This window comes from Coregonus clupeaformis, chromosome 24, assembly GCF_020615455.1.
Source record: "Coregonus clupeaformis isolate EN_2021a chromosome 24, ASM2061545v1, whole genome shotgun sequence".
Classification (NCBI taxonomy): domain Eukaryota; kingdom Metazoa; phylum Chordata; class Actinopteri; order Salmoniformes; family Salmonidae; genus Coregonus; species Coregonus clupeaformis.
This window is the reverse complement of record NC_059215.1, coordinates 24,250,928-24,372,823: the sequence shown is the minus strand read 5'-3', so window position 1 is coordinate 24,372,823 and position 121,896 is coordinate 24,250,928. Positions and strand designations below refer to the sequence as shown.

At 43.1% G+C, this 121,896-nt stretch overlaps 4 protein-coding genes across 14 annotated transcripts; 1 reads left to right on the top strand and 3 right to left on the bottom strand.

Annotated features, from left to right (window-relative positions):
- Positions 1-1,216: 1,216 nt before the first annotated feature.
- On the bottom strand, positions 1,217-25,997 carry LOC121538411 (DENN domain-containing protein 2C). 2 transcript variants are annotated; one of them, XM_041846376.2, is made up of 19 exons: positions 25,531-25,997; positions 20,558-21,929; positions 18,951-19,075; positions 18,522-18,643; positions 18,255-18,404; positions 16,209-16,293; positions 15,943-15,987; positions 15,517-15,704; positions 15,160-15,269; positions 14,753-14,822; positions 14,318-14,395; positions 13,806-13,946; positions 13,258-13,406; positions 12,797-12,974; positions 12,377-12,418; positions 3,147-3,249; positions 2,752-2,988; positions 2,533-2,619; positions 1,217-2,445 (listed from the first exon to the last, which is right to left on the bottom strand). In XM_041846376.2, exons 2-19 carry the CDS (start codon positions 21,673-21,675, stop codon positions 2,420-2,422), a joined length of 3,054 nt encoding a protein of 1,017 aa, XP_041702310.1. In that variant the 5' UTR covers positions 21,676-21,929; positions 25,531-25,997; the 3' UTR covers positions 1,217-2,419. The 2 variants fall into 2 exon arrangements, with proteins under 2 accessions (XP_041702310.1, XP_041702311.1); XM_041846377.2 differs by lacking the exons at positions 20,558-21,929; positions 25,531-25,997 and having other exon boundaries at positions 18,522-18,573; positions 18,951-19,015.
- Positions 25,998-26,176: 179 nt separating this feature from the next.
- LOC121538412 (AMP deaminase 1) lies at positions 26,177-54,028 on the bottom strand. The gene is made up of 16 exons (XM_041846379.2): positions 53,897-54,028; positions 51,065-51,070; positions 48,511-48,676; positions 48,225-48,390; positions 47,353-47,518; positions 46,936-47,158; positions 45,765-45,894; positions 29,815-30,009; positions 29,437-29,568; positions 29,187-29,350; positions 28,791-28,917; positions 28,027-28,190; positions 27,722-27,842; positions 27,423-27,596; positions 27,087-27,197; positions 26,177-26,789 (listed from the first exon to the last, which is right to left on the bottom strand). The coding sequence occupies exons 1-16, from the start codon at positions 53,916-53,918 to the stop codon at positions 26,634-26,636; spliced, it is 2,223 nt and encodes a 740-aa protein (XP_041702313.1). The 5' UTR covers positions 53,919-54,028; the 3' UTR covers positions 26,177-26,633.
- A 4,137-nt stretch (positions 54,029-58,165) lies between these two features.
- On the top strand, positions 58,166-62,556 carry LOC121538415 (ras association domain-containing protein 8-like). Its single transcript, XM_041846390.2, has 2 exons — positions 58,166-60,331; positions 60,445-62,556. The coding sequence occupies exons 1-2, from the start codon at positions 60,229-60,231 to the stop codon at positions 61,830-61,832; spliced, it is 1,491 nt and encodes a 496-aa protein (XP_041702324.1). The 5' UTR covers positions 58,166-60,228; the 3' UTR covers positions 61,833-62,556.
- On the bottom strand, positions 62,202-81,453 carry LOC121538413 (cold shock domain-containing protein E1). Of its 10 annotated transcripts, none has more exons than XM_041846381.2 (23): positions 81,369-81,453; positions 76,919-77,568; positions 75,675-75,940; positions 72,678-72,876; positions 72,140-72,306; positions 71,248-71,334; positions 71,060-71,178; positions 70,861-70,942; positions 70,635-70,763; positions 69,894-70,019; positions 69,555-69,770; positions 68,827-68,991; positions 68,346-68,516; positions 68,025-68,036; positions 67,667-67,684; positions 65,736-65,843; positions 65,429-65,604; positions 65,215-65,327; positions 64,979-65,098; positions 64,671-64,849; positions 64,274-64,437; positions 63,754-63,886; positions 62,202-63,634 (listed from the first exon to the last, which is right to left on the bottom strand). In XM_041846381.2, the coding sequence occupies exons 3-23, from the start codon at positions 75,798-75,800 to the stop codon at positions 63,587-63,589; spliced, it is 2,658 nt and encodes an 885-aa protein (XP_041702315.2). In that variant the 5' UTR covers positions 75,801-75,940; positions 76,919-77,568; positions 81,369-81,453; the 3' UTR covers positions 62,202-63,586. The 10 variants fall into 10 exon arrangements, with proteins under 10 accessions (XP_041702315.2, XP_041702314.2, XP_041702318.2 ...); XM_041846380.2 differs by lacking the exon at positions 75,675-75,940 and adding an exon at positions 73,969-74,127; XM_041846384.2 differs by lacking the exon at positions 75,675-75,940 and adding an exon at positions 73,969-74,127 and having other exon boundaries at positions 68,851-68,991.
- Positions 81,454-121,896: the final 40,443 nt, after the last annotated feature.

Sequence of the window (121,896 nt, the reverse complement as noted above, 5' to 3'; positions counted from 1 at the left end):
TTCACAGAGTTCAAGTAACAGACATCTCAACATCAACTGTTCAGAGGGGACTGTGTGAATCAGGCCTTCATGGTCAAATTGCTGCAAAGAAACCACTACTAAAGGACACCAATAAGAAGAAGAGACCTGCTTGGGTCAAGAAACACAAGCAATGGACATTAGACCGGTGGAAATGTGTCCTTTGGTCTGGAGTCCAAATTGAAGATTTTTGGTTCCAACAGCCGTATCTTTGTGAGACGCGGTGTGGGTGAATGGATGATCTCCACATGTGTAGTTCCCATCGTAACGCATGGAGGAGGAGGTGTTATGGTGTGGGGGTGCTTTGCTGGTGACACGGTCTGTGATTTGTTTAGAATTCAAGGAACACTTAACCAGCATGGCTACCACAGCATTCTGCAGCGATACGCCATCCCATCTGGTTTGGGGTTAGTGGGACTATTATTTGTTTTTCAACAGGACAATGACCCAACACACCTCCAGGCTGTGTAAGGGCTATTTTACCAAGAAGGAGAATGATGGAGTGCTGCATCAGATGACCTGGCCTCCACAATCACCCTATCCTCAACCCAATTGAGATGGTTTGGGATAAGTCGGACGGCAGAGTGAAGGAAAAGCAGCCAACAAGTGCTCAGTTTATGTGGGAACTCCTTCAAGACTGTTGGAAAAGCATTCCAGGTGAAGCTGGTTGAGAGAATGCCAATAGTGTGCAAAGCTGTCATCAAGGCAAAGGGTGGCTATTTGAAGAATCTCAAATATAAAATATATTTTGATTTGTTTAACACTTTTCTGGTTACTACATGATTCCATATGTGTTATTTCATAGTTTTGATGTCTTCACTATTATTCTACAATGTAGAAAATAGTCAAAATAAAGAAAAACCCTTGAATGAGTAGGTGTGTCCAAACTTTTGCCTGGTACTGAATATAGTACACATTTTTTTTTGCAAATATTTTGTTACTTAAAATAAATAAAAAACTCTGCATTGTTGGTTATGGGCTTGTAAGTAAGCATTTCACGGTAAGGTTTACACCTGTTGTATTCAGCGCGCATGACAAATACCATTTTATGTGAACTTAATAGGCCTGCCATAACAAAGGGGTTGAATACTTATTGAAATTTCCAGCTTTTCATCAAGTTGTAAAAAAATTCAAAAAACATATTTCCACATTATGGGGTATTGTGTGTAGGCCATTGACAAAATAACCCTTTGTTTAATCCATTTTAAATTCAGGCTGTAACACAACAAAATGTGGAAAATGTCAAGGGGTGTGAATACTTCCTGAAGGCACTAAGTATGCAACTCCAGTCAATATTTTATATGGTAGCAACACCACAATAGGAAGGCGGTGTGACAAGTTAATTTCTGGTCTCTAGTTATGACTTTCTAAACCCACATGGGAACATCAAAAACGTTTTTATCAAACGTTGTGCATTGGAATGTTGGATACATGAGATTAAGACCCAGTTCTGATCATTTAAAATCACATCCTTAGTCAAGGTGGTCTAGTTCAATATGTGCTTTCACCCATCCTATCAAATGACTGAGGGAAGGGTATCCAAACAGACTCATACAATCTCAATTTAAGTTCACAATGCAAAACAATGCATAAAAGTAGCTAAAACATTGTAAACAAAATATTTAGTTACAGAATGCCCTATACAACATTCAAAATGTGAATTGTAATGCATTATCCTAATGATCCAAACATTACTTGGATGTTTTGTCAAGGCCAACAAAATGTCAGGGACAACATACATTAACCTCAATTTAAAAACAAACTTAAAATATTTAAAGTAACAATCATGCACATAATAAAAATAATTATTCTTACATTGTTCTGTAGCAGAGTGCTGAAGGGTATCAAGAGTAGCCTTCCTTATTCATTTCCAACTAGACACAAGTTCAAAACTAAACTTAAAAATAACATCTATATCCATAATATGGAGACCAAACACTCAAAAGACTTGGCTAAAACAAACATTAAAAAATGACTAGCAAAAACACAAAAACGCGTGGGTTAGTTTATGATGGCACGACATCTGCTTAAGTTAATACCGAGTTTTGTAGCTGAAATGGTTTGTGTAGATTTCACAAGTACATAGTGTTTGCTCCTGCCTTTCCTCTGACATCTTAAAAGTTGTTTGCGCATAAATGCACATTTCCAGTTTTCCTCCAATTACAATTGCACTTCACTCCGGCTTGGAGTGCATTCAGGGCAATACGAAGAGACTGGTCCTGTCTCAAACAGAGAGCCCTCTATCTAGGACTGTGGATCTCTGTGCCCAACACCATTATGTCCTGGTCGAGTCATGTACATATCTATATAGCTGTAACGTCATAGCACATGTCTCGGCCAATCCGGCGGATGATTCTCATCCTCTCTTACAGAAGCATTTTCAACCAGACTGCTGACATTGTCACTTCTTCTGTAGGAATTTCATCCCTGAAAATAAAATTGACACAATTAATTAACTCTGACAGTAAAGGTCATATTTGTTTAATTGAAAGTTATGAATGGAGCACTACTAACCAATTCCCTTGAGTCCCTTGAGGAATCCGCTAGATTCAGACTCAGGGTTTGAGGCCAAATATTCTGCAGCTCTAACTTCAAAAAGCCCTGTGGGAGAAAAGAGCTTAGTACAAGGTCCACAAGGAAATACATTTAGGTAAAAGGTGATTACTTAGAGGAAAGAAGAATGCATTCTCAAAGTATTCCAACAACAGGGCCACTGATAGGCCACTCCCTGACCTTTGCCCCCTCCTTTGCGCAACTCCTTGTCGTGGATGAAGCCGGAGAACATCTGTGTGTCCATGAAGAGCTGCAGGAACTGGCGGGCCCCACGGGAGGGGTGGGACTTACAGAAGCTCTCCCTCTGCAGCACCCGGGCCCCGCTGGCACCCATGTGGAGGGAGTAATGGCCCACCAGCTCCACGAAGAAATGCACAAAGGCCTCCGACACCAGGGAGCTCAGCTCACACTGCTGGCCTGCAGGGACAGATGGTAGGGAGGGGGATAGTCAGTTAGAAAAGTAGATGGTGTCAAAATGGAGAGGTGAGTGAAGAATGCTTTAAGAAATTATCCAACATGGACAGGGAGACAAGGCCATTTAAGGCAGATATATAGTAATAGCTGGCTGTGCAAACCTGTGCAGTCTCCGTCTTGCCGCAGTATCTGCCCTCTCTCCTCCAGGATCTGCTGCAGTGCAGCCTGAAGCTTACTGGGCAAGATACAGTCCTCATCACCAAGCTGAGAAAAAAGGAGTAGTTAACAGGAGAGGTCAGGGCAACTCACATCATGCAAGAGAACCTCCCACTGGACACAAACTGGTTGAATCAATGTTTCAACATAATTTGTCAATGTGGATGTGGAATCTACATTGGATTTGAAAAAAAGTTATCAACGTAAACTGTTTTGAGGGTGAAATTTCAACCACAGGATTGTGTCATCATGGTAACCAAATTTCAACATAGACAAATCTTGTATAAAATAGGTTGAATTTGTATCTTTAAAACAAAGTCAGCTCTTTAACATTATATCCACTATCAGAAACAAAATACAATATGCTGGACAGCACCTCCTACTGGAGAACTGATCTATCTACAGCTACCCTTTGGTCTCCCATCCAGGGTTTTAATCTTTCCCAGCTTAGCTGTGTCACTAATGATTACCAATGTGCTATCGTGAGAATGATTGTCGAAAGATCTCCACTTAACTAAATATACTGACGAAAAATGTAAAATGCAACAATTTCAAAGATTTTACAGAGTTACAGTTCAAATAAGGAAATAAAATCAATAGAAACAAATTCATTAGGCCCTAATCTATGGATTTCACATGACTGGGAATACAGGTATGCATATGTTGGTCACAGGTAGGGGCATGGATCAGAAAACTAGTCCGAATCTGGTGTGACCATTTGCCTCATGCAGCGCGACATCTCCTTCGCATAGAGTTGATAAGGCTGTTGATTGTGGCCTGTGGAATGCTGTCCCACTCTTCTTCAATGGCTGTGCGAAGTTGCTGGATATTGGCGGGAACTGGAACACGCTGCCGTGCACGTCGATCCAGAGCATCCCAAACATGCTCAATGAGTGATGTCTAGTGAGTATGCAGGCCATGGAAGAACTGGGACATTTTCAGCTTCCATGAATTGTGTACAGATCCTTGCAACATGGGGCCGTGTATTATCATGCTGAAACATGAGGTGATGGCTGCGGATGAATGGCACGACAATGGGCCTCAGGATCTCATCACAATAAAATGCAATTGTGTTAGTTGTCCGTAGCTTATGCCTGCCCTTACCATAACCCCACCATGGGGCAACTCTGTTCACAATGTTGACATCAGCAAACCGCTCACCCACACAACGCCATACAATCGTCTACAATCTGACTGTTATAGTTGAAACCGGGATTCATCCATGACGAGCACACTTCTCCAGTGTGCCAGTGGCCATCGAAGGTGAGCATTTGCCCACTAAAGTCGGTTACGATGCCGAACTGCAGTCAGGTCAAGACTCTGGTGAGGACGATGAGCACGCAGATGAGCTTCCCTGAGACGGTTTCAGACAGTTTGTGCAGAAATTCTTTGATTGTGCAAACCCAGTTTCATCAGCTGTCCGGGTGGCTGGTCTCAGACGATCCCGCAGGTGAAGAAGCCGGATGTGGAGGTCCTGGGCTGGCGTGGTTACACGTGGTGTGTGGTTGTGAGGCCAGTTGGATGTGCTGTCAAATTCTCTAAAACAACGTTGGAGGCGTTGGTGGACATTCCTGCAGTCAGCATGCCAATTGCACACCCCCTCAAAACTTGAGACATCTGTGGAATTGTGTTGTGTGACAAAACTACATTTTAGAGTGGCCTTTTACGGTCTCCAGCACAAGGTGCACCTGTGTAATGATCATGCTGTTTAATCAGCTTCTTGATATGCCACACCTGTCAGGTGGATGGATTATCTTGGCAATGGAGAAATGCTCACTAACAGGGAAGTAAATACATTTGAGCAAAATAAGCTTTTTGTGCATATGGAACATTTCTGGGATCTTTTATTCCATCTCATGAAACCAAGACTTTACATGTTGCATTTATATTTTTGTTCAGTGTACTGTAGATTCACTGTTGATATCGAAGTCATTCCAAAGGGTAGGTTTATCAGAGCAAATTAAATGTGACCATACTTTATCACTCATATATCATCAATGATGCCATTTAGGCCTTTATAGCATTTGCAAAGTCATCAACAGCCATTGTTTCAATTCACCTCAGAATTCAACTAAAAATAGACAATAGAATAGGCCTAGGGTTTCAAGCTCTGGTTGATTTAAAAATGTAATGATATTTAGTGATATTGAATTGTGTTTGGTTGTCAACGCAACTAAATATCAACATTTCAAGGAGATATATCTTCTGTTTGGACAGTTACATCGGTGCCACTGACTTAGTGGCTTTAATTCCTGTTTGTCTACAAATTAATAATTTATACGTTGATTCACGTCTCCATCTCAACCAAAAATCTAAGTGAAAGAATAGGACTAAATCAAATCAAACTTTATTTAAAGTTTGATTTGATTTAGTCTTACTCTTTTAACTTTTACATTCATTAACTTGTAGACAAACTGGAGTTAAAACTAATCAGTGGCACAGATGGAACTATCCAAGCAGAGGATACATCTCCTTCAAATGTTGATATTTGGTTGCGTTGACAACCAAACAATTCAAAATCACATTTAAAATAAAAAGCCTATAAACTTGTCAACAAGTCAAAAAAAAGAAATTGTCGGATTCACATCTCCAAGTTAAAGAATGGGATTAAGCCAGTGGCTCAAATGGAACTATCCAAGCCAGTAGATACATCTCCTTTAAATGTTGATACAGTATTTGGTTGGGTTGTCAACCAAACACAATTCAATCTTACAAACTAATGTAACATTCAACCTTAAAATGAGTAACACATCCATAGCCACATTGAGGTTACTGTAACTATAAAATTATTTTCATGTAATCATGGAAGTATTCCGACCCCTTCACCTTTTCCACATTTTGTTGAAGCACCTTTGGCAGCGACTACAGCCTTGAGTCTTCTTGGGTACGACGCTACAAGCTTGGCATACCTGTATTTTGGGGGTTTCTCCCATTCTTTTCTGCAGATCCTCTCAAGCTCTGTCAGGTTGGATGGGGAGCGTAGCTGCACAGCTATTTTCAGGTCTCTCCAGAGATGTTCGATCAGGTTCAAGTCCGGGTTCTGGCTGGGCCACTAAAGGACATTCAGAGACTTGTCCCGAAGCCAATCCTGCGTTGTCTTGGCTGTGTGCTTAGGGTCGTTGTCCTGTTGGAAGGTGAACCTTCACCCCAGTCTGAGGTCCTGAGCGCTCTGGAGCAGGTTTTCATCAAGGATCTCTCTGTACTTTGCTCCATTTATCTTTCCCTCGATCCTGACTAGTCTCCCAGTCCCTGCCGCTTAAAAACATCCCCACAGCATGATGCTGCCACCACCATGCTTCACCGTAGGGATGGTGCCAGGTTTCCTCCAGATGTGACGCTTGGCATTCAGGCCAAAGAGTTCAATCTTGGTTTCATCAGACCAGAGAATCTTGTTTCTCATGGTCTGAGAGTCCTTTTGGCAAACTCCAAGCGGGCTGTCATGTGCCTTTTACTGAGGAGTGGCTTCCATCTGGCCACTCTACCATAAAGGCCTGATTGGTGGAGTGCTGCAGAGATGGTTGTCCTTCTGGAAGGTTCTCTCATCTCCACAGAGGTTACTTCCCTTACCAAGGCCCTTCTCCCCCGATTACTCAGTTTGGCCGGGCGGCCAGCTCTAGGAAGAGTCTTGGTGGTTCCAAACTTCTTCCATTTAAGAAGACCTTCAATGCTGCAGAAATGTTTTGGTACCCTTCCCCATATCTGTTCCTCGACATAATCCTGTCTCAGAGCTCTACGGACAATTCCTTCGACCTCATGGCTTGATTTTTGCTCTGACATGCACTGTCAACTGTGGGACCTTATATAGACAGGTGTGTGCCTTTCCAAATCATGTCCAATCAATTGAATTTACCACAGGTGGATTCCAATCAAGTTGTAGAAACATCTCAAGGATGAGCAATAGAAACAGGATGCACCTGAGCTCAATTTCGAGTCCCATAGCAAAGGGTCTGAATACTTATGTAAATAAGGTATTTCGGTTTTATATTTTTTATAGATTTGCAAAAAATTATAAAAACACGTTTTTGCTTTGTCATTATGGGGTAATGTGTGTAGATTGATGAAAAAAAAAGTAATTTAATCAATTTTAGAATAAGGCTGTAATGTAACAAAATGTGAAAGATAAGGTCTGAATACTTTCCGAATGCACTGTAAAGGGATAATCCACCCCAAACCATTAATTCCTATGATTAACAGTGTTAAATAACACTAATATGTGAAAACAATATTTTTTGTCGTTATAACAAGGGGTGCATTCGTACATTCACTCTGGAGTGCCAGAGTGCTCAGAGTGCATTCTGGGTGTTCGTAAATTTAGAGCGTTGTCAGATTGTCCGTTCGTAAATTCAGAGCGTTTCGCTCTCTGAGTATTGACCTCACAATCCGAGCGTTGACCTCACAACAGCAGTCAAGCACCCAAGCTAACTGGCTAACGTTGGCTAGCTTGCTAGCTACTTCCAGATACAAACACCTCACTCTGACCATTTTACTCACCCTAGCAGAGCTGGTTAAGGCTGTTTTCATGTTATCCAGAGCGTTGGTGACTAACTGTGCTGCTAGCAATAATTTAATTACGCTTTTTTGCCGGCGTTTACTGACACCGGCCATATTCAACAGGTGTTGAGCGTTCGTAAATTAATCAGTTATTCTGTGCTCTGGCACACTCAGACGAGAGTGCTCTGAAATCGGAGTAGATAGCCAGAGTGAATTTACGAACGCACCCAAGGTTGGTAGCAATATGTGAAAATCGTTTTGGAAATGTGTTGCAGCTCAAGTCAACTACAAAATCCACAACGCAATGCTCTCTCTGGGCTGACTGGCTAGCTACGTATCTACACACAGTAATACCAAGGTCAATATCAGCATGTGAAAGAACTAGCTAGCTGTAAAAATCGCCTAAACAAACTGCACTATCAATTTAGGAGTCTCTCACGAGTTCAAATTGCAGTTAATCTATGCCCAGAGCAAATGCCGAGTATGTTGCTATGGCAACAACAGCCCTTTTCCACGTTTCCTACAGACAATGTTTAGATTGAGAACCTCTAACCGGAATATATACAGTGGGGAGAACAAGTATTTGATACACTGCCGATTTTGCAGGTTCTCCTACTTACAAAGCATGTAGAGGTCTGTAATTTTTATCATAGGTACACTTCAACTGTGAGAGATGGAATCTAAAAATCCAGAAAATCACACTGTATGATTTTTAAGTAATTAATTTGCATTTTATTGCATGACATAAGTATTTGATCACCTACCAACCAGTAAGAATTCCATCTCTCACAGACCTGTTAGTTTTTATTTAAGAAGCCCTCCTGTTCTCCACTCATCACCTGTATTAACTGCACCTGTTTGAACTCGTTACCTGTATAAAAGACACCTGTCCACACACTCAATCAAACAGACTCCAACCTCTCCACAATGGCCAAGACCAGAGAGCTGTGTAAGGACATCAGGGATAAAATTGTAGACATACACAAGGCTGGGATGGGCTACAGGACAATAGGCAAGCAGCTTGGTGAGAAGGCAACAACTGTTGGCGCAATTATTAGAAAATTGAAGAAGTTCAAGATGACGGTCAATCACCCTCGGTCTGGGGCTCCATGCAAGATCTCACCTGGTGGGGCATCAATGATCATGAGGAAGGTGAGGGATCAGCCTAGAACTACACGGCAGGACCTGGTCAATGACCTGAAAAGAGCTGGGACCACAGTCTCAAAGAAAACCATTAGTAACACACTACGCCGTCATGGATTAAAATCCTGCAGCGCACGCAAGGTCCCCCTGCTCAAGCCAGCGCATGTCCAGGCCCGTCTGAAGTTTGCCAATGATCATCTGGATGATTCAGAGGAGGAATGGGAGAAGGTAATGTGGTCTGATGAGACAAAAATAGAGCTTTTTGGTCTAAACTCCACTCGCCGAGTTTGGAGGAAGAAGAAGGATGAGTACAACCCCAAGAACACCATACCAACCGTGAAGCATTCTTTGGGGATGCTTTTCTGCAAAGGGGACAGGACGACTGCACCGTATTTAGGGGAGGATGGATGGGGCCATGTATCGCGAGATCTTGGCCAACAACCTCCTTCCCTCAGTAAGAGCATTGAAGATGGGTCGTGGCTGGGTCTTCCAGCATGACAATGACCCGAAACACACAGCCAGGGCAACTAAGGAGTGGCTCCGTAAGAAGCATCTCAAGGTCCTGGAGTGGCCTAGCCAGTCTCCAGACCTGAACCCAATAGAAAATCTTTGGAGGGAGCTGAAAGTCTGTATTGCCCAGCGACAGCCCCGAAACCTGAAGGATCTGGAGAAGGTCTGTATGGAGGAGTGGGCCAAAATCCCTGCTACAGTGTGTGCAAACCTGGTCAAGACCTACAGGAAACGTCTGATCTCTGTAATTGCAAACAAAGGTTTCTGTACCAAATATTAAGTTCTGCTTTTCTGATGTATCAAATACTTATGTCATGCAATAAAATGCAAATTAATTACTTAAAAATCATACAATATGATTTTATGGATTTTTGTTTTAGATTCCGTCTCTCACAGTTGAAGTGTACCTATGATAAAAATTACAGACCTCTACATGCTTTGTAAGTAGGAAAACCTGCAAAATCGGCAGTGTATCAAATACTTGTTCTCCCCACTCTATACTAAATAAAAATATAAATGCAACATGTAAAGTGTTGGTCCCATGTTTCATGAGCTAGAATAAAAGATCACAGAAATGTTCCACATGCACAAAAAACGTATTTCTCTCAAATTGTGTGCACAAATTTGTTTACATCCCTGTGAGCATTTCTCCTTTGCCAAGATAATCCATCCACCTGACAGGTGTGCCATATCAAAAAGCATGATCATTACACAGGCACTCTACAATGTGCAGTTTTGTCAACACAATGCCACAGATGTCTCAAGTTTTGAGGGAGCGTGCAATTGGCATGCTGACTGCAGGAATGTCCGCCAGAGCTGTTGCCAGAAAATTGAATGTTAATTTCTCTACCATAAGTCGCTTCTAACGTCGTTTTAGAGAATTTGGAAGTACATCCAGCCGGCCTCACAACCGCAGACCACGTGTAACCACGCCAGCCCAGGACCTCCACATCCAGCTTCTTCACCTGCGGGATCATCTGAGACCAGCCACCCGGACAGCTGATGAAACTGGGCTGAAACTTTCTGTAATATAGCCCTTTTGTGGGGAAATACTGATTCTGATTGGTTGGGCCTGGCTCCGCAGTGGGTGGGGCTGGCTGCCAAATGGGTGGGCCTACCCATGGCTGCACCCCTGCCCAGTCATGTGAAATCCATAGATTAGGGCCTAATTTATTTCAATTGACTGATTTCCTTATATGAACTGTAACTCTGTAAAATTGTTGAAATTGTTGGATGTTGAGTTTTTATTTCTGTTCAGTATACTTTGTCATGACGATATGAAAGGATAGATGTGTTCTAGACAAGCATGCCCATACCATCTATTGGCTGATTTTGTGATCTGGAGTGCAGGTAATAGTTTTAAAAGCGTTATGAAATGTGATAGTGTGTTATCCCCTATCTGCAGTGAGGAGAACCATGTTCTGTAGCTACAGTGCATTCGGAAAGTATTCAGACCCCTTCCCTTTTTCCACATTTTGTTACGTTACAGTCTTCTAAAATTGATTAAATAAATAAAAATCCTCAATCTACACACATTACCCCATAATGACAAAGCAAAAAAAAAGGTTTTAGGACATTTTAGCGCATTTATTAAAAATTAAAAACGAAAATACCTTATTTACATAAGTATTCAGACCCTTTGCTATGAGACTAGAATTGAGCTCAGGTTTATCCTGTTTCCATTGATCATCCTTGAAATTTCTACAACTTGATTGGAGTCCACCTATGGTAAATTCAATTGATTGGACATGATTTGGAAAGGCACATACCTGTCTATATAAGGTCCCACAGTTGACAGTGCATGTCAGAGCAAAAACCAAGCCATGAGGTCGAAGTAATTGTCCGTAGAGCTCCAAGACAGGATTGTGTCGAGGCACAGATCTGGGGAATGGTACCAAAAAAATGTCTGATGGAAGCCACTCCTCAGTAAAAGGCACATGACAGCCCGCTTGGAGTTTGCCAAAAGGCACCTAAAGGACTCTCAGACCATGAGAAACAAGATTCTCTGGTCTGATGAAACCAAGATTGAACTCTTTGACCTGAATGCCAAGCATCACGTCTGGAGGAAACCTGGCACCATCCCTACGGTGAAGCATGGTGGTGGCAGCATCATGCTGTGGGGATGTTTTTCAGCGGCAGGGACTGGGAGACAAGTTAGGATCGAGGGAAAGATGAACGGAGCAAAGTACAGAGAAACCCTTAATGAAAACCTGCTCCAGAGCACTCAGGACCTCAAACTGGGGTGAAGGTTTACCTTCCAACAGGACAACGACCCTAAGCACACAGCCAAGACAACGCAGGAGTGGCATCGGGACACGTCTCTGAATGCTTGTAGCATCATACCCAAGAAAGCTTGTAGTGTCATACCCAGGAAGACTTGAGGCTGTAATCGCTGCCAAAGGTGCTTCAACAAAGTACTAAGTAAAGGGTCTGAATACTTATGTAAATCAGTATTTTAATTTTTTTATACATTTGCAAACATTTCTACAAACCTGTTTTTGCTTTGTCATTATGGGATATTGTGTATAGATTGATGAGGGGAAAAAACTATCTAATCCATTTTAGAATAAGGCTGTAACCTAACAAAATGTGGAAAAAGTCAAGGGGTCTGAATCCTTTCCGAATGCACTGTATGGTATGCATTTTCCGGATTTCACAGACAGACCACTTGTTATTGTTATTTTACCCACTGATAGAATGTAGGCTTTCACCAAATTGACAGGAGATCCATGATTTTTATTTCTGGGGGTGGATTATCCCTTTAATATTCTCACTATATGAATTTGGACTACATCCAAGAGAAATTCAAGCTCTGGCATAGTGTAGTATGAAATCATCAACTTACATTGATATTAAACAATGTCACTTCAAAAGACAATGCAATTAAATACAATTCAGTTGGTAGAGCATAGCGCTTGCAACGCCAGAGTTGTGGCTTCGATTCCCACGGGGGACCAGTACAGGAAAGAATACTGTAAGTCGCTCTGGATAAGAGCGTCTGCTAAATGACTAAAATGTAAAATGTACACACCTGTTTGACAAACTTGTCTGCGCATAAATCTACAATAAGCACCTAGAATGCAAACAGAGACAGAACACAGAACATATCAATGACAAAAGGAAAGCAGGTCCAAGTATTGGGCTTCAAAATTAGACATCAGGGACTGTCTACCATTAACTGTTAGTAACTATTTGAAGTTTGATACTCCAGTTTTTTGTTAGTTCTACTGTAATGACATTTATAAAACTACCACTAGGTGGCACTACAATACTTTATTAAGTCTGATAAATCACTGTGTGCGACAGAACGCTAAATAACCCTAAACCTTTTCAAGGAACTAATCACTTGTACTTCCTCATCAATTCTGATTAAATCGACAATGTTGTCCTTTGTAGCATGGCCATCTAGTGACTAGCCACTGGGAATCAGATGGTGAGCTTTGTCACTGACCTCCTCTATGGGCAGCTCCAGCAGCTCGGGCAAGCAGGGCACCAGCGCCCCCATGAGAAAGGGAGTGGGAGAGCAGCTGATGTCCAGCATGCTGGCAGGTAGCACAGGCACAAAGGTATGCTGCCAGGTGAATGGGTAGAGCAGCGCCAGCGCGGCATGGCCACAACGAGACAGCACACTGAAGAGAGGAGAAAGGGATGGAGATGTTAAATTCCAGAGAAGAGGCCCCCACTTTACAGACAAGGCATGTCAAAGATATGGAGTTCATCCAGTCTATTTAATACAATTAACTAGGACTACTTATGAAAACGTACACACTTTTTCACACCGACCAACAGAAGAGCAAAGCGCACAATACATTCCATCCTGGACCAGTACTCTGCTGTACCTGCCCTCCCACTGTCTCCCAAGTCGAGCTGGAGATGCCAGTGAACCTGTGTGTACTAGAGGAAACTCATCACCTGAGTTTCTCAGCGATAAAGATGACCCTCCTCTCCAGTAGCAGAGAGGCAAACACCTGCAGGAGTCTCCCAACGCTCAGGCACTGCAGCAGGCTCTCAAAGTCCACATGCTCCAGCCTCGAGTCCACCGGCCGGCACAGAGTCAGCACCTGACCACACACACACACACACGCAGAGACACACACACACACACAGAGACACACGCACAGAGACACACACACACACACAGAGACACACACAGAGACACACACAGAGACACACACAGAGACACACACACACACACAGAGACACACACACACACACAGAGACACACACACACAGAGAGACACACACACACAGAGACACACGGTTGGCTATTGCTCTTACAACAGTTGGTTGCTGGGCAGAGACATTGCACATGATTGCAGTTGTTATTGACATTGTCTGTAATAAAGAGGTAGGTAGGAACTTAACTAGTGTGACTTCCTCTTGTTACTTCTTCTAACTTCCTGTAGTGACTCTTTACCTATAGTCCTAGGGTGACTTCCTCTTAGTTGTGATTGTGTTACCTCATTTCCTGAGCCTGGGAGGAAGCTCTTGACTGTGATGGTGCGTCCAGGGGCGGGGAAAGGAGCCTCCATGACGCTACGCATGAAGGGGGACACCAGGGCAGGACAGATCTCCCTACGCCTCTCTACCTCCTCCAAGATCTGAAAACGCACCCACCCACACGCACACAAAGACACACCCAGTATATAAATCCATAACTACACCCCTAAACACAAAGACTATCCTGATGACAAGTCTCAACAAGGGAATTCACCAGGACTCCATTAAATACTGGCTGCTTTCTTCACCTTTTATTTACACTGCATGCACACCTGTCCCCTCTCACCTGCACCAACTCAAACATTGGCTGGTACATAATAACACATCGTGAAATATATAAATGATCCTTCTCAAAACACACCCTTCTGATTAGCTTGGACATTTTCACAGGATTTAGTTTCAACCCTTTTCAATGTGTACAAGCAGGCTAAAATGCATTTTATATGAAGAGTTTAATCAGACTGCAGGTTACCTTAGCAAACAGGTTGAAGCAGCCCAGTCTGCTTACAATACAGTGAACTTCAGGCAGTCTCTTCCCCTTTCCACAGGGCTAAATGGCACAAATCAACACAGAGATGAGCGTGAAAACCAACCCTGGCATTCAGTATCAACAATGTTATTGAAAGGCTATATCAACGCTGGCTTTCTGGGGGATAACAGAAACAATGCATTGAGCAATGCATTCAAAACATACAAATCTAACATTCATGTACAGTCATAGATTTAACATGCAGACAAATGTGAAATTATTTTTAGTTTGGCTAATTGATTCAGACGTTTTATGGCCTATGATTCAGATGGAGTATATCCCTTAGAGATGTTGAGTAAGCACTTTACTGCCAAGTCCTCACAAACAAATGCACAGGCAGACACACACACACACACACACACACACACACACACTCACCAGGATCTTACGACAGTAACAAAACCAACGGCTGCCATCCTCTCCCGTCAAGACAAAAGAGAACGTTTCACTATAGAGACAGAAGCATAGACAATATGACAGGGATACACATTGTAGTAGAGTTTAGCAGTGTTCTAGGGCAGACTCCCTGGGGAAAAAAACTAAGCATAGCATATGAACTGCAATCATGTTTTTCTTTGTCTGAATCACTAGATGTTCAACCTTTCATTTGACATATCTTGCACTTAATCATATTTAATTCTAGCACAGTGATTACAAAAAAGCAACTACTTTTTAAGTTTTGACCTGTTTCAATGCTTATATTAAGTGGTTGTTTCAGCCCCCTTATATGAATATCCACCACTGCTACATACTGTGACCATAATGTGAACGTGACAGCAGCTTACCTGGGCAGGTCTCCAGATGGCCGCCAGTCCTGAGAGTCTGGGAAGCAGAACTTGGGGATGGCCTTCAGCCGGTCTTCAGCTTCACGGGAGTGACGAGAAGACTTCGCAAACTACACCCATAAAGAAAGGAGAGACTCATTTTATAGACTCATTTTATTCCCTGGCCAGTAAAACAGAAAAAAGTTAAGAGAAATACAATGGTAACAAAAAACGATGGCAACTCAAAACATTCTGGGGTTCCTTTGAGTCCATCCATGGTTTCCCCTATAAAAATTGGATAAGTGGGTCCTGCCGCCTAGCTCTGTTGCCCACCCACCTGAAAGAGGTTGGCTTCAATTGATTTCAATTGACAATAACCTTGTTGGGAAACTGTTGCGTGATCTCAGGGGAGTAGGTGTTTCCCGGGGAACTCTTTCGGAGTGACACAACCACGAAGAGCTGGAAGAGCTGCTGTTGCTGGAGCTGGATCAGGTCCCTCTCCAGGGTGCGGTAGCCTGGCCTCCGCTTCAGCGTGGACTGGACATAGACCGAGCGCCTGGACCCTCCTGGTGGAGACAGTTTTAAAAATAAAAAACCTGACAAGGTGAATCTAGTTGAACAGGATATTTTATCTGATTAAATGTTGGGATTGAGGCTGGAACTACACAACTGTAGTAGAAGGCGTGGGACATTGACTGATCTCAACATTCTAAAAACATCTGCCAAACATTGATTTTGGAATGGACTTTTACTTTAAATGTGAATGACAATTAGACAAGCAGAAGGTCAGTCCTATAGTAGTACCTTTAGTGTTGTCCTCTGGGTCACTCTCAGTTCCACTGGTCTCCTCTGTTCAGAGCATGAGAGAGAGAGAGCACGCAAGAGAAAATGAGAGAGAGGCAGAGAGCGAGTAATAAAGGATGAAAGAAAGAGACATTATAGAAGACAGTGTCTTTGTATTGTATTTGTACCAGTGACGGGATGTATCGTATCTCATGAAACGCTGGGTATTTACAGAGAGCAGTACATCTTCATCTTGTAGACAAGTTCGAGGGTAAAAACAGTCATACCTCGAGCTGAACCGCCCTGTGCCTGGCTCTTCACTCTCTTTCTCCCTCGCTTGGCGTCAAAGATCACATGAATCTTGTTCACATACTGCGTCAGAGAAACCACACACAAACAAACACATACACAAAGATATACACTGAACAAAAATATAAAAAACGCAACATGTAAAGTGTTGGTCCCATGTTTTATGAGCTAAAAATTAAAAAATCACACACAAAAAGCTTATTTCTCAAAAATGTTGTGCACAAATTTGTTTACATCCCTGTTAGTGAGTATTTCTCCTTTGCCAAGATAATCAATCCACCTGACAGGTGTGGCATATCAAGAAGCTGATTAAACAGCACGATCATTACACAGGTGCACCTTGTGCTGGGGACAATAAAAGGCCACACAAAATGTGCAGTTTTGTCACACAACACAATGCCACAGATGTTTCAAGTTTTGAGGGAGCGTGCAATTGGCATGCTGACTGCAGGAATGTCCACCAAGCTATTGCCAGAGAGTTGAATGTCTACCATAAGCTGCCTCCAACGTTGTTTTAGAGAATTTGGCAGTAAGTCCACCCGGCCTCAAAACCGCAGACCAAGTGTAACGAGGCCAGCCCAGGACCCCCACATCCGGCTTCTTCACCTGCAGGATCGTCTGAGAGGGGGTGGGGGGGCTGAGGAGTATTTCTGTCTGAAATAAAGCCCTTTGAGGGGAAAAACTGATTCTGATTGGCTGGGCCTGGCTCCGCAGTGGGTGGGGCTGGCTGCCAAATGGGTGGGCCTACCCATGGCTGCACCCCTGCCCAGTCATGTGAAATACATAGATTAGGGCCTAATTTATTTATTTCAATTGACTGATTTCCTTATATGAACTGTAACTCAGTAAAATCTTTTAAATTGTTGCATTCATATTTTTGTTCAGTATATTTATCTGATACAAATAAATCACATCCATGTGACATATCATCACAATGTTGTTGACATACATGTGATCTGGCCACAAACCTTTTAGAAAAGTTAGCGAATCAATAAATGTAATTCAAGCACAACTTCCTTTTTGCACTGAAAAAGGTTTCCTTTGCTGCAATAGTCTATGTGCCGGGGGGCTAGGGTCAGACTGTTATATCTGGTGTTATTCTCCTGTCTTATCCGGTGTCCTGTGTGAATTTATGTACGCTCCCTCTAATTATCTCACTCTCCCTCTCTCCCTCCCCTCCCGGAGGACCTGAGCTTTAGGACCATGCCTCAGGACTACTTGGCCTGATGACTCCTTGCTGACCCCAGTCCACCTGGTCGTGCTGCTGCTCCAGTTTCAACTCTTCTGCCTGCGGCTATGGAACCCTGACCTGTTCACCGAACGTGCTACATTGTCCCAGACCTGCTGTTTTCAACTCTCTCTCTCTACCGCACCTGCTATTTCAACCTCTAAATGCCAGGCTATGAAAAGCCAAGTGACATTTACTCCTGATGTACTGACCTGTTGCAACCACTGTGATTATTATTTGACCCTGCTGGTCATCTATGAACGTTTGAATATCTTGGGAGAAAAATCTGGCCTTAATGGCCATGTACTGTTATAATCTCCACCCGGCACAGCCAGAAGGGGACTGGCCACCCCTCAGAGCCTGGTTCCTCTCTAGGTTTCTTCCTAGGTTTCTGCCTTTCTAGGGAGTTTTTCCTAGCCACCATGATTCTACATCGGCATTGCTTGCTGTTTGGGGTTTTAGGCTGGGTTTCTGTATAGCACTTTGTGACATCTGCTGATGTAAAAATGGCTTTATAAATAAATGTGATTGATTGATTGATCCTAATGGGTACCAGTTTGGACTGGATAGGGCCATCTGTCAAGTTTCAACTTGAGCAGCGGAATGAGTGACCTGGATCCAGAGCCAAGCATACAGGAAGCTCAGATTGATCTCTATGTGTAGTCATGCAAACAAACCAATCCACCTAACATAATAGGCTGCTATTCCCGCTCAGCGCCAAATTACAAAATAAAATAGCTAATAGTTTGTGGTAAATACACTTTCCACTGTGTATAAAATGATTGTGTGTGTTTACCTGAGGCAGTCTGTATGTTTTGTGGGTGGTTGTGGGTCGCTTGGGTAAGGCAGGTCTGGGGGGGGCTTCAGTAGTGGAGGTAGGGGTGGATCGTGTCGCTGCCAGGGTCTCCTTCCTCTCCACCCGCAATGTGAGAGGCTTGGGAGGGAGCTGCGAAACAGGATACAAGGGGACCGTGTTAATTAAAGATTAAAGCATGTTTTTTTTTCCATATCATACTGGGCTCAATTGAAATCTAATATCCTGTTAATCAGTTGCCATTACTACCTTTGGGGTGTGAGGGCTCTCTCTCTGTGCCATGGTCCAGGGTTGGGGACGCCTGATGGGGAGACACATAGTAGGAGACAGCTTGACATCCTCATATGGGTTGTCTCTGGTCAGGGGTCCAGCTGGCCAGGGTCAAAGGTGAGGGAGACAGATGATACACAGTATAATACGCTAATAGTCCATGACTAAGTCCTAATGGTCTTAAATGGCTGCCTTTATCTCCTTTCATGTCCACCACTGATCTAAAAAGGACTTGATATGTGACAATATGGAGAAAAATGTATATTCCAGCCTTTCTTTATCAGTGGTTACGACAATGGGAAGTAAGACTAGGAAATAATTGGTTCCTAAATGTTCCTGAGATTGTAAGATGACTCAGGCTGCCTTAGTGAAGTGTCTTTTTTCACTTTGTGTCAGGGGTGAACTCACAGATAATGTCCTCATAAATGTTGTCGTCAGAGAAGGCGTGGAACAGGCCGGAGCGCCTGGCCCCACTTCCCAGTGTGCCCTGCTGCGCTGTCAACCGCACCACATCCTCAAACTCAAAGGACTTCCTGTAAAAATGGAGGGAGAGAGGGGGATGTGAGACAGGGGCCACTGTCACTCTAAACACAGTCAGCATGGTGTTGTTCAATGTATTGTCCTCTTATGTTCAGCCAAAGGGCCTCGGCATTGGACGGGTTTTCGCAAGTTGATAAAATCTAATTTTATTGGTCACATACACATATTTAGCAGATGTTATTGCGGGTGTAGCGAAATGCTTGTGTTCCTAGCTCCAACAGTGAAGTAGTATCTAACAATTCACAACAATACACACAAATCAAAAAGTAAAAGAATGGAATTAAGAAATATATCAATATTAGGATGAGCAATGTCGGAGTGGCATTGACTAAAATACAGTAGAATACAGTATATACATATTAAATGAGTAAAACAGCATGTAAAACATTATTAAAGTGCCTAGTGTTCCATTATTAAAGTGACCAGTGATTCCATGTCTATGTACATAGGGCTGCAGCCTCTAAGGTGCAGGGTTGAGTAACCGGGTGGTAGCCGGCTAGTGATGGCGATAAAGATCATAGGAGGGAGAGTCAGGGAGAAAAAAAAGAAAATTGTAAAATAGAAGCACGGAGAGCTTAGAGAAAAATACATTGAACATGTGGCTAAGAGTTAAGGTCAATACGGAGAGTGTGAGCAAGAGAGAGAGCAGGAAAGAGTGTTACAAGAGTAAACCTAATAGAAAGCAATTTGGATGGTTATGCTAAAGACGCATGGGGAATCCCATACGAGATTGACCCAAAGATATGATTTTTGGATCTTCCTGAAATTAAAACCATAGAAAAGGTCCTTAGGGGGTAGGATTTTTGGCATACCTTTGAAGTCTATCTAAAATGATTATTGAGAAATAATGTGTGACATTTACCCAGGCCTTCAGTAGATGCTACAAAGCCAGTATTGGTGTCATTTGAAACCTTACTGTGTGTTCATATGGAATTGCCCTCATAGAGAATACAATCTGATAGAAAAATTAGGAGACTACATTAGTGGAATTCAATGTCAGAGCTGGTGTGTGTGTTCGCGTGTTTATGCGTGTCAAAACAAACAAATGTGACCCCTGGACCATTGGCTGTTGTGGAAGTAGGCCATATCCAGACAATAGTCTGCAATGCTGCCAAAGATTGTGACATCACACCTGGAGGCCGCCCAAATGCTAGACTGACCCTTCTCTCACTCAAACTTTGCCTCTAAAACACTCTCATTCTCCAACTTAACATAAAACAATTTACAACTAAGGACACTGTTTGAGAGCACAATAGCTCAGGACAGAGAAAGACTTTCACCAAGTAATGAATATGTTTTTGTATTTCGAACAACCAGGTTTTCCCTTGACTAAAGCCATTACAAAAGGAAAATGCCCAAAATGTTCTGTTTTAAAATGGTAAACTAGACTTTCTCTATACTACCGGTACTCTGGCATGACGCACGCCCACTGGTCTTGTAGATTTAGCCTAGAGGTGTCAGTATCATTAACTCACCTGTTCTTTCTGTGTCTGGAAAACCCATTGCCATGGCTGACAGGACACAGGGGTGGTGGGAAGCTAGGTGGGTGGGTTATGCCACTGCACTTGGTGTTGGATTGGTTGGCAGATGGAGTCCTGCTATCCCATTGGACCCAGTGTGCTGGGGTGCTGTCCGCTCCCTGATACTGAAACGTCCGTTGTGGTTTTGGTGGAGGGCGAGTCACTGGACCCACAGCACTCTGAGGCTCTGCGGAGGTATTTCTTCCCTTCTCCCAGAACAACACATCTCCCTCCAGCCTCCGCCAGAAGCCCCTTGAGGTGTAGAAATTCCCTGGGGGCAGGCTTTCTCCATGGTCATCCACTGACAGACATTGGGGTTTGGTCCACTTAACTTTCAACACATTACCCACCTTCAGTTCACCATTGGTGGGGATGATCCTTTCTACTTGGAAGATGTTTGTAGTGTCTGTTGTAAGAGTTTGCGAAGGCACTGTGAATGGCTTGGACACTGGTATTGTGGTTGAAGTCTTACTGAAACAGGAGTGATTCTGAGGGGGATCCGACTTTCTGCCAATGACCTTGTGTCCGCCCCGTGCTTGTAGGTTTTCCCTGAAATCCAAACCCAGGCTTTTGGCTTTAGAGAGGTTGGCTTTGCCGAGAGGTCCGCCTCTCCGACTGTCGCTACATACTCCGTTACCCTGGACATCCCCTGAAAGAGATCGGGATACAACTGGTGCATGCGCTTTGACCCTATTGGCTTGCCCACTAATGTCTGGTTGACAGAGCCCTTCCCACTGGGAGATCTTCTGCATGATGTTGAGGCCTGGTTTGTGGATTGAAGGCCTCCCTAGGTCCTGGGTTAGAGGCTTCCCTGAGGAGGGGGCCTGCCAGGCCACAGTAGGCCTCCCTGGGTCCTGGGTTAGAGGCTTCCCTGAGGAGGGGGCCTGCCAGGCCACAGTAGGCCTCCCTGGGTCCTGGGTTAGAGGCTTCCCTGAGGAGGGGGCCTGCCAGGCCACAGTAGGCCTCCCTGGGTCCTGGGTTAGAGGCTTCCCTGAGGAGGGGGCCTGCCAGGCCACAGTAGCCCGACCCCGTCCCCCTCCACCTCTCCCCTGCTCTATGCCCAGTGCCAGCATGGTGAGAGGGGGCACACTGCCAGCTCACCCTCACTGCATAGTTGGTGGAGGCATGAGGACCCTCCCGGTGTATAGACAGAGACACTGTTAAAAACAGTGAGTCTGTCCTACGACTGGTATAACCACAGTAGCCTATGGAAGGCAAGGAGATCCACAGGGGTCTTTCTTCTATCGTTTCCTTTTTACTTTTAAACCTCTTCCGTTAAACAGGGTCAGGGACTGCTCTTTTCCCTCTTCTCCTCATAAAGAAGGACCTGCAAAGCAATGGACACAAAAGTTATTACTCACCCATCAGCACTTCAAAACAAGTTAAGACAACACTCTGACGAGAAAGCAGTATCTAGTGAGGAAGATGACGACACTATTACAGTGCCTTCAGAAAGTATTCATACCCCTTGACTTATTCCACATTTTGTGTTACAGACAGAATTCATAATGGATTTTTTAAATAAAAAAAATCTCACACATCTACACACAATACCCCATAATGACAAAGTGAAAACATGCTTTTAGAAATGTGTGCGAATGTATTGAAAATGAAATACAGAAAAGCTCATTTACATAAGTATCCACACCCGAGTCAATAGTTTGTAGAAGTACCTGTGGCGGCGATTACAGCTTTGAGTCGTCTTGGGTATGTCTGTATTAGCTTTGCACATCTGGATTTGGGGATTTTCTCCCATTCTTCCTTGCAGATTTTCTCAAGCTCTGTTAAGTTAGATGGGGAGCGGCGGTGAACAGTAATCTTCAAGTCTGTCCACAGATTTTCAATGGGATTCAAGTCTGGGCTTTGGCTGGGCCACTCAATGACTTTCACATTCTTGTTCTGAAGCCATTCCAGTGTTGCTTTGGCTGTATGGACAATCTTCGCCCCCAGTCTAAGGTCGTTTGCACTCTGAAACAGGTTGTCATCAAGGATTTGCCTGTATTTGGCTCCATTCATTGTTCCCTCTATCCTTACCAGTCTCCCAGTCCCTGCCGTTGAAAAGCATCCCCATAGCATGATGCTGCCGCCACATGCTTCATGGTAAGGATGGCGTTAGACGGGTGAGGAGCTGTGCCTGGTTTTCATCAAATATAGAGCTTTGCATTTGGGCCAAAGATTTTGATTTGTCTCATCAGACCACATACTTTTTTGCCTTATGATCTCAGTCTTTCATGTGCCTTTTTTTCAGGAGTGGCTTCTGTCTGGCCACTCTCTCCCATAAAGCCCTGATTGGTGAAGTGCTGTATAGAGCAGGGTTCTTCAATTCCGGTCCTGGAGGGCCGAAACACTTCTGTTTTTTTATTTCTACCTGGTAGTTAATTGCACTCACCTGGTGTCCCAGGTCTGAATTAGCCCCTGATTAGAAGGAGAGGATGAAAAACAGAGGTGTTTCGGCCCTCCAGGACCGGAATTGAAGAACCCTGGTATAGACTGTTTTCCTTCTGGCAGGTCCTCCATCTCAGCCAAGGAACTCTGTAGTCCTGTCAGAGTAGTCATTGGGTTCTTGGTCACCTCCCTGACCAAGGTCGTTCTTGCCCAGTTGCTCAGTTTGGTCGGACGGCCAGGTCTAGGCCGAGTCTAGGTAGTTCCCTATTTTTTCGATTTCCCAATGATGAAGACCACTGTGCTCTTGGAAACGTTCAACACTCTAGAAATTGTTTTATACCCTTCCCCAAGACATATGCCTCATCACAATTCTATCTCTGTGATCTATAGACAGTTCATTGGACTTCATGGTTTAGTTTCTGCTCCAACATGCACTGTGAACTGTATAGACAGGTGTGTTTCTTTCTAAACCATGTCCAAAAAATTGAATTGGCCACAGGTGGACTCCAATTAAGTTGTAGCGACGTCTCAAGGATGATCAAATAAAATTGGATGCACTAGAGCTCAATTTGGAGTGTAATAGCAAAAGGCTGTGAATACCTGTGTAAATGAGATTTCTGTATTTCATTTTCAATAAATTTGCAACAATTTTTAAAAACATGTTTTCACTTTGTCATTATGGGGTAGTGTGTGTAGATGGTTGAGAGAAAAAAATTATATTTAATCAATTTTGAATTCAGGCTGTAACACAACAAAATGTGGAATAGGTCAAGTGGTATGAATACTTTCTGAAGGCACTGTATCTTTCAACAGCACACTCCTGAGGCAGTGGAAGGCGTACGGGATGTGTTTGGCCGGAGGAAACTGGAGAGGATAGGCTCATGTCAAGGTCAGTAGCCAAAAATAAAACCCGGAGGAGAAAAGAAGAGAACGGCAGGAGCTTTGTGCAGCCAGAGTGATATCATGGGAGTTGGCTGTCCCCCTGTCCCATCCTTAACCACAGCTGTCCCATTACAGAACACCATGACAGATTAAAACATTACATCTAATTTACTCTCATCTCAAAAGGTCTCTTTCAGTGGATCAGGAAAGATGCCAGGATGGGTATTCCAAGTATTTTTATCTTGACTTCAGAATGTCTAGGCCTAAGCGCCATAAAAACATTAACCGAAGATAGGAGCACATGCATTCGCATGCACAAACAATTAAGATAAATTATGAAGGATTCCAGTAAATCCCCATCACAACCACAGTGATGTCTTATTACTGTAAAATATATTCTATATGGCCGTAAACTCTTAGCTAATTTAATTAATTTAGGCCTAGTAGACTATTTGATAGGAACAGACTATTGAAACATTGACATTTTGAGTCCCTCACAGTGAATTACTCCATAATGCATTTAGCTTGTGCTAAAACTACAACTGAACAGTTTGGCATGCAATACTCATATGTATGATCTTGCACAGCCCCCTCATTGTATGCACCATCCAAACTGTATGGAGAGGCCCAAGTCCTTATGTGAAATCTTGCCTAAATAGATTCAAACTCCTGTTCCAGCTTCCTTTCTAATTTGGTTACTGTACTCTGTTTGCTGGAAGCAAAGCACTTAGACACATTGCACATTACGTTGAAAGCTGAAAGCATTTAGAGAAGGGAGACATGGTGAAATTCCAGTGATGCTCATGATAATAATGATTATATGTGCTGCATTCCAGCTAGGAGGGGGCAGGGGGAATAAATTTGACCAGAGACAGTAGGTCAGTCAGGCTCCGCAAATGACGCTTTTGTTTGGTTTGACCTAAATCCAATGTATGTAGTGGAATCTCATAGCCAGGACCCATCCTACACTGAAAACTGTCACTTATCACTCTTACCCACTTGCTTTATTTGTGTGTGTAGGATGGTCATTTTATCATTCCACTTTAAACTTGTAGTGGAACTCACGAACACCAATGTTACTCCAGTAGAATCCAAACAGGGATCATCAAGACCCAAATACTCTGTCATCACCTACCAACATAAATTAAACCTAATTGCACGTTCAAAACAACCATAAACCGCCCTCTGCAAGAATTGCTGCATGACAAAACTTGCCCTAGGTGGGATACAAAAGAAGGGGTAAGGAGTGTTGTTTCAGTAAACAGTCAATGCAGTTTATATTAGGTCATGTGGAATGTATTTTCATTCTTACACTGGTGCTGATCTCACCCTTGCCATAATGTATCTGTAAATATACTTAGAGATTAGCTGTCCTGTTTACATCTGATTAAGATTATCCTAATCAACAGATGTAATTAATTTGCAAGTAGTAGGCTAGATTAACTAAACAAATTAATAAATACTGCCATGCATGACGAGGTTGCGAGGTGACAAATGTGCAATCAATGCAACACGTTATAACAAGTTACTGATAACTTGTAGCTAAATCAGTAAATGGGATGTGAGACCAGGCAACGGGGGACACCAAGCAAAATGCCTAATCTCAGACAGCAAATTATTTGCTTTTAATCCACTGAATCATAGCAATATGTATTACCCACCTCCAATTGGTTTCTCTCGAGGTCGCTTGCAGCAATCCCAACTTCTTTAATAGCAAAAAGTATCGTAAACAGCAAATTAGACCTGTTCCCTGTGTGTAGTGGTTGGTTTTAGACAACAATATTAGCTATAATCTTCGTCCTAGTTGACTCATTACAAGTGTTTCTCGCAGTAGGAAATCACGACGAATTCCAAATCGGGCGTTCCATCGCACTAGTTAGTTAGCCACACATTCCCCGTTAGCTGATTAGCCGCTAAAGCTAACTGTAGCTAGCTATCACCAAAATGTATTATTTTAGAGCAAAAACGTCTATTTACTTCCAACTACCGTTCACCAGTCTTGGACAGTAAGGAATAACGTTAAGCAGGCACCGAAATATTTGCTAGTGGTACAACTGGAAGCAAGTGAGAAAGTTTTCAGGGGGCTCCATATTGATCCTGTGAGCTAAAAGGCGTCGCCACCTCCTGCTGTCTCATCCAACGACTGGATGTCTTGATTTGTAGGAGAAGGTTGATTGACACAATCACAGGAAGATGTCATTTCTATCCACTCAGAAATCAGTAACTGACAGGGAAAGGGCATACATTTCAGCAAATCAATTCTGTCGTGGTTTGGTTAGACAAAAATATGAATACAGAAATCAAATTATATTTATTTTAACATTTCATTTATTTGTTTCAAATCATTCTTGTAATATTATGGCACATCTAGAAAGATGAATTGTTTTCACACATTCATAAACAAGTACAAGGACAGTGAAACCAATCAAATGAAAATATGGAATACAACAGACACAAACAGGATGATCACTATAGGTCAGTGCTATCCGGTATCTTTGTGATGTCCCTACCACATTGAAGTTGAAATTGTTAAGGGTATGGACGTCCCAAGGATTCCGGATAGCACTGACCCCATCACAATATGCAAACTGTGTTAAATTCAAATTAGTTGCACACAACCACCAGATGACACTAGCAACACCCATTCAAATAAATAGACCATGTGGTTTGCCATGGAGGGAACACCAGTACACAAGAAGGTTGTCTTAAATAATCGTTACATTTAGCAGGGGCCATCACCATAAAACATAACATCTCAGATTGTTCAGTCAGTCTTCAGACCCTCCTTGATAAGGTTGAGCTCATAGCACAGTGTCTCGTAGCGATAAGCCATACGGATCTGGGCGACATTGGTCTTGCGTATGTCATTGCCCTCAGGGCCCTCCTTCAGATAGTCGGGACCCAGGAAGTGAGTCTTCTCCTGTAGAAAGAAACCAAGGCAACACGTTTTGGTGCTGATGATATTATGATGGCAATTAGCCATGGAAGTCTATTACAGTGCTGTCATCCAACTAGTCTATACTATGATTGAACTCATACTTTCATGTAGATTGTAATGTATCAAAATGTTAGAAAAGCAAGAGTTTAGCCATGAATCATAATCTGTCCTGTCTTTGTGTAAAATATTAATGCTTCAGGCCTTACACAGTGTGGCTAAATTGTGGGTCTATGAGGTAGTATATTGTCTATCCTGTTTGTCGTCTGTTGGGTTTGTTACCTCAGCAGACAGGCTGCTCTGCAGCACACTGTTCCTGGAGATCTCACACATGTCACAGGTGCTGAGCTTGAACACCTGGGCTGCAATGGCGTACTCCTCCATCAGGGGCTCCTGAGGACACACAGCCAGAGCAGAGTAAGCTTGGCGTCTTGCTTACTCTCTATAACTGATTTAGGATCAGCTTAACATTAGCCGTTACCATTTTGAACTGAATGGAACCTTGGGCCAGTTGATTGCCGCATAATGCACCAACATTAACCAAGAGAGCACCAAAACAGGTAAATATCTTTCTAGACAACACACACACTACCAGACGGGCTCCCAGTCTGGCCTCACCCTGGTGTAGTGGAACTGCATGGGGTCATCAGTGGACAGGGAGACGATCAGGCCCTTCTTGAGGAACTCCAGAAGAGGATTCTTGGCATACTCCAGGAAGAGACTGTTGTTGCTGAGTGGAGACATGGCAATGGGAATCTGGGCCAGGAAGTAAAGGTACTGCAGCACAGGGCTCTGTTGAGTGGGAGGGTTAGATACAAACGTCAACATTAGGACCACAGGAGTTAGTTGTGTAATGTGTTTAGGTTTTGATAGTGCCAAAGAAACAGAGGATGCCATTGTTTGGAGAGGCTACGGACCTTCTTGAGATTGAGGCCGTGAGAGATGTTGTCAGCGGTCATGAAGGAGGCCAGCAGATGGGTGACGGCTCCAGCCTCTCCACAGTGGGGCCTGAACTGGAAGGTGTTCATTCCCCTAGCCCTAGAAAGCAAACACAAAACAAACAATTTTAGGAGTGTATCATGTTTGAATTTTACTTTTCATGCAACAATTTCTTGAAGGACATGTGGATTCCCACTGGGCACAGACATCAATTCAACGTCTATTCCACGTTGGTTCAACCAGTGTGTGCCCAGTGGGTTGTGATTTGACATGCGATACTCACTTGCGGAGATGGTTGATCATAGTGATGTTGGCATACATGTAGTAGATGTAGTAAGTGTAGGAGGGGTTCTTGACAATGTCCCACTCCTCTGGTTTGGGGCTCTTGGTGCAGAACATGTGACCACTGTGCTTGGACTCGTCATCCACACTGTCGAAACCTGTCACCTACAGAGCGGAGGAAGATGGAGAACGAAGAGATTGCCTTGATATTCAATGCATTTTCTTCATATATCATACCAAACTATTCTTTTTTTAAAAGTGATTGAAAATGTAAAAAACATTCTGATAACATTTCCATCAAGGCTGGAGAACAATCATGAATTATGACATTTGAGTGAACTACCCCTTGAAAGTATCAATTTAAAGATGCACTATGCAGAAATCACTCTGCCTTTCCTGGTTGCTAGTTCGCCTAATTTCAGTTGATGTGACAAAACAAGCAAGTACAGTGTAGAAAATCATTGTAACATCTAAAACGCTGTGAAATATATTTTCCATAACCAGAAATATTGTACTTTCAGCTGTTTGAAGCTGATGTACAAAACCGAAAGTAAAAGACGCAAAAACAAAACTTGAGAACAGGAAGCACAGAAATAGCTCACATAGAACAGATCTACTACTTCTTAGACTTGCTTTAAATGAGAATGACAGATCTATAACACACATTTCTATGTGAATTTGGTCGGGTCGCACAAAAGGTTGCATATTGCAACTTTAAAAAGTAAACCTCCTTCATCCATGGTCCCTCATTCCAGTCTCACTCACATGCTTGAGGAAGATGCTGAGCTCAGGGTTAGCGTGGGGTTCGATGGTGGCCTGGAAAACAGGCAGGAATATGTTCTCCAGCATCTTTCCAAAGTGGGGCACAAAGTTCCTGCCTCTGAAGACGTCACTGAGGTGGCAGTACAGAGAATGAGCGGTTAGTAGTTTACAAACATGACATGCCATTGTAATAAATGTGTTCTTCAGACATTATTCTAAATGTACGAATATCATTATTTAGAGAGCCATTTAAAAAGAGATTCTGTTTGTTTGTTTTTACTTGGAGGGCCAACATGACGCCCATAAAATAGTATAATTTTATACTGAGTTTGCCAAACTTGCCAAAGGGTGCAAAAAGGGTAGGGCACATTCACTGAAGAACAGAGAGATAGAACTTACTAGATCCTGGGCACTTGAATCATCCACTTGAGTTGAGGGGAGAAGACTCTGTGCTTGTTGAACCAGCCGGAGAGCTTGGTCCACTCGTTAGGGTTGCAGCCATAGATGGACAGACGGGGCTCTGCATATTGGTACCTGGCATCCTCCAGATCAGAGGCCACTTCCTGGGTGCGAAAAATATAGAATTAGCTGGTTGTAATCAAGCGGTATTTACAAAAGTGACACTAGCTAAGCAATCGCTGAGTCTAACCTTAATGATCCTGGCGAAGTACTCTCCATCGATGTGGTTCTCTGTCTTCATGTAGAGGTCACGCAGCTCGCTGGCTCCCACAGGGTTGTACTTGGCATTGAACTTGTCAAAACGCTGAAAGGTTTGTCTGCCCTTAAGAGAAAAGAAAGAGAGAGAAGCATGTAAGACCAAGGAATGTACACTTTGGCAATGGAAAAAGTAACAAAATAACAAAGCTGCATATAGTTTCACCATATGCAGTTTACTATGTAAGCATTCTACGGCTTCTGCCAAGAGGTCTGGACCTTTATGACACAGGAAATAGTAGCGCACTTGCCCTGTGGCCACAGGACTGCTTTCCCCCCTTTGATTGCTAAACTAGCTAGCGGTGTGACTCACAGCATGCACATCCAGGGAATCGACAGTGAGGTCATAGGGGTGCAGGTTGAGGTTGGCGAACAGCTCCTTCATGGTCACATCTTTGCCCTTGACGTTTTGCACTACACGGTCAGCGTCCACCTGGTAAGACTTCTTGATGAAACGCAGGAGGTGCTTCTGGTTCATGCAGGCAGCTGCATGGATGTGGGTGTCTACCTACAACAGCACACACAGGAGTTGAGAGAAAAAATTGTTATGAGTTACTACCCACTAAGCATTTACCGTCAGCGACGTCTTTTTTTGGTCCTGTCTGGACCCGCTGTCTTTTTTTGGTGCAGTCCGGACCGGCCTTGATTTCAACATCCTAGGACAGTTATTTTTGGTCCAGAACGGACAAAATCTGAACCAATCATAGACATCTATATTTGGTTCAGTTTTGGTCCGGACCGGACGTAATATATATTTTTTTTTTGTTTTGTCATTTAGCAGACGCTCTTATCCAGAGCGACTTACAGGAGCAATTAGGGTTAAGTGCCTTGCTCAAGGGCACATCGACAGATTTTTCACCTAGTTGGCTTGGGGATTAGAACCAGCGACCTTTCGGTTACTGGCAAAACGCTCTTAACCACTAAGCTACCTGCCGCCCCGGCAATACTTGGCCCAAACATAGACATCTATGTTTGGTTCAGATTTTGTCTGGTCTGGACCGACCCCGATTTCAACGTCCACACGCGTCCGGTCCTGACCGGCCTATATTTGTCCCAAAAATATATATAATTAGGTGTGCTTGCTGAAGCCAAGCACAACTCTAGATTTCTTACATAGTCTTATTATTATTATTTGATTTCTTTGGGTCACCCTAGCGCTTAAACGTTGTACACTATTAACACAAAACCAACTTCCAAATGTGCAGACTGTCCCAATTTAGATTGCTTGAGAAAATATTTTTGAGAGCATTTATACTTTTTTTACTACAATAATATTTAAATGAGCTCCCAATGCAATTCAATGGCAGAAAAGGGCCATAAACTTCAATGGTAAAATAATCTAACATTCTACACCTATCTCCTCTTTCACCATTTAAGTTATCAACACCAAACCAACGTTGAGATGTTCAGACTGACCCTACTTAGATTGCTTATATACAGATTTTTGATACTATTTATACTTTTTGAATTATAACGATTTAAAATGTGCAATATTTACATTAGTCAATGGCGACCATGAGAGATAAATACAGTGCCTTCAGAAAGTATTCATACTCCTTGACTTATTCAACATTTTGTGTTACAGCCTGAATTCAAAATTGATTAAACAGATTTTTTTTCTGACCCAGCTACACACAATACCCCACATTTTTGCAAATTTTTTGGAATTGAAATCACATTTACGTAAGTATTCACACCCCTTTGTATATGACACTCCAATTTTCGTTGGTCATCCTTAAGATGCCACTACAACTTGATTGGAGTCCACCTGTGGCCAATTCAATTGTTTGGATATGATTTAGAAAGAAACACACCTGTCTATATAAGGCCCCACAGTTGACAGTACATGTTAGAGCAGAAACTATACCATGAAGTCCACGGAACTGTCCGTAGATCTCCAAGATATAATTGTAATGAGGCATATATCTGGGGAAGGGTATAAAACAATTTCTAGAGTGTTGAAAGTTTCCAAGAACACAGTGGTCTTCATAATTGGGAAATTGAAAAAATATGGAACTACCTAGACTCGGCCTAGAGCTGGCCGTCCGACCAAACTGAGCAACTGGGCAAGAACGACCTTGGTCAGGGAGTAGGGCTGTGGCGGTCATTAAATGTTGCATCTCCTGGCTTCCATGCATAGCCTACAAGCCACTAATGCAGACCTTTGGAACATCTACAAGTCTAATAAATCCATGTAATATAGCCTACACCTTCACAATAAATCCATTAAATAAATCCAGGCTCTGCTGTAGCCGGCTGCAACCGGGAGACCAATGGGGCGGCGCACAATTGGCCCAGCGTTGTCCAGGGTAGGGGAGGGAATGGCAGGCAGGGAGGTAGCTCAGTTGATAGAGCATGGCGTTTGCAATGCCAGGGTTGTGGGTTCGTTTCCCACGGGGGGCCAGTATGAAAATAATAATGTATGCACTAACTGCAAGTCGCTCTGGATAAGAGCGTCAGCTAAATGACGTAAATGTAAATGTGAATTTTAGACAGGTCCAAAGAAACAAGAGAAAACGCAACTCCTCGACGGATACAAATGATTTATGCTTTTCACCACTGGGACTGGTAAGTGTGGAAAGTGATCTGTTGAAGTCGATAAATGGCATACTAGAGTTGGTCAGTAAGGATTTAAAAGAGTTGAAGGCGAGTCTTGAAATGAGTGACGAAAAAGCTGCGATAATGGAGAAAGATACAAAAACGCTAAAAGGGACAGTCACTAAGATAGAAACGGATGTTAAGGAACTTAAAAGGGAGAACAACTTTCTGAGAGAAGCCTTACTAGACATACAGACTAGATATATGAGAGGAAATCTAGTACCTACGGTATCCAAGAAAAAGAAGGAGAGGTTACCGAAAAAATTGTGAAGGACTTTTGTCTTACAGCGCTTCAAATCCCACTCGATGCTGTCGATAAAATCCAACTCCAACATGTACACCGTTTCAGACAAAGAGGACAGAGATATGAGCGTCCAATCATTGCCAAATTTGCTTTCTTTAAGGATAAAGTAATGGTTAAAAGCCTAGCTAAAATACTTGCTGGCACGAAAATAGGCATGAATGATCAGTTCCCGAGGGAGATTGCAGAACGGCACAAAGTTCTGTACCCAATCTTCAAGGAATATAAATTAAAAGGGAAGCGTGTTGCTCTCGTAGTTGATAAACTGTATATTGACAACCAAATGTTCCGCGACACAAATAATACTCCATGGCTATTCTGAAAGTTCTAATAGAGGAGTCGAATAATGGAACACCCAATACTAGCCATGGTAGGGATTGTAATAATAAAACACCATTGGGGTGCCAGAGCAGCGAACAGTTTTGACTGGGCTGAGCGAGAACTGTGCTTCCGCAGAGGTAGGGGGGCCAGCAGGCCAGAGGTGGATGAACGCATTGCCCTCGTTTGGGTGTAGAGACTGATCAGAGCCTGAAGGTACGGAGGTGCCGTTCCCCTCACAGCTCCGTAGGCAAGCACCATGGTCTTGTAGCAGATGCGGGCTTCAACTGGAAGCCAGTGGAGCGTGCGGAGCAGCGGGGTGACGTGAGAGAACTTGGGAAGGTTGAACACCAGACGGGCTGCAGCGTTCTGGATGAGTTGTAGGGGTTTAATGGCACAGGCAGGGAGCCCAGCCAACAGCGAGTTGCAGTAATCCAGACGGGAGATGACAAGTGCCTGGATTAGGACCTGTGCCGCTTCCTGTGTAAGGTAGGGTCGTACTCTGCGAATGTTGTAGAGCATGAACCTACAGGATCGGGTCACCGCTTTGATGTTAGCGGAGAACAACAGGGTGTTGTCCAGGGTCACGCCAAGGTTCTTTGCACTCTGGGAGGAGGACACAACGGAGCGGGCAGTATTGGCATATCTATTTATTATGGCCATCGAAATGTTAGATATTAAAATCAGATCCAGCAATAAAATCAAGGGATTAGAAATCCAGGGCTTAAAAACAAAGGTGTAATTGTACGCTGATGTTTTATTTTAAATCCACAACTTTAATCCCTCCACAGCCTCAGAGGATATATATACACATTTTCTAACCTCTCTGGATTACAACCAAATTATGATAAATGGACTATATTAGTATTGGATAACAAAAAAATACAGTTTTTACATTACCATGTAGTTTACCAATAAAATGGTCTGATGGTGATGTGGATATGCTCGGAATACATATCCCAAATGAAATAAATGATCTCACTCCAATAAATTCTAATAGAAAGTTAGCAAAAATAGATAAGATCTTGCTACCATGGAACGGTAAATACCTGTCTATTTGTGGTTAAATCACCCTGATTAACTCTTTAGTATTATCCCAGTTTACCTATTTGCCTATGGTCTTGCATACGCCAAGCGAACAGTTTCTTAAATTATATGAGAAAAAAATATTCCATTTTATTTGGAACGGCAAGCCAGACAAAATTATACGGGCCTATTTATATAATGAACATGAATTCGGAGGACAGAAATGATTAAATATTGAAGCATTAGACCTATAACTAAAAGCTTCAGTCATACAAAAGTTATTCTTACAGTGTATATATATATACACACACACACACACAGGGAGGGAAAAAAGTATTTGATCCCCTGCTGATTTTGTACGTTTGCCCACTGACAAAGAAATGATCAGTCTATAATCTTAATGGTAGGTTTATTTGAACAGTGAGAGACAGAATAACAACAAAAAAATCCAGAAAAACGCATGTCAAAAATGTTATAAATTGATTTGCATTTTAATGAGGGAAATAAGTATTTGAGTATTCCATGCAAGATCTCACCTCGTGGAGTTGCAATGAACATGAGAACGGTGAGGAATCAGCCCAGAACTACACGGGAGGATCTTCTCAATGATCTCAAGGCAGCTGGGACCATAGTCACCAAGAAAACAATTGATAACACACTACGCCGTGAAGGACTGAAATCCTGCAGCGCCCGCAAGGTCCCCCTGCTCATATACAGGGCCGTCTGAAGTTTGCCAATGAACATCTGAATGATTCAGAGGAGAACTGGGTGAAAGTGTTGTGGTCAGATGAGACCAAAATTGAGCTCTTTGGCATCAACTCAACTCGCCGTGTTTGGAGGAGGAGTAATGCTGCCTATGACCCCAAGAACACCATCCCCACCGTCAAACATGGAGGTGGAAACATTATGCTTTGGGGGTGTTTTTCTGCTAAGGGGACAGGACAACTTCACCGCATCAAAGGGACGATGGACGGGGCCATGTACCGTCAAATCTTGGGTGAGAACAGCATGACAATGACCCAAAACACATGGCCAAGGCAACAAAGGAGTGGCTCAAGAAGTAGCACATTAAGGTCCTGGAGTGGCCTAGCCAGTCTCCAGGCCTTAATCCCATAGAAGATCTGTGGAGGGAGCTGAAGGTTTGAGTTGCCAAACGTCAGCCTCGTAACCTTAATGACTTGGAGAAGATCTGCAAAGAGGAGTGGAACAATATCCCTCCTGAGATGTGTGCAAACCTGGTGGCCAACTACAAGAAACATCTGACCTCTGTGATTGCCAACAAGGGTTTTGCCACCAAGTACTAAGTCATGTTTTGCAGAGGGGTCAAATACTTATTTCCCTCATTAAAATGCAAATCAATTTATAACATTTTTGACATTTTTTCTGGATTTTGTTGTTGTTATTCTGTCTCTCACTGTTCAAATAAACCTACCATTAAAATTATAGACTGATCATATCTTTGTCAGTGTGCAAACGTTCAAAATCAGCAGGGGATCAAATACTTTTTTCCCTCACTGTATATATATATATATATATACACACATACATACATACATACATACATACATACATACATACATACATACAGTGAGGGAAAAAAGTATTTGATCTCCTGCTGATTTTGTACGTTGAGAAGTTAAAGAAACAGGTCCTCCTATATGGTTAATTTAGAGTTATGCTGCATGACCAAAAGTATGTGGACACCTGCTCATCGAACATCTCATTCCAAAATCATGGGCATTAATATGAAGTTGGTCCCCCCTTTGCTGCTACAACAGCCTCCACTCTTCTGGGAAGGCTTTCTACTAGATGTTGGAACATTGCTGTGGGTACTTGCTTCCATTCAACCACAAGAGCATTAGTGAGGTCGGGCACTGTTGGGTGATTAGGCCTGGCTCACAGTCGGCGTTCCAATTCATCCCAAAGGTGTTCGATGGAGTTGAGGTCTGGGCTCTCTGCAGGCCAGTCAAGTTCTTCCACACTGATCTCGACAAACCATTTCTGTATGGACCTCGCTTTGTGCACGGGGGTATTGTCATGCTGAAACAGGAAAGGGCCTTCCCCAAACTGTTGCCACAAAGTTGGAAGCACAGAATCGTCTAGAATGTCATTGTATGCTGTAGCGTAGGGCTGGGCGGTATACCATATTTTATGATATACCGGTATTGATGCACGGACCGGTTTGGGTTTTTACTTTACCTTCTATAAAACTATTTGAATGTTTGGTTTGTTAAATGTGATACTTTTTTACATTTTTTTATTTCACCTTTATTTAACCAGGTAAGCCAGTTGAGAGCAAGTTCTCATTTACAGCTGCGACCTGGCCAAGATAAAATAAAGCAGTGCGATAAAAACAACAACACAGAGTTACATATGGGGTAAAACAAAACATAAAGTCAAAAAATACAACAGAAAATATATATACAGTGTGTGCAAATGTAGCAAGTTATGGAGGTAAGGCAATAAATAGGCTATAGTGCAATACGCCGTGTGTAACATCAATTTTTATAGTTTACTTTGCTATTTGAGTAATCTCTCTCCGCGCTCTCTCTCCATGCCGCTTTCCACACAGACCTAGCCCTGCCCGTCAGTCAAGGAGAGAATTTGTTATACTGAGTCAAAGCAAACGTAACTAGCTATACAGCCTGATAATATCAGTGATGGTGTAGACCAGGACTGCCCAACCCTGTTCCTGGAGAGCTACTGTCCTGTAGGTTTTTGCTCCAACCCTAATCTAGCACACCTGATTCTAATAATTAGTAGGTTGATAAAATGAATCAGGTTAGTAATACCTGGGGTTGGAGCGAAAACCTACAGGAGGGTAGCTCTCCAGGAACAGGGTTGGTCAACCCTGTTGTAGACCTACATCTGCATGTTATTTGTAGAACAGTATCTTCTAAAACAAAGAGAAATACATGAAGGAAGAATATGTCAGCTACATGAAGTAGCTAAGAGAAAACATTCAATATAGCCAAAGATTATAGGGTCCTCTAGGAAACACTTGTCAACACTTTGGTTCCTACCCCATCACAATAACTCCTCCCTGAAATGTTTATTTGTTGTCATGTCAAACTGTATTCAAAGTGCCCACTATTACATTCTAGCTATAGAATTTGATTCCAACAGTTCACCCAAGTGTTTTGCTCTAAATCAAAAGTCAAATCGCAATTGCAACATTGTTAAAAATAATTTGTTCAAAAACCATCAGTCTAATTTTTTTTTTTTATACTGTGAAACATGAAAAACAAAAACAACCCCAGACCATTATTCCTCATCCACCAAACTTTACAGTTGGCACTATGCATTGGGGCAGGTAGCGTTTTCCTGGCATCCGCCAAACCCAGATTCGTCCGTCAGACTGCCAGATGGTGTAGCGTGATTCATTACTCCCGAGAACGCGTTTCCACTGCTCCAGAGTCCAATGGCGGCGAGCTTTACACCACTTCAGCCAACGCTTGGCATTGCGCATGGGGATCTTAGGCTTGTGTGTGTCTGCTCGGCCATGGAAACCCATTTCATGAAGCTCCCGACAAACAGTTATTGTGCTGACATTGCTCCCAGAGTCAGTTTGGAACTCGGTAGTGAGTGTTGCAACCGAGGACAGACGATTTTTGCGCGCTACGCGCTTCAACACTCATCGTTACCATTCTGTGAGCTTGTGTAGCATACCACTTCATGGCTGAGCCGTTGTTGCTCCTAGATGTTTTCACTTCACAATTATAGGACTTACAGTTGACCGGGGCAGCTCTAGCAGGGCAGAAATTTGATGAACTGACTTGTCGGAAAGGTGGCATATCCTATCAATACAGAACGGCGCCGGAGGGGATGGCTGCCGTTTTACGGGCTCCTAACCAATTGTGCTATTTTGTGTGTTTTTTTCACGTTTGTAACTTATTTTGTACATAATGTTTCTGCCACCGTCTCTTATGACCGAAAAGAGCTTCTGGATATCAGAACAGCGATTACTCACCTCGAACTGGATGAAGATTTTTTGTTTAATGAGTCGGACGCGAAAGATTTACTGCTGCTACCAGACCAGGCCCAAATCCCCGTCATTCGCATGAATAGGAGACGCCGATACAGGAGACGCAGATCCGGGTACCTTGTGAGAATTCTTCGGTGAGTGGGTAACCCACCTCTACCATCCGTCCTAATGGCCAACGTGCAATCATTGGAGAATAAACTGGATGAGCTCCGTTCGAGACTATCCTACCAACGGGACATTAAAAACTGGAATATCTTATGTTTCACCGAGTTGTGGCTGAACGACGACATGGATAATATACAGTTGGCTGGGTTTTCCGTGCATCGGCAAGGCAGAACAGCTACCTCCGGTAAGACGAGGGGTGGTGGTCTGTGTCTATTTGTCAATAACAGCTGGTGCGCGAAATCTAATATTAAAGAAGTCTCAAGGTTTTGCTCGCCTGAGGTAGAGTACCTCATGATAAGCTGTAGACCACACTATTTACCAAGAGAGTTTTCTTCTATTTTTTTCGTAGCTGTCTATTTACTACCACAAATCGATGCTGGCACTAAGACCACACTCAAAAAGCTGTATGAACCATAAGCAAACAAGAAAATGCTCATCCAGAGGTGGTGCTCCTAGTGGCCGGGGACTTTAATGCAGGAAAACTTAAATCCGTTTTACCTAATTTCTACCAGCATGTAACATGTGCAACCAGAGGGAGAACAAACTCTAGAGCCCCTTTACTCCACACACAGAGACGCATACAAAGCTCTCCCTCGCCCTCCATTTGGAAAATATGACCATAATTCTATCCTCCTGATTCCTGCTTACAAGCAAAAACTAAAGCAGGAAGTACCAGTGACTCGCTCAATACGGAAGTGGTCAGATGACGCAGATGTTAAGCTACAGGACTGTTTTGCTAGCACAGACTAGAATATGTTCTGGGATACATCCGATAGCATTGAGGAGTATACCACATCAGTCACCAGCTTCATCAATAAGTGCATCGATGACGTCGTCACCACAGTACATACCCCAACCAGAAGGCATGGATTATAGGCAAAATCCGCACTGAGCTAAAAGGTTGAGCAGCCGCTTTCAAGGAGCGGGACTCTAACCCGGACGCTTATAAGAAATCCTGCTATAACCTCTGACGAACCATCAAACAGGCAAAGCGTCAATACAGGACTGAGATTGAATCCTACTACACCGGCTCTGATGCTCGTCGGATGTGGTAAGGCTTGCAAACTATTAAGGACTACAAAGGGAAGCCCAACCGCGAGCTGCCCAGTGAACCGAGCCTACCAGATGAGCTAAATTACTTCTATGCACGCTAGGCAAGCAACACTGAAACATGCATGAGAGCACCTGCTGTTCCGGACAACTGTGTGATCACACTCTCCGTAGCCGATGTGAGTAAGAACTTTAAACAGGTCAACATTCACAAGGCCGCAGGGCCAGACGGTTTACCAGGACGTGTACTCCGAGCATGTGCTGACCAACTGGCTTGTGTCTTCACTGACATTTTCAACCTGTCCCTGACTGAGTCTGTAATACCTACATGTTTCAAGCAGACCACCATAGCCCCTGTGCCCAAGAACGCCAAGGTAACCTGCCTAAATGACTACCGACCCGTAGCACTCACGTCTGTAGACATGAAGTACTATGAAAGGCTAGTCATGGCTCACATCAACACCATCATCCCAGAAACCCTAGACCCACTCCAATTCGCATACCACCCCAACAGATCACACAATCTCTATTGCACTCCACACTGCCCTTTCCCACCTGGACAAAATGAACACCTATGTGAGAATGCTGTTCATTGACTACAGCTCAGCGTTCAACACCATAGTGCCTTCAAAGCTCATTACTAAGCTAGGGACTAAACACCTCCCTCTGCAACTGGATCCTGGACTTCCTGACGGGCCACCCACAGGTGGTAAGGGTAGGCAACAAAAAAAACCTGCCACGCTGATCCTCAACATGGGGGCCCCTCAGGGGTTCGTGCTTAATCCCCTCCTGTACTCCCTTTTCACCCACTATTGAGTGACTCCAACACCATCATTAAGTTTGCCGATGACACAACAGTGGTAGGCCTGATCACCGACAACGATGAGACAGCCTATAGGGAGGAGGTCAGAGACCTGGCAATGTGGTGCCAGGACAACAACCTCTCCCTCAACGTGATCAAGACAAAGGAGATGATCGTGGACTACAGGAAAAGAAGGGCCGAACACACCCCCATCCACATCGACGGGGCTGTAGTGGAGCAGGTCGAGAGCTTCAAGTTCCTTGGTGTCCACATCACCAACAAACTATCATGGTCCAAACACACCAGGACAGTCATGAAGAGGGCACGACAACGCCTGTTCCCCCTCAGGAGACTGAAAATATTTGGCATGGGTCTTCAGATCCTCAAAAGATTATACAGCTGCACCATCGAGAGCATCCTGACTGGTTGCATCACTGCCTGGTATGGCAACTGCTCGGCCTCCGACCACAAGGCACTACAGAGGGTAGTGCGTACGGCCCAGTATATCACTGAGGCCAAGCTTCCTGCCATCCAGGACCTCTATACCAGGCGGTGTCAGAGGAAGGCCCTACAAATTGTCAAAGACTCCAGGCATCTTAGTCATAGACTATTCTCTCTGCTACCGCACAGCTAGCGGTAGCAGAGCATAAGGTCTAGGTCCAAAAGGCTCCTTAATAACTTCTACCCCCAAGCCATAAGACTGCTGAACAGCTAATCAAATGGCTACCCCGACTATTTGCATTTACCCCCCCCCTTTTTTTTACGCTTGACTAACCTGTACCCCCGCACATTGACTCAGTACCGGTACCCCCTGTATATAGCCTCGTTATTGTTATTTTATTGTGTTACGTTTTTTTACTTTAGTTTATTTAGTAAATGTTTTCTTGACTCTTATTGTTCTTCAAACTGCATTGTTGGTTAAGGGCGTGTAAGTAAGCATTACACGGTAAGGTGTACCTACACCTGTGAAGCATGGTGGTGGCAGCATCATGCTATGGGGAGCCAAATACAGGCAAATCCTTGATGAGAACCTGCTTCAGAGTGCAAACGACCTTAGACTAGGGCGAAGAGTTACGTGAATTTGACTATTTTCCTGTCGAAATGTAACAAATACTTTTGGGTGTCAGGGATGGAGTAAAAAGTACATTATTTTCTTTAGGAATGTAGTGAAGTAAATGTTGGCAAAAATTTAAATAGTAAAGTAAAGTACAGATACCCAAAAACAGAATTCAGTAGTACTTTAAAGTATATTTACTTAATTGCTTTACACCACTGATAAGCTATAAACACAAAACCAACTTTAGAACGGACGGACGGCCCCAACTTAGATTGCTTGAGAAAATATTTATGATAGCATTTATACTTTTTGTACTACAACAATATTTAAATGAGCTCCCAATACATTTAAATTGCAATAAAAGGGCCATAGACTTAGATGGGGGACATTCGGCTGTGCTACTCCTCTTTCACCGTTTAAGATATCAACTCCAAACCGACGTTGGCTGACCCTACTTAGATTGCTTTTATACAACTCTTTGGTTCTATTTATGCTTTTTGAACAATAACCATTTAAAATATGTATAAATTAACATGGGTTTGAATGAGAACCATAGGAATACAGACGTTGCTATTCAAAATGTTCCTGCTCCTTTGCCAATTAAGCTATAAGACCAACTTTAAAACATTCAGGCTATCCTAATTTCCAAGTTATTTTAAACCATTATAAACTCTAATTAAATGCATTTACACAAAATAACTCACCAACAGTAACTCTTGAACTGTTCAAGCTAGACACCCAACCAACTTTCACATGTTCAGGCTATCCTAACTTCAAATTCTTAAAAACTTTGTGATGGAAATGTTAATGTTGGTGCTTTTCTATTCTATACATTTCTATGTTCTATTCATGTGCTGTTCTAATAACCAATTTCTGTGTTCATGCAAGTGACTGATTGGACGAATCCTCACTTATCAGTATCTGCAATTTGGCAGTATGCCCAGACCTTGTTTTGAGAACGAAAGATATCTCAGTTTCAAGGTCTCAGCTTAGAGAGAAGAAGCCTCGTGAGGTATTGGTCTGTCACATGTTATGAACCAGTATTGGTCGGTCACATGAATGAAACAAAACAGTAATAATTAATTATTTATGCTAAATCATGCAGATATAACTTGTCTGTGTATAGCCGTATATAAGACAACTGGTGGGACTGCCCTAGCAGAGCTTCTGGTGCATTACGTTTGTTGGAACCTCTACAGCGCGCTGACAATAAAAATTGATTCATTTAAGATTGACTTTGAGTGTCCCTGTGTAAGAATTTCCACTGCAACTTTTATAAACTATAACTATATACATTTGCATAAATTAGCATAACATTACCCACTAACAGTAACTCTTGAACCATTCAAGCTAGAGACACCAAACCAACTTTCACACGTTCAGGCTATCCCGTCTTATCCTATACAATCAATCAATAATTCAATCAATAAAACAATCTTTCCATCTACCTACTTTTTCAACTATAACCAGTCACTACAACATTTACATTTTAGTCATTTAGCAGACTTACATAAGCAATTAGGGTTAAGTGTCTTGCTCAAGGGCACATCGACAGATTTTTCACCTAGTCACAACCATAAATACTTTAAAACAAGGCACAGCACAGCACATTTTCTTCAGGAACTATACTTTTCTAGTTGGTTGAGATTTGGTCCGGACCGGCCTTGATTTGGCCCAAACATAGATATCTATATGTTTCACATGTTTGGACAATACAGCACAATACAGTACAGTACCAAAAAAAAAAGTGTTAAACAAATCAAAATATATTTTATATTTGAGATTCTTCAAATAGCCACCCCTTGCCTTGATGACAGCTTTGCACACTCTTGGCATTCTCTCAACCAGCTTCATGAGGTAGTCACCTGGAATGCATTTCAATTAACAGGTGTGCCTTCTTATAAGTTTAATTTGTGGAATTTCTTTCCTTCTTAATGCGTTTGAGCCAATCAGTTGTGTTGTGACGAGGTGGGGGGGGTGAAGATAGAAGATAGCCCTATTTGGTAAAAGACCAAGTCCATATTATGGCAAGAACAGCTCAAATAAGCAAAGAGAAACGACAGTCCATCATTACTTTAAGACATGAAGGTCAGTCAATATGGAAAGTTTCAAGAACTTTGAACGTTTCTTCAAGTTAAGTCGCAAAAACCATCAAGCACTATGATGAAACTGGCTCTCATGAGGACCGCCACAGGAATGGAAAACCCAGAGTTACCTCTGCAGCAGAGGATAAAGTTCATTAGAGTTAGCCTCAGAAATTGCATCCCAAATAAATGCTTCACGGAGTTCAAGTCACAGACACATCTCAACATTAACTGTTCAGAGGGGACTGTGTGAATCAGGCCATGGTCGAATTGCTGCAAAGAAACCACTACTAAAGGACACCAATAAGAAGAAGAGACCTGCTTGGGCCAAGAAACATGAGCAACGGACATTAGACCGGTGAAAATGTGTCCTTTGGTCTGGAATCCAAATTGGAAATTTTGGGTTCCAACCGCCGTGGCTTTGTGAGACGCGGTGTGGGTGAACGGATGATCTCTGCATGTGTATTTCCCACCGTAAAGCAAGGAGGAAGTGGTGTTATGGTGTGGGGGTGCTTTGCTGGTGACACTGTCTGTGATTTATTTAGAATTCAAGGCAAACTTAACCAGCATGGCTACCACAGCATTCTGCAGTGATATGCCATCCCATCTGGTTTGGGTTTAGTGGGACTATCATTTGTTTTTCAACAGGACAATGACCCAACACACCTCCAGGCTGTGTAAGGACTATTTTACCAAGAAGGAGAGTGATAGAGTGCTGCATCAGATGACCTGGCCTCCACAATCCCCCAACCTCAACCCAATTGAGATGGTTTGGGATGAGTCAGAATAATACCCAACATGCTTTGCAAGAGTGTGTTTTTTTACATTTAGGTCATTCAGCAGATGCTCTTACAGTCAGTGCATTCAACTAAGGTCGATAAGCACCAACATATCACAGTCATAGCAAGAAAGAAAACATTCTGTGACCGTTACTGAGAATGTTATTGTAGCTGAAGTGGTCTGTTGGTTTATTCTGTCGGTTGGAGTACTTTGAATATCTTCGCTGCCAGTTTTAAAGCTTTTGAAAAAGATAACATAAGTTCATGTGACAGCTAGGAGCGATACTACATGTTAAGTTGCAATCTTCAGTTGGTTCCACTTTACTATAGTATGAGGCTTGAAAAAGTATTATTGTGATATAATGCTTACTTCATTGAGTCTGTATGTACAGTTGAAATTCGGCTATAGAATCAATGACCGAAAAATATGTATTTTCAACGTCCGGAGAATACGTATTTTTGACGTCCGAAAATGTTTTATTTTCACCTTTCAATCAGCACTTAGAATGCACCTGTAGTCAACTTCTGGAAAATAAGTACATTTGCTTACTAGGCAGTTATTATGAGTTCTCGTCGTGGTGTACTGACCGTGCTGGAACAACGAGAAGCATCACACTTACAAAAAAAGATTGCAGTTTTGAAACTGCAGTAAAAGTGCAGTAACTGCAGTCAACTGTGGTATTTTGGATGCAGTAATTGCAGAATAACAGTAGTACTGCACTCTAACTGCAGTTACACTGCAAAATTACTGCAGTAAAAAAAACGGTGTTATTTTGGACACAGTATTTGCAGTATACTGCAGCTATACTGCACTCTAACTGCAGTTATACGGCAGTGTCCTGCAGTTATACTGCACTCTGACTGCAATCTTTTTTCATAAGGGCAGCTGACTCCGTGTGTTCTGCGAACCTCAAAGCGCATGCCCATGCGTCTCAGATGGTATGTTTGTGTCTCAAATTATATGTGCACACGCGACCTGTAGACTTTTGTTGATCTCCTGAGTCAGTATCTTTGTTCCATGGTGTCAGTGTGCTATGCTCATACAAGTCGGCGCACTAGATCTGGTCCAGGGCGTTATGTTAACCACTGTTGCTTGTGCAGCTAGCTAGTACACACTAGCTAAGCTAGCTATCCAGTACTCAGTAGCTAGGTAGTACACACTAGCTAGCTAGTACACACTAGCTAGTACCTAGCTTCTAATTATAAATGTAATTCCAGCACCCATTCTGTTGGTGGCGGTAATGCACCATCCAATCTGGCACCATTCAACATCCTGTATCATCTAATTTGTCTCACAGCATCTGTGGCGTGAGAAGGTATCCGGAGCCAGACCCTAAAGTGAACAACAGGGGGAGCGGAGGTCCAACCCTGGATGTAGGAAGTTAAGCTAGTCTATTCTAGTAATAAAGTACTATTTTATCTAAAGCCCATAGACGTCTTTTGTATTCACAAATATAAGGTATTTGTTGAAAGGAGAGACTTTATTTTGTCATTTTGTCATAGCTGTAATTTTTATCAATTAAATGAAACTAGTGTACAGGGTGAGGATTGCCCATTACAGGCAGTTATTTTGAGTGTTGCTATCATGTTAAATGTGCTCTGTGATTGATTGTCTAGGGCCCTGCTTTTGTGCGTAAATAGAGGCACTGTGCTTTTACCGGTATTTCCAGCATTATCCACTAGTTGCTGTAGGTAGAAAATCCTATGAAATACTCTGTAATTGACACAAGCTGTCTCCAATCAATCAATGTCTGGTTGTGCGTGTGTGTTTGGCAGGGGGATTGCCTGAGCCATGGGAGGCGAACCTCTATGAATCTTAAATCCTATTTGTAGATCAGTGATTATACAACTCACTTTGCTCAAGCTGATCCTATCTAACAGATTCAGAAGTTGTATCAATTAGGGGCAGTTAAAGGGGAGAGTCAATTAAATCAACCATGGAAGTCTACTGTAGAAAATTAGTTGGGTAACCCTGACCGGGACTCGAACCCGGGTCCAGTGACTGTCAAGCCAACACTTTAAGAGGTCTTAAGAGGCTAATAACAGGCTAATAAGCTAGGCTAATGCTAATATGTTTTGTAAGGCGGTAGCTATCTACCTTCCTGCAGTTGTAGAAGTCCCTGTGGGGGTTCAGCTTCAGCTCCTTCAGCTCCTCCATCTCGTTCAGCATCTCATGCACATTGAACTTGGACATGAGGAACTTCAGACGACGGTGAGTGTACGTCTTACTGCCACCCAGGAGAGACAAAAAGGACAAGCAAACATGTAATGTGGAACTTGTAAAGTTGTTAGACATTTCGTGGTGTGATATGTAGTCCATATGTTTGATTATTTGTTCCAGACCAGCACTAAGGCTGTGTTTACACCGGCAGCCCAATTCTGATCTTTTGCCCAATTATTGGCAAAAGAGCTGATCTGATTAGTCAAAAGACCAATTAGTGGAAAATCAAAATCAAAATTGGTCTGCCTGTGTAAACGCAGCCTCACTCACTTGATTCAAATAATCATGGTGTTAAATTTAGATCAGAATTAGTTGAATCAGGTGTGTTAGAGCAGGGTTGGATCAAAAGCCAGTACATCCTGTAAATACATAGTGCTGTGACTCTGCTGTGTTGGAGTTGATCTCCCGTCGTGCAGTAGCTACAGAATTGTTAACGGGATATGTGATGCTCCATACACATTACAGCTTGGCTAATGGAAAGCCTTGCAAGGAATTTTTCAACTAACCTGTTCTTGGCAATAGTTTCTTTGTTCTTGATTCGGTAAAAACTGTATCTTATACATGTCAGTGTCTAATTGGTTCTCTAAAACCAGAGAATATTCAGAAAGATATTAAATCGACGGTTTCCACCGAGCGGGGATTTCCCTCGCCATTTTAGCTGCCAGAGATCTTGCATTTCCCAACATCTTTGCAGGAACTAGTCATTTCAATGTGATGCGGCTGCAGCCACGTGTAGAAGTAGATGAGTGCGTCAAACAGTGTGACCAAAACAAAGATCTACACACATCCAAGAGGCATTTCACACTCGATCCAAAACGTGGATTTAATATATTTCTGAATAGTCTCTGTTTTTTGGAGAACCACCTGCAACTGGACACGGACATTTATAACATACACTTTTTACTGAATCAAGAACGAAGAAAGTATCGCCAAGAGCAGGTTAGTTGAAAAATTCCTTTCGAGGCTTTCCATTAGCCAAGCTGTAATGGGTATGGAGCATCACATATTCCGTTAACAATTCTGTAGCTAGTCGTGCAGTAAGACTCACGTTGGGCCCTGTGCAATCAGAGCGATGAGGAAGTTCATGTCGTCGATGAAGGTGATGTAGTCAGGGGCAGGCATGTTCTCAATGGGTTTGTGTTGGTCGGCCGCTGCCGCGTCTTTGTATGCATAAATGACACCGTCCTTCATACGGGCTACCCAGCTCAGGTTCTCAGGCAAGCACTTTGTGTTGAAGGGGTCCTCACCCTTCTTGGGTGGCGATGTGAAGACTGGCAAACAAAATCAATCAATCAATCAAATGTATTTATAAAGCCCTTTTTACATCAGCAGATGTCACAAAGTGCTATACAGGAAGCTGTTAGACACTTTCTTGGTTGTAATAGTCTGTCACGAAAACTACTGCATGCATATCCCAGACATGCCCTCTCTATTATGTTCACACTTGTCAGCCTAGTCTGCATACCTGGTTGCACTGTGTGTTCAGGCTTAAAGGGCTCTCCCTCAATTTCCCTCAGATACTGGGATGTGGTGAGGGGGAAGCGCTGGTAGGCCAGCCTCATGTACTTCTCTCTGATGGTCAGAGCACGGTACACACCCTTACAGGACAGCTCAAAGTCATCCATGGTCACCTAAGAGTAGAGAGGGGAATTATGTAATAAGGGCCCTGTTCCAATGCATCCTTCCATCCCTCCATTCCTTGAAGTAATCACTGATCTAACACAAATTGATAATTGTCAGCAAGTCGTCAGTCGTTCACAACGGACCAAATTATTATGTAATATTGATAAGTGGGTTATGTAGTTGTGCTTAAGTTGGGAAAGTGAGCTACAAGCAGTTTGATAAGCAAGCTCCACCTCCTCCTTATGATTTCTCTCTGTAAATGTCAGAGCCACATTCTTGAAACTTAAACCCAGACAACCTTTGCTGGGCTCCTAGTTTCCAGTCTAGATGGATCTATTCCTGTGAAGAGGCTTCCCTACAGGAGGTCAATGCCCAGACCCAGAGACACATACTAGCCATAACGGTCAAGTTCACACCCAGGGGCATGGGCAGCCATGCTACTCCTCCAACATCCATCTTAGTTTAACCCCTGTCAATAAGGACACTGCTCCACAACATGTAAACATGGTCAATGAGACTTGAATTAATTATGCTGCTATTTGAGGAGGAGAGAGGGAAGTGGAGACATACATAATGTGTTATTTATGAGTTTATGAGCGAGGTCCATCCTGTTGGACCCCGCTGACTTCTTGGACCAGGTCTCTCTTGATTTGATCTCCATAAGACTAACCTGGATAAGAGAGAAACGTAGGCTACATAGCTAAGATATAATACCCCAGAGGCGTAGTCTCCAATGATGGCCACTCTCTGGAAGTCAGGCACTTCTAGGTAGGTTGGGGTGTCCAACAACACCTCCGCCACAGGGGCCAGCACCTTCCTGGCCTGGTTGCTCATGGACGAAGGTAAAGTCATGATGCGACACTTCTGCTGTCTCTTCTTACTGCAGAGGGAGAGGGGGAGGAGGGACAGACAAACAGTGGATTTAGTGGTAAGGCAAAGGATGCTACCATTGGTGGACAGTTCACATTAAGAAAAAAAAGATCTAGGAACTACTACCCACCGTTTGTCAGTATCTTCATCGGTGTGCAGATGGTGGGCCATTTCCTGTTGAAGGATGGGACAGTCATCTTGCACTTCAAACATGGAGATCTCATCGCGGACGCCCTCACCTTTGGTCTCAGATGCAAAGACTTCCTCCGCAAAGGCAAGCATGTGCTCATCGGTCTCTGGCAGAAACACATAGGTGTTACCCACCCTGCTTTTTCAAAGGTAGTTACTAAGTTGAAAATTTTCACTTTTCTTATGTCATTTTCTACATTGCATTTTGTTTCCCAAAAGCTATTAAAGTGCACTAAACAGGAAATTATGCAATGAAATGGACATCATGGAGCGTTGACCCGGAACAAGCACTGAACATGGAACAAGCTATCAGCAGCATAGATACAACAGGTGTGATAAAGCAAGCTAGGATGGTCAGATTCATCAGGATTGAAATTATTGGTTGAAATTATCTTGTAAACAACAAGGTACTATCACAAAGGGAAACATTAGACATACCTTACTGCAACAGTTGAAAACAGACTCTCCAGCAGCGCATGCTTTGTGTGTATAAGACCAAGCAGAACTTGGTCCAACATCAACTCACAGCTCTCACCACTAGCCTGGGCTGTGAACACAAGGTTCCATGCACACAGAGCTACAGTAATCCAGCACAAAGATTAGGGCAAGACGACTCAGATAAACACTCAACAACTTGCTCCGCACTTACATCAAATATCTATAGTACAAACATGACAGCCTTCTCGGGCCAAACTAGACAAGGAGGCTGTGATAGTGTACAACTGCAGCACCTCTTGGCCTATCTTGTTCCTGGAGTCATAATGTCAATGGACACAAGGCCCAGAAACCTCAAGCGCCATCGGACTGATCAATTCATTGATTCATGTTTTTTGTCTAGCATACACTGCTTTATTCTATTACAAATAAGTGATTGAATTAATGTTGACAGTCACAAGTTTCTACGGTGGGACATACAGTGCATATCATTCACCGCCTTGGATTTATTTCACATATTATTGCGTTTCAAAGTGGTATTAAAATTAATGTTGTCCTTTTTTGTCGATCATCTACACAAAACTCTGCAATGTAACAGTGGAAGAAAAATTTAACAAAAAATAATAAATTAATGAACAATTAAACACTAAAATATCTTGATTAGATAAGTATTCACCCCCCTGAGTCAATACATGTTAGAAACACCTTTGGCAGCAATCACAGCTGCGAGTCTTTTGGGGTAAGTCTCTTAGAGCTTTCCACACCTGGATTGTACAATATTTGCCCATTATTCTTTTCAAAATTCTTCAAGCACTGTCAAGTTGGTTGTTGATCATTGCTAGACAGTCATTTTCAAGTCTTGCCATAGATTTTCAAGCAGATTTAAGTCAAAACTGTTACTAGGCCACTTAGGAACATTCAATGTCATCTTGGTAAGCAACTCCAGTGTATATTTGGCCTTGCGTTTTAGGTTCTTGTCCTGCTGAAAGGTGAATTAATGTCTCTCAGTGTCTGGTGGAAAGCAGATGGAACCAGGTTTTCCTCTAGGATTTTACCTGTGGTTAGCTCCATTCTGTTTATTTTTATCCTGAAAAACTCCCTAGTCCTTGCCAATGACAAGCATACTCATAACATGTTGCAGCCACCACCATGCTTGAAAATATGTAAAGTAGTAGTCAGTGATGTGTTGCATTGGATTTGCCACAAACATAACACCTTTTTTGCAGTATTACTTGTTTAGTGCCTTGTTGCAAACATGATGCATGTTTTTGAATATTTTTTATTCTGTGCAGGATTCCTTATTTTCACTCTGTCATTTAGGTTAGTATTGTGGAGTAACTATAATGTTATTGATCCATCCTCAGTTCTCTCATCACAGCCATTAAACTCTGTTACTGTTTTAAAATCACCATTGGCCTCATGGTGAAATCCTTGAGCAGTTTCCTTCTTCTGCTGGCAACTCAGTTAGGAAGGACGCCTGTATCTTTATAGTGACTGGTTGTATTTATATACCATCTAAAGCCTAATTAATAACTTTACCATGCTCAAATGTATATTCAGTGTCTGCTTTTTTTTTACCCAGCTACCAATCGGCGCCTTTCTTTGCGAGGCACTGGAAAAGCCCCCTGGTCTTTGTGGTTGAATCTGTGCTTGAAATACACTACTCGACTGAGGGACCTTGTATGTGTGGGGTGCAGAGATTGGGTGGTAATTCAAAAATCATGTTAACCCCTAATATTGCATACAGAGTCCATGCAACTTATTACATGATTTCTTAAGCAAATTATGACTCCTGAACGTATTTAGGCTTGCCATAACAAAAGGGGTGAATACTTATAAAACCAAAACATTAAAAAATTGTTATTATTAATTTGTAAAAATGTATAGAATTTTATTTTCACTTTGATATTGAGGTTTTTTGTGTAGATCACAATTATATCCATTTCAATCCCACTTCGTAATGCAACAGAATGTGAAAAAATACAAGGGGGTAAATACTTATGATATGCAGGGTCAGATTTCTGTACGTTTGGTATCTTCTTCTAACCCTTTATACTTACTTTGACCTGATCGTGCATTCCGCAGCAGGAGCAGAGGATTACCCAAAATGGAACAAAAGAAACAAAGACAAGTCATGTTAGGAATTAAATTAATGAGTTAGATGATCTTACCAAGGTATTACACATTAAAATGAATGAGCCACCCCTCCCTGGTCTGTTTGATTTGATCAAACAATAGAAAACCCTTTTCCCATTTAGAGATGACTTAAACATAATGATAGTCAATTGAGTTAGTTCATGAATGCGTTGATAAAATACTAACAATGAATCGCACCATGACTGACAGACATAAAATCAACTAGAGCATCGATGGATGTGTATTGAGGTTAAACATTCATCAATGCAAACAAGCATGAAATGACTTACTGTAGTAATTTCGTTCAATTGTCACTTCAACTGTCATGCACTCTCATGTAGGTCTACAGTGACTCAATGAGACAGGCTACCTTTTATTAATTTATTCCTTTACGTGTTCACTCTCACCTTATCCTTGGATGAAGAATAACATGTTTCTCTACTGTAGTTGCTTTTACTATAAGTAAGACGACCCAGAAAATGACCATTGTTCTACATTGTAAAGTGAACACTAAACAAATAAATAGATTGCACCCTCTTGTCTGCATGTCCATTGTATTCCACCACATTGTGGTGTGTTCCCTACAGGGAAATCACTGCATTGGAACACAGTGATCAAGGGGACTATGCCAACCTATCCCAATGCGATCCATGCATTTGAGATACTCCTGTGTTCCTATACCACTTCCCTGTCTCTCTCCATACTTACCCTCTCCCTCTGTGGAGTTATCATAATGTCCCAATCACATAGGGACAGTCCAGGTAGAAGGAAACAAACAAAAATATGTGTGGGTTATCTCAGAGGGGGAGAGCTAATGAAAAGATAGCAGGTTGGCTGCAGGCTAAATTATTATTATTATTATTTTTTTTATACAAAAACCTTTAAATGTAACATACCTAGCTAGCTAGAGTACAGAGACATGTGATATTACCTTTTTTCAATCCACAACAATTCAACATATACATTTTGTAACCATGTTGACTATGCAGGGCCTTTGTATATATTATGACTCGACCTAAACACAACCGACTATGACAACGGCCGCATAGGAGTTGTAGACAGTCTGGGAATGTTCCTGTGTTGTGTTTACGTTAGGCCCTGTGCATTCTCCAACCGCTGCACCCACTGTCACCCTTATCAAGCCAGCCAGCCAATGCCTCCTAGAGAGCAGCTGTCTGAACGAACTATTTTCTACCCCTTCAAAAAATGATTGCTGACATCAGTTAGTGATAACCCTCCCCCCAGACAGCAGGGCCCTCTTATGATTGGAATTACACTCAGGAACTCATTACAATAGTGATACGGGAGCTGATAGAGATGATACAGTACTATTCAGTACCAGTATTACAAGAAAGCCATGGGCCAGCTGTTTGGCTAACATTAGCCTTAGTAGAAACATAACAAAACAAAAATAAACCTTCTGAATGGTGACACGGGTCTAGTGTTTCATTTACACAACATCATTCAGCATATTACAAAATGACCAACACTAAAAATGTTGATGAAATACAACATAAGTCCTGCACAAATGTCCTGGGTTCTTCCATAATGACACTTGACCCAGCAGAGTTTACTGACAAGCTACAGCCATCAATCTCTAACTCTCTCAATTTCACTGCTCTGACGCAACCACTCAGCATATGCCTCATTCAATTTCTCCTCTACTCTCAATCTAAAAGGCAACACCAGTACAGGACATCACGTAACATCATGTATTATAGTACATCCACACACATGTTCAAGGTAACATAACAGGTCTTGGACAGAAATACTGGAACTGGGAAGACCAGAGAATGTGATCATGTGGACTGCTTGCTCATAAGTGGAGGTTCATATTATGCCTTAACAACTTCGTATTGGAACTGTATGCATCTTGCCAGCAAGGTGTTCGCATGGGCACGGGCCCCAGGGTCCCCAACCTCCAGGGATCCCTGACCCCGTTGGGGCCCACTGGAGTTCTGGAGACCCCCAGATAGCAAAATGTGTAGAATTTCAGTAAATTAGCTTTAAAACTTCAACATTTTCTCTCAGCCTCATGGCAAAATATGAACAAAAGCATGAGATGAGCTATAAAACAGCAAAACAAAAAGTGTAGAATTGCACTGGGTGTTTAGACACTAAAGACGTCAAGCAAATTCTCTGCCCATCAATAATAATGTCAGTGACATTGGCTGGCAGACAGACAACCAAATGGGTATGCCTCAATGGGTATGTATCACCTGAACAGTTGGTCTGGTCTGTGCCCATGCCACAAGACCTGGTGTGACTGCATCGGTAAATCAAAATACCAAAACTCTCTGATATTAAGACAAATTGAGATTAGGAACAGATTAGAAACTGTTACTGTTATCCTGTGTAAATCCTTAAAATTAACGTTTATGAACAGATTTTCTCAAATAAAAACAAAACGTGAGGGGATAAATCAGCAGAGGTAAGTGACTGAATCTTGCAAATGTGAGAAAGTCACCAACATATAATTTGTCTGACATTCACAATTAAATATGGGTGTTCCATTACAAAACAAGCTGTGAAATAAATATAAACCCTGAAAGATTAAGATTGGATAGACAAATCATTGTACAGAAGACTATTACCAAAGAGCTACGTTTTCATATATAAAAAACTGCAATCTGAAAAACGGTTTATTGGCTATGGTTCTGCATGACAGAACCACTAACAATCTCAGGGCTGGGCATGGCTTGAGTGGGGCAGCAGTCTGTCTATACAAAGTCAGCGGCACCCACCAGACGACTCACCTGGCATATTGACTTTAGGCATGGTGATGGCTGTTCCCTTCCACAAACGTGCTCCCTGAGGACTAGCAAAGCAGGTCAGCTACAGGACTGGTGTAGCAGGGAAGTGTAGAGTCATCTGCCTCTCCAGTGCAATATGAAGCTGTGCCTGCACCATGTAACCAGAGCCCGCTGTGCCCACACTGGATACGCAAAAGAGGATCCTCTGTGCCCACTCTATTTTAAGTTTTAATATGAGGCCAGGTCTCCCTGACAAGTACACACAGAGGGATAGAGGGAGAGGGTCTGGTGTTATACAAGTCTGATAGCTGGTCAAGTTCAAGAGCACACACTTATTTTTCTGTTTCCAGAAGGGTGGTCATGGTAACTGCGGGACAACGACTGGAAAATAATTATCTGGAAAACTAGATGGGCACTGAACAGTCTACACATGCATGTATACAATTAAACAATGTTTTATATTATAAATTATAAACTGGGGGGTTCGAGCCCTGAAGGCTGATTGGCTGACAGCCGTGGTATATCACACCGTATACAACGGGTATTTCTACTGCCCTAATTATGATGGTAAGCGGTTTATAATAGCAATAAGGCACCTCGGGGGTTTGTGGTAAATCAAATAAAATTGTATTCGCCACATGCGCCGAATACAACAGGTGTAGACCTTAGTGAAATGCTTACTTACAAGCCCTTAACCAACAATGCAGTTTTAAGAAAAGTGTTAAGTAACAAATTGATAAGTAAAAAATTAAAATAACATATGGCCAGTATACCACGGCTAAGGGCTGTGTCCAGGCACTCCGTGTTGCTTAGTCTCTAAGAACAGCCCTAGCCGTGGTATATTGGCCATATATCACACCCCCTCTGGCATTATTGCTTAAATATCTAGCAGTGTTCACAAATCATTGCAAAATGTATTCAGCAAAAGCTACTACAGTAGACTCATTTGTGGTGTCATTGTTAGCTGTGAAATAGTTCAGCTGAACACAAAAGGAGCATCAAATATCCAGCTGCTTCTGAAACAACAGTAGAGAACCTGCGTTGTCAAAGGAATCTACTTCTCCCTCAAAAGATCAGGCTCCAAAGGCCTTTGAGCATGTGTACAGGGAAGGGCAGCTTTTTATTAGCCAAGAATAGCCAGGTTGCTGGTTGGAAATGTAAGAATGTATAAAAACGAACGAACACCAGACAAACCAAGCCTGAAAATCTGCATGGTCCAGAAAAAAGGATTTTGGCTGTGGAGTCTCCAACAACACTGACAAATTACTTACTCCATCTAGTCACAACCATGAAAGAGTAACCACTTGAGATCACATGATCTTATAAGTGTGTGTGGATCCATTTCCATCATGCAATGTTCCTGCTTTTCTTGCACTGCAAAATTGAAGTCCTCCACTCCCTGACAGGGCTAAGGTTAAAACATGTAAGAAAATGTTCACTGAGAAATAGGTACTGTAATCTCAAATATAAGATTTTCTCCTTTCTCCCACTTTCATGCTCTAAAGGGTGCCAAACTCAATTTTGCTAATAGGACTTCTGCTTGCTCAGGAAAATAAACCAAAGTAAAGTAAGCCAATCTGACTGAGATCCTTTAAGAATATATAAAGGACGTATTGATAATAAATAAAACATTCTGAAATGTCTTTTGATTAATCTTGAACAGCCAAGATACAACATAACTCCCAGTTTGGCAAAGAGGGGAAGCTCATGGAAGTTTTTCTATGACCTTTCTTTTGGTACACTTTTGAGACGGTACTGGGATAAAACTTGAAGCTAAGAACACACTGTACACCTAAGCCCATGCCCCAACCTCATACCCAATTCTCCAATGTCCCCCCGTGCTTGCTCAGACCAGCCATGAAGACACAACCAATCTATTTAGGGAATGCAATCCCAAATGTCAAAGCTCATTTCAGTGTGCAGCCAATTAAGGAAATCAAGTAAGAGAGATGGATAGAGAGGAGGGAGGTGGCCAGTGGGGGGCATTGGGTAGAGAGGAGGGAGGTGGCCAGTGGGGGGCATTGGGTAGAGAGGAGGGAGGTGGCCAGTGGGGGGCATTGGGTAGAGAGGAGGGAGGTGGCCAGTGGGGGGCATTGGGTAGAGAGGAGGGAGGTGGCCAGTGGGGGCATTGGGTAGAGAGGAGGGAGGTGGCCAGTGGGGGCATTGGGTAGAGAGGAGGGAGGTGGCCAGTGGGGGGCATTGGGTAGAGAGGAGGGAGGTGGCCAGTGGGGGCATTGGGTAGAGAGGAGGGAGGTGGCCAGTGGGGGCATTGGGTAGAGAGGAGGGAGGTGGGGCCAGTGGGGGGCATTGGGTAGAGAGGAGGGAGGTGGCCAGTGGGGGGCATTGGGTAGAGAGGAGGGAGGTGGCCAGTGGGGGGCATTGGGTAGAGAGGAGGGAGGTGGCCAGTGGGGGGCATTGGGTAGAGAGGAGGGAGGTGGCCAGTGGGGGCATTGGGTAGAGAGGAGGGAGGTGGCCAGTGGGGGGCATTGGGTAGAGAGGAGGGAGGTGGCCAGTGGGGGGCATTGGGTAGAGAGGAGGGAGGTGGCCAGTGGGGGCATTGGGTAGAGAGGAGGGAGGTGGCCAGTGGGGGACATTGGGTAGAGAGGAGGGAGGTGGCCAGTGGGGGCATTGGGTAGAGAGGAGGGAGGTGGCCAGTGGGGGGCATTGGGTAGAGAGGAGGGAGGTGGCCAGTGGGGGGCATTGGGTAGAGAGGAGGGAGGTGGCCAGTGGGGGGCATTGGGTAGAGAGGAGGGAGGTGGCCAGTGGGGGGCATTGGGTAGAGAGGAGGGAGGTGGCCAGTGGGGGGCAATGGCACAGCAGTTTCCCTAAACTCTGAAAATGAATACCAGATAATTTGAAGGACTAATTCCTGGCCCTCTGACCACAACTGGTCATATTACAGAAGACTACCAATAACGATACATGAGCTCTTTCCGCATTATTGCCAAAGTGATATAAAACTGCACTCTACATGTTATTGTGTCATTATCATAAATCACGGATGACATACACAATAAATCAATTTCTAGATGTAGGAAGGATCATTATCAAAGGAATATGGCATGACATTGCAAAAATAAGACTTTATACAAGAGAGCACAGCCTCATCGACTCCTTATGAACAAAGGTTTCCTGGAAATATGTTGTCCAAAATTATACATTCTTACCATAGGAGAGGAGTACCTGAAAAAAATCTATATTTCACATTTCCCATACAATTTTAAAGCTATAGCACCAAAGAGCCACACTAGCCTTTTCTCTAGCGGGTCACTTGGTGTCTAAGTTTCAAATCTCACATTTCCCCTTACCATTAACATATCTAGGGAGGAGGGACTGTCAGACTGAAGGAAAGTTTGACAACAGGTGTTTCACTTCCTTTTACTCCAGCAGTTTCCATCATGTACAGTGACTTCAGAGAGTATTCACACCCCATAACATTGTTCCAAATTTTGTGTTACAGCCTGAATAAAAATTTTATTAAATTGAGATTTTTGACACTGTACCCCATAATGTCAACGTGGAAACTCACCATGAGGCAAATGGTGATTTTAAAACAGTTAGAGTTTAATGGCTGTGATAGGATTAAACTGAAGATGGATCAACAACATTGTAGTTACTCAACAATACTAACCTAATTGACAGAGTGAAAAGGAGGAAGCCTGTACAGAATATAAATATTCCAAAACATGCATCTTATTTGCAAGAAGGCACTAAAGTAATACTGCAAAAAATGTGGCAAAGCAAATTGTTTTTTTGGGGGGAATACAACAAAAGTGTTATGTTTGGGGCAAATCCAATACAACACATTACTGAGTACCACTCTCTATATCTTCAAGCATAGTAGTGGCTGCATCATGTTATGGGCATGCTTGTAATTGTTAAGGACTGGGGAGTTTTTCAGGATAAAAAAACAACAACTGAATGGAGCTAAGCACAGGCAAAATCCTAGAGGAAAACCTGGTTCAGTCTGTTTTCCACTTGACACTGGGAGATTAATTCACCTTTGAGCAGGACAACCTAAAACACAAGGCCAAATCTACACTGGAATTGCTTACCAGTAAGACAGTGAATGTTCCTGAGTGGCCGAGTTACAGTTCTGACTTAAATCTGCTTGAAAATCCATGGCAAGACCTGAAAATTGTTGTCTAGCAATGATCAACAATTTGACAGAGCTTGAAGAATTTTGAAAATAATAATGTTGCACATCCAGGTGTAGAAAGCTCTTAGAGACTTACCCAGGACTCACAGCTGTAATCGCTGCCAAGGGGGATTCTAACATGTATTGACTCAGGGGGTTGAATACTTATCTAAATCAAGGTATGTTTTTTGTTGTGTTTTTGCTTTTTTACAAATGTCAAATTTGACAGAGTATTGTGTAGATCATTGACAAAAAACGTACATTAAATCCAATTTAATCCCACTTTGTAACAACAAAATATGGAAAAAGTCTAGGGGAGTGAATACTTTCTGAAGGCACTGTATCTAGTCTGGTGCACATTCTAGCCTAATTCACTCCCATCCCTAAACAAAAACACATGTAGCCTACTTAAAATAAAGTGGCAAAAAACATTGGGACAAAAATACTTTAATTCCACAACACTATATTCAATATCTTTATTTCTTCAAGGGTGTCTGTCACAATACACAACCTCAGTCCCAATAGTTTTGGGACAGGAGTGAATTAGGCTAGAATGTGCACTAGACTAGATACATGATAAACTACAACTACCCATTTTTAATTGGGCGTAAAAACGTCTCATCTGTTGACTAATTAGACTCAAGATTGTGAGTGGAAAATTACAAAACCTTTGCTCCCCCTTGTGGGCTTAGGTTTGTTTCAAACTCCATATTTTGAGTTCATGTTTCATTTGTACAGTATGAGCATCCTCTTCAGTTGAAGGTGTTATTGGCAGTAACATTATTTTAGAGTATCCATTCCCTAGAACATCTCATAAGGGCACTAGTTCAGACAACTTGTCAGGGGTCCTGTGGAAGTAGGTTTACAAGTATATTGTGGTCAAGTTTGATGAACAAGGGTCAGTAGCTAATGAGGGATTACTGTATTGTTTGACAAGGACGGAGACTAAAAACCCGAAAGTATTTGGTAAATCAAAGGAAATAGTTGTGGAATGTTCCAGATCTTGTGTATGCCTACTGGAGTTGTACAGTTTACCAGCATGTTTATATATTCCATTCTGATAGAGATCACCCTTCCTGTCAGAAAGATACACAAATACACCCAGAGCCAAAAATACCTCTGACAGTTTACTGACGCAAGTGAACCAATGTTTACAGTATTTGGGGTCATCGGATAAAATAAGTAGCGAAGCATTATGTCCACTTGAATTTGTATTTATACCCGAGTAAGATTAATGTAAATGCATTAGTCTTGACGTAGCCTAGTCGCGAACCACAACGTGATTTTGGAGGTATGGCAACGCCAGACTAGTCTTGACAGAACAATGGCAATTTTAATTTTAAAATCGAATGGCGGCATTGAACATCACAAACTGGATATAGCACACAATGCATACAAAACAGTATTTGAATCGACTGTATTCAGAAGTATTGTAACAAAATGTTAATTTATACATTATTATAGCAAACATACTGATAAACTGTCCTTAAATCTAATCTGTACATCTTTCACATAGATCAGCCCTCAATCTTTTTATTTGCAAGAGGGGTGGGTTCAACTTTGCTGCAGTAGAAGAAACCCAAGGGACTTCAAATTGGCCGTAATCACTCCACTGTGCTCCTTTCCATCCCTTACAGAGCATTGTGCCTTCAGCACAGTGGACGGCTCCCAGCATCGGATCAACTTTAAGGCTTAAGAGGTAGGTGGACAATTTAACAGTATATGCATGTGCTTTTCTGACAGAACTGATTATTACAATTATCTTGAGCAATTCCCAAACTTGGAACTACATACTGTAGATTTGAAGCTAAAATGTATCCGTTTTCACAAATCTGATTATGCCATGAACTGGATGCTTTGTGCATTAATGCAGTTGTTTGATACAATTATTTTTTTTTACTTAAGTTACCGTCAATATACAAGTTGCTTTTTTTTTTACCTCCTTGAGTATCATTAGGCTTCATTTGAAAATACTGTAAATTGCAATTTGATGATTGCATTCAGCTTACAAATATGTAATTTTTACTGCCCTCAAGCCTGGCCAAGACGGTGGGCACAAACTGATAAGAGAATGGTCATGAGGGTAATTTGTCTGCCTCCACCACTTCCAATGTGTGTGTACAGTAATACCCAGAGACCTCAGAACCTACAGTAATGCTGAATTTTGCTCTCATCCTTTAACTTTTCTGAATACAGAATGGAGGTTAAGGTATCAGTGGAAGGAGTCCCACAAGTTGTCTGTGGAGTTACTGAGAAAACCACATGCCAGGAAGTAGTCATAGCTTTGGCCCAATCCATTTGTGAGTACAAGTCTGGCAGTGTTTTAATTTTACTGTATAATTCACTAGAAATGTCCAATCCAAATCAATATTTTCAGGTGATATATTCATCCCAATCATTTCCCTTTGCTTAGGTCGTCCTGGGCGCTACACACTTAAAGAGAAATTCAAAGAGTTTGAGCGGAATGTGGCACCCAATGAACGGCTTCTGGAGTCACTTGAGAGGTACGGCCAGCAGGCCAGAGAGGTCCAGCTCACCCTGCTGCATAACGGGCCATCCTTCTGCGAAGAGCCTAGTAGAGGGAAAGGCAGCAGATACCAAGTTGGGCCTCAGCTGAGGAGAGCAGATGCTGGGGGCAAAGTACGAAGGTGTAATGGTGGTCTTAGTTTACACCGTCAAAGCCTACCTCCCTTATCACGCCTGCGGCAACAAGCCAAACAGCCACCGGAAGAACCGAAGAAGCCCAAAAGAAAGTCCCTGACCCTGATGGAGGAGGCTTGGGGATGGCTGGAGAGCCTAGGAAGAGGCGGAGCGAACCAATCAAGCCACGAAAAGGGAAACAGCAAGGACACTGACAAAAGGGATGGTAATTCCCTGAATGTTTCGGTCACTGTTTCCAAGGATCCCTCCACTCCTGGGGTTTTGCAGAGCAAAGTCAGAGGAGAAAAGAGTGCCAAGTCCACTGAGCACCAGCGAATCTCCTGCTGCATGGGAGACCAGGGCAGGGACAGAGAGAAGAGTAACATTTCTGATGAGGGTAAGGATAACCAACATGTTAAGAAACACCCAGAAGCTGGCACAGCAAAGATAAATGCTGAGGGCTGTCAGAATCCAACCAGTGCCCTTAAGATGGTTGATGAGAAAAGGAGGTTAAGAGGACTAGTTGCTCGCCAACAGACTAATCTGAAAGAGCTGCAGGTTCAAATAAACTCAACGAATAGTCAGATTCATGAGCTGGAGGAGCAACAAAAGGCCAGGCAAACTGACCAAGAGGCCCAGCAGAAGGTAATAGAGGAGGCAGAGCAGCTGGAATTTTGGGATAATGAGCTGAAGGCGGAAGAGGGATATCAAAAAGACTTGGAGGAACAGTTCCTGGAGATTAAGGAAAAAGCTGTGGCGTGTAAGGCCAAGTTGGAAGAATACAAAATGAAAATGCAAGGACTTGATTCCTCAAGAGACAGAAGAACTGTTCAAATGGAGAAAGTGAATGTTGCAAGCCAAGATGCCACATCTCCTGCTGCTGCAGGGTGGACAACGCCAAATGAGGCCTTGAATCAGTCAAGAGCGCTTACAGTCAGCGTGGTAAATACAGACAGGAAGTTTGCTCCCAGAGAGAACTCAGATCTTCCGCATGCTCTAGTTCCCCCAAACCAGATCAAGGACTTGCGGCCCTCAAGGCCAAATCAGCTTAGAGACTTGTGGACACACTGGTCTGAAGCCCCGAGTCCAAATACAGAAACAAAACCAAAGGTTGTGCATCGCGCCGCGATAACGATACATCTGGGTAGCACCAGAGTTTGAACGAGGTAGAGCAAGAACTGAAACGTTCCAGTTTAAAACAAAGACAATATAGCCTTCTCATAATGTGCGTGATAATTCAAACTGTGCAGGGATTTGTTCCCAGTTTTACATTTCTATATGAAGGTTCAGTGTGGCAACAATAAAATTCATTTTTTAAGCAAACTTCTATTGTCCTACCAAGAGATGCGGAATATATTTTCCATCTTCAGTTTGCTCCACTGTTCAGGCACATTTTGGTTTGAAAGTAGGGACAGCATTTATGTTTTAGTCTTGCTGCCATTGAATAAAATGGTTTATACAAACTCTATGGAATTTAAAGGAACAAATAAATAACTGCCTGGATTTTCTTTCAAATAAAGAAACGCAATATGATTTTCATAAAACTTTAATTCAATTGCTTCATTCAAGACCATTAACAAAAGTTCATAGGAGCGCCTGTGCAGTTCAGGATCAACCCAGTGATCTCCAGAGTTTAAATTAATTTAGTCTCCAACTGCCGTATGTGCGTACAGGCACAACAGACCACACCAACACCGCCAGAGCACAATAGATATCCTGATCCTTAAGACGTAACTTAATTCTAATGCTTTGTTACACTTCCCCTTCCTTCCCCCCCCTTTACTGAAGTTAAATGTATTTTTGTTATATTGTGATGTTTGAATCTTTCACTAAGAAAAAAAAAGGACACATTACATACAGTATATTTCAACCCACAGGTATTTGGGATGCAGATCAGTATTATTTCTACAAAAAAAGCCATCCTAAGATTGTTTTTTCTATTTTGGCGGATGGGCTGGGGACAGAGGATGTCATTTTTTTTTTTTTTTGTAGTTTAGGCACCGTATTCTTACATCAATGGAACAAAAAAGCAAAGATGTGCAAAAAAAAAGTACATTGTCTGAAACTGCTCGATATAAGATGCCATTAGGAATTCTGCACCTGGGGAAATTGCTTACAAAGCGCGTGAATAACGAAAAGGTATCTAAAGGCCCCAGATCTGTGAAAGTAAATACAAATCATATACCACTTAAAACATTCACATACAACACCATGCTTTCACTCCAGTTCTTGGATAAAGATTTTCTTTTTAAACTGCTCAAAAAAACCGAGCAGAGAAGTAGCCTCTGTTTTAGTCCACACATGAGAAACATGATCCTCCTTATGGAGGGAACTTTGCTTTATGCATTTTGTAGGAAAGCATAGTGGAAACCATTGGCAAATGAGAATCATTTAGTTTCCTTAAATGAGGGAGAACAAAATGGAGGAAAATAAGCAGATGAGCTCTAATACATGCCCACACACACACACACACGTCAGGTTGCAGGTGCAGAATTCCAGACAATTAGGCAGATTCGGCAGATGGGGACAAGACACTGCCACGCAACCGTCACTGATTCTAAGGGGCAGAGAAACCCTCAAAACAAATTCCTCTGTAACTTCTACCATTTCTAAAACACCTTGTGCACAACAATCACACGCGCACACTCGGAAGAGAGATCCCGCCTTGTATCCTGCAGTACATCATACATGGGCAGCAGAGGACAAATGGAATGAGGGTTCCCTTGCAGGTGATGGAACAGGGAGAGGGGTTACACATGCTTATTTCTCTGTGTGCCTGTGTGTATCAAGAGTATGTGTGTAGGAGCATGTGTCTGCAAGACAGCAAAAATCCCTTTCCATTGTTGTCCTCCATTCTCTGGTTGCATTTTTAAATCAGGGCCCACCTATTCCAGACGGGATGGGTTATATACAGCTCAGTCAATGACACCCGGTTGACTGGTCTTCCTCTCCACATTGAAGCCCTGGGTACAAAACAAAGGAGACCAGTCATTATAAAATCAACACGCTTTATAGATTAACCAAAAACAAAAAGTGAACATCAGAACTTATTATACAGCATTACGTGTTCAAATATGTGTACCTTTGAGTTGTCAGGGCCGCGGGGCTGTCTCACAATGACTAGGCGGGGGGCACTAGCGTCATCCAGGGTGATGCTCTTGAGCCGGTTGACCAAGCGATCGGGACGGGGGGTTGCCACCAGTTTAGGCCCTTCACTGTGGGGGTAGAGAAACAAGAGGGATTTTTTTACCAACAATATACTGTCTAGGTTTAGAATAACTGGGTCATAAGTGAGACCTGACTAGCAAGTGTGTGGGCTACATTTACATTTTAGTCATTAAACAGACGCTCTTATACAGAACGACTTACAGTTAGTGCATACATTTTTCATACTGGCCCCCCGTGGGAATCAAACCCACAACCCTGGCGTTGCAAGCGCCATGCTCTACCAACTGAGCTACAGGAGGCTAGAGGTCCAATTTCACTTATTCAGTTCCATTGACTGCCTGCCATCAAGAAAACGGGCATCCTTATTGGCTAAGTTGAGGTAATACTTCCATTTCCGAACATGGGTACTAGTACACCCCCCCTGCAGTATTTACCTGACTCTGCGCACGTTGCAGGCACTACATTTCCCTGTGCGTTGGTTGAGGATGACTGAGAACTCCACCTCATCCCCGGGCTGGAGCTCCAAGCCATCATGCACCTCTTTGACATGGAAAAACAGCTTCTTACTCTCGCCAACTTCATATGTGATAAAACCAAACTGGGGAGACAAGACATTACAGACTGAATAGGCATAGCGCTCATAGGTAGCCACACCAATACCTTGCATAGTGAGAAAGTCCCAAAACAAATTATACATTCTTATTACTTCATGTTTGGGTTACTTACCACACTTGAAAATAAATAAAAATGGCAGAATATTTAAGTTCAATTTTGAAAGGCAATTTAAAATCATGTCCATCTCCACCAATTTTGACAAGCATGATCAGATACCTGGTCCTTGACGCACTCCACCAGGGCTTTACGTTGGGGGACAACGTTGCAGGCCATCTTCTGTCCTGTCTGGGCCACTGTGCACAGCTGGAACTTCACCATCTCTCCTTTCTGCAGACAGTCTGCCTTGTTCGCCATGCCCACGATGCCAAAGGGGTAATTCTGGCACTTCGTGCCATCTGAATGGGTAGAAGGACAGGTGGGAGAAGAGGAATGGTCAATTTAGCCATTTGGTTATTATAGAGTATGTGCATTAGTAAAAACATTGAATTGATTAACATAACCCTCCACTGCCAGTGGTGACTTACCTTCCTCCGAGAGCTCGATGAGCCCCTGGTACTCTGTCTGGGACGGATCCACACTGCGCAGAGGGCGCACCACCTTCCCCAAAATCACTGTCTCACCAACATCCTGCCCGACACCATTCACTGCAATAACAGAACACCATTAGCATACTCACTTGGATGGTTGATACATAAACTCTTCACTATAGAACTGACTGTAGTGCAAACTCAAACAATAACTAGAGCATTTTACTGCCTACCTGCTGCCACCTTAGTAACCTTCTCAGCGCTGACTTTGTTTCCTTTGCCCTTGGACAGGGTGTATTCCACAGTGTCGCCCAGCTCCAGGTTCTCCAAGTCTCCACACAGCTCACTGGAACAGACAAACAGGAAGCATGAAAAACCAGGGCAGATCTTATGTCACACCAACAAACATATTTTACACTGTAGCTTGCCTGTGTTGAATAGTTGTACCTGTAGTGAAAGAAGATCTCTTGATCGTGATTGGCTGTCTCTATGAAGCCAAAGTTATCTTTCAGGGTGGCGATGTATCCCAGCAGCCTCTTGGTGTTGACGGTGCGGTTGAGGATCTTGATGGTGACAGCGCTCTGCTGGCCCGTCCTCTTTACCTCATTGATGGAGAACTCCACCTAGAGGACATGGTTGAATTTACACCACATGAAAACAGAGCCAACTCCATTATTAATCTTTTGGGGTTTGGTAAGTCGCCATTTCAACAAAACCCATTTGAGCCAGTGTGAACTTGTTTGGTTTTCAGTACCTTGTCTCCTGCCTGTGGCTGGGCAGCTCCCTCCAGATCTTTGACGTGGTAAGACACAGTCAGCTTCACTCCACAGTCCTCATAAGAAATCATTCCCTCTTCTGCTTCCTACATGAGAGGACACAGACACCATAAAACTGATTAGACTGGCAGTTTCAGTCAAAGAGTCAGAGGTAGGCTGCTGCACTCCTCTCCAGAACTCAGGCATTGAACTGTTACACCTGGATAACACCACTGCTGTGGTTCTGAGCATTGGGACATGTTAGAAAAATGCACTGCTCCTGGCTAAAAAATAAAGTAATTACTGATCTGAAGAGGCTGGATAGATGAAAGTAAAAGTGTAGGATAATGTTTTATTTCATCCACGCCGGTGCATATCAGTAATTACTTCAAAAGGAGGAAGGGAGGAATGATGCATCTTAAAAGCTTTGGAGTATATCAGATGAACAGCAGTAGCAACTCCTTGTTAAAACTAAGAGTGCAGATGACTGGCACCAAGATGTTCAATAGCACACATTCCAAAGCACCCGTTAGATTTCGGTTAGCATTGACTAGTGTTTGAAATCAACACCTTTGTACAAACAGTGTTAAATGTAGGGCTGTCCCAGACTTTAAAAAATCTTGCTTGACCGGGAGTTGTCCGTTCTTTTGACCAATCGATCAGTCAATTTTAAAACATGTATTTTGATAGGATGTGTCCATGTTTTAATCAAATCAACTATTTGCACTGAGCTTGTCTGATGCTTTAAGCAAACTGTTTGATGAAATAAGACAAATGACTCGAGGGAGTACAACCGCAATTGATTTGATTGTGCAGGGCAGGGCTCAGACTTGCTGTGCTGTGTTAAAGACAGCCAGTGACTGACTAGCACCCATTCTCTCTCTCCTCCCTGCTGCAGTGACCACAGAACATCAGTGTTTATCGCGCTCTCTTTGTTGCTGAAGCTGCAACATAATTACAGCCAATTCTGTAAGTCGCTCTGGATAAGAGCGTCTGCTAAATGATGTAAATGTAAATGTTTAGGAAAAACATTCCCTATTCCCTCAACTTGTGACACGTATGTGTCGAATGCATGTGACCAATAGGACCTAAAGCATATCATAATCACATCAATAATTTGGTTATAAACTCTGAACCCCATAACATCTGAACGGATGCAGAGGACTTGACAAACTCGAAATTGGGGAATGTTTACTGGTTGCTCAGGAGGTAAAAGGGGAAGTGATGTGCGGAATAAATTTGACTAGTTGTGGAAAATACCGGAGAGCAAGAAGAAGGTAAGGCGCAAGCGCTGCGTGCCAAACAGGTGCTGTTATATTACAATATAATTTTCCTGACCGTTGGGAACAACATAAACACTAAATAACACGCGTACCAGAGTATGTTGTAAAGTGTTTATTACAGCAAAGACCGTGACATTCATTTGTGAATGGAACAGTTTATTTATTGTTAATACTAATTATTCAAGGGTCACTTTATTTTTGTTTAAAACGAAAATGCTTGATTGCATTTCATGAATAACTTGTATGCTGTGTGATGACATGAACGAATGATTGATACAGTAGTCAATATAAGAATTGAAATATAGGCATAAGTAAGTTACGGTATTAAGACCTAACAGGATGCGCTCTTAGGCCTACAGCGTGATGGTGGTTATACAACGCTTTTTATTTTTAGCTACTGCTCAACTAAATAAATCTTGGTCGACCAAAAGCCTATAGACCAAACAATTGACGAGTTGACTTAATGGGGTAAGCCTTAGTTAATGTCATATCTCCTTAGGAACTAGTAAAGTAAATTACAAGGCTACAAAAGTGAGAATGAAATGTTTTTACAGAGGAATTGATTTAGAGGTTGATTAGGACTGAAAACATGCAGTCAACCATGGGGTGAGGAGCACATTCAGCAGGCCATAGACCACACCACTGACCTTTTCTACTACTTTACCCTTGAGAAATAAGAGAAATGTACAATTAGTCTACCTATTTGAGCGTACATGGCAACTACAGTATGTCTGCAGCAATGTGAAGAGCAAAGGTCAGGAAATGAGAGAAACCGATTTAAGCAATTGGGCAAAAAAACTATACATTATGAATTTTAAGGTAACTAGGGGAACTTGTCACAGTTGCCATGTAAAATGTCTGGCAAATCATCTAGCCAATTTGAGACAAAATTAGTAGTTAGTACTTTGCCTCAGTTTGTGTCAACCCGGTAGGAAAACATTTAGATAGATCTATCTATCTAGCGTTGATCAACTTGATGGCATCATGCAAAGACAAAACTCCTACCTTGTCTTTTTTCTATGGAGAGAAGGAGCATGGGGGGGAAAGGGTGAAAGGAGAAAGCAAACAGAGAATTAGAACTAAAGAGGAGTCAAAAATCAATGGTCTGAAAAATGCCTGATTGTAAGGGGAAATGTGTGCGTGTGGGTCTCGGAGCGGTTTTAAATTTCGATACTGATCAGACTAGGAAGAGGGGAAGAGGAAAGAAAAGTAAAAGAAACATCAAGCAGGGAAGGAAAGAAACATATACTGTTAAAAAAAATTAAAAATGTACATGTTGACAATGTCGCTGTGGGTTCCCAAGTGCTGCCCTGGGTGCTTTCGTACCTTCTCTTTTGCCTTGCTGGGGCTGGCGCTCTTGTTGTTGGTGATGGCTGCTGTGGCCTCCTTCTCCACCATGCCCACAAAGCGCTGCTCAGACTGGATGTGGAAGGAGACTGTGCCCTTGGGCAGCTTCTTGATGCGCACCGCGTGGTTCCTCTGGGCAGACAACATGTCCTGCACAGGAGAGGGAGAAAACACCCGTTCCAATGTGTTGGTGTTCGATAATGCGCTCATTGAGATTGTCTGGATTATATTGTGAGGTAGCCAGAGACCAAAATTCATTTGGAAGACAATGTGCCTAGGAAACATGAATGGGTTCAATGAGTGAGATTCCCTAATATTTATAACAATTTACTGGATGTTCATTTCAAAATCAAGAGTTCCCTACTAAACTAACAGCCTTGGATGATGGACAGAGAAAAAGTGGGAAGGAGAGATTAAAGGAATTTTTAAAAAGACAGCATTTGTATATTGAAAAACGGACCATGGATGTTCTCTCTGGACTCACGGGCACAACGGTGAACTCGACTTCATCAGAGATGTGCAGCTGGCCCTCCTCCAGCACCTCGCTAAAGTGAAAGAACATCCTGGCGTCCCGGTCCACACACTTGATGAAGCCAAAGCCGTCACGCATTGCAGCGATCACACCCTATAGGACAGAGGACAGGGAGAGCCGTTAACACAGCAGAGATGCCGTCGACTCTGCATGTAGACCGAATAATCTGCTGGGACTGAACGGGATGCGTGACATAACGAGCTGCAGTAGTTCCGATCTTCGGGCTTTCGTCACTCGTTATATGGACGTATCAGGATTGGGCGATGGCAGTGTTTAAAAACCGCTTCACTTTGAGTGCTTTGTGTGCCCACACGGAGGGGAGAGGTGGCGACTTCGCTAACCACCAGAAATCTCACTTGCTAACACGCATGTATAGACCCAGAAGTTAATCACGCAGCTGACCAAATTACACAAGATTTTACTTCTAACCGAGATTAAAGAGAGTGCACTGTAGATAAAATGTTGAACTGTGCCAATCCTTCCCTTTCATTCAGGGCTGCAGGTTTATGCTCTTCCATTTAATATGATCTACACAACAGTATGAAATACAGACAACTTCTTAGGAATGTACATTTCAGGTTGACATTCACTGATTCAACTCCACACAAAGCTTCCTCAAATGAACTAGAGTGTACCATAGATTGCATGGTCCTTACCATCTCACGGGACTCCTTGGTGAAGTGGAAGGTGTCGGGCAGGATGTCGATGTTGGTGGCCCGCTCCAGCTTGTCCCTGCGGTCTGTTGAGATGTTGAACTGCACATGGTCACCCTCCAGCAGGGTCACTTTGGACTTGGTGTCCTTCTCACCAAACAGGAGCTCCTTGTCCGTGAAGCTGATCCTGGCACAGATGCGACCTGGGAGCGGATCATTCTAAAAGATGGGGAGGAACAATACAAATATTTGTCATTATCATGAGAAAATAACAATCGATGATTTAGTAAAAACCAAGCTCAGGTTACTCCTGAGTATGAAGGTATGGTGTAAGTTGCAGACCTGGTTCTTGGTTGGAACTTTAGGGATGACTTTGGCGACAGTGCCTTCAAACTGCTCGATGCTGATATCCTCAAATATGACCGTTCCCTGGGCGAGCAGCCTCACGTCAGTGGCCACCTCTTTCCCCTAGAGGAGAGAAAACAAAATGCTTTATAGCAGATTTATGCTTGATCAGGCAAAGTGGTCCAGAGGCTCAATTGCAGAGCCTCCGGAGGTCAAATCGAGCTCCCTGCGGCAATGCCATGCACCTCCCAAATGTTGTTACAATACAGAGGGCTCCGTATAGCTCCGCATTGACATGATTGGTTGACGTAGGTGGGGGTGGGAGTTCATGTATAAACACAAACTCACTTCCTTGACAACTTCCTTCACAACAACTCTGCTCCACGAAACGCAAGAAGTATGAATGCCCTGAATTCTGCAGAGGCGGTATCGTCGTAAATGCTTTAGTTACTTCAATGTTGCTTTTTTCTCTCCATTATTTTGCATATTTACAGGCTCATAGCATCAATACGTATTCAGAATGTATACATGAGCAATTTCTATTGAACAGCTTTTCCTATTGAGAGTCTCACTGCCATTAAACCGTCATTGCTTGATTTGACAAGTTAAGTCCCTAACATCTTAAGAATAACTTGATTCCAATGATCCAATACTGGCCTCATATTCTATACTTTTGCAATCCATTAGAACGGATCACTCGAGTTGGCTAGGAAGAACGGTTCCTGTGATGCCACCTACGTTTCTCTCTTTGATGGTGAACTCCACGTCGTCGCCGGCCTGTAGGGCCTCCAAGTCGCCCTTGAACTCGCTGTAGTGGAAGAAGATCTCCTTCACCACGTCAGCTCTCTCAATGAATCCAAAGGCCTCCTATCAGACAACAAAGGGTTATAGATTAGATCATAATCAGGCACATTCAGTAGCCAATGTCCAGCCAGGGATCCACAAGGGTGTACTGTGGCTTTACCTTGGTGGCACAGACAACTCCCTGGCACCTCATCTGTTTCTTCTTTACCAGGACGATGTTGTGAGCACTGACTGCACCAGTGCTGAAACACACAGAAGATAAGCATGAGGAAAGGGCGATGGTAGTATGCAATCATAACATTTTAAATTGGGAAACTCAAGTTTGGGAAACAATAAGACACTTTTGAAAAACAACTCACTGCTTGTTGGTCTCCATGTAGAAGCTGACTTTGTCTCCCGTGTCCAGGTGCATGTTGCCCTCTATGTCGTCTGGGGTGTAGGTCAGGTAAAACACCTCCTGCGTGGGAAGGAATCCATACTTTACATTACATTGACTACCAGCCTTGTCATGACAAGTCTCTTTCTACAGGCCATTTGACAGTCTTACCCCGTTTCTCTCATAACACACACTGCCAGTGGGCACCTGCCCTGGAGCAGACTTGCCATCCAGGTGAGTGGGAATCGCTGAGACAACCTAAAGGACAGCAAGAACCACAGCGGGAGATGGTTAAGAATGGCATTTGGGTGATTCAACACACAAACATGATTACCTTCATATAAATCAGTGCACTTAAATAAGGAAATGACATTGCATAAATTACAATAATCATTCTGGGGAAACAAAAACTGGTTGATTTTCAAAAGTATATCAAGAGAGTGAAGGGATAGAAGTCTGTTATGTACTATAGACACTACTGCATGAGATGTGAAACGCTTGAGATGCCAAATTTCTTCATTTGAATGAGTAAATGCCATTTGAAGAGAAGGCTAATAAAAAATATATATGTCAATGGCTATCAAAATATTACATCCAATCAAACCTATTTGATTTACTGACTTCATATTTTGTCATTCCTTTGAAAATAAGCCTTCAACTTCATTTAGGAACAACTTTCTGGACAAAGATTTAGGCTATTTTGTTTAAACGTCAAATCCCACCTCTACCCCTGAACACCATCACCACACAACATGTATGTCGAGGACAGCCAAGCCCATTGTAAATCTCCATGGAAATAGATTATATATTCCTAGTGTTTCAGACAAACAGACCAAGGCCAACATAAATAACGGCCATACAAATGTGGATTTAAAATCAGATTAAAATCAGTGGTGGGAAAGGTTTCATATTAAGAATGTACAAATCTATGAAACTATTAATAACCAAAAATGAGTTTAAAGATTTACAATGAGCTTGAACATACACCCAACAGACGAACAAACACCGACATTGAGGTGACAGGGACAAAAACAGAACCAAAAGTAAAATGGTGTTCCTTAACTGGATGAATATAACCATGCAGCACAGTAAAGGGAGAGGCGTGCGAGTCTGGCCCCACCTGGCCCGAGATGCGCTCCTCTGGAAGCACCTCTGGTTTGATCTTAAGCAGCTTCACTGCTATGGGCTTGCCAGTGCGCCTGTCTGAGGACACTTCAAACTCCACATCATCTAGAGAGGCAGAGAGATGAAGAAAACAGGTTGTCACCAAATGCTGACCGGACATTCATGGAGGTTGATCGACTTAAAGGCTGCACACAGTAGCTTGTGAAGAGACCAAGGAAGAAATCAATTGTTACCACTTAGATCCAAGGATTTTTTAAAGAAATTCTCATTTTTGAACAGATAAACATCTAGGAGGAGTTTCCCCAGACAGATTATTCCTAGACTCAAGGAGAATGTCATTTGAAAATGCTTTTTAGTCCAGGATTAGGCTTAATTTGTGTCTGGGAAACCACCCCTAAAAAGGTTGTGTTGTTCAGTATTAGGCTGGTGGATGAGACTAGACTACTAAATGCCTAGAAGCAGCCCTGGACTCTCACCTCCTATCTTGAGCTCCTGCAGGTTGCCGTTGTACTGGGAGCAGTGAAAGAAGAGGCGCGCCTGCCGCTCCGAGCACTGGATGAACCCGTAGGAGGTGAGCAGCTTCTCCACCACTCCTGTCTCCCTGATGCCCGCCGCCGTGCCGTTGGCAAACGCAGTGTGCCCGTTGTTGTGGAGCATGCCAGGGTCAAAACTCATCTGAGCAGAACAAGAAACGGACAATGTTACTTATTGAAGAAAAATATCAAACAGTCAGTCAAAACACAGCTCTTAACATTGAATGAGAGCAGATGTGAGTTTATGAGTGGGATTGTGTAAATGCATGACTCTCTTTGACAAATGAAACTCCCACATACACGCCAATAGGATCTAATTCACCCAAACATGCATTTACACACATCTACAAAGAAAATCCGCTACCTAAAATGTGTTTCCTGACTGGTGGGTGCACCAAAGTTTGGAGAGACTAACCAAAAGAGCCTTCTGGTGTTTCTGACCATTTTCCTCTTGTGAATGCCGGTGAGCACAATTGGCCAACCCCAGATGGGTTTTCATGTTGATTCAGACCATTCACTACCATAAAGGCCATACTGTATAGACATTTCTAGTTGGCTCAAGAGAATCATGCATTTCTATTCACTCAGTCACTATCACAACAAGCACCCCTGAATTGACAAAGTTGGGAACATTATACATGCAAAGAGAGTTGGTTATAGAACTTAATCTTTATCCAAACCTACTAGGAAACCATTGCCGTCTCACATTGACTAGCACATTAAGTCAACATGTACTCCTGAGTGGCGCAGTGGTCTAAGGTGCCAACTGTGCCACTAGAGATCCTGGTTCGAATCCAGGCTCTGTCACAGCCGGCCGCGACCGGGAGACTCATGGGCGGCGCACAATTGGCCCAGCGTCGTCCAGGGTAGGGGAGGGAATGGCCGGCAGGGATGTAGCTCAGTTGATAGAGCATGGCATTTGCAACACCAGGGTTGTGGGTTCAATTCCCACGGGGGGCCAGTATAAAGAAAATATGTATTCACTAACTGTAAGTCGCTCTGGATAAGAGCGTCTTAAAATAAATAAACGTCTTAAAATAAATAAACAAAAAACACATGAACTGGGTGCTACAATATGACTTCACACAGAACCAGAAATCAATTTATTGATCATCTCACTCTAAGTAATCAAAAGCCACTGCAAAACACACCATGCGGTTAACTAACATCCCCCTGGCAGTCATTACCACTGTGGGTGCAACTGATGTGATGCCCACACAACATGCCCACTTACTGATCTCTGATACAGGGGGGTCCGCTTGTGTTTTTTGTGGGAAACAGAGAAGGAGCGGGGGATAGCCACCGCAGAGGTGGAAGGGGCAGTATTACGTGCCAAAGGGGGTTCAGAGTGCACCTTCTCCATATCCGACAGTGGGGTCAGGACTGGGACACACTGTTGTGGGGGGGGGGGGTCAAAAGGTAATTTGGACATTCAGATACTTGGAGCTGTGGTTTTACTCATGAGCTTTCATTCCATTACACCGCAGCGTTCTAGGTCTCTGAAGTTATTTTCTTACACTTTAAATTGTAAAAGTGAGGGGCAAGTATAAACACAGATCGATGCTGACCCTGGGAATCATAATTCCTTAAGAGAAACTCATAAATTATTAGCAGAGACCTAGCATCTCTAGTGAATGTCCCTGTGAGGTAGTCTCTGCGACACCCTACAATAATCAGCCTGATCAGTAAAACTAAAATAAACATTTGCCATTCAACATTTGAAGGAATGGAACAAAGCGTTGAGAAAGGTGGTCATGTAACTTAAGTGATCATGACTCATGAAAAGCTGTTATCGTTATTGCCTGAAATAATGTTAAAATAAGAGTTGACAGAATCAGAAAGTGCTGATGTGAAAGACAGGTTAGACAGAAGCATGTCAACACAGTAAGATGATAGTGTGTACATGAAGGGTCCCAGAGCAGCCTTATCTGTTAGGTCCCTTACTAGCATCAATGTTAACAGTTGAAATTCCTAGTAGTTAGTGGATTGGGTGGTCTGTCCTCGATGGGGTGAATAATCTTGAATATAAATCTATATTTTTTATTTGCTGGTTCGATACCTAAGATTTCAGACTAAGCGACAGTTTCCGATGGCTGGTGCCATTCAGTTCGAAATCAACTTGTCTTACAAACTAGCAAAAAACGGACCTACCTTAGTTAAATTAGCTTTATTTCAGTCTAATTATTTGGGAAAGACTGTCAAACGGACAAAAATAAAATATTCTTTTTTTTTTTTTTTTTAAGACTCAAACTGACATCGTTTAAATAGTTTTGTCAAGAACAGTCAGGTTCCTACTGGGCACATTATTTTGAGCATCAACGCCACCTGAGGGGTGAACTACAAAGTTAGCCAGCTAACTTGACAAAGTAGTGACATTTAAAAACATATTTTGTTTTTAGACAAGCTTGAAATGGGCATGGTATAATTGACTCAACCAAAAACACAAGTTTAGCTTTTGTAATAAACCAGAAAATCAATAGTAATATCTTCTTAGCCTCTGCATACTGCTTTGTAGTCTGCTAAACAGTCACCCTCTCTCACTTAGTCTTAGATTACACTCACATTGTTTTCCTAAACATGTACTAGGCTAAATGTACTAATTCTAAATCTGTTTGTTTATATTGGCTACATAAGAGACAAATTGCAGCACTAATCATATCCCACACCATTAATCTCAGGGGTGTGGGGCATGGCAAAACGCATTTACAGCCTTATTTAAATAAATTGTGGAGGGTAAAACCAAATTTGAAACAAACCCAAATCCCCAGTAACCTTTAGACCGCCCTGTACCTGCTTGACTGCACCTGAGCAGAGGCTAGTCTCTGAGCCCCGTGGAATGGAAAGGTAAGGCCAGTCAGAGCAGAGAGAGGCAGGGCAAGGTGGGTGAATGGGTGTTCGATGGGGGAGACGGAGGGAGGTGGTGGGGAAGATGGAACTTACGGATCGGCCGTATGGTGACAGGCTGAGTCCGACGGGGGAGGTGCTGCTCAGGTCAGCGCTAATAAATGCGGCAGGTGGGGACGTGGGCAAGGTAAACTCAACAAAGCCTTTCCAGGGGCTTCCCATATTTTTCCATAAACTCAAACCAAACTCCACCCCTTTGTTGTACTTGATTACTGGTTTGCTTGACTGCCCAGACTTCACTTTTGTTTGTTATTTTTTTCCTTTTTTCCCCCTCAACCACCCAATGATACACCTCTGGACGTCTGCAAGGGTGAAAATGGGAAAGGGACAAATAAATAAATAAAGGGGAAGGCAAAAAGGTCAGCCAGTGAACAAAGTGTCACAATCATGGGAAAGGGTCTGTGGGCGTGAGGAGACAAGGGAACAGAAGGCTAGATATGACCAGGTAGAGGGGCAGGATACAGAGGCAGAGGAAAGACAGCTAAACAACTTCCATAATGAAGTAGGCCTATGGCAGAAAGATAGGCTCACTAAAACACTTTAAAACTGTGCTAAATCTTTCTGCTAGAGTTGGTGCAATTAATTTAGCTTGTTAACAATTGACCCAAACAAGTTGCAGAATGATTCATCCCTATCAAGTAGAAGCAAAGGTCAGTCCCTCAAGCAAATTAGGGGAGCTGCTGTGCATGTTGATGTCACAAAGAAAAGCTAGTTTTTCTATGATATCAAACACCACCATTTAGGTAAGGGGCAATATTCCCCATCCTAGTTAAAATGGTAGCGGATGTGCACATTTACAAGAGCAGAATATTGTTAAGTCAGGCAAGATTGGGACATTTAGTGCATTATTTGTGTTCATTATCATAACAAATACATTATCTACAATCCTGCCATGTCAGCACAGCAGGGAACCAGACTGGTACTTGGGAACCTGCATTTTCCCCTTCATTGGTTTACCATCAAATGTAACATTAACATGAGCATCAATTTCTAGATCAAATGCCCTGTGATACACCATTACAGTACTTTGCAAATGCATTTATTAATTGAGTCCTATCAAATCAGTCCTTGATGAGTAGATAAGTAAAAGCCTCATGCAGTGTAAATACATTTGACATTTGTGCAAATTTCTTTGGAGATGGCCAAGATGTCTGGCCCATATAAAGGATGCCTTTCTAGACACATTGAAACAAGTATCGTAAAAAAACAAAGACAACAGTTATTCAAAACGACAACACATTTATGAAATACGTTTTTAAAAAATATTTTAATGGACCTACCTTGATTTGGTGTCTTGAAACTTGTGGTAGCCTTGAACGCTAACGCCTTTGCAGATCTTCACACACACATTCGCACACACACTTATTTGTTACAGGTTTCTGGCACAAGTTCTAGATACGAGTTGCATAAAGCAAAAGGGGGGAAACTATTTTAAAAAGGCAAACCCAGGTGCAATAACAGTGCTTGAAAACAACAAACAGAGCAAGAAGAGATACAGACGAAGGAGATGGAGATAGTTAAAGGAACAGAATAAAAAAAAAAAAGCAAATAGCAGCCCTCTAGGCACCCCAGGGTGAGTCGGTGGTGAGGTGAGGATGGCTGGGAGTAGCGTTGGGACGTGTGCTTTGTCAAAGCTGTTGAGTAGGCACAAACTTCTGGTCTCAGATCAGTTATTATCTTCTCGGTTTTGCAATGTTGGCAAAGGATTGCTTCTCTTGAGTGCGTTTCGATTGGGCAGCCGTGTATCTTTTGTCTTTGGTGTTTTCTTCGTTTGGTTGCTTCTAGATTTTCCTTTGAAGTGATCCTTTCCTTGAGTTGTTGCGACTGTTCGTTTCGGGATGTTTCTCTTGAATTTGTTTCTTCGTTGTGATCTGAACTTGAAGAAGCAGTTGCGGATGGTACAAAAAATTCAGTTCCGTTTCACTTCATACTGTTGAGTAAAAAATGAGATTCACTATTAGTTTAAAATAAATCAGATTTTGCAATCATTACATTTAAGTCATTTAGCAGACGCTCTTATCCAGAGCGACTTACAGTTAGTGAGTGCATACATTTTTCATACTGGCCCCATGTGGGAATCGAACCCACAACCCTGGCATTGCAAGCACCATGCTCTACCAACTGAGCTACAGGAGGCCTATATTCAATGTACATATAGCCTACCGATTTCAATAAGCAACTAGCAAATTGGGTGACACCTGATAAATGTGCCATCAAAGACATATGTCACCATTTATGGTGGTGGTGGTACCATTAGCCCATAGGTTGACAATAAATTAGGACCTCATGAGTTGGAAACACTGCAACAAAGTACTAAGGGGCTACCATTACAACATTCTAAATCAACTTTCCAGATTCAAGAGTACCACGAAAAACTGTTACAGCCACCTGTAGACTAGTGCCCTGGGTCACTTCCTTTACATGTGAATTGAACTCCAGATTCGTTGCCCCCAGACTCCCAGGCCTAAATATAGACCTTCCTCAGCTGCCCCTGCACACAGTGCCAGCTGACTAGATACTATACTAGAAGTCCTGTGGATAAACAAGTCCCTGTGCATACCTTTGGCTGTTCTGATATTTATGGCCGTTTCTAACCAGTGAGGTCTGTGTAATCATGAGCTATGTGGATCATGACAAAAGGCTCAGACACTGATCCTAACATTTAACTGTATAGGACTTTGCACAGTAACAAGAAGCAGGGACACATCCACCAAGTTTGGCTTTTGGGACAACCCCCTTAGCTGGGCATTGCTGGCATTATTGACCTCAATGCAGCAGTATGAAAACAAATTGGCTGAACAGGGCCACATGAAACCTAATCCGACATGGCTGTGTCACAATGAGCGCCAAACCACATGGCTAAAAACTAAATGTTGTGAAAGGGGTCAAATATAATTCCAAGGAGTGGATGAGTCTTTAAAGCTCATACTTGGCATCCAGGCTACAGCTGCTTATGGACAGCAGCGCTCAGTTTAATCTCTTTGAAAACAAAGTTTCAGAGAAATTATGCAATCATAATGGATCACTTATCTACATAAATAAAAATTGTAACGCCCTGCCAGTCTATGATTTCAATTCACATCTACATTAACATGCATCTTGATAACACTCATTAGTGAGTTTGGTTACAGCATGTCATTGTGTGGTTAGGCTGTCAACGGATTGGCACAACTCTACTACCACTTAGCAAGGTGAGTTGAGACAACACTTGTACTGTCAAACAGAAGAATGGTCTGCAATCTCATCACCCTTGGTAATAGGGTCACGTTGGTTGAAAGGAGTGGGGGAAACATTCACTCAGACAACAACCCTTGCTTAAACCAATGAAGAATATCAACATGGTTAAAACAAAACAGGAACTTGGGAGCGTGTGCTTTTCAGCTGCTCATGACGCAGCCATAAAAACAACATTTGTCTACCCGTGCCCACCCACTAAAATCACTGGCCATGATTGGCCTTTTCGCACAGATTACCAAAACTGGTGGTCGAACATTGTTGAGTTCAGAAGCCCCTAACTTGTTTGTCATCTTACTTGCTAACGTTACATATTGTTTTGATGTTTCACCAGTCTGAATTCATGTCAGTGAATTGGACACAGTACATTTTTAACAACGCTTTTTTCAGATAAAAACTAGTTCATTGCATTAGCCGTGGAGCCTAGCTCCATAATATTACCATATGTCCCAGCTGCTTGCCATAGTTTTGAAGTAATCACGAAAAAACAGGCCTTATTTTAAGGCATTTTCAACCTGCCAGCTCCTATTAGTTCTATTGAGGACCAACTCGCCTTCCAAATGTTTTAATCCCAGCCCATTGTTCTACGTCACAATGCCTGCTTCGCTATTGTTGGCAATGAGACCTGCCAAGGTTGAACAAATTGCTGATAGTTAAAACGTGAACAAAAAATTACTCATGGAACTCTGCGGTCGTCCCATTGTTTCCTATAGGGGAAATATAGGTATGTCTGTCTATTTCGCCAAATATCTCGCAATGTGACCATTATGACTTTTTCAAGTCGGGCACCATTTTAATCATGAGAATCTCCTCTTTCTAATTATATAATGATGGGCACCGTACTCAGTTGTCGTCAAACGCTAGCCCCGAAATACTTTTTTCCCTTGGAACGCTGAGCTCCCCCCATTGTTTTCCTATGGAGAGGCATCCTGGTATATTTCGCCAAATACCTCGCAATGTGTATATTTTGATTTTTTCAAGTAGGACACCATTTTAATCACGACAATCTCCTCTTTCTAATTATGTAAGGCTGGGCAGCGTACTCAGTTGTCATCGATCGCTAGACCAGAAATAGTCAGAAGTGGACATTTCCCCCCCTACTTCCTCGTTATGCAGACATAAGCACAGTTGACACCATCGAGGTGTGGACGTTTACTTTCTACACGAGTTGATATTTTTCAGTTTCGTCCTAAGAACAGATTGTTGTGGTAACATGAAAAGGTATACATTTTTTGGTGCCATTTATGCGAAATGGAATTCTAAGCATAATCCCAGTCAAAATAGACTCTGCGAACGTTCGATTCAATTCGTTTGCTATGGGCTCGCGCTAGTGTTCCAGTTTAGCCAACGTTCTATTGCAGTTTTTCCAGCCTTGGGTGAATTTTGACTCGTTCTATTGTCCAGCCTAATACGTATACTGCCTCGTCTCAGCTAGATAGCTGGCTAGAACTGTAAAGTTCATGGATAATGGCAACCTAGCTAGGTCGTTCATTATTACTAGTTATTACGTTACCTAAATGTCCCTGTTGGTTGAAACAGGTTTGACACCAAGCAATGAATTAATTACCATGCAAATAGGTTACTGTTAGCTATAACTATGCACAGCCATGTGATTTGCTATCAAGCAGCCACGCTTTGCATTGCAGTAACGTGGCCTACTAGCCAACGCATCATTCGTTTGCATTGCAAGCTAGCTGACTAAGGTTAACCATGCCGTGGTTTGCTAACAAGCACACTAAATAGCTAGCTACAAAACAAATGGAGGGGTTAACAAGTTGTCAAATCAAATGGCTAGTTAACGTTCGATATTTGTTAAACGATAACTAGCTGATGTTAGCTAGTTAGCCAACAACGCGTTACCGTTAGCTTTACTTCGCTAGCTAACTACATAATAATACTAATAATAATAAATAATACGTTACTTATTGTGAACACTTGGCTAGGTAATCATACATTAAATAGTTTCTTCCTAATTCATGGATTTGTGAATACGAACAATATATATTGTGCCAATATCAACAACCCATTTACTTCAAGGGTTAACATTAAGAGTGGCAGGCGCAGTAGTTAGTGTGGCACCGGACAACAAAGGAACTGCGACAGATAAATTCGCTAGCTTGTGGCTACCTAGCAAACGTTTGCTAAACTCGTGCAAGTCCAGATAAGTCAGCTCGTTTGTCACTTCAATTTGTTTAACACCAAACATAACGCGACGATACCGGTAGCCATTAAACAATTCAACCATTGATCATGTTTAAACAGCTTCTTATTAATTACGTCGAAACGTTTACTAAAATAGCTCCCCAGATAGCTAGCTACAGTACTGTAACGTGTCGGTAGGACGAGTAAAAACAACGGATAACACTACCCCGCCTAAGCTTTGAAGGATAAGAACTAAGTTTCAAATTATTTTGTATAGATATATATAACTTGAATATAATCATGTTAATGGGGTTCCAACGGTAATTTTCAATTAGTAAATTAAACAAAACTCACCCCAACAGCTTTCAGCACTATCACCAGCGCCGCCAGAAGCAGCACGGCACATTACGTATTGATCTGAGTGGGATCCTATCGCGAGATTTCATATGATAGCGGTAATGAGAGGCTATACCAGAGATTTGGATATAATGACGAGATGCTTGGGTCTCAAATCAAATCAAAGTTTATTGGTCGCGTACATAGATTTACGGATGTTATCCCATATGCAGCGAAATGCTTGTTTCTAACTTCAACAGTGCAATAATAAGACCTATCAATACAAAACAATACGCACATAATCCAAAAAGTAAAAATAAAGAAATAAAGAAATATCAGAACGAGCAATGTCAGAGTCCGGAATACAAATATAATGGTGTGTATAGACCAGGGGTCTATAACATTTTCTAGCAAAAGTAGAGAAAATTAGAAAGGGGGCAAATACTTTTTCATAGCACTGTATATATATAAAAAAAACATGGGGGATTGGAAGTGATGCAGACAATTACATTGATGGAAGTTACAATCTACTCCCCCCCAAAAAAAACAACAACTCTAGGTGTACAAAATATGTGTTTTCTGTCAATATACCTGGTAAAATAATGGTTAATAAACAACTCTAAGGGGGCCCCATAAAATTATATTTTGTATTTTCCTGAATTCTGTTTTCTCTGTTTAACTTTTCCTGGTTTGGATTTTTTTCCTGACTTCTTTACTCTCAATATTACAATTATTGTTTTTTTTTTGGCACTGACTTTCTTGCACTGGCTCTATGCAAACTCACTGGACTCTACCCACACAATCACACATACTACACTGACACTCCAACACACACACACACAGTCTTGCGCAGCTAACCTTGTGGGGACATACAGTACCAGTCAAAAGTTTGGACACACCTACTCATTCAAGGGTTTTTCTTTATTTTTACAATTTTCTACATTGTAGAATAATAGTGAAAACATCAAAACTATGAAATAACACATATGGAATCATGTAGTAACCAAAAAAGTGTTAAACAAATCAAACTATATTTTGTATTTGAGATTCTTCAAATAGCCTCCCTTTGCCTTGATGACAGCTTTGCACACTCTTGGCATTCTCTCAACCAGCTTCACCTGGAATGCTTTTCCAGCAGTCTTGAAGGAGTTCCCACATATGCTGAGCACTGCTTTTCCTTCACTCTGCCATCCGACTCATCCCAAACCATCTCAATTTGGTTGAGGTCGGGGATTGTGGAGGCCAGGTCATCTGATGCAGCACTCCATAACTCTCCTTCTTGGTCAAATAGCCCTTACACAGCCTGGAGGTGTGTTGGGTCATTGTCCTGTTGAACGTCCTAGTCACACTAAGCCCAAACCAGATGGGATGGCGTATCGCTGCAGAATGATGTGGTAGCCATGCTGGTTAAGTGTGCCTTGAATTCTAAGTAAATCACAGACAGTGTCACCAGCAAAGCACCCCCACACCATAACACCTCCTCCTCCATGCTTTACGGTGGGAACTACACATGCAGAGATCATCCGTTCACCCACACTGCGTCTCACAAAGATGCGGCGGTTTGAACCAAAAATCTCCAGTTTGGACTCCAGACCAAAGGACACATTTCCACCGGTCTAATGTCCATTGCTCATGTTTCTTGGCCCAAGCAAGTCTCTTCTTCTTATTGGTGTCCTTTAGTAGTGGTTTCTTTGCAGCAATTTGACCATGAAGGCCTGATTCACACAGTCTCCTCTGAACTGTTGATGTTGAGATGTGTCTGTGACTTGAACTCTGTAAATCATTTATTTGGGCTGCAATTTCGGAGGCTGGTAACTCTAATGAAATTCTGGGTCTTCCATTCCTGTGGTGGTCCTCATGAGAGCCAGTTTCATCATAGCGCTTGATGGTTTTTGCGACTTAATTTGAAGAAACTTTCAAAGTTCTTGAAATGTTCCGTATTGACTGACCTTCATGTCTTAAAGTAATGATGGACTGTCGTTTCTCTTTGCTTATTTGAGCTGTTCTTGCCATAATATGGACTTGGTCTTTTACCAAGTAGGGCTATCTTCTGTATACCCCCACTACCTTGTCACAACACAACTGATTGGCTCAAACGCATTAAGAAGGAAATAAATTCCACAAATTAACTTTTAAGAAGGCACACCTGTTAATTGAAATGCATTCCAGGTGACTACCTCATGAAGCTGGTTGAGAGAATGCCAAGAGCGTGCAAAGCTGTCATCAAGGCAAAGGGTGGCTATTTGAAGAATCTCAAATATAAAATATATTTAGATTTGATTAACACTTTTGTGGTTACTACATGATTCCATATGTGTTATTTCATAGTTTTGATGTCTTCACTATTATTCTACAATGTAGAAAATAGCAAAAATAAAGAAAAAGCCTTGAATGAGTAGGTGTGTCCAAACTTTTGACTGGTACTGTACAATTCAGTCCCATTCAAAATCCTCTTTCACTAACCCCTAAACCAGTACTGCCCAACCCTGTTCCTGGAAAGCTACCGTCCTGTAGGTTTTTGCTCCAACACTAATCTAGCACACCTGATTCTAATAATTAGCAGGTTGATAAGATGAATCAGGTTAGTAACACCTGGGGTTAGAACGAAAACCTACAGGAGGGTAGCTCTCCAAGAACAGGGTTGGGCAACCCTGCCCTAAACCTAACCCTAACCTGTACCCTTACCCTAACACTAACCCAATAACATAACCTTAACCCAAACCCTAACCCTAAAACTAACCCTATCTCCTAACCCTAACCCTAATTCTAACCCTAACACTAATTCTAACCTTAACCCTAAACCCCCTAGAAATAGCATTTGACCTTGTGGGGACCAACAAAATGTCCCCAATTGTTTAAAAAAATGTGGTTTACTATTCTTGTGGGGACTTCTGGTCCCCACAAGTATAGTTAAACATGTCCACACACACACACACACACACACACACACACACACACACACACACACACACACACACACACACACACACACACACACACACACACACACACACATACACACACACACACACAAACTAAAAACAAACACATGCATATTAACGTCACACATAGACACACATACACACTCTTTCACACTCTTCACATATGCTGCTGATACTCTGTTTATTTTCTATCCTGATTGCCTAGTCACTTTTACCCCTACCTACATGTACAGTGCATTCGGAAAGTATTCAGACCCCTTGACGTTTTCCACATTTTGTTACGTTACAGCCTTGTTCTAAAATTGATTAAATCGATTTTTCCCCTCATCAATCTACACACAATACCCCACAATGACGAAGCAAAAACAGGTTTTCAGACATTTTAGCAAATTTAAAAACGGAAATATCACATTTACATAAGTATTCAGACCCTTTACTCAGTACTTTGTTGAAGCACCTTTGGCAGCGATTACAGCCTCAAGTCTTCTTGTCGCTACAAGCTTGGCACACCTGTATTTGGGGAGTTTCTCCCATTCTTCTCTGCAGATCCTCTCAAGCTCTGTCAGGTCAAATGGGGAGCGTCGCTGCACAGCTATTTTCAGGTCTCTACAGAGATGTTCGATCGGATTCAAGTCCGGGCTTTGGCTGGTCCACTCAAGGACATTCAGAGACTTGTCCCGAAGCCACTCCTGCATTGTCTTGGCTGTGTGCTTAGGGTCGTTGTCCTGTTGGAATCTGAACCTTCGCCCCAGTCTGAGGTCCTGAGCGCTCTGGAGCAGGTTTTCATCAAGGATCTCTCTGTACTTTGCTCCATTTATCTTTCCCTCGATCTTGACTAGTCTCCCAGTCCCTGCCGCTGAAAAACATCCCCACAGCCTGATACTGCCACCACCATGCTTCACCGTAGGGATGGTGCCAGGTTTCCTCCAGACGTGACGTATGGCATTCCGGCCAAAGAGTTCAATCTTGGTTTCATCAGACCAGAGAATCTTGTTTCTCGTGGTCTGAGAGTCTTTAGGTGCCTTTTGGAAAACTCCAAGCGGGCTGTCATGTGCCTTTTACTGAGGAATGGCTTCCATCTGACCACTCTGCCATAAAGGCCTGTGACACTGGATGCTGTAGATGTCCTGGAGGGCAGGCAGTGTGCCCCCGATGATGCGTTGAGCTGATCGCACCACCCTCTCCGCCCTAACAATGGGATTCGTTATCCAAAGAGCGGAACGGTGGGCTGTGTACATCTCGTTATTTGAATACTCTTTTGAATATTCGATGAGGGATGTTGACGTCAACCCCCTGTATTCAATGGAGAGTGAGATGCTTGCCTCATGAATATGCATAGACCTCATAAAATTTGAACAGGGACAACTCCGTTTTTTCTCAGATGTCACGTGTGTCACACTTACAATTTTTCCAACAATTGTTTACAGACAGATTATTTCCCTTATAATTCACTGTATCACAATTCCAGTGGGTCAGAAGTTTACATCCACTAAGTTGACTGTGCCTTTAAACAGCTTGGAAAATTCCAGAAAATGATGTCATGGCTTTAGAAGCTTCTGATAGGCTAATTGACATCATTTGAGTCAATTGGAGGTGTACCTGTGGATGTATTTCAAGGCCTACCTTCAAACTCAGTGCCTCTTTGGTTGACATCATTGGAAAACCAAAAGAAATCAGCCAAGACCTTAGAAAAAAAATTGTAGACCTCCACAAGTCTGGTTCATCCTTGGGTGCAATTTCCAAACGCTTGAAGGTACCACGTTCATCTGTACAAACAATAGTATGCAAGTATAAACACCATGGGACCACTCAGCCGTCATACCGATCGGGAAGGAGACTTGTTCTGTCTCCTAGAGATGAACGTACTTTGGTGCGAAAAGTGCAAATCAATCCCAGAACAACAGCAAAGGACCTTGTGAAGATGCTGGAGGAAACAGGTACAAAAGTATCTATATCCACAGTAAAAAGAGTCCTATATCGACATAACCTGAAAGGCCGCTCAGCAAGGAAGAAGCCACTGCTCCAAAACCGCCATAAAAAAGACAAGACTACGGTTTGCAACTGCACATGGGGACAAAGATCGTACTTTTTGGAGAAATGTCCTCTGGTCTGATGAAACAAATATAGAACTGTTTGGCCATAATGACCATCGTTATGTTTGGAGGAAAACGGGGGTGCTTGCAGGCCGAAGAACACCATCCCAACCGTGAAGCACGGGGGTGGCAGCATCATGCTTTGGGGGTGCTTTGCTGCAGGAGGGACTGGTGCACTTCACAAAATAGATGGCATCACGAGGAAGGAAAATTATGTGGATATATTGAAGTAACATCTCAAGACATCAGTCAGGAAGTTAAAGCTTGGTCGCAAATGGGTCTTCCAAATGGACAATGATCCCAAGCATACTTCCAAAGTTGTGGCAAAATGGCTTAAGGACAACAAAGTCAAGGTATTGGAGTGGCCATCACAAAGCCCTGACCTCAAAATTTGTGGGCAGAACTGAAAAAGCGTGTGCGAGCAAGGAGGCCTACAAACCGGACTCAGTTACACCAGCTCTGTCAGGAGGAATGGGCCAAAATTCACCCAACTTATTGTGGGAAGCTTGTGGAAGGCTACCCGAAATGTTTGACCCAAGTTAAACAATTTAAAGGCAATGCTACCAAATACTAATTGAGTGTATGTAAACTTCTGACCTACTGGGAATGTGATGAAATAAATAAAAGCTGAAATAATTCATTCTCTCTACTATTATTCTGACATTTTACATTCTTAAAATACATTGGTGATCCTAACTGACCTAAGACAGGGAATTCCTACTAGGATTAAATGTCAGGAATTGTGAAAAACTGAGTTTAAATGTATTTGGCTAAGGTGTATGTAAACTTCCGACTTCAACTGTACCTCAATTATCTCGTACCCCTGCACATCGACTCGATACTGGTACCCCTTGTATATAGCCAAGTTATCGTTACTCATTCTGTATCTACTATTACATTTATTATTACATGTTTTACTTTTCTATTATTTCTCTATTTTCTTTCTCTCTGCATTGTTGGGAAGGGCCCGTAGGTAAGCATTTCACTGTTAGTCCACACCTGTCGTTTACGAAGCATGTGATGAATAATATTTTATTTTATTTGATGCCCCCATCACTTCCATTGATTATTAGCTTGGGGTGGCTAAGGTTACCTGAAGTTTGTAGTGGCTGTTTAAAGAGAACTGAACCCTTGATTACAGTTTATCTTAGCCCATAGACTACTTTCAGGGAACCTTCTAACATAAAGCTGTAAAATAGTGAACTACTCCTTTAATCATTTTTATGATCTCTCTACCTCAACTGCTGTCTTGTCCTCTAAATGCTTGGCTATGAAAAGCCAACTGACATTTACTATGGAGGTGCTGACCTGTTGCACCCTCTCCAACCACAGTGATCATTATTTGACCTTGCTGGTCATCTATGAACGTTTGAATATCTTGAAGAACGATCTGGCCTTAATGGCCATGTACTCTTTTAATCTCCACCCGGCACAGCCAGAAGAGGACTGGCCACCCTTCAGAGCCTGGTTCCTCTCTAGGTTTCTTTCTAGGCTCCTGCCTTTGATTTGATTTGATACTTGACACTCAACTACTTTTCTCCTTCCCCCCCTTCTGACACTCAGGTGGTGACACGCATGTCTGCGGGCCTGGCAGACATCTCAGCTTGGATGTCGGCCCACCACCTCAAGCTCAACCGCGACAAGACAGAGCTGCTTTTCCTCCCGGGGAAGGCCTGCACGCTTCAAAACCTCTTCATCATGTTTGACAACTCCACATTGTTCCCCCTCTCTGAGTGCAAATAACTTTCTCGTGACCCTGGGCAACACCCAAAAAATCAAATGTTATTTGTCACATGCGCCGAATACAACAGGGCTAGACGTTTACCGTAAAATGCTTGCTTACGAGCAAAAACATTATGATAAAAAGACAAATAGTAACACAAGAGAAGTAAAATATACAAGAATGAAGCCATATACAAGGAGTACCAGTAACAGATCTGTGTTAGGCGGCAGGTAGCCTAGCGGTTAAGAGCGTTGGGCCAGTAACCGAAAGGTTCCTGGTTCGAATCCCTGAGCTGACTAGGTGAAAAATCACTTGATGTGCCCTTCAGCAAGGCACTTAACCCTAATTGCTCCTGGATAAGCAAATCTAATAAATGAAGCCATATACAAATTGTAGGGGTACAAGGTATTTGAGGTAGATGCACATGAAGGCAGGGTAAAGTGACTAGGAATCAGGATAGATGATAAGAGTAAAATAAAGAACAGAGTAGCAGCAGCGAATGATGAGTTTAAAAGTGTGTGTTTATATATACAGTGGGGAAAAAAAGTATTTAGTCAGCCACCAATTGTGCAAGTTCTCCCACTTAAAAAGATGAGAGAGGCCTGTAATTTTCATAATACGTACACGTCAACTATGACAGACAAAATGAGAAATAAAAATCCAGAAAATCACATTGTAGGATTTTTTATGAATTTATTTGCAAATTATGGTGGAAAATAAGTATTTGGTCAATAACAAAAGTTTCTCAATACTTTGTTATATACCCTTTGTTGGCAATGACACAGGTCAAACGTTTTTTGTAAGTCTTCACAAGGTTTTCACACACTGTTACTGGTATTTTGGCCCATTCCTCCATGCAGATCTCCTCTAGAGCAGTGATGTTTTGGGGCTGTCGCTGGGCAACACAAACTTTCAACTCCCTCCAAAGATTTTCTATGGGGTTGAGATCTGGAGACTGGCTAGGCCACTCCAGGACCTTGAAATGCTTCTTACGAAGCCACTCCTTCGTTGCCCGGGCGGTGTGTTTGGGATCATTGTCATGCTGAAAGACCCAGCCACGTTTCATCTTCAATGCCCTTGCTGATGGAAGGAGGTTTTCACTCAAAATCTCACGATACATGGCCCCATTCATTCTTTCCTTTACACGGATCAGTCGTCCTGGTCCCTTTGCAGAAGAACAGCCCCAAAGCATGATGTTTCCACCCCCATGCTTCACAGTAGGTATGGTGTTCTTTGGATGCAACTCAGCATTCTTTGTCCTCCAAACACGACGAGTTGAGTTTTTACCAAAATGTTCTATTTTGGTTTCATCTGACCATATGACATTCTCCCAATCCTCTTCTGGATCATCCAAATGCACTCTAGCAAACTTCAGACGGGCCTGGACATGTACTGGCTTAAGCAGGGGGACACGTCTTGCACTGCAGGATTTGAGTCCCTGGCGGCGTAGTGTGTTACTGATGGTAGGCTTTGTTACTTTGGTCCCAGCTCTCTGCAGGTCATTCACTAGGTCCCCCCGTGTGGTTCTGGGATTTTTGCTTGTGATCATTTTGACCCCACGTGGTGAGATCTTGCGTGGAGCCCCAGATCGAGGGAGATTATCAGTGGTCTTGTATGTCTTCCATTTCCTAATAATTGCTCCCACAGTTGATTTCTTCAAACCAAGCTGCTTACCTATTGCAGATTCAGTCTTCCCAGCCTGGTGCAGGTCTACAATTTTGTTTCTGGTGTCCTTTGACAGCTCTTTGGTCTTGGCCATAGTGGAGTTTGGAGTGTGACTGTTTGAGGTTGTGGACAGGTGTCTTTTATATTGATAACAACAAAATCTCAATTTGTCTGTCATAGTTGACGTGTACCTATGATGAAAATTACAGGCCTCTCTCATCTTTTTAAGTGGGAGAACTTGCACAATTGGTGGCTGACTAAATACTTTTTTCCTCCACTGTAGTCTTGTGAGTGTGCATAGTCAATGCAGATAGTCCAGGTAACCATTTAATTGAAGGACCCGAACAGTGAAAATCATGTTTTTCAGCAAACTGGGTGATATTTGGATGAAACCAGTTCAAAGTAGGGTGACCCAAGTATGAAGAATGACTGTAGCTGGTACATTGAAAAAGTTTGATCATAAAGTTACTGGTCGCCTCCCCCGTGCCAAACAAACTTGGATTCAGGAGGTAGGGATTACCAAGGATTTACTTTAATACACCAATGGTAGCATCTTATCATCTTTACCTATTTAAATATGTACTGCCTTAAAACCATCATCACGTGCGGCTACGTCTGTTTACGAACCGTAAGTCAAGCAGAACGTACAACTAAAGATACTGGTAACATTTCATCCGTGGTGTGACCGTTAGCTAGCAAGCTATTTACCAGCATGCCGCCAAAAGCACATTGTCTTGTGATTGGATGCCATAGTGTAAATGAAGAATGAAGACATCAGACAGCAGTGGCTGCTTTTAATTTCGGGTGGACAGGCTGCACTGAAAATTAAGATCATGTCAAGCATGTGCAGTGCACATTTCGAGCAAAGTTGCTTTATCAATTGGGGAGAACATACGATAGGTCTTGCCAGGAAGTTAATCCATAAGACGGGTGCTGTACCGTCATTGACAGTGGATCTCGCAAGCACTGACCTAGCCCTTGATCATGACTCTCAGTTCCATTACATTACACATAAGAGTCATTGGATGAAGGCGTCTTCTGTACAGGAGAGTTTTGTTAAGAGCCCAGACACTCGGTCTGAACATTAACACGCATCGCTTGCAGTACGGGTTTGGAAGCATAAGGACCTTATCTTCCATATTTAAAAAAATATTCAATTGATACACACCTTTATAGGGTTAGGGTTAGTGTTCCACACGGCCATATCTCCATGTTACAGCACGTGTTTACGGAAGACAGACGGAAGACAGAGGGACCACCTGTGCTAATTAGCTATCTAGCATGCTCCGAACACCTGTGTGTAACGGAAGAAGGCCGCCAGAAGTGTGTAGTCACTGAAAAATACTGTCGGCTGCAGCTGTGATAAAGCTGGTTAAACAGTGTACAGTAAGTGTATGTTTAGCATTTGTGAAATTATTTTGATGTGATATAAAAGTAAAGGGCTGTATGTTTCTAGAACCGTATTGCAATTGAGAGTCAATTCACGTTTAGATGGAGTATTTGGCTGTTTTGGATGCCAGAGCCAGTCTATCTCTGAAAATAGCATATCGGTCCTTGGACCTTAAGGAGTAAAGGTCCATCTTGGACTAGCGCCATAGGGACATTGTGTTTTTCTTGAGAAACATAGTAAAAGACAGACCACTAAAGAAATGCAAGTTCATTTCTTTGTTAATAACACTACATACATTTATAAAGACCACCATCGATGATAATTTAACAATTTGTGTGAAAAAAAACAACAGCTCCAAACCCACTATCATCAAGCAGTAATGATAGACATTTTAGACAATTCAACATCTACTCTGTCTACACAGCCTCCCAGGCAACTACCACAGCAGGAATGCTGTGATACAAAATCAGCTTTCCCAAAGGCGAAGAAGAGGGGATATGCTGTGAAGCCTGTGAAGACATACCCAACATAATATAAGTCATGGTTATTCATTTCAAATACAAACATTTCCAAATACTAACATTGAAAAGTTTCACAAAAAAGTGCACAACCAAATATTTCATATTTCAAATTGAGTACTTAAAAAACACCAGAAAACATATTGTAGAATGAGTAGTTTATTACATCAAGAAATTGATAGTATCATAACTCTGGACATTTAATTCACTACCCATTTAACAAACATTTCCCTTTTCAAAAACATTACAGGCTATGTAGATAGGCTCCTGGATCTCCTCTTCAACGAGGTCACCATTGATCCAGTGGGGAAGCTGTGCGAGCTGTCCATCCCAGGACCCCTGTCTGCCCAGTGTGAGAGGCCTGACAAGGAGGAGGCCATAGCTGGATTTGTCTCCCGCTTCAATCTTGGGGTGACTGAAGCCTGCTTGATTGAAGCGGGGTACATGGGTCCCCCTCTCCCGCTCCCCTCCCCATCAATCTCTGTAGTTGTTTGCATTTCCTAAAACCTAAGTAATTCACTTTTATGTGATATGTAATCACATTTTGTTGCTTTGTATTGTTACAAATTGTCCGACTCAATGGGTCCTGCACACTGTAGGGCGGCCGGATGCCTATATTAGGCTTATGGCTCTAATACATTTTTTTAAATGTCAAATGAATCACAAGTGTTCATGTTGATCAATATTTTGACTATGACATAAGGGAATATACATGAAAACAGCATACAATAAGTGTACTGGACAATTCTGAACATATAGTCATTTATAATGCTAATGCAGAGGCACCAATAAATTGTCCAGTACACTTATTGTATGCTGTTTTCATGTATATTCCCTTATGTCTAAGCTTCTAAGGTGACCCAGGCTTTACTAATTATTGTGAAGAAGTGTATCAGTGAACTAACTGTCTTCTGTAATTAGTTACAATGAAATTGTGTATTGCTGCTGTTAGTCTGACATCTAAAAGTTCATGATCAGCTCTGTTGACCTTGAGGCATACTATTTAGGCATGGAATGACATGTGGTCCATTGTTTACTTTGTTACCTGGCAACAACCACAAGGGCGTTTCAGTCAAGGCGAGCTCATGATTATAAGCTCCCCACCCACTCAGCTTATGCTTTCAGGCTTGCTGATAGTTAGAGATGAGCGAAAAGGTAACATTTCTTCAATTCTGAGCATTTTAATAGCATAAAAATGTTATGGGTGATGTTTTGGTCATTCAAAGGCAATTTTTACTTGGGGAAATAGGATGACTGTACGGGACCTTTAACTTTTTAGCAATTTATGGCAATTTAGCTTGAGGAACCATGTTAAGTCCTTAATGATGTAGACACCAAAGAATTTGAAGCTCTTGACCCGCTCCACTAAAGCCCCATTAATGTGGATGGAGGTGTGCTCTCCCCTCTTTCTCCTATAGTCCACGATCAGCTCCTTGGTCTTACTGATGTTGAATGAGAGGCTATTCTCCTGGCACCACACTGCTAAATATCTGACCTCCCTGGAGGCTGTCTCATCGCCGTCGGTGATCAGGCCTACCACGTCGTATCGTCAGCAAACTTGATGATGGTGTTTGAGTCGTGTGTGGCCACGCAGTTGTGGGTGAACAGGGAGTACAGGAGGGGACTCAACACACTCCCCTGAGGGGCCCCCGTGTTGAGGGTCAGCATGGTGAAGATGTTGTTGCCTTCCCTCACCACCTGGGGCCGGCCCGTCAGGAAGTCCAGAATCCAGTTGCAGAGGGAGGTGTTCAGTCCCAGGGTCCCCAGCTTGGTGATGAGCTTGGAGGGGACTATGGTGTTGAACGCTGAGCTGTAGTCTAGTTTATTTCCCCTTTTGTCTAGGTGGGAGAGGGCAATGTGAAGTGCAATTAAGATTGCATTATCTGTGGATCTATTGGGGCGGTATGCAAATTGGAGTGGGTCCAGCTTGTCTGGGATGATGGTGTTGATGTGTGTCATGACCAGCCTTTCAAAGGACTTCATAATTACAGATGTAATTTAGGCAGGTTACCTTTGGAGCTCTTGGGAACAGGGACAATGGTGGTCAACTTGAAACATGTTGGGATTACAGACTGGGACAAGGAGAGATTGTCATTCTCTGCAAACATCAAAGCAGTGACTTGCTCCTGCAGGTTCATGCTCTACAACATCTGTAATGTACGACCTTTCCTCACACATGAAGCGGTGCAAGTCCTCATCCAGGCACTTGGCATCTCCCGTCTAGACTACTGCAACTCTCTGTTGGCTGGGCTCCCAACTTGTGCCATCAAACCTCTGCAACTTATCCAGAACGCCGCAGCCCGCCTGGTGTTCAACCTTCCTAAGTTCCCCCATGTCACCCCGCTCCTCCGCACACTCCACTGGCTTCCAGTCGAAGCTTGCATCATCTTCAAGACTCAGGTGTTTGTCTACGGAGCAGCAAGAGGAACTGCCTCCCCTACCTTCAGGCTATGCTAAAACCCTAGACCCCAACCCGAGTACTCCATTCTGCCAACTCTGGTCTCTTGGCTCTCCCACCCCTAGCTCTTCTCTTACCTTACACCCCAATGGTGGAACAAGCTTCCCCCTAATGACAGGACAGCAGAGTCCCTGCACAACTTCTGATAAGTCTGAAACCCTACCTCTTTAAAGAGATTCTCCGGTACTTTTGTAGAATTTTTTGCAAGTACTTCTGAAAGTAGTGTGGTGTCGAGACAATGATGCTGATATGCTGTGATGACAAGAAACCTGCTGACACTGTCCTTGATTATAATGGTTTATTACATCAAAGATTACAGTATGAATTTACAGACTCCTGCAGAAACTGACCCAATCTCAAATATGTTATTCTCTCCGTCCTTTGTTCAAAAACATGGTATGGCGTGATTTTAATAGACCAATCCCTGGCCTTTACATAGCAGACTCTCCTCTGTTTTAGGGGGCCCCTATAGTAATGTTTTCCAGATGTTTCCGCAAGCAGAGCCAAGTTCTGGAATGTTCAGATACTAAATATTTCCCCCCTTCGAGACTAATTAAGTCTCGAAAACAAAAATAATAGGATTATGACAAATCTTGTGTAACTTTAACAATAAAACAAAATGTATGTAGTGTGAACAAATTTTTATGAAGTGTAAACAAATCGTTATGGAGTGTAAGAGCGAAAAACCTGTCTGGCAGCTTTCTTTCCAAATATCCATCAATCAATCAAGACAGTAAAATTCTCTCACGGCCCCTCTGCCCCAGGCGACCACCTAAGTACTCCAGATCAATTTATAAATCTTTATCAATGCATTTTAAGCTATGATGCAATTGAATACACATGAAAGCCTCAGAAAACAAAATACAATCAAAAATGTCCACATTCAGGCTGGTCGACCCATCGGACCCTCCTGTGGATTCTCTCTGTCCATGCCTAGACCCAATATCCCTAAGCATCCACGAAAAAAACAAAAAAATCTGAGGTCCCCACATGTACCCAACAACAGAAAACATCATTCTTCAAAAAATGTATACAGAAAGAATATGACACAAATTATGTATTACACATACAAATATGTCTATATATCATTGCAGACACTGGAATGTAGTCCACTACACTGCATCTCCTCAGCAGTGTCGACTTTCAATGCAACGTCGATGATGGAATCTGAACATTTCCACACCTTCCTTGTTCCACTTCCTCCAGTCCATTCATATTGTCCATGTTTGAGTATTTGAATCCCACTCTACACATCCCCATATACTTCTGGAAGAAAAGAAAACACCAACCAGTATCTTTTGCAAAACAACACATGCAAATTAAAACATCAATATCAACAATAATATAAAAATGATATATAAAATGATATATAAAATGAATCACATTCCATTTCCCCCCTTTGATTCATGAGAAAATACTAAATATCACAATAATATGTAAAGACGTGAAAAATTATCACGCAATCAGATATTCCAAATGTTCTAGAGTTACTTCAACCCTAGTTTTCCTAACATTTTGGTCAGACTTTTTATTTATTTTACATTTGTTTTCAATTTTTGAAAAATCAATTTCACTGATTTATCCACAAAACTCTTTCCCATTTTCTGAGGATATTAAATCGGGAAGTCCTCACCTGCTTATGACTTCTTTACACAAGAACTTAGCAACCGACTGAGCATCTTTTCACCTAGTTGGACATATTATGCACCTCTTGGTGTTGGAATGTAACCAGGAATAACAGTCACACCCCTGCGAACATTATTTTTCAGACAGATTGTGCACCTGCCTATGACATAGTCAACCTGTTCAAGCATATATGGTGTCCAAAAACCATACTCCTTTGTGATCTTTCTCCTAACCTCCCCCCTTGCAACATGAGCTAACCCATGTGCTTCCTGAATCATCAGACCTAATAGGTCTAGAGGCGCTACTATCAACCCCTCATGGTTTCTCCAAAGACAACATTGTTATCCACGTCGGCACCAACGATGTTAGGATGAAACAGTCAGAGGTCACCAAGTGCAACATAGCTTCAGCGTGTAAATTAGCTAGAAAGATGTGTCGGCATCGAGTAATTGTCTCTGGCCCCCTCCCAGTTAGGGGGAGTGACGAGCTCTACAGCAGAGTCTCAGCACTCAATCGCTGGTTGAAAACTGTTTTCTGCCCCTCCCAAAAGATAGAATTTGTAGATAATTGGCCCTCTTTCTGGGACTCACCCACAAACAGGACCAAGCCTGACCTGCTGATGAGGGACGGACTCCATCCTAGCTGGAGGGGTGCTCTCATCTTATCTACCAACATAGATAGGGCTCTAACTCCTCTAGCCCCACAGTGAAATAGGGTGCAGGCCAGGCAGCAGGCTGTTAGCCAACCTGCCAGCTTAGTGGAGTCTGCCAATAGCACAGTCAGTGTAGTCAGCTCAGCCATACCCATTGAGACTGTGTCTGTGCCTCGACCTAGGTTGGGCAAAACTAAACATGGCGGTGTTCACCTTAGCAATCTTATTAGGATAAAGACCTCCTCCATTCCTGCCATTATTGAAAGAGATCGTGATACCTCACATCTCAAAATAGGGTTACTTAATGTTAGATCCCTCACTTCAAAGGCAGTCATAGTCAATGAACTAATCACTGATCATAATCTTGATGTGATTGGCCTGACTGAAACATGGCTTAAGCCTGATGAATTTGCTGTGTTAAATGAGGCCTCACCTCCTGGTTACACTAGTGACCATATTCCCCGTGCATCCCGCAAAGGCGGAGGTGTTGCTAACATTTACGATAGCAAATTTCAATTTACAAAAAAAAAATGGCGTTTTCGTCTTTTGAGCTTCTAGTCATGAAATCTATGCAGCCTACTCAATCACTTTTTATAGCTACTGTTTACAGGCCTCCTGGGCCATATACAGCGTTCCTCTCTGAGTTTCCTGAATTCCTATCAGACCTTGTAGTCATAGCAGATCATATTCTAATTTTTGGTGATTTTAATATTCACATGGAGAAGTCCACAGACCCACTCCAAAAGTCTTTCGGAGCCATCATCGACTCAGTGGGTTTTGTCCAACATGTCTCTGGACCTACTCACTGCCACAGTCATACTCTGGACCTAGTTTTGTCCCATGGAATAAATGTTGTAGATCTTAATGTTTTTCCACAAAATCCTGGACTATCGGACCACCATTTTATTACGTTTGCAATCGCAACAAATAATCTGCTCAGACCCCAACCAAGGAGCATCAAAAGTCGTGCTATAAATTCTCAGACAACACAAAAATTCCTTGATGCCCTTCCAGACTCCTTCTGCCTACCCAAGGACGTCAGAGGACAAAAATCAGTTAACCACTTAACTGCTCCTGTCTCAGCCTCCAGTATTTATGCTGCAGTAGTTTATGTGTCGGGGGGCTGGGGTTAGTTGGTTATACCTGGAGTACTTCTCCTGTCTTATCCAGTGTCCTGTGTGAATTTAAGTATGCTCTCTCTAATTCTCTCGTTCTCTCTTTCTCTCTGAGAACCTGAGCCCTAGGACCATACGTCAGGACTACCGGGCATGCTGACACCTTGCTGTCCCCAGTCCGCCTGGCCTTGCTGCTATTCCAGTTTCAACTGTTCTGCCTGCGGTTACGAAACCCCTACCTGTCCCAGACCTGCTGTTTTCAACTCTTAATGATCGGCTATGAAAAGCCAACTGAGAGACCTGAGCCCTAGGACCATACGTCGGGACTACCGGTCGTGGTGACTCCTTGCTGTCCCCAGTCCGCCTGGCCTTGCTGCTATTCCAGTTTCAACTGTTCTGCCTGCGGTTATGGAACCCCTACCTGTCCCAGACCTGCTGTTTTCAACTCTTAATGATCGGCTATGAAAAGCCAACTGAGATTTATTCCTGATTATTATTTGACCATGCTTGTCACTTATGAACATTTTTGAACATCTTGGCATGGTTCTGTTATAATCTCCACCCGGCACAGCCAGAAGAGGACTGGCCACCCCTCATAGCCTGGTTCCTCTCTAGGTTTCTTCCTAGGTTTTGGCCTTTCTAGGGAGTTTTTCCTAGCCACCGTGCTTCTACACCTGCATTACTAGCTGTTTGGGGTTTTAGGCTGGGTTTCTGTACAGCACTTCGAGATATTAGCTGATGTAAGAAGGGCTATATAAAATAAAATTGATTGATTGATTGAACAAAGGATTGTTACTCTGAGGATTTTTTATTGTCTTCAAAACACCTGCTTTCGAAAGTCCTTCAATTTGTGGTTCGATCCCTTGGATTGCTTCATCTTTCAATGGATACTGATTCTTCCAAGGAGGTCTGGCTCCTGGTCGAAGTTCAACTTTCACTGGTTGGGCTGATTTCACAAGTCCAATATCGGTACTGTGTTGAGACCACAAACATTCTGGAACTTGTTGCAACATCTCCTCTTTCATAGGGTCTGAATCCATCTTCGCACTGCAAATAGATTCATGTGTCATCCGTACAGCTTGTGGCTGTCCTTGTCCTTGAGCCAAAATCATGATTTTGAGAAATCGCTGATCTTCACTCCTCCAAATTCTTTTTAATCGGTGCAAAAACAACTTTCTCTGCTTCTGTAATCATTTCTCCTATATGCTTCTGCTCATAGCCTTCAGAAACCAACAAGGTCACATGTGGCACACTCTTCTCAATCTCAAATTCTTTATCCAGATAATCGTCTGTGTTTATCTTCATAGCTGCTCCTTGTGGTCCTAAAATTATGCAACATGAGCTGAGTTGAACTTTCTTTGGTTGATGACTCAACCATTCCTCTGAGTTCGATTGGGCAGCATTCTTGAAATACTTGAGCGTACAATGAAATGGATATTCCGGAATCCTCGCATCTGGCATGTTTGCCACAATGAATTTCTCCCATATCTTAGCCTGCTTCAAAAAATATTCACTGAGATTTCCAATCCAGAATACTGAAGAAGAATCCATCTCTGTCGTCATCAACAATTGGTAAACCTTTTCCTTTGGCACTTCTACCAGACAGCCGTCTGGTGTACATTTTATTGTACAGTTCAATTTACACAATGCATCTCTTCCCAACAATGCAATAGGTGTATGTTCTGATACCAGTATGGGTATTGTAATTTTCTGATTTTCATAGCAGAGCTCAATTGGTTCCGTAAGAGAAATCAGCTGTTTCACTCTCTCAAATCCGATTGTCCTAATTAGTTGATTGGACATAGGGAGATGTGTAGCATCTTCAGGCCGAACACAGGTAAAAGCAGCTCCGCTATCCGCCATCACTTCCAATGGTCGTTTGTTTACTTTCACCTCAATTGTTGGATCTTTTTCCGGTCCTGATGTTACCAGCTGACACCCCCCTTTCGGATCTTCTGGGCACCTCTAGAATCCTTGCTCCGGGCCCCTATAAGGGTTCACCGGTCCTCCAGATGATCTTGACTGGCCCCTGTATCTTCCTCTGAAATTCCCTCTGGTGTTTCCTCCTGGCCCATTACACTCATTACAAAGTGACCAACCTGTCCACAATTATAACACACTTCTGAAGATTGCTGGAAGTATGGCTTAAATCTTCCTCCTCTTCCTCTTCCTAAGCCTTCTCGTCCTCTTCCTCTCCAATTCTGTGTCTGTCCAGAAACTGGCTGTGGATATGAAACAACTGGTACCGCTATTGGTGGCTGGTACAATTGCGGTTGGAACTGGTTCGGTTGAAGCTGTGGCAGTGATTGTTGATTTGGTGCACACTGATTCTGCATAACCAAAGCTTGTTTCTTCTCCTTCTTATTCTCCACCAGTTGTATTTGATTGAGTTTTCTGAGAGTTTCTTGGTCCTGTTCTTTCTGGTTGTGTTCCTTTTTCCGGTACAGATCCACTTGATGGGCTATATGATCTGTATAGACACCTTTTGTCATGCTTCCAAGTCCAACCACCTCTGCCAGTTTGCTCCTTACTGGTGAGGGCAGTCCCATCTGCAGTTTAGCTCTCAAAATTGACTGCTCAATTTGACTCACATCTGGATAATTTCCGGTAATATTTCTCCACACTTGATGAACTCTTGACACATAGGCTCTCGGATTTTCTTGTTGTCCTAGTGGGTCAATCAGAATGTTGTCAGGATGCACATTTGTTGGAAACGTATCTTTCAGTGCTCTCCACAGCCGATTTCTACTTGCAGCCAACAATTCAGGATCATTAACCGCAGTCCCCACATATCGATGAAGTCCAGCTCTCTGAAAAATGTCTTCCATACCTGGAATCCCAAGGAGATTAGCCAAAAGTCTCTTAATGTCTCCTATGGCAGACTGTGTTCCCACCGTAATTTCTTCCAATTTTGAAATCCAAGGATATGCTCCATCTTGAAGAGTAGGCAGCTTCTCAAGTATATCTGACATATCGGTATTCTGCAAAGGCTTATACTCCAGGTTCTGTCCTCGAATTATCACTGGCATCATCTTCTTACTTGTGCCCCCTTGTCTTGGCCTCAATGTATACCTCTTCTCCAATTCTTGGGATCCTTTTTTATGCAGTTTCTTCTTCTGTATCTTCAGCTTCTTGAGTTGTTCTTCCAGTTCTCTTACTTCTTCTAAATTATTGGCCTTATCCAGGCATGATATGCATCAATCTATATATTTTTCTATTTCTTCTGTGCTAATCATTGTAGGATAAAATCCTCTTGAATATGAAGCACCTTTAATCTCCAAATCTTTATCGCTGTCTTCATCTTCACTTTCATCAGAACTCGAATCTCTTGTATTCTTCTCCTTCCAACTTCCATCACCCCTTCTTTCCGCTCTGGCCAACCTCCATCTGATCACAGGGTCATATCCACTCATGATCTCTTCTGAATCACTCTGATCATCATCATCATCATCTTCAAGTTCCATCCTCCTGAACCTCACTCCACCCTTAGTTTCCAGACATCTCGTTTTCTTCTTACTTTTGGAGTTTGGATTCATCTTTATGGTCGTTTCTGCTTGTCCTCTCTCTATTATTCGTTCATCTTCATCTCTGATGCAATAATCACCCTCCTGAATGATCACTGGAAGCTGAGGATAGACGTCCTTAAACTCTACTTCTTCCTCGTAAGGTGGGGGTCTTTTTGCTGAATCCGTATGTGAGAAAGGTGTATTGACTTCTGCCATTAGTTTTTCTGTCACCTTCACCTCTTTTGCCATTTTCTATATACCTCTGTCTCTTTTATCTTTTGTATCTTTTATCAGTTTTTGTCCTTCATTTTCAAACAGCTTAAGAACACCCAGCTCTCTTTGTCTCTTTTCTTTACGTTGTTCCCCTTTTTTTCCCCTTCTTTTGATCTGCCTTATATGTGGCCACAAGCACTTTCATTATCTTGATGACGTCTGGGTTAAGAGTCCCTTCCACTGGCCATGGTTGTTCAATGTCAGGCCAACGTTTATTCAATTTTCCAGATAACCTTGCAATACCATTAACTAGAGGATTACTATTTTGTACTACATCAACAGGAGTAATTACTTTCGTAGTTTTGATGTCCTTTTTCCCCATTGTAACAACTATTTTATATTCCTTTATTGTGAATTATTTTATTATTAGTAGTATTTTAAACCAATTAATTTGTAAACCAAAAAATACTTTAGACTATGTAGCTTATGTTTCCCTCCTTTTCTTTTTTCTTTTTTCTTTTTAAATTTATTAATTTTTATTTTATTTTATTTGACCAAATTATTGATTAGTGGCAATCTTACCACATCCAATCAGGAAAAGTAAAGGAAAGTAGTCAACTTCAGAGCAATCCAAAATAGAAAGACCTGTAATCCAGCAACACTACAGCACTCACAAACCAATTGCTTAATAATCACCCAATTACCTTAATTTTACAGAATAATGTCAGTGCTGGATTTCCAACACAACTCTAATCAAACCAACCCATGCACAAAAAACTCCAATGTGCAATTCTTAATTACATCAATTGATCAGTCTGTTGCCAAGTCCCTGTTAAATTGTCACAACATGAAATATGCTAGGCACACACAATATCCTGTATGGGAAAGTAAGTTTGTGAACAGAACAGTACTGGCCTTGATTGGACTGAATCTGGAGCAGCATACACTGTCGCGTGACGCACTGGTCAGCACCTCCTCTCTCTCTCTGTCTCCTCCTTCTCGTCTCGCACATGACAGGAGAACAAAGGAAACAGACAACAATTTAGTATTTTATGCATACCTATGTTCACATTCGCGCTAAGAAATAAGCAAACAGCTTAACTCAGGAATATTATAAATAGCGCAATAACATTTTATCAATGCATTTTATTTATTTAATTATTTTTATTTTTAATCCGTCAACATATCTCTCATTTATAAATTCAATTGATCTCAATCATATAGTTTCATAGTTAAGCAACAGCCACTTATCAAACAGAATACTTTATCCGTGTGTATTCAAAATCTCCCCCCTGTTCACATCCCTGCAGCACTAAGTCTGCGTGTCACAGCAGCTCAGTGCAGGCAGGGGAGTGGCATATTTGCTCTACGTAACTCTAAACTCATAAAATCCCACACATGCGCAGCTCATTCACCAGTGCGATTTCAAAGCGAGAGGAGCTCTCCCAAGCAGCTCTCTCCATGCTAAACAACAGAAAGCAGACAGACCAGCTGTCCCTCCGTTATTTCCAACACAGACAAACAGTAACACTTAACAAAACTCACAAACCAACACAGAACATAGAACACAAATCCTACTTCGAAGTTTCTTATCTTCACTTATTCTAATCTGCAGATTTTATAGTTATTTTCTCATCCATTACAAATAATCGTCCTCCCAGGGGCTCATCGTTTTTTAACAATTATTAAACGTTCTCTTTTATAGAGACTCATATAAGGTTTTAACCTTAACTAACATATTTACTTACAAAAAACTAAAACCCCTGTTGTCATAGCCTCAGTCGACACACAGCAGAGACCTCCCCTTTTAGGCCCTCTTCCTCTCACACACACACAATTCAAGAGGAATGCATCCGTTCATACAATACACTAAGCATGCTACCGTCGCTCCTTATTTCTCATTGTTCCTTCCTAAATGTCTGCTACCTCGAGTTGCAGATATTCAATGAGAGGTTACTTCGAACACATACCTCGTCAACTATATGTCGAGAGGTAACTTACAATGGAATGTATCTTCCACAAACTCCAGTTCCCATAACTGACCTTAAAAATCAACCTAGCGAGTTTTCAGGATTTTCGGCCCATCCTAATGATCACCTCGTTTGAGGGCTTCCTTAAATCAGCGACGTCCTAAAAGTATACTTTTTCCTTATTTCCTGGCATTATTCCTTCATGCTATCCCTGGACACTCCTTTTAATTTTATTCAAGCCAAATATCCGTGTGCCGTGTTAACAATTCCTATAGACACTCCCCCCTGTTTGCGTTGGGAACAACGCAAACAAATGTAGAAATTTAGAATGGATTGTCATCACACAGCAAATAAGAGCAAGGTGCACACACAAGTTCTTAAACGGTACATCTCCTCAACGCACACACACAGCACACAAACCGATTTTTTGCAAATATCTGAAATATAACATTTACATAAGTATTCAGACCCTTTACTCAGTACTTTGTTGAAGCACCTTTAGCAGCGATTACAACCATGAGTCCTCTTGAGTATGACGCTACATGCTTGGCACACCTGTATTTGGAGAGTTTCTCCCATTCTTTTCTGCAGATCCTCTCAAGCTCTGTCAGGTTTTTTATTTTATTTTTTTGTTTTACCTTTATTTAACTAGGCAAGTCAGTTAAGAACAAATTCTTATTTACAATGACGGCCTACACCGGCCAAACCCGGACGACGCTGGGCCAATTGTGCGCCGCCCTATGGGACTCCCAATCACGGCCGGTTGTGATACATCCTGGAATCGAACCAGGGGGTCTGTAGTGACGCCTCAAGCCCTGAGATGCAGTGCCTTAGACCACTGCGCCACTCAGGTTGCATCACTGCACAGCTATTTTCAGGTCTCTCCAGAGATGTTCCACAGGGTTCAAGTCCGGGCTCTGGCTGGGCCACTCAAGGACATTCAGAGACTTGTCCCGAAGCCACTCCTGCATTGTCTTGGCTGTGTGCTTAGGCTCGTTGTCCTGTTGAACGGTGAACCTTCTTCCCAGTCTGAGGTCCTGAGTGCTCTGGAGCAGGTTTTCATGAAGGATCTCACTGTACTTTGCTCCGTTCATCTTTCCCTCAAACCTGACTAGTATCCCAGTCCCTGCTGCTGAAAAACATCCCCACAGCATGATGCTACCACCACCATGCTTCACCGTAGTGATGGTGCCAGGTTTCCTCCAGATGTCACGCTTGGCATTCAGGCCAAATAGTTCAATCTTGGTTTCATCAGACCAGAGAATCTTGTTTCTTGTGGTCTAAGCGTCTTTAGGTGCCTTTTGGCAAACTCCAAGCGAGCTTTCATGTGCCTTTTACTGAGGAATGGCTTCCGTCTGACCACTCTACCATAAAGGCCTGATTGGTGGAGTACTGCAGAGATGGTTGTCCTTCTGGAAGGTTCTCTCATCTCCACAGAGGAACTCTGGAGCTCTGTCAGAGTGACCATCAGGTTCTTGGTCACCTCCCTGACCAAGACCCTTCTCCCCCGATTGCTCAGTTTGGCCGGGCGGCCAGCTCTAGGAAGAGTCTTGGTGATTCCAAACTTCTTCCATTTAAGAAGGATGGAGGCCACTGTGTTCTTGGGGACTGTCGTGTCTGTTGTTCGTGGCTGTTGCCGTCAATCAAGGAGTCCGCTTAGGCTGCACCGTGTTCAAAGGCTTTTATTAAAATCACGAGGTTACAGCGTAAGTTACAGACCCGCGGAGTCTGGAGAAGCCCCGTCCCAATTTAATCTGAATGCTTCTGACCCTTCTTCGTTTTTCCCCCAGTATATATAAACTCCCCAAGATGTGGGTGGCTCCCTCTACTGTCCAATCCCCTGTCTACAACACACTTCCTGTCTGTTGTATGTGGCGTTACACTAAAACATTCCCTCTTGATACTAAAATCAACATTCTTTCAGTTCCACTTAAAAACATTTAACAAAGGCATAATCCTAATACACGACATTTCCCCCCTTCGAGACAAACTAAAAGTCTCGAAAACAAACAGAATAGGATTATGACAAGTAACAATTTATCTTATTGAGTATCTTTAACATTAAACCAAAAACATTCTCCTCTAGAGTGTATATACCTTTCTATGAAATATGAATAACTGTTTATGAAGTGTGAATACATTACTATCTTTATGAAGTGTGAATACATTACCATGAAATATGAACAAATCTTTATGGAGTGTAAGAGCGAAAAACTGTCCGGCAGCCATCTTTTCAGATATCCATCCATCAATCAAGACAGTAAAATTCTCTCACGGTCCCTCTGCCCCAGGCAACCACCTCGGTACTCCAGATAAACTCATAAACAATGTAAATGCATTTGAAACTATGATGCAATTAAATACTCATGTAAGCCCCTGCAAACAAAATCCTATCCAAAAAATATCCACTCTAAGGCTGGTCAACCCATTGGACCCTACAGTGGACCTCTCCCTGCCTAGACTCCCTGTCCCTAAGCATCACCGAAATAAACAAAAACATCTAAGATCCTCACATGTATTCAATAACATCAAACATCACTCTACAAAACTTAATACCTAAGAATATGACACAATTATGTATTACACATCAAATATGTCTATATTTCATTGCAGACACTGGAATGTAGTCCACTACACTTCATCTCCCCGTAGTCTCGACTTCCAATGGATTGTTGATGATGGAATCGGCCACACCCTCCTTGTTTCATCTCCTCCAGTCATATTGTCCCTGTTTGAGTATTTCAATCTCCACATGTTCCCCCAAATGCTTCTGGAAGAAAATAAAAAACCAAACAGTATCTTTTGCAAAACAACACTTCAAATTTAACATCAATATCAACTAAGAATATAAAAATGCTATATAAATGATATCAACTAAGAATATAAAAATGCTATATAAATGATATCAACTAAGAATATAAAAATGATATATAAATGATGTATGAATCACATTATCCTCTTCCCCCCCTTAGATTCATAAAATCATACTAAAAATCACACTAATATTGAAAAAATTGAAAAATGATCAAATAATCAAAAAGGATATTTATCCATTAGTAGTCCATCCAGACCCCCTTGTCCATCTTCATCCAGATCAGGAACAGTCAACAACGGCATCTGAGTGTTGTCTCCAGGCATCACAACACCAACCCATCTTAATATCATAGCTTTTGCAAAGGTCAGTAACAAAGTACAAAAGCAAAACATGACACACAACGCTATCAGAGCTGCAACTAAAATCTGAACCATCACTGCTCCTATTGGGCCTAACTGATCTTGCAACCAAGACTTCGCTGACCATCCAGCTCCCTCAGATCTCCCAAATGCATCCCTTATATTCTTCAACGCCTCTATAACACTTGTGATATTATCGGAACTATCTGGGATCAAAGTATAACAATCATCCCCCGTCAGATTCATAGCCAAACATAAGCCACCTTGTTTTGCCAAAATATAATCAAGAGCCATGTCATGTTTCAACAGCGTCAGTCTGTGACTTCTTTGAGTATTTGACAGAAGGTGAAACCCTCTTATTGTTTCATTCGCAAACCCCTGCAAAGTATATGTAATATTATCAATATGATCTGCTAAAAATGTTACACCATACCATGGAAAAAGACCAAGTCCCCACTTCTCTCCCAGACTTATTCTCCAATGGTAGGCTTCAAGATTATTAAATGTAGCCATGTCTCTTTTCACCCTATTTTCAACAGTAGTTTCAGATTGATCTGTGTTCGGTGCTACCCCTCTTCTAATGGTAAAAACCTCATATGGAAGCTTCAACGTTGACATGTAACAACATCCTTTCCATCCATAGGGTAAGAATATATATGCTTTATCACCACAAACCCACCAAATATCTCTAAAATTCCCAATAGTTACATTGACAGGCAAAAGCTGATCTTTCACCATCAAAGTCCTGCTCTTCTTACTACCTGGTACATAAAAAGTTACATTATATTTGTCCTTTCTAACCTTATGTCCGTGCTTATCCAAAGTCATCATATAATCATCACAATCTGATATTCCCATGAACATACCATTTACATCATCTGTTTTATTAGAACAAAAACAACTTTTAGCCCTCACTGCTTTCACCTCAAATGCTTCAGGGATCGCTGTTACCTGACTTTCTTTACCATCCAACATATTCACATAGGGTAATTCATTTAACCAAGAACACTTATACCTAGGCTTAAACAAATGTTGTGACAACGACATTACTTTATCTGTCAATGCTCGTTGATGATACAACAACCATCTCAACGCATAGGACTGACACCCACTTGATAGCGGTTGAGCGACCGTCTCTAAAATTGAACCCCACATCTCTGGTGCTGGAATTCTCAACAGATATGGACCCTCAAGATTCCTCACTGATCTTACAGAATGAGTTAACTGCTGGAACCAAAGATTTCTCCCTGCCCATTGATCTTTAATCTTCAAAACAGACGAATCAAATCCATATGCTTTCCATTTAGCTTCTCTTTTCCCTAACGAGCGGTATTGATCAGATGTATCTTCTGATGTTAAGTTGAACCCAAAGACCTCATCCTGTACTTCCATGATATTATCTTGTACTATTTCAGATGAACCTATATTGTTCTCTACCACTATTTGCTGAGTCATTCCTGTTACATCGTTTAATTTCAGAAAAGTTGTTGTCGGTGTCGGTGTCATACTTCCTACATTTGTTATTGCCGTCGTACCATTAAATCCTTCCAAAGTTACCATTAAAGTAGTTGATTTAGTTGATGTATTAACCTTAATTATTTCTAGTGGGAAAGTTACCGATTTTCTCTGTGTATTATTAATTGTTGGAGTGACTACTGTGATAAACTTATCCTGAACTCCTTTGGTGACCGTGGAGGCTACAACAGACCTCAATTCTTCCATTATAATCGTGACTTTACGAATTACATAGCCTTTTAACCAATAATTCTTAACCGGAACAAATTTTAACGCTTGCACTAGATAAGTACACATATATTCTCCCTGATCTTTCTCTGTAACATTACGCAACATAAGTGAACAATCATTCACAACCCTCTTATTGTTGTACAAAATATACTTTCTTTCACTAGGGGGCACCGCTTCTACATCTGGTCCTGATAACAATACTTCTTCTCCATAATTATCTCTCCATGTGGGAGGAACGTCCCCTCCCCCACTCCATCTCTCACAGCTACACGGAAGATGAGCTGTCTCCCCCCTCCTAACCTTAATAACAGTATTTTCTTCTAAAATTGGTGCTGGAGCTATTGGTTCCCTTGTAATCGAATGCGATATATTTATGGCTTTAATAACTGTCAATGTTGAAAGAGTTAAATTGCTTCCCACTGTTGTTATAACAGACTGAAGTGTTGGTTTTATTGTTGTAACTTCATCCCTAGTTTTCGTAACGTTTTGGTCTGACTTTTCTCCTAACTGGTCTAGGCCTACTTTGTCTAACTGAATCACTAGCTTCTCCTGTAACAGAGTTGCCCTTGGTGGTCTCTGCTGCTTCACATCCCACTGAAATATTCCCTGTTGCTTCTGGGACGTATTGAAAATCAATTTCCCCAAATCCCCTTTCCTTTCCATCCCCTGCATAGTCATCTCTGGCATCATCAGAAGTGTCACCATTATCAACGTTAACCCCAACATTGACAATCTCTCCCTCTTCCTGTTCTCCCCTATCTCCATCCTCTCTCTCTGCGCGTGGCACCTCTTCTGTAGGTGCTTTAACACAATGTGACAAATGATACCACGTAGGAGACCCCTTAACCTGGACAGCTGTTCCAGTACTACGAACCACTTCAAATGGTCCTTCACGACGTTCGTTATACCACTTCCTTCTGAATACCTTTACGAATACTTTGTCTCCCGGTTGTACTGTATTCCTCTTATCCTCCTCAAGCGCCTTCTGCACCTCTTCTTGTCTTTGCCTGTCAGAAACATATGTGGACAACTTTTTATGAAAATTGGCCATATATGTAACGTGCGCTCTCATTTCATCTTCCAACAGGGCCAAGCTTGGACCCTTTCCGCTTGTTCGCAAACAAGGCGTAGGCATCCTTCTTCCTGTTACCAACTCATGGGGTGTCATACGTAGATCACGTAACTCACTTGAGCGACACACCATTAGTGCTAAAGGAAGCGCCGCTATCCAGTTTAGACCTGTATGTTGACAAATTTTCACAATGCGATTTTTCAAGACACCGTTCATTCTTTCACACATCCCTTGACTTTGTGGGTGATAAACTGCTCCAAGACGTTGCTTAATTCCCAATTTTTGCAACATCAATTTAACTGATTTATCCACAAATTCCCTTCCATTGTCCGAGGATATTCGATCGGGTAATCCCCACCTGCTTATGACTTCTTTACACAAGAACTTGGCAACCGACTGAGCATCCTTACGCTTGGTTGGACAAGCTTCCGTCCGTTGTGAAAATCTATCTACAACCACCAACATGTATCTTTTCCCATCAACTGGTTGTATCATATCAACAAAGTCAATGACCAACTCACGCATAGGACCCCTTGGTGTAGGAATGTAACCTGGATGAAAAGGTATCCCTCTTCGAACATTATTTTTAAGACAGATAGTGCACCTTCCTATCATATAATCAATTTGTTCAAACAAATATGGAGCCCAAAAACCATATTCCTTTGTGATCTTTCTGTTAACCTCCCCCCTCGCAACATGAGCTAACCCATGTGCTTCTTGAATCATCAGACCTAAGAGGTCTAGAGGCGCTACTATCAACCCCTCATGGTTTCTCCACAGACCAGTAGCATCTTTGACCGCTCCTCGGTCTAGCCATAGCTGTTTGTCGATCATAGAAGCAGCTTCTTGCATCAAAATTACATCCCGAGCGTAATTTTGTCTTCCAAGTCCACTACATGAGTGACCAGCAAAACTTTTCCCAATTTATCCGCTCCTGCGACGGCTTTTGCAGCTTCATCAGCAGCTTTGTTCCCTTGTGTCACTCTTGACATATCTGTCTTGTGAGCTGCACACTTAGCTATCGCTATCTCTTTAGGCTTCATCATAGCATGCAACAGTTTCATTATTTGTGCATGATGTTGTATCGGAGAACCATCCGTTTTCTTAAACCCTCGACCTTTCCATACTGCCCCAAACAAATGACATACACTATGTGCATATGCTGAATCAGTGTATATGGTTACTCGCTTTCCTTCTGCTAACAAACATGCTTCTGTTAGCCCCACAAGTTCAGCAAGTTGTGCAGACGCAGGCTGTGGTATTACTTCAGCCTTTTCCACAACAAATCCCGTTCCTCTGCCTCTAACTACTGCACAACCAGCACATAATTTATCTCCCACCCGATAGCAAGACCCATCAGTCCAATACTCCAGGTCTGCCTCACGTAATGGAAAGGCTTGTAAATCTGATCTAAGCCTCGAATATCTCTCTGCTTCTTGGACACAATCATGTGGCTCACCATCCTCTGAAGTTGGTAAACTCTCGGCTGGATTTACTGTATCACATCTCACTAGGGTGACATCCTCCTGCTCTAAGAGCCTATGATAGTCTCTGAGCCTAGGCATAGTCAATGTATATTTCCCATAGTTCAGAAGATTTCTGAGACTATGATGGGTAAGAATTGTTACTGGGTAGCCCATCGTGACCGATGATGCTTTGTCATACATTGAATATACTCCCACCATTGCTCTGTAGCACAGTGGTAACCCTAGTTCTACCTCTGAATAAGCAGTAGAGTAGTAGGAAATAGGCTGAGGATTCGTCACCGTGCCTGTCGGTTGACAAAGAACCGCACACGCATATCTACCTCCAGTAGAAGTAGACACATATAGCAAAAAGTTATTCAAGTAATCTGGTAGTGCAAGTGCAGGTGCCTCCTGCAACCTCTGTTTGATTGTTTCAAATGCCACATGGCCTTCCTGTGTCCAGGAAAGATTGCTATGGAGTTGACCACTCTCAGTACCCCTAACCATAGCTCTCAAAGGTGCCATCAAACTAGTATAATCCTCTATCCAAGCTGAGGAATAACCAGCAATACCCAGAAATGTCATCATTTCTCTGACTGTTCTAGGTTTTGGAGCCTTACGAATAGTTTCCACTTGCCTGTCCGAAATGTTTCTGTGGCCATGAGTTATGTTTTGACCTAAATATACAACTTTCTCCTGGCAATATTGCAGCTTTTTCTGTGAAACCTTATGCCCCTTTTCTGCCAATACCTGTAGTAATTTAATTGAGTCCCTATGACATGTTTCCTTATTTTGTGAGCAAACCATTATATCATCCACGTACTGAATGACAGTGCTCTGCAATATCTGATCTATCCCTACCAAATCCTCCTTCAGTACTTTATTGAAGATATGAGGCGAATGCCGGTACCCCTGTGGCATTCTACTGTACTCATAGAACTGTCCCTTATATGTGAACCCAAATAAATTCTGACTCTCTACACTAAGTGGAACACTGAAAAATGCTCCACATAAGTCTAGTACTGTAAAATGTGTCGCATCAGGAGGAACTTGGGCTAACAAGGTATGAGGGTCTGGCACTTCTGCTGGAAAGTCAGTCACTACCTCATTTACTGCTCTCAAATCATGAACTACACGATAAGTTCCATCTGGTTTTTCCACAGGCCACAAAGGCGTGTTACTCCGAGGGTTTTTTGTTGTCCTTAAAACACCTGCTTTCGAAAGTCCTTCAATTTGTGGTTCGATCCCTTGGATTGCTTCATCTTTCAATGGATACTGATTTTTCCATGGAGGTCTGGCTCCTGGTCGAAGTTCAACTTTCACAGGTTGGGCTGATTTCACAAGTCCAATATCAGTACTATGTTGAGACCACAACCCTTCTGGAACTTGTTGCAACATCTCCTCTTTCATAGAGTCTGAATCCATCTTCATATTGCAAATAGATTCATGTGTCATTCCTACAGCCTGTGGCTCTCCTTGTCCTTGAGCCGAAATCATTATTTTAAGAAATCGTTGATCTTCACTTCTCCAGATCGCCAAATTCTCTTTCATTGGTCTGAAACTAAGTTTCTCTGCTTCTGTCATCATTTCTCCTATTTGTTTTTGCTCATAGCCTTCCGAAACCAACAAGGTAACATGTGGCACACTCTCCTCAATATCAAATTCTTTATTCAGATAGTCGTCTGTGTTTATCTTCATAGCTGCTCCTTGTGGTCCTAAAATAATGCAACTTGAGCTAAGTTGAACATTCTTCGGTTGATGACTCAACCATTCCTCTGAGTGTGGTTGGGCAGCCTTCTTGAAATACTTGAGCGTACAATGGAATGGATATTCCGGAAGCTTTGCATCCGGCATATTTGCAACATTAAATCTTTCCCATATCTTAGCCTGCTTCATAAAATCTTCACTGAGATTTCCAATCCAGAATACTGAAGACGAATCCATCTCCGTCATCATCGACAATTGGTAAACCTTTTCCTTTGGCATTTCTATCAGACAGCCGTCTGGTGTACATCTTATTGTACAGTTCAACTTACACAATGCATCTCTTCCCAATAATGCAATAGGTGTATGTTCTGATACCAGTATGGGTATTGTAATTTTCTGATCTTTATAGCAGAGCTCAATTGGTTCCGTAAGAGGAATCAGCTGTTTTACTCCCTCAAATCCGATTGTCCTAACGAGTTGATTGGACATAGGGAGATGTGTAGCATCTTCAGGTCGAACACAGGTGAACGCAGCTCCGCTATCCGCCATCACTTCCAATGGTCGGTTGTTTATTTTCACCTCAATTGTTGGATCTTTTTCCGGTCCTGATGCTACCAGCTGACACCCCCCTTTCGGATCATCTAGGCACCTCTAGAATCCTTGCTCCGGACCCCTGTAGGGGTTCACCGGTCCTCCAGATGATCTTGACTGGCCCCTGTATCCTCCTCTGAAATTCCCTCTGATGTTTCCTCCTGACCTATTGCACCCACGGGCAAAGTGACCAACCTGTCCACAACTATAACATGCTTCTGAAAGTTGCTGGAAGGATGACTTAAATCTTCCTCTTTCTCCGAAGCCTTCTCGTCCTCTTCCTCTCCAACTCTGTGTCTGTCCAGAAATTGGCTGTGGATATGAATCAACTGGTCCCGCCATGGGTGGCTGGTACAATTGCGGTTGGAACTGTTCTGGTTGAAGCTGTGCTGGTTCTCTATTTTACACTTATAGTCAGACAATTACACATAACAGAACTCACATTTGCGTAGAACTCTGAATTCCACCCACATACAAACAAGTTTAAGAGGCTTTAATCCATCGCAGTGGACCTCTAAGGTTAAGGTTATCATGTAGCATGCAACACAATTAGCATTTAGCATTTAGCATTAGCCTTTAGGTACAATGTGGCACGAAACACATTTAGCATTAGCATTAGCCTTTAGGTACAATGTGGCACGAAACACAATTAGCATTTAGCATTAGCATTAGCCTTTAGCTAACTGCGGCCTACAACATGTAACAAAACCCACATTGCGTCTTAAATTCATTTTTCTATGTTTCTAACTTTATTCTGCCGTGAGTATGGATATTTATATGAGCGGTCCCCCCCAAGCAGATATCCCGTCGGACAGAAGATGGGCAAGCAACCCCCAATAAATCTACAACCAAACTCCAGTCTAAGACTGACCTGAACCCATAACGCGTTACCAGGATTTTATGGCCCACCATGCGGTCGCCTCGTTGAGGGCTTGCCAAATCCTGCAATGCTCTAAAATTATATACGTATCTACCTTACTTTATTCTGCCAATATCTGCCGTTAATATCTGCCTTCAATTGCTGTACAATTTTAGAATAATTATTACCAGACTCCTAGTCGACCGCAACACCCCACATCAACAACGACCCAAGTACTTTTAACTGTACACCTTCAAAGCCCTCTCATGAATCAGCGGGATAACTAATGCCCAAATTTTGTGAGTAATCTCACCTTTAAAGCCGGCTTGGGCAGTAGTCAACTCGCGAGTCCAGGAAAGGAACCAAGAACGATGAAATCAATATCCCGGACGAGCCCCCATTCTGTCGTGTCTGTTGTTCGTGGCTGTTGCCGTCAATCAAGGAGTCCGCTTAGGCTGCACCGTGTTCAAAGGCTTTTATTAAAATCACGAGGTTACAGCGTAAGTTACAGACCCGCGGAGTCTGGAGAAGCCCCGTCCCAATTTAATCTGAATGCTTCTGACCCTTCTTCGTTTTTCCCCCAGTATATATAAACTCCCCAAGATGTGGGTGGCTCCCTCTACTGTCCAATCCCCTGTCTACAACACACTTCCTGTCTGTTGTATGTGGCGTTACACTAAAACATTCCCTCTTGATACTAAAATCAACATTCTTTCAGTTCCACTTAAAAACATTTAACAAAGGCATAATCCTAATACACGACAGGACCTTCAATGCTGCAGACATTTGTTGATACCCTTCCCCAGATCTGTGCCTCGACACAATTCTGTCTTGGAGCTCTACGGACAATTCCTTTGATCTCATTACATGGTTTTTGTTCTGACATGCACTGTCAACTGTGGGATCTAATATAGACAGGTGTGTGCCTTTCCAAATCATGTCCAATCAATTGAATTTACCACAGGTGGACTCCAATCAAGTTGTAGAAACATCTCAAGGATTATCAATGGAAACAGGAAGCCCCAGAGCTCAATTTTGGGTCTCAGAGCAAAGGGTCTGAATACTTACGTAAATAAGTTTCTAAAAACCTGTTTTCACTTTGTCACTATGAGATATTGTGTGTAGATGTTTTTATTTAATCCATTTTAGAATAAGGCTGTAACGTAACAAAATGTGGAAAAGGGAAGGGGTCTGTATACTTTCCGAATGCACTGTATGTGCACCACGTCTTTGCGCTCTGTCTCTCTCTGCTGTGTGTGTATCTTGCTAGCTATCACGCAAATGGCAAGGGGCTAACGCTCATTGGCTGAAACTTAAATTGCTAGGGGGCTGGCCCACGTGGGGGAAAATTTAGGGAAAATGATGCCACACAGTTTCAACCTACGGATTTCTTTGCTAATTGAGGTAACTACTTTGAGAGAAAATGTACTTTCTACGATTATGATATGTTATTGTCTCATCTAGCTATGTTAAGATTAATGCACTAATTGTCACTCTGGATAAGAGCATCTGCTAAATGGCTCAAATGTAAATGTAAAATGTACTTGCACACTTGGTACACACTCTTGATGGCCACAACTGGGGTCCATCCCACTTCTGACACTAATATAGCAAAGTCAAGGGTAGACCAGGGCTTGAACCCACAACTTTGACTGTCAACCCAACACCTTAGCTGTTATGCCAAGGTATCCAAAATCTCTTGACGAGAAGGCTAGGTGTAGGGATTAAGGTCGCTACAATAAAGTAGTATGTGAACCCATTGACATAAGTGAAGGCCTATGTGTCATAGCAATTCAGTAGATGCTAAGTAGAATCCTTGGGATGTCCCTACCCTAACCCTAACCCCTACCGTTACCTTAATCGTTTTAAATGTCAACTTCAATAGGGTGACGTCAGAATTGGACTTCCCAAGGATCCCACCTTAGCATTTTCCATAGGGGATTTAATGGGTAAATACTTGCTAAGTATTTCTAGTGCAGATCAATGCTGTATATAGATTGCTGATGCTATATATTGGCCAGAGGGAGGCTCTGAAGCCACCGTCCACTATATTGTTACTCTTCAGAAGGAACAGTCCTCCATAGGAATGAATGTACATAAACATTTACATTTTAGTAATTTAGCAGACGCTCTTATCCAGAGCGACTTACAATTAGTGAGTGCATACATTCTACAGTATTTCAATAAATGTTTCAAGGACTAAATTACATGCATTTAAGTATTTATTTGTTGTAGTAAGGACAGTAACATTAGTACCGCCTAAACATTTTACTTTAAGAAAAAAGTTTATATATTTCCTTTTATTTATAATTTAAAAGTATGCATTAAGGTGTCTGTAATACTGGAGAATATACTAGGCAAAACGAATGTAGACATTAAATGTCACGGTTTCGGCCGAGGCTGCTCCTCCTCCTGGTTCGGGCAGGCTTCGGCGTTCGCCGTCCCCGGAGTACTAGCTGACACCGTTGAATGTTTCGTGGTGTGATTGCTTTGGTCTGTCTTGTACACCTGTGTCTGTTTGTGTTCTGATTACGTGTCCTATAAGTTCCCTGTTTTGTATTGGTTAGATTGTGTGTTGTTGTCTGCCTGTATTTCGGAGCTGCGTGTTGACGCTCTGTTTGTTTGTTTAGTGTTTACGCATGGTTTACGTATTCACTCGCCTCTGTTTGTTTCGAGGCCATGTATTGTATTTTGCACTTTTGACTAGTAAAGTCTGTTGGACGAAGCCTCTGTGTCCTGCGCCTGACTCCTCCACCACATCCACATCGGTTCATCTGACAGAACAACACACCAACCATGGAGTCAGCAGGAGCAGCTGCGACACCCAAGTCGCTGGAGGAACGGATCAGCTATCAGGACACCATGATCCGGCAACTTGGGTCCGCCATGGACGAGGTGTCCAACACTCTGCGCCGGTTGGTTACTGGGGAGGTGCCCACGTCTTCTCACACCATCCCATCACCAACGGCCAGTCCTCCTCTCTCAGCACCGGAACCCAGGGGCATTCGGCTCTCGCTCCCGAGGGCATATGACGGTTCTGCAGCCGGGTGTCAGGGGTTCCTCCTGCAGGTGGAACTTTACCTGGCTACCCTACACCCAGCGCCCTCGGGATACGAGAGCGTCTCCGCCCTCATCTCCTGTCTATCCGGCAAGGCGTTGGAGTGGGCCAACGCCGAATGGAGGGGGAATAGACGCCGCTACCATCACCTACGCGGAGTTCTCCCGCCGCTTCAGGGCTGTCTTCGATCACCCACCTGAGGGAAAGGCGGCGGGGGAGCGTCTGTTCCACCTCCGACAGGGGAAGAGGAGCGCACAGGAGTTCGCCCTGGAGTTCCGGACTTTAGCGGCGGATGCGGGGTGGAATGAGAGGGCCCTCATCGACCATTACCGGTGTAGCCTACGAGAGGACGTTCGTCGTGAGCTGGCCTGCAGGGACACCAACCTATCCTTCGACCAGTTGGTGGACATCTCCATCCGTCTCGACACCCTGCTGGCTACCCGCGGACGTCCCGAGTGGGGGTCGTCCATTCCACCCTCCAGCACCTCCGAGGCGATTCCCATGGAGCTCGGGGGTGCTGGCGCTAGAGAGAGGAGGAGAGAGAACCCGAGGGGGGCCATCCCCTGCACCAACTGTGGCCGTGGAGGACACACCGCGGCCAGGTGCTGGGGAGGGTCTCCTGGGAGAGGGGACAACAGGTCACGCACTGTGGAGTCATTTCAGGTGAGTAGGCGCCCCACTTACCCAGAGCTCTCTGTTGGTCACATGAGTATTCCTGTGAGATTTCCACAGATGGCACCTCATTCCCAGCATAAGGCGCTAGTAGATTCAGGCGCAGCTGGGAATTTTATTGATCGTGCATTTTGTTATAGGTTAGGAATTCCCCTTCGGCCGGTAGAAGCCCCCTTTCCTGTCCACGCCCTAGACAGCCGGCCGTTGGGGTCGGGGCTGATCAGAGAAGTCACAGCACCACTTAAGATGACGACGCAGGGGGGTCATGAGGAGATCATTCAGTTTTATCTGATTGACTCTCCTGCGTACCCGTGGTGCTGGGGCTTCCCTGGTTAAGCGCCCATGATCCTACCATTGCGTGGCAACAGAGGGCTCTTATGGAGTGGTCTGCCCAGTGTGTAGGGGAAATGTCTAGGTGTTTCCTTAGGGGCGACCTCGGTAGAGAGTCCGAACCAAGTGCCCGCAATGCGCATTCCCCCCTGAGTATGAGGACTTAGCACTTGTGTTCAGCAAAACGAGGGCAACACGGCTACCACCTCATAGACAGGGGGACTGTGCGATAAATCTCCAAACAGGAGCGGCACTTCCGCGGAGCCGTGTGTATCCCCTGTCTCAAGAGGAGACTGCGGCTATGGAGACTTACATAGCCGAGTCCTTGGCACAGGGATACATACGGTCCTCCACTTCCCCGGTTTCCTCGAGTTTCTTCTTTGTGAAGAAGAAGGACGGGGGTTTGCGCCCGTGTATTGATTACCGTAGTCTCAATCAGATCACGGTTAAGTACAGTTACCCTCTTCCACTGATTGCAACTATGACAGAATCATTACGCGGAGCGCAGTTCTTCACAAAGTTGGATCTCAGGAGCGCGTACAATCTGGTGCGCATTAGGGAGGGGGATGAATGGAAAACGGCATTTAGCACCACCTCGGGTCATTACGAGTATCTCGTCATGCCATACGGGTTAATGAATGCTCCTTCAGTCTTCCAATCCTTTGTTGACGAGATTTTCCGGGACATGCATGGGCAGGGTGTGGTAGTGTACATCGACTGACATCCTAGTGTACTCTTCTACACGAGCCGAGCATGTAGCCCTGGTGCGCCGAGTGTTGAGAAGACTGTTGGAGCATGACTTGTATGTCAAGGCAGAGAAATGCCTGTTCTTCCAGGAGTCCGTCTCCTTTTTGGGTTATCGGTTGTCTGCGTCTGGTGTGGAGATAGAGGTAGACCGTGTGTCGGCCGTGCGTAATTGGCAAACTCCAACCACTGTAAAAGAGTTGCAGCAGTTCTTGGGTTTTGCTAATTACTACCGGAGGTTTATCCGGGGCTTTGGACAGGTTGCAGCTCCCATTACATCCCTGCTAAAGGGGGGTCCGGTTCGTTTGCAGTGGTCAGCTGAGGCGGACAGGGCATTTGTCAAACTGAAGAACCTGTTCACCTCGGCCCCGGTGCTGGCGCATCCGGATCCCTCTTTACCATTCCAAGTAGATGTAGACGCGTCCGAGACCGGTATTGGGGCAGTCCTGTCACAACGGTCCGGCACGCCACCTAAGCTCCGCCCCTGTGCGTTCTACTCCAAGAAGCTCAGCTCGGCGGAGCGCAATTATGACGTTGGGGACAGGGAGCTGTTAGCTGTAGTCCAGGCCCTAAAGGTGTGGAGGCATTGGCTTGAGGGGGCTCAACACCCTTTCCTCATTCTGACTGATCACCGTAACCTGGAGTACATCCGGGCAGCTAGGAGATTGAACCCTCGTCAGGCTAGGTGGAACATGTTCCTGACCCGGTTTGTTTTTAAGATCACATACATCCCAGGGTCCCAGAACGGTAAGGCAGACACCCTGTCCCGGCGGTATGACACAGAGGAGAGGGCCATTGAGCCTACTTCCATACTGCCGGAGTCTTGTCTGGTGGCTCCGGTGGTATGGGAGGTCGATGCGGAAATCGAGCGGGCACTGCGTACCGACCGTACTCCCCCCGAGTGTCCTGTGGGGCGGACGTACGTTCCGCTCGAGGTTCATGATCGTCTTATTTATTGGGCTCATACATCACCCTCCTCTGGACATCCAGGTATTGGCCGGACAGTGCACTGCCTTAGCGTGAAATACTGGTGGCCAACGTTAGCAAAGGATGTGAGGGTTTATGTCTCCTCCTGCTCGGTGTGCGCCCAGTGTAAGGCGCCTAGACATTTGCCCAGGGGTAAGTTACATCCCCTGCCCGTTCCACAACAACCATGGTCCCACCTCTCGGTGGATTTTGTAATTGACCTACCCCCTTCCCAGGGGAATACCACCATTTTGGTCGTTGTGGATCGGTTCTCCAAGGCCTGTCGTCTCCTCCCAATGCCGGGTCTCCCTACTGCCCTACAGACCGCCGAGGCCCTATTTACCCACGTGTTCCGGCACTATGGGGTCCCCGAGGATATTGTGTCTGACCGAGGTCCCCAGTTCACCTCCAGAGTCTGGAGGGCGTTCATGGAACGCTTGGGGGTCTCGGTGAGCCTTACCTCGGGGTACCACCCAGAGAGCAATGGGCAGGTTGAACGAGTCAACCAGGATGTGGGTAGGTTTCTGAGGTCCTATTGCCGGGACCGGCCGGAGGAGTGGTCTAGGTATATCCCCTGGGCAGAGATGGCCCAGAACTCTCTCCGCCACTCCTCCACCAATTTAACACCTTTCCAGTGTGTTTTAGGGTATCAGCCGGTCCTGGCACCGTGGCACGAGAGCCAGATCGAGGCCCCCTGCGGTGGACGAGTGGATTCGGCGCTCGGAGGAGACGTGGGACGCTGCCCATGTCCATCTGCAGCGGGCCATCCGTCAACAAAGGGCGAGCGCCGATCGCCACCGCAGTGAGGACCGGTGTACGCACCGGGAGATCGAGTCTGGCTCTCGACTCGAAACCTGCCCCTCCGCCTGCCCTGCCGGAAGCTGGGTCGGCGGTTTGTGGGGCCCTTTAAAGTCCTGAGAAGATTGAACGAGGTGTGTTACAGGTTACAACTGCCTATTGAGTACAAGAATATTAACCCCTCGTTCCATGTGTCTCTTCTCAGGCCGGTGGTAGCTGGCCCACTCCAAGAAGATGAGATAGGAGAGACCCCTCCGCCCCCTTTGGACATCGAGGGGCCCCGGCGTACAGGGTCCGGACCATCTTGGACTCGAGGCGCCGAATGAGTGGTCTCCAGTATCTCGTGGAGTGGGAGGGGTGCGGTCCGGAGGAACGGTGCTGGGTGCCTAGGAGGGACATCCTAGATCCATCCCTCCTGACTGAGTTCCACCGTGGGCATCCCACGCGCCCGGGTCCGCGTCCTCCTGGCCGTCCCCGAGGCCGGGGTCGGCGCACGGCTGGAGCCGCGCGTCAAGGGGGGTACTGTCACGGTTTCGGCCGAGGCTGCTCCTCCTCCTGGTTCGGGCAGGCTTCGGCGTTCGCCGTCCCCGGAGTACTAGCTGCCACCGTTGAATGTTTCGTGGTGTGATTGCTTTGGTCTGTCTTGTACACCTGTGTCTGTTTGTGTTCTGATTACGTGTCCTATAAGTTCCCTGTTTTGTATTGGTTAGATTGTGTATTGTTGTCTGCCTGTATTTCGGAGCTGCGTGTTGACGCTCTGTTTGTTTGTTTAGTGTTTACGCATGGTTTACGTATTCACTCGCCTCTGTTTGTTTCGAGGCCGTGTATTGTATTTTGCACTTTTGACTAGTAAAGTCTGTTGGACGAAGCCTCTGTGTCCTGCGCCTGACTCCTCCACCACATCCACATCGGTTCATCTGACATTAAAGGGGCAATCTGCACTTGCTACATCCTTATAAATTAATTATATTAGGTAGCCTAGCAGTTAAGAGTTTTGGGCCAGTAACCGAAAGGTCTCTGGTTCGAATCCCTGAGCCTTTTGCCCTCGCTCTAGTCTTCTCTCTAAGACTAGTGAATAGCCTTCTTGCAAGACTATGGTTACCTTTTTATGTAGTTTTATTGATTTTTGTATTTTATTTATTTATTTGTATACAAATTCATTTAAATTGACTTACTGAAATTCAGAAGACATGTCCCTCAGAGGTTCGCGGATCAGGTATCCTTCCCCGGGCAGCTCTCAGTAAATGTCCATCGGCCTGGGCTGGTGCTGGAGGAACAGTGATGAGGCGGCAAAGCTGGACACTGAAGGCTGGAGGACAGAGGGAACAAACATGGCCCAGACCAGGCTGGCCTCGGAGCACTCACCTACAGTTGGTGCGTGTGTTCAGTGTAAGTCCCTCCGTGGGGGCAGTTTTCTGTACGTACCTTGTGCCGTCTATGGATGGATTCCCTCGTGGGGAGGCAACCATGAACAGCCATCTGAAGAAAGTCC

Bases quoted from the DNA above. Each gene is read 5' to 3' on its own strand.
- LOC121538413 (XM_041846380.2), bottom strand. From the start codon at position 74,097: ATGGAGAAGGTGCACTCTGAACCCCCTTTGGCACGTAATACTGCCCCT. The intron at 71,335-72,139 runs GTTAAGGAACAC...GCTGTCCTTTAG, and splicing joins TGCATGGTTATATTCATCCA to GTTGTCTCAGCGATTCCCAC. The intron at 64,438-64,670 runs GTATCTGATCAT...TTGTCTCCCCAG, and splicing joins TGGAGTGCGTCAAGGACCAG to TTTGGTTTTATCACATATGA.
- LOC121538412 (XM_041846379.2), bottom strand. From the start codon at position 53,918: ATGCCTAAAGTCAATATGCCAG. The intron at 29,569-29,814 runs GTGAGTCACACC...TTTTCTCTTAAG, and splicing joins ATTCCCTGGATGTGCATGCT to GGCAGACAAACCTTTCAGCG. The intron at 26,790-27,086 runs GTAACAAACCCA...TTCTTTCTACAG, and splicing joins AGAGCAGCCTGTCTGCTGAG to GAGAAGACTCACTTCCTGGG.
- LOC121538415 (XM_041846390.2), top strand. From the start codon at position 60,229: ATGGAGGTTAAGGTATCAGTGGAAGGAGTCCCACAAGTTGTCTGTGGA. The intron at 60,332-60,444 runs GTGAGTACAAGT...CCCTTTGCTTAG, and splicing joins AGCTTTGGCCCAATCCATTT to GTCGTCCTGGGCGCTACACA.
- LOC121538411 (XM_041846376.2), bottom strand. From the start codon at position 21,675: ATGCTGGCACTGGGCATAGAGCAGGGGAGAGGTGGAGGGGGACGGGGT. The intron at 12,975-13,257 runs GTGATGAGTTTC...TCCTCTCTTCAG, and splicing joins TTTATCGCTGAGAAACTCAG to TGTGCTGTCTCGTTGTGGCC. The intron at 3,250-12,376 runs GTGTGTACATTT...CTTTTTTCTCAG, and splicing joins CAGACAAGTTTGTCAAACAG to CTTGGTGATGAGGACTGTAT.